The following is a 144,179-nucleotide window of genomic DNA, read 5'->3' on the forward strand; positions in this document are numbered from 1 at the left end:
CTAACCCTTCGAAGTTTACCATAACCCTAGACAAACATCAACATCTGACCTCAACCTTAAACACAACCCTAAGCCTAATCCAACACTTAACCATAAATTTAACCCTTGCCATAGACCTGAGCCTATAACTAACGGTTGACTCTAGCAAATTTCTTAGTACTAGACATCAGAAATTCAGAGCTCTAACTTTATCATGACAGTATCTTTCACCTTAATACAAACTCTTTATGACTATTCCAAACACTAACCTTAAACATAACCCAGAACCGAAACAAGTACATGTATCTCATCCTTACCTGATAAGTAACTCTAGATATAACTTTAATCAAAGGACTCAAGCTAGACCATCAAGACCAACACCATACACAAGTCTTGATCTAACTTTAACCGAAACCTAACCTAGACCTAACTCTAGACCTAATCCTAACCCTAACTTAACCATAACCATAGACAAACATCAACATCTGATCCCAACCTTAAACAAAACCCTAAGTCTAACCCAACACTTAACTATAAACTTAACCATTGCCATAGACCTGAGCATATAACTAACGGTTGACTCTAACAGTTTTCTTGACTCTAGACCTTATCTGAGACTCTAACCTTAACCTGAACTTAACACTATACATAACACTATGTGTAACCCTATACTTAATCAAACACTTTACCATACACTTAATCCTAACCCTTACTCTAACCTAACAGTAACCCTCTTACCACTAACCCTAACCCCTAACCCTTACCCGAACTTAATCATAACCCTAGACAAACATCAACATCTAACCCAAACCTTAAACATAACCCTAAGCCTAATCCAACACTTAACCATAAACTAAACCCTTGTCATAGACCTAAGTCTAGTTCTGAGTCCACTTCCGGTCACCCAAGGTCCACTTCCGGTCCCCCTCCGTCTTCCGGTCACTTCCGATCATAACTGAGGTCCACTTCCGGTCCCCTCCCTCTACCGGTCAGTTCCGGTCCGTGACCACCGGATATGACGTCACGCGCTTTGGGGCTAATCCCCTTAATAAAAGACTTAAAACATTTTCAAATACATGTTAAGCTTATTCACATTTGTGTTGGTTTTCAACATGTCAGTTACTAGAGGTTAGGATGTCTCAAAGTCAGAAAATATCTTTCCAGGCAACCTCTAGCACTGCTGGAGTATGGAGTAGGTTATTATTTGCCAGTTGTTGCGGAAATTTTGCGAGAAATTACTAACATTTTCGAACAAAAAGGGAGGTTCGATCACTGAAAAATCCGTGAATCCGTCAATGATTTTATTAAACTTTCAAGAATACTATAACGATATCATAAAAGTCCCAGGCAATTAGCAACGTCCAAAGTTTAATGCGGACAGCCAATATTACAAGCTGTCTGATTCGCGCGAATTTTTCAAGAAGAAATTCTCCTTTCTACATCCGAGCTTATTTGTAGTGTAGCGGAAATGCCCGAGTAATTCCCATTGAGCGCAAACCGACTTAAAGTCGTTTATATCCCATAACCTAACTAGCACATGAAAAAATCCTTCGGTGGACCAAATCTTATTGTTTTAAGCGCGATACAGACGATCAGAAAACCGACGGCAATAGCGGAAAATCGTGCGTAAAAATGTCGTGCCAATCAGTTTAGTTTAAACATAATTTTATTGCTAAAATTTACAGGCAATTAGATTAGACATAAGTTATACCAAATTAACAAATTCCTCTCCACATAATTAACTACAAGTATTTTGTTAAACATACATCAGCAATAAAATATAATATACAAGTAAACAACTACATGTAATTGTGACAAAACTGAATAAGAACAGTATATATGTTATATGTGATGAACTCGTCATTTCAGAATCTGTGGCAATAGTTAAAAAAGTTGTATAAAAGAGAGAAAATATGGGTAATATTATCAGGATGAAGTTAAAATTGCTTGCTGTGAGTAGTTCTTTCCACCAGGTGGCGCTAAAAATAAAGAACAACTCTTCCAGGCATTTTGGCGCTAAGCGAGGAATTAACAAAAAAAAAGTAAATGGTAAAAAAAATCAACCAGTTTAACTATAATTTTAGAATTGGATCGGTCAAATTCCGGACAGATCCATCCGCCTAATGCCTCCGAGATTTTTCTTTTGTGAAACTAGAAAGGCTGAGGTGTTCCGATTGGGTTTACGCTGAATAAACCGAGAATAGTTTTTGTTGCAGCATAAATCGACCCAAGGTCGTTTATATATCCTATAATCTTACTAATATATACAATTGAAAACAATTCTTATATTTTAATTATAAAACATCAGAAAACTAAAATAAAATCACAATACATTATTTATATAATATGAAATCAATATTCTTTTTAACGCGGATCAATATTGATGGCGCTTTTTGTAATTTTCATGCATGCTTAGTTCCTAATTTGGGGTCTTGACTAATACCAAGTTCGGTTTCTACAATTTTGCTCGATAACGCTGAACAATTCAGAATTTCACAAAAAATAAAGTATATTCTTTTGAGTGATCTAAAAGCTATTTATATGTTCTATGATCTTCTAATAATTGTAATTCTCATGTAAGTTCGTAGTTACACCTGTAAGAAACATTGTTTTGTTTTCATTTTGTACCTTTTCGTTCTTACATGTTATTTTATTTGTCTAATGACGAGGACAGGAGTTTTTCGTCAAAAGAACGTCTTGGTCTGTTCGCTTAAACAAAATTTTATTTAAATTAAACTGACTAAAAATTTATTTAAAAAAACAAATCATGGAGGAAGCACGAAAAAATAAATTCTGTAATATTATTATGTTTTAAGTTCAGTCAACATATTATAGAATAATTATTTGTATATTTATTGACTCAGGATCGCGTTGCTATTGACTATATAGGTCATATACGTTATCAGGGCCAGATATATACACATCTATATATATATATATATATATATATATATATATATATATATATATATATATATATATATATATATATATATATATATATATATATATATATATATATATATATATACATTATAATTAATCGTCTAAATAATAGTCAACAATCAGTCTTACGGGGTGATGGATCGTTAAAAACGATGCGAAATATAACAATAAATTAAGCAAACGTCTAAATATGTTTAACATCACCAGAAGATGGTAAAATTTAAATAGAATATTTCGGATAACTGATATCCTTCCTCAGCATAGAACTTATAAAACTATATGTTGTTGGTTGTTGGTTGGGGTTTAACGTCTGAGTAGCAATATTTCAGCTATATTCAGACGATGAACATGAAATTGATGATAAAATGAACATGAAATGATGATGAAATGAAAAAGGGATGGGACACAAGGACAATGGGGTCGACAAATTTTGATTGCCACTGGAAATAGGGAGAGGTGGGTAGGGTCGGGCAATTTAGCCTCCTGTGGCGGAGCCCTATGGTTCCTACTCCGGGAGAATACCACAGTAGGTTTCTTTAACGTGCGAGGAACGTGGCATCTTTCCCAACACGGTGCACCACTATGGTTTGCGGTCAGGTTTTCCGTATTATAGCCTGACAACCCCAGCATGTAACACGCCAGGGGTACCCCATTCCATCACCTGGGGCACACATCCCAGTTGCTCTGTGGACAAGCTTAGCGCTGCTGCAGGCCTATTCTTTTAACACCCGGACCTGCACGGCGTTCAAACTATATGAGCATAAAACTCACAAAACTTCACGAGCATAAAACTCACAAAGTTCAAGTTCAAAACAGATTCAGAAGCTGAATTGCGTATGCTGTGCGTGATTGTACCTTTATCAAAGGCTCACATAAGCAACTGATAAGGAGCCTGAATGAAAATAACAGAGGGTCTTTTTATCAAAGTTACAATTAACTGTGGAAAACAATTAAAAAAAAAAATAAAAAGTCCAAATATAGTAGTACGGCGTATTGATGTATAGCAAGTAGTGCTGTACCAGCCTTAGACCAAGACCTAAATATGAATTATTTTTCTCGTTAATTCTATCTGGAGAAGTTGTTTGCAATTTTTTCATCCAAAAGCTTTCATGAGATACTCTTATACATTTTGAACAGTTTTTATTATGTTCTATGATCGTAACAACAATGTTGTGGAGATCCTCCTGGGTGTGTCCGGCGGATCTAAGATGGCGACTTAGAGGGAGGTCTGGTTTGCATTTGTAGTCACTGCGATGACCATGCATACGCCTGTTGAAATGTTTTGTTTTTTTTTTTTTTGTTTCGCCAACGCACTGCATACCACATCGGCACTGGAGGAGGTATATGGTATTTTCGGTTTTGCAGTCACGTCGCAAAAAATGGCAAATTCCTTTCCAGTGCAGTAGCTTTTAAACGTTTTGGTGTGCAAACCGAAATATTCTATTTAAATTTTACCATCTATATATATATATATATATATATATAGCCACTGCCGGTTGTTTAATCTTGTTCCCTGCATGGTCAATATCATGAGCGACCCAAAGATCGAGAAAAATTGAGAGAAACATTCGGGTCATCACAGTTACGAAAGAGTAATCATAATCAAAAGACCAAGATTCTAGCGGAATTCACCAGATTTTAAAGCATATCGCATTCGTGCCATTTCGGATGTTGAAACAAGCCAGCTAAAATCAGTGGTATAGAATATTTGACAACAAGCGACTCTGAAGACTCCAGTCTTTGATTTAAAGAATAAAATCGATCATATTAGTATTAACTTCTCTGCAATCGTCGATTCATTATAATTTCCATGTACCATATACAGTACTTGTACCTCCCATTAACAATCAATTTGTCGTCATTTCATTTCACTTCGTTTTATTTTTTGTCACGTTTAATACTTCGATGAGAGAATGTTGGCTTTCCGATTCTTTAAAATATTCCATTTGTCCATTTAGGAACTACTGAGGCTAGTGTCGTCCCTTCAGTTCGAAAAAGGTCAGCTTTGTACACATGGAATGAAAATAAAATTTAAAGATACTACACAACTGTTCATCGTTTCGAAACAATAATACTATTTAGAAAAAAAAATCAACAATAATACGTTTTTATTGGACAGGTTTGATAACTATTTGTTTCCATTTATAATGTGCAAATTTTTTTAATTCAATAAAACGTTAAAAAACTGCTGCTACAAAATTTAAAAGATCAACACTAATAAAGTGAAGTATGATTGATTAGCGCAAATTGAATTTTGCAGATATGCGGTTTTTTTTTCGGATCAAACAAATTTATACTGAAAATTTCAAGGGACACAATCGACATTTTGTTTTTTTTTTCGGCTGATCTCTACAGCATCTACTAACCAAAAACTTTCTCAATACGTTTAATATTTGTTTTTGATTTCTGTATTCGAAATTTTTTGCCACTGCTTTCGGCCATATCGGACTGTGAAAGGGAGGGAGGTGCATTTAAAAAGGAGAATAGCGATATTGACACAAATTAGAAGATCCGTTTAGCACATGCTCATCCTATACAATGTTGTCTGCAATGTTTTTTTTTTCTCAGTAAGATGCATTCAATAGTTCTTGAACAGCCTGTGGTGCGTCTCTCATATCCTGCAAATGATTGGCTAAAACTGTGTTACGAAAGATTTTTTGGGATTTTAGTGGTTTATATCCACAATCAACTCAATTATCTGCTAGAAGGAACGATGTCATAGCCTTATAATGCACGAAACGAAGGTTGTAACGGATATACGGAAATTGCTATCGTTTTCAACTTTATTGTTATAAGTGTTATTTAACATACCAAAAAGACCAATCATAAATACATATGTATTATTGATGAAGATGAAATTTTTTTTTTCGGTCTTCAGATGCTATATTTCTAGGAAACATTTAATTTAGTCTTTTCTGTATTCGGATATGCATTTTTGAGAAAATCATTCATTCTTTTTACGCTAAAATCAACAAAATCAAAGCAAATAACGATAACTCTTGCAAAGTGCTAATTTCATGTACAATCTATATAAATCTCAAAAGCGCAACATCCAAATGAAAAACTAAGACGGTTATGTAATCAATAATTGCTTCTGAACAAGAATTAAAACTGAATTCGGTTAGTTTTTGACATGCATTAATCACCTTCTGTCTGATTTTTTGGAAGAGTGATACTTGTATCTTTACGTAATGTTAATGTTGGTTTGGCACACGTGTATTTGGGTATTGTCTTTTCAAATGATTGAAGAGCCTTCTAACATTCAGTTATTAAACAATTAAACACAAATGGAGAAAAGTAATATTTTACCCCATCCTTTTTTACGACAGGTTTTTATAGGAGTATGAAATATTCTTGAAAGGTTATTTGCTTGATATTTACAAAACTTTGGACAGGCATTAGAAACATTAACGTTTGTGTTTCACAAAAGACAAGAAACCTACCATTGATCAATCCTTTGAATTTTGTTCTGTTTGTGTGATTACCAAACCCTCTTTAGCTCATTGGTAAACTAGATATTGCAATACATTTTATCGTCATGAAAATCTTTCTAAGAAAAATTTTATTGGTACAAAACATGCTATTTGTTGTTCTTCTCTCACGACTCTTTCATTTTATTTGAATTACAGCTATTGTACCCCTCCAGCTCTTTAAATCGTGCCCCGTGCAGGTCCGGGTGTTAAAAGAATAGGCCTGCAGCAGCACTAAGCTTGTCATATAAGGCGACTAAATAGTGCTCAGAACCCTAGCCGGGGACTAGGGCGCTCTGCCCACAGAGCAACTGGGATGTGTGCCCCAGGTGGTGGAAGGGGGTACCCCTGGCGTGTTACATGCTGGGGTTGTCGGGCTATAATACGGAAAACCTGACTGCAAACCATAGTGGTGCACCGTGTTGGGAAAGATGCCACGTTCCTCGCACGTTAAAGAAACCTACTGTGGTATTCTCCCGGAGTAGGAACCATAGGGCTCCGCCACAGGAGGCTAAATTGCCCGACCCTACCCACCTCTCCCTATTTCCAGTGGCAATCAAAATTTGTCGACCCCATTGTCCTTGTGTCTCATCCCTTTTTCATTTCATCATCATTTCATGTTCATTTTATCATCTATTTCATGTTCATCGTCTGAATATAGCTGAAATATTGCTGCTCGGACGTTAAACCCTAACAAACAAACAAAACAAACAAACTTTAAATCGTACTTGGAAAATATTTAGTAGTAATCTTTGTAGAATCATGGAAATTGTGATTCATTTTTGGAAAGCCTACATGTTTTGTTTTTTGGTTTTTTTTTTTAATTTTGTTTAAAATGTTAACATGTGGCATTTCATATAACCCTTGTTCTTGGAGTTAAAATCATATAGAATTTACTGTAGAATTCAAAAAAGGGAGATAACTCTGTAAATGACACTAAAATACTTTTTTGTGTCAATCTCGGTATTCGCCGTTTTTAAATGCACCTTCCTTCCTTTCACCAAATGTTCGATTATTCCAAAAGCAATGGCAAAAATAGACTGAATATAAATGAAGTAAGCTTTCTTTGTTTCCATTTTAAGAGCTTTATCTATTTAAGTGACACTTAGATAACATATTACGGTATTTGTAAAAGGTATATACTAATTTATCAAACTGTCATATATGTATGCTTTTATTAAAAGAAAGAACTACTGCTTTGGACATCTTCGTGGAGATGTAATAAAATTGTTAACTGAATTGTAAATATAGAAACATCACAACATCATAAGTATGGAACATCACAACATCGTTAGCTTCATATGATGAATACAGCATGGGCCTTTTTAAAATGTGTTTAAATTAGTAAGCTCCTTTGCCAGCTCCCCATCCTCCGCCAACCACAACTGGTGCAGCAACAACAGCTTTGCCATATCCTCCCCAGCCACCGTTACCCCAGCCCCATCCTCCCCATCCACCTCCCCAACCGCCGTTACCCCATCCCCATCCTCCCCATCCGCCGCCAAGTCCTCCTGAAATAGAAAAAAAAACAAGTTCTGTGTCAAATAAATTATACAAAATATAGAATTAACTTGTCTTTTAATCTTACTTTGTTTAAAACAAAATACGTGAAAATTTTAGAAAATTGTTTTGGATCTTAAATTCAAAGGTGCCTTTTAAGCTTCCGTGACAGAGATCATAATTTGTAACAAATCGTGGCAGTGAAGTATTTTCCCTAGAAGCATAACTAAAACACATTTTTAAAAAAATTGTAACTTAACCAAATCCAAACAGAAACAAACAATAATTAGCTCATGACTTTTAAGAAATATAATTCAGTTGTAGTTGGCAACACAAGGAAAATTATCATTATTCAAACCATATTAATCGTACTTAGTTCGTAACCGTGTCAGAACTGGTCGCATTTGTATTTTTTTCCTTGGTCCCATTTTGATTTTTGTAGTATTTAAGTCTTTGTAAGAATCATGCAAAAATGTGATATATCCCAAAAAAAAGGCTACATATTTTTATATTTGTAATTGTTTTATAGGTGTATATTATGAAATGTGTATTTATTCATTCAACCTGCCTGCTCTTAGGAGATAATCAATGTTGAAAATCAAAAAGATTCGTTTGTACTTGACTGTCATTAAGAGAGTTATCTCCCTTAATTTTGAAATCTACAGTGCATACTATATATTATTTATCTCCAAAAAACAAGGGCTATGTGGAAAACCGAATGTTAATTTCTATTTACTATGGCAATTCAAACAAAATATCAAAAAAAATATGCAGGCTTTTCACACACGAGTCACATTTTCCATGATTCTTAACTGGAGTACTACTTAATATTGTACAATACGTGAATATATACATATTGGTTTTGGTGCAATAAAAGCTTTCAAATGACTAAAAGTTAAAGTACCACCAGCTGAATGCAAGTACTATATATCAAACAGATAAATTTGATAAACCGTAGCAATAATTATAAAATGTACTTCATTTTCAATTTTAGAACTTTGTTCGATTGTTAATGTATGACTTCTGAAAGCAGCATATATATTTCTCAATGTCCAGTTAAATATCTCCGAATATGCGCTTTTTCAATATTTGTCTAGAAAATGCTTCAAGGTTCTCTGATCCTTCACATGTACTCATTAAGGAACAACCATGAAAATAATGTTGCATAATTACATTCATATTATGATACGCTTGAAAAAAAAAATAACATGGTCCTTTTAAGTTCAAGATAAAACACTGCATATGCTAGATCTTAAAGTCACAAATGTATTAGCATAATGTTTCAGATGTAAAATTTGTCGTGCCATAGAATGCTGTGGCATTATCATAGCCAATAGCAAAATAAAATAAAACAAAATCATCTCGCCTACCTTTACCATATCCGCCAGCTACAACAACTGGGGCTGCCCATCCGCCCCATCCACCCCATCCGCCCCAGCCGCCTAATCCTCCCCATCCTCCGGCTCCATATCCACCCCATTTACCGAAAGCTTGGGTGGATGCAGCAAAAGCTACCAAAACTAAGACGATGGCGAATTTCATCTTGCTAAAAAATGAAGAATATATATCTACTCTTGTTTTTGAATATTTTACAAAGAACTTGGATTATATATAACATGTTTACATACTATTTCCATAGATCAAAATATTACCTCTACACAAGGTTGATTTTATCCTTTATTTTGATGTTTACTGTGAAAGTACTATTCTTCATGGGGTACCAATTTTCGTGGTTTTCGTGGCTAGGCCAAACCACAAAATTTGATTCCGAAAGAAAAGATTTCCATTTATGTGTATACTGAAAACCTCAAAAACCACTAATTCAAGAATCCACGAACTTGTGTTTCTTTCCTAATCCAAGAAAATTGGTATCCTCGAATAAAAGTACTTTCACAGTATATGTATTCTGTTTTTGTTGCATGTCTGTCGTTTGGCTTTCAGTAACATTTCTAGCTCAATAATATCAGCTGTAATTTGTTCACCTTAAATATTGCTGGACTGATCATGCCTGTGCATGTACTTGTAATACATGTATATAGTATAGTTTTTCTTTTCTTTCCGTTCATCATAAATATTTTTAAAATGCTCTGGTAATGCATGTGTGATGTAATGATTGTAACATTTTTTTTAAAAAAAGTTAATGAAGATTTTGTTAAATTGGTTAATTATAGATATCATCAACAATACTAAATACAGTTCTGTGAAAGAATCAGGCAGTGGGTGGCATATCATTTTTCCCAATTTAGTCATTTTTGCCTCGAAATATATTCAGTACATCAAGTAAACTACGGAAAAACTACTTAAATTTATCCTGAAGCATCTGTGACGTAGATACTTGTGGACTGCTTATATAGAGAAAAAGTGCACGAAAATTTTTCTACCTTTTTGTCATAGCGCATTTCAACTAAACTTGACCGGATCAATATCTTAAGAAAGCAAATTTACACACACTTTGATGGTTATATTTGGAGATAACGAGGTATAAATACTTAGATCATGCAATACAATCTTTGCGATTTTTTCTTCGTATGCAACACCCTTCACACATTTTGCCTGATTCTTCGGAAGAGAAGTACTTAAAATAGTTTTATTTAAGTTTATAAATGCAAATTTCTCCAACTTGGTAAAACATTTAATACTTGTTTTAAGACATTTGTATAACACGAATAAGGGAATCTAATATTCATCGAATTTACCATGATGCACAACTAAACCTGTTAATTGCATTTTAGTGTTATTGTTTTAGATAAGACGAATTAAACCCTGGTTTGAACATTGATCAGTAGACTTCTTGCTCTTTGCCGATTGGGTACATGTGCAGACGAAATTAGGTATAAAAAGCCAGTTAGTTATTGCAACAGTAACACTACAATAATTGATTAGTCGTCATTTAATAAAATATAACAGGAATTGAGAACAATTACGAAACTTTTTTCAGGTACTAGTATACTCATTTATTACCGAGTGTGTTTTAAATTAGAACGAGAATTTAAAATAAGCAAATACAAAATACTGAAAATAGGAATTTTTCACATAATTTAAGAATTTATTTAAAGTCCATACAGACCGCTATGACTCTTTTTTTTAATTTCATCATTCCTTTCCTATCCTATTTAACAAAACTATTTTATCACTTTAAACTTCAATTTTTTTCAAATTTTAATGTGATTTTTGCATTATAACAAGTTTTTAAATGAATATTTTATCACCGTTTAAAATCAAATGTTCTGAATAGGTAGTCCTGATTTGTTCATATTTGCCTATACTAAACAAATACAACAAACAAATAACTGACCGTGTAGCATGTACAAGTAATTAAAGTAGCAGTCCATGTAAAAATCATGTAAAATCTGAAAAATGTGATACACCCCAAAAAAGGCTACACATTTTTATTTTTGTAATTAAGTTGTTTTATGTGTCTATATTATGAAATGTGTAATTACTCATTCCAATCTGTTTGTTCTCAAAGATAATCATCATTGAAAATCCAATAGATTCTATTGTATTTGAGTGTCATTTACAGAGTTACCTCCATTAATTTGTACAGTGCATTTCATATCATTTTTATCGCCTATGAACACGGGTTATATGAAAAACCGAATGTTAATTTCTGCTTGCAATGGCAATTCAAACAAAATATCAAAAATAAAAATATGTACGCTTTTCAGTCATGAATCACATTTTGCGTGATTTTTAGCTGGAGTACTAGTTAATATGTAGCAGAAAAGTCTACATTGAAAACATAAAATTAAAAATGCTTGGTAGAAATACATACATCGGATAAGGACTTACCTTTTGCAAACTTTGAATCGTAAGAGGGGATCCTAATTGCGAAATTGTTTAAAAAGTCCCGCATTTTATACTAATTTTAGATGCGATAAAAATCCTTTTTTAACCATTTGTCAATATTTATCACATTTTTAACAACATAATTAGTGCTTAAATTACAATGTTTGGTTATTACAATCATTAAACTCTATTTGTTCTATTTCAAAAAGATGCGTTTTTATGATGAATTGCTATTGCATAAGTCATTACATTGACAGTGATATTTAGGATGGGTTTTAAAATAAGCATTTTTTGAAATGATGAATTGTATATGAATCTAGAGAAGGAGGGTTTTTTTTTTTTTTTTTTTGTTCTGAATACTAATTTTGCTGGATTGGCAATTGCGATTCTCTTTCGTCATAGAAAGAAACACGAAAGCGGTGCACTATTTTCCGTAAATATTTTTACATCTTTACTATGGTCACTCTTATTCATCTTCAAAGTATAATAAAATATTATTAATGAAATTTGAAGACACTTAATAGTGCAGAAAGGAAATGTCACTTTTGCATTATTTTCAGTTTATAAAATTGGGGTGGAATGATAATTTTTTCTAAGGATTATTTTTAACATTCATCATAGCAAATGTGTCACAAAAATACAAAATTGATAACCACTCAGTAAACAGGAGCCTGGTATTTCTAACAGAGTAGGTGAAATAAAAAAAAATAATAATGCGAATAATTTGGAGGGTTTTTTGCACTTCTATCTTAAATATTCTAAATATTTTTTTTCAGGTGAACAACAAAAGAAATAAAAATGAACGCATGCAAAACACTACCAATGTTATCTAATATTATCAAATAATTCTATAACACACTTTCTATTTTCATTACTTTAGATGTTAGTAGTGACCTAAGAGACAGACATATAACCGGTTATTTTTATATTTAAATACTTGAGGGTAGTATTCGTTTTATTAAACTATTTAAAGAGTTATAATATGAGAAACATCCATAGTGATGAGGGATAAACTATTTTATTTTGTCTTTTCCACTTAAAAAAAGGTAAAATTTAAAACGAAATTGATTGTTTTGCAAAACATAAATTGACATAATGAAAAAAGTCTTATGACTTAGCAAAATATGTATACAATTTTAAACGCGTTCAAAAAGTTTATTTAAAAATTTATCATTTTTATGGAGCAGGTCTAATTTCAGGATAAGTTCAAGCACCTTATTAAAGTCTTCCGTTGTAGTTTTTATTAACTTATTTATGTCCATGATAGTATATCTTGTGAGATCGCTAACAATCATGTAATGTCTTCACCCATGATTGAAGAGACTCTTAACATTCAATTATTACCCCATGTAATCATGATTAAGAATAAAGTTATGTTTTACATCAATTTTATTTCGTTGTCTGTTTTTATAAGTAGTAAGTAAAAATAATAGCTAAAAAATTTCGAAGTGTTTATTCCAATTTTCGTTTTTTTAACCTATATTTACATATAATAGATATATATGTAAAAATTCAAAATAAGCATTTTTAAAAAATACGAATTGTATAACTTATAACAGAGTTTTCTGTTTCACAATTATCATTGTCTTTTTAAGGAAGAATTTTATTAATCAAAGTATGCCTATGAGATTTACTTAAAAGAGTACGTTTAAAAATAAAAAGAAATCCTTAAGATTTAGTTTAAAAATTAGGAATTGAAAAAAATTGAAAACATATCATAACAAATGTATCTGCTTTGACTACTATAAGTGTCGCCATCGATACTACGCGCTTTGGTATTCTCTTCTAGATTGATTTTTATAAAACATTTCCATTCAGAATTTGACTCGATTAAGGCAGCGTTTTCTGCTTCAAATTGATAATTATAACTTAGAATACAGTAAGTTTTATTTCCACCTGTTTATAAATGTTCACGGTCATGACGGAACGGAGTAATTCTGAACCTAACATGACCAATAATTACACCATAACACAAGCTCCACGCAGCGGCAGTCGTTCGTTTCCTCTCCAGCTAACTGCTGTTGACAGGCCCGTTCATGTAATTTATCGTTCGTTAATAATGATTCAGAGTATGTAGTTAGGTTGAAAATCAGTGACGTTGTTAATGACTCAAAACTGTAAGTAGGGTGCATATATATTCCTCTTGAGGGTTCGAAATATTCATCTATTGATATTTTTGATGACATAGAAAATGAAATTTTGAAATTACGAGAATATGCATGTAGCTCTTATTGGTGATTTTAATGCCAGAAGTAACAGGAATTTTGATTCCATTGTACCTAATGATGATTTATTAAAAATTTTGAATATTGATGGTGTGGATGGGGTAGACAATTTTCTGAATAGTTATCAAAAGCTTGATGAGTATAAAATCCCATTAGATAGAGCCAGTGAAGATAAAGGAAGATGTAATTCTTACGGCTCAAAGTTATTAATTTTTTGTAAAAATAACGGTTTGTTTATTGTTAATGGTAGAGTTGGAGCAGATAAAGGGCTTCATAGAGTGACAAGTAATCAAACAAGCCTCATTGATTATATGATTGTTACACCAGAGTTATTCCCTGTTATTAATGAATTTGATGTCATTGATTTTGACCCACTTTGATCAGATATACACTGTAGACTTCATACTGTTATTTCTACTAATTGTATACCTGTAAATAATACAACTGAACGTATTCCTATCAGATGGAATGCGGATATGAAAGACCAATATGTTACAAATGTTGAAAATGAAATTATAGTAAAAAATGTAATGGAAAAACTTAATGCATTAGATATCAATAGCAATAATTTTAATGTTGAACTTGACTCATTTGTTGAAGCAGTCTCTGATTTTTTTATGATATGATATGATATGATATGATATGATTTATTTCGACTAAATATCAACATGTTACACGTGTTACACAAGTTACAACATACATATACACAATATAAAATACAAATATATATTGTCTATAAAATTTTAAAAGTATAAAAGAATTGAACTGTCAAAAATATAGAACCCAAGACGTTGATATCTAATCAAGGATGGCCCATGAAAGCTAAATAGCTTATTTACAATGGGGTCCTCATAGAGTAAAAATCTTAGAGGTGAACAAAAATTATAACAATTCAAAACTTTGGCAGGGTATCTTGAAAGGAAACAAATCACTAGTATTATAAATAAAATCTAAAAACTTTAAGTGTCCAAAGAAGAGTTCATGGCTGTTGACCAAAGGTAGTGTCCAGGCGGCAAGCGCCACTTTGCAACAGTAACAATGGTCCTCATCCAGTACTCCTCTTCAAACACTCAAAGTACTGACGTACAGTAAAATCCACTGTATTACAATATAATAATGAAACTATTTATGCCGAGCTTGCTTCAATTGATCAAATAAAAAATCTTTTACTCCTAGTTTGAACGCATCTGAATTTTTTAAACTCTTTAAATTTGCTGGTAAATTGTTCCAGTCTTTAATTGCATTATAATAAAAAGATTGAACAGTCGGCCCCTTTATAATTGGAACATAAAAATTATTTTCACTAGATCTGGTAAAATGGTTATGACAATCTCGAATTCTTGTGAAATTACAATTCATATAAGATGGTGATTTTCTATTAAATATTTTATAAACATGGTTTAACCTCATTTGTCGTACCCTGTTTTCCACATTAAGAATACCAACGTCTTTAAATATATTAAAATCTATGCTATGTCTAGAGTCCAGGTTTTTAATAAATCGAATGACTTTGTTTTGAACAACTTGAATTTTATTTTTTAATTTTTTATTGAGACCAGCATACCAAGATGAACATGCATAGTCAAAGTGGCACTGAATAAGTGCCACACTCAGTGACTTCCTGGACTCCTCTGATAGACATTTAGCATTTCGGTACAGGAACCCCAGTCTTGAGCTAGACTTTTGGACAATATTTTTAACTATAGACTCCCCAGACAAGTATTGATCTATGTTTAAACCCAAATATTTTAGGCTTGTCTGTGAATCTATTGTATGGTCGTTGCATTTTACACTAAACCGGGTAAGTTTCTTTAACTTTCTTTTGGAGCCAAACATAATGCATTCTGTCTTACCCAAATGCAACGACCGTTTATTGTCCACCAGCCATCGACTACAAGACTGGAGTTCCTGACCCAGTCTGGATGATATAATACCGGGATCTCTATGTGAGTATAAGATTGCACTGTCATCAGCGTATAATAAAAGTTTGCATTGTGAGCTGATACTGGTTGTCATATCATTGACATAGCACAGAAATAAAAGAGGGCCTAATATACTACCCTGAGGTACGCCACAGGTTACATTCAAAAATTCAGATTCTGTTCTGTTTATGACGACTTTTTGTTTTCGATCTGATAAGTACGATTGAAACCATTTTGTGGAAGAGACACCAAGAGATTTTAATTTGTGGCAGAGAATGTTGTGGTCCACTGTGTCGAATGCTTTTTGTAGGTCGAGCATAATCATTCCTGTGTATAAACCATGAGATGTTTGTGTTTTTATATGGTCTAGTAGGTGTATTAGACATGTGTCGGTTGAGTAGTTAGATCTGAAGCCTGACTGTAGGTCGTATAATAGGTTATGTTTTACCAAATATCTCTCCAGTTGTGAATATATGGATTTTTCTAGTATTTTTGATATCACAACTAGTATGCTTACAGGCCTGTAATTACCGACATCCAACCTGCTGTTTTTCTTATAGATTGGACAGACACGTGCTAGTTTCATGTCATCAGGGACAATGCCACTGGTAATAGATAAGTTTATAATAAATGTAATAGGTTTATTCAAAACGTGTGCTCCGTCTTTAAGAAATCGTGAGGGAATACCATCCAGACCCGTACTCTTTGTAATATTCAGAGATTGTAGTTCTTTAAAAACAAATTCCTCCGTAACAGGAGACAGTTCTAAACATAAATTATTCATGAGAACCTTTCTATAAAAATTTTGGAAAATATTTGAGCTGTAATTGTAAAATCCTTTAGCTGCTGGCAGTTTTGCAACTAGTTTTTCAGCTACAGTAGTGAAGAAGTTGTTAAAATGATTGGCAAATGTGCGAGAATCATGACAGCTACTGTTTTCAATATTTAAAACAATTTTTGAAGTATCTTTTTGCTTATTACTATAACCCAGATTTCTAAATTGTTCCCATAATTTTTTGGGGTTATTTTTATTCTCTTCTATCTTATTTTCAAAATAACAAGATTTTACCCTGTTTATCATTCTTTGCACCTTGTTCCTCAGTTTACAGTAATTTGAGTAGTCCTGATCACAACCTGATCTTTTAAAAATAGAAAAATACTGATCTCTCTCTGATATTACCTCAAGTATTTCTGATGTTATCCAAGGTTCAGTTTTCTTTTTAACCTTTATTTCTCTTATCGGAGCTACCTCATCTAATGTAGATAAAAATAAATCTTTGAAAATGCCCCAAGCTTTGTTAACATTTCTACAAAGATATAATTTTGACCAGTCTACTTTGGTCAGCAACTCTGTGAAAATATCTTTATCATAATGTTTTGTAGATCTAATCTTAATTGAGTTGTCCACAAAAGTAATGTCACTTTTTTATATCTTTCTTGTACAATATGTCAATAAATGATCGCTTAAACCAATGGGTAAGACACCAGATTGGCTTATATTTTCTTTTATATTACAGATAATGTGATCTAACAATGATGAATGTTTGTCTGTTATTCTAGTAGGTTCATCAATAATCTGTTTCATATTATGTAGGCTGAGGACACTGTTATAGTTTTTGTACCCATTGGAGTTATTTTGCAACCAGCATATATTGAAATCTCCAAATATGTAAATTTCATGTTGTGGGTTAAGTTTATTTAGGATTGCATCAAATTGTTCCAAAAAATCATTCTGCTTTGGAGGTCTATAAACACAGCCGGTAACAATTGGCTTAGATCGTGGAAGGAGGATATCAACCCAGATGGCCTCAATATTGTCGGAATGTAAGTCATTTCTACCAGAAAAGGCAAGGTCTGACCTGATGTAAATGCAAACGCCACCGCCATTTCTATTTCTGTCAGAACGAATTAAGCTGTATCCGTCTATGTGTATTTCGGAATTCGTAATGGAATTATCTAGCCACGACTCAGTAATTGATATAGTCGCAGCTCGTGTTTTTTCTGCAATAATTCTCAATTCAGAAATTTTTTGGAGTAACGATCTTGTGTTACAGTGAATGAAGTGAAGTCCTTTTGATTTAAAGGAATTATAGCATTCATTGTCTTCTCCTGAAGGACTGCTAGTGATGCCGTGTGATTCATTACTAACTATATCATCTTCTAATTCGATATCTGATCCGTCGAAAGGAAGGTTCGATAATGTGCACTTGTTGCATTCATAGTTAATCGATACGTTGTTTTTTACCAGTTGTTCATACTGGCTCAAAGAAATCGATTTAGTACACTTTAAGTGGCTCTTTTGTTTACATCTGACACAGGGTACTGCCTTACTTGTTGCAATTACCCCCTTCTGACAAATGGAACAAGGGAATTTTGGTATTCTGGAATTTTTCGTCTGACTTTTTGAAGCTGGGCCGGGCTGCGGGTGAATATCCCCACTTTTTAGCAGCGTTATAATCATAAAAAGTTTTATCGAAGGTTCTTTGTATGGCAAGTTAATGTTTATCTTATTGTTGTACGATGATTTCAATGTTGGTTTGTTTACACTCATCAGGGTCATAATCGAGGACAATGAAAAGTTTTTGTTGTTAATTGATACACATTTGGTAAAATCAGCTTGTAAACTATCTTTCTTTGAATATCCAAATATCTGATCATCTTTTTTGTCAAAAGAAAGGAGCTGACTGTTCAAAAACGTAAAAAATACTAGCGAACAAATTACACCTTTACCACCTGCCGCCATCTTGCTCACCTTTTAAGAACTCAGCACATGATTCATTTGGTGACAGATTCATTCGTCATAATTGTCCCAATCGAAAAATTTATCAGCTATGGTTAAATAATTTATGTTTCCAAAAGAGGGCAGAATTTCACAAAACTATAAAAAGGCACAACCGCTTGAAAACCGATGAAACTAGAGCTGAGTTAGAATTGAGTAGCAAAGCTTACAAAGCTGTAATAAATCAGGCTTTTAATGATTATCAATTTAAGGTTGAAAATGAATTACGTAACACAGCAGTTAGTGAATCTAGAAAATTATGGAAAATACGTAATAAATTTAATGATACCAGTCCTAAAGATTGTAAAATTCCAATTGATGAACTGTATGAATATTTTAAAGATTTGAATTGTGATAACAATGTGAATGAAACAGAAGACGAACTTGTTTTACCAGATTGTAATGATGATGTTGCAAATGATATTTTGAATGCTGGCATTACTGAACAGGAAATTTCAGAAGCTGTTAAAAATTTAAAAAAATAATAAAGCACCAGGTTATGATGAAATCATAAATGAATATATTATAACCTACAATCGACTTGCTTTTGCCTTTGTACAAATCATTATTTAATAAGATCCTTGATTGTGGTATTTTTTCTGAAGTCTGGACTATTGGAATTATCATGCTGATTTTCAAAAATAAGGGGGGGTCCACTAAATCCAGATTCTTATAGAGGAATTACTTTTGTTTCGTCGCTTGGGAAGCTATTCTTAATAACCGTCTTACAGAATGTGCAGATTTAGTTGAACTCATTCCAAAGGCACAGGCAGGGTTTAGAAAAGGATATAGTACTGTTGATAATATTGTTGTACTACAAAGGCACAGGCAGGGTTTAGAAAAGGATATAGTACTGTTGATAATATTGTTGTACTACAAAGGCACAGGCAGGGTTTAGAAAAGGATATAGTACTGTTGATAATATTGTTGTACTACAAATGTTTATAGAATTCTATTTTCATAATAATAAAAAAATCTATTGTACAGTGTTTGGAGATTGAGGTTATGGAAAAAACTTATTGATAGTATAATTACTTGTAAAATTTTGAGAGTTATACATAATATGTATGGAAGTATAAAGTCGTGTGTTAAAAATGTGAATGATTTATCTGGAATTTTTGCTTGTGAAGTTGGGGTCAGGCAGGGGGAAAATTTATCTCCTTTTCTTTTTTCGGTGTTTTTTGCAGATCTAGGATTTTTTTTTCAAGTAATAATATTTCAGGTCTCCAAACATTATCCAAAGAATTTTTAGAACAAATTAATTGTTTCTTACTTATATTCATTCTTTTATATGCAGATGATACAATAATTATAGCAGAATCTGTTGAAAATATGCAAAATTGTTTGAAAGTTTTTGAAGAATATTGTAGCATATGGAAGTTGTCTGTCAATGTTGATAAAACAAAAGTTATGGTGTTTTCTAAGAGAAAATATAAGGGTAATGATATATTTAGATTATATGACTCTAATATTGAAATGGTTGGTATGTATTCATATCTAGGTTTACTTTTTAACTGTAATGGTAAATTTACTGTAGCCAAAAACAAACTTGCAGAGCAAGGACAGAAAGCACTGTTTGCATTACAAAGAAAAATAAGAAATTTTTCCATAACAGTGGATTTACAGTTACATTTATTTGATACATTAGTTGAGCCGATATTATTATATGGGTGGGAAATCTGCGGTTTTTTTTGGAACGGGTACATTTAAAATTTTTGAAACAAGTGCTCTCTGTAAGATCAAGTACACCAAACTTCATGGTGTACGGCGAAACTGGAAAGTATCTATTAGAAACTGATGTAAAACTTAGAATGTTAAATTTTTGGATAAAAAATCTGTTAAATGAATCAAAACTGTCTGGTATTATATATAAATTAATGTACAATATGCATTGTTCTGATATATTTCATTCACAATGTATAGTTTTTATACAATCTGTACTAAATGACATAGGCTTATCGTATGTATGGGATAGTCAGTCAGTTTTGTATGTATGGGATAGTCAGTCAGGTTTGAGTAAACTGGAAATAAAAACAGTTGTAAAGCAAATATTACAAGATCAGTTTGTACAAAGATGGCATAGTGAAAAAGATAACTCGTCTAGAGGTCAGTTATATTCACTCTTATTTACACAGGTTATACATAACAAAACTTAGGTGCTCGAACATAAAATTTCCGATCGAAGTTGGGAGATGGATGGGTATTGTAAGGAAAAACTGTGTTTGTAATTTGTGTCAGATGGGTTCAGTGGTTGATGAATTTCATTATATGTTTATTTGTTGTAATGCAGATATTGTGAGGCTAAGAGAATTATATATTCCAAAATACTATTTTACCTATCCATCTTTACCCAAATTTCAAGGATTGATACAATTTTGTAATGTCAAAGTATTAACGTAATTTATCAATATATGTTAAAAAAAACTTATGAAATATTTTTAATTATGTACTTACCAACTTGGTTCTTGTTTGTATCATTATATTATAAACATTATGAACTACACAAAATATAGCATCTATGCTGTTTCACTACTTTTGTTTTGTTAGGTGTGTTCGATTTGTAAATCTTTGTATTGCATTATATGGTAAAGTTTTTACCTAGTTCGCCATTGTAATATATGTTATATATATTTGCTTCTTGTAACAGTTTATACTATAAGAGTGAATAAATAAATCTTAAAATCTTAAATCTTCGAAGTTGTCTGACATTATTAAAGTCAAACGTCGTTTGATAATCCGATAACGTCGCATAAAATCATCCACTTTTTAACGACTTTATTAAATTATTTAATTTTTTTTTCAACGAGAGACGAGATGAGGATGAGAAACTCCCGCGTGTTGAAAAAATACTTAATAATCTGTGTATCGCTATTTTGCTGAATTGTAAAGTATTAGTTTTCTTTTATTTTCAGTTTTCCTGACCTAAATATGTAAGTTTTATAAGCGCTGCAAAAATTCCTTTCGGGACTATTTTTCGGCGACGTGCTAAGGGACGTCGCGCATGTTATGCAGCTGTGATATACATTATTTGAAAAAAAATCGGTTAACTGTGACATTCGCATTTTGGGATTTATTCATTCTAATTGGGTAAGATACTGTATTTAATCATTTTTCATTTATTTCATACGCAGAAAACAAACAAACGGTTATTGGGTCGTCAAATATTCCTTCGCTGTTACTTGTATGTCACGCGAGGACATAGAAACTAGCGATAATTTTCATTTTCACTCGACAAAATAGCGATAATGCAAGATTCTTGCATTTTCTGAATTTCGAATGTCAAACGCTGTTTCGGAGCTTGTCCACAACACTGTCTTAATGATAGTCTTTCGTGTGTCTGATGTATTGTTTAAGGAATAAAGTACATTTTTGCGCAATTGATAATAAATTTTTTGTTGCAACACATTAATGCATTAACTGTAACTTCGGTTATTTTGCGGAAGTCTATAAAATTGGTATTTTCCTTTTTGATATGTAATTTTTTTTTAATTAATTTTACTACTGAAGATTCATTGTGTTGCTTTTTCAATTTTTATATGCATTTTTCCAATTTGACATAATGAAAGTGATTGTTGTCTCGAAGTTTAAAGATAATAAAAAATTAGATGTAAACAGTAGAGACCAAGTGCGAAGATTTAAGTTTTTAAATTTGTTTATATCATAGTTACAAATCCCTGTACATTACTATCTGACAAAGATATTCAAAGAAAAGTAGAGGAAAAATAATATAAAAAAAGAGAACACATATTACAATGTGCAATGACTATTAATTTTATGGCAATATATAATAATTTATCCAATGTAAGCATAACCAAGAAAACAATTGTAATATCACACATACACACAATCAAATCTCAATAGTTTGATAGTAGTGTTGGCCATTTACATTTCTATGTGACCTGAAAAGAATAATAAAAGATTACATGTTCAATTGGAATTTGGTCGACATTTACTGAAAATGAATTTGAGAGCGGCCCAAAATTGCTCATGATTCATAAGTTTACCATTTGTAATTGCTACCTGACATTCAACTATTTATATTGCTTAATTTTGTACTGAACTCTAATAATATTTGGTAATGTTTCATTTAATTTACATTTACAAATATACTTTTGTTTGCAATAAAAACAATATATTTGGCAAATTTGATTCCTTGAAATAACCAAGGAGAAAGTCAGTTTTATTAAGAATACAATTCACAACAAATAACTTATTCGTTTTATGAAAGCATTCACAGAACTGATGAGTCACTCTACAACTATAAAATGAATGTTCTGATATTTCCTCATTAGTTTTATAGAAGGTGCACAACATGGAATCCTTAAGTTTTATTTTATACAAAAAACTATTTGCCGGGATAAATATTTGTAAAGGTAAATTCACTATATTATTGATTAAATAGTTGTTCATAAATTTGGGTTCGTGACATTCCATTAATTTCTCTACAAATTTGACTGTAGCTAATGCAATACTAATAAAGTTATATTGACTAATTGTTATTATATTTTTAATTTCGTTAGAGGAATACTTACAAGCTAAGTAGACTGTAATATCGCAAAGATTTACCTTGGTTCTCAAGTTATGGTTTAGCAATTAGTATCTTCGAATCCTCTCCTGGTTACATCCAGGATGACAACAAAGACTAACGGCTTCAAATGTGTTCAGTTCTTACTTTCTTACAGTTCTAACATTTTATCAATACTTATATGATAATTAGTATCTACTTTTGAATTCATTGTTTCGTAGCTAACTGGGTTATATGGTCAGGTGTTTAGGTAACGGCAATCCACTATCTGTAAAAGGTGTCACAAAATGTTTTTTTTTCTGTTAATGGTGATGAACCGAGCGACGAATTGTGCTCAAAACTGTTTAAAGGTTTTATGAGATCTGCTGTCCGTTTTGATGTCATAATAAAGTTAAGTATTGTGACGTCACAACTTACGACTAATTTTACTCTTATGATTTTTTTGTGAAAAGGGCTGCTGGCTTTTATTCAGTTGTCAATATATTTACTCATAGATTTAATAAGGTACTTTTACTTTCTACACACTTTCTCCTTGGAAAGATTGTAATATTGTATTTTAACTTGATTTTCGACAAAGACAGATGATTTCAGCAAACAATTTACAATAAGCACAGAAAAGCCCATTAGAGTGATTAATCTCTAGGATATATATTGTACGATTTCGATTTGTTTAACCGGTTAGTAAAATTAAAAAAAACGTTTAAAATTTGCTTGTTAACTGTCTATAGAATTACTGTTGAATAGTCAGTTGACCTGTGATGAACGTATCCATACTCGGTTATATTGTATACGTTCTTGTAAAATATGATAAAAACAAACTATGATTGGTGTCAAACAGTACTCAAGGGAACCAAGATTCTTGCGGAAATCAAAAGAATGTAATCCAGGGACAAAGAGCAGACATGGAAAACATACAAAGACAATAAGAAAATAAAGTAATTATAATAATACATACAAAATAACAAAAGTAAATGAGCAACTCGGACTCCACTAAAATTGGGAGCATTGACCAGGTGCACCGGTACGGTAAGCGTCCTCTGCTTTTCTGAACATTCGCCGAGTTGCTCATAAAAATTCAAGTCCGGGGTAGACAAAAGAGGAAAGGAAAACTATGACATTTTGAACAAATCAGTTTTTATGGTGCAGATGGATACAAGGTAACGATCCCTGAGTTCACGATAACGACCACAAAACTTCTGTAGTGATGACTTCAAACTTGTAACATCATAACCCTGTTCCAGAAGCCTAATTGTAAGAAGTCTAGCGCGATACAATAAGTCTGGCATAACGTATGAATTGTGATATGAAAACTCCATACGCAAGTGCTGAAGGAATGTTTCCACATATGAAAGGAAAATTGACAATTCTGAATGAAAAGTCATCACGTTTGTCGTAAAGTTTGGTGAATAGTTTTCCTATACCATCGATCCCTAAGTGTAGGTCAAGATACAGACACTGTAGTATCCTTTACCTCAAGTTCTTTTGGGTAGATGCGATGTATCAAATCCCCGAAACTAGGATTGCTTAACGACAATACGTCATCAATATAGCGGAAACTGAGATTAAAGGATTTAGCTAAACTTTCTATCTTTCGGATCAGATCAGCTATAACGCCAGCCTCAAAAGATGAAGGAATATGTCAGCAAATAGAGGAACACAATTTGTTCCCATTGGAATGCCGACCATTTGTTGAAAAATGCGTCCACCACACTGGACAAATATGTTGTCAATAAAACATCTTCTGTATATTTGGAATATGATTTGGAATTGTTTTATTTACAAAGTATGAGGAATCTCTTTCAAGAACTATATATATGTATCGAAGTGTATCAACGATGTGTAATGCTTTTTAAGTCGGGATTTTAACTGAGTATGGGGAATAGAAGTATAATGTGTTGAAAAATGATAGATTTGAATGCTATTATATTCTGATAATAATCTTGAATGGAATTGCGATCTTTCGAATTTTTCAGGATTCACATTGAATTAATACAATTACGGGAGTAATAAGTGTTGTGGTTTTGAAAAAAAGTTTTGAAAGAGGTTTGGTTGTACATTTTGCAGATCCAGCTATGTAGCGTTGTTTGTATGGATTCTTATGGAGATTGGGAATCCAGTATATAGACAGTAAATCACAATCATCGTAGAGAGACCAAAAGAGGATAGCACAGATTTATGGTTTTCCATTATCTCTTCTTTGGAGAGTGTAGTGGCCGTATAGGTCCCGATATATGGCAAAAGCTCTACTATAGTTTACATTTTAAAGAACTTAAATATTTTGCTGCACACACAGTTTATTTCATGCTGTAAATATTCCCTTCTTTGTACAAATATGTGATAAGCCTGAAATAAAAGATTGTGTCTTAAGGTACTAACTTCTGCTTGTTTATTAGTTTAAGATACTTTCTACTTTACCAATGCAGATGTATTCATTTAGACATTGTAAACAGTTTTTTTTAAATCTTTTTGACAAAATATCAAGGTTACTAACGATTACAATGTAACACCTCTCAATAAAAAAACATATATTCTATGACATATAACTTGAGAATATAACTAACGGATAAGTGGTGATGAGTAACTATATCCTTTATTCAATATACTCAATTATATTCAAAGTAGCGTTGTCTGAGATTTATATGAATGGTACTTGATTTTGAAAGTCTTATTTTACTTCCAGCTTTAAGAAGAGTTCGGGTTGCTTATCTTTTTACTGTAAAATGAGCGTGTGCATTCATTGCGTTATTCGTAGTGTTTATCTGGTTAATATTTCCGTTTTATGAAAACTTTCTCTTTCTGTTCGTGGTGTCCTTTATTTTATTTGAAACCTATCCAAAATATATGTAAAGCACATCGTCCATCACTGTTTGCGTATGTGTCTGTGTGCTGTATTAATCTATGAATCGTCTTTTTTCATTGGTGTTTTAGAACATTGATTTGCATTTTTTTTCTCATCGTTCATTTGTTTCAATCAAGCAGTGGGTTTATTGCATGATTATTTATATTAATCTCAGAAACATTTGAGAAAGCAACAAAGATTTGGAAGAACAATCTTTAATTCGTCAACTTATGCGTTGTGAGATAATGTAATAAAATTGTTATATCATTGAATTGTGTTCCTTGGAGAATTCATTATCATTGGCGTCGTTTTGTTATTTAGTAAGCTCCTTTGCCGCCTCCCCATCCACCGCCAACAACAACTGGTGCAGCAACAACGGCTTTGCCATATCCTCCCCAGCCACCTCCCCAACCGCCGTTACCCCAGCCCCATCCTCCCCAACCGCCGTTACCCCATCCCCATCCTCCCCATCCTCCCCATCCGCCGCCAAGTCCTCCTGAAAAAGAATGTTTTTTTATTTCACCAAGTTGGTATAATTTGCAGTTCAAATGAAGAATACAATCTATGAAATAATTGTATGATTTGTTTTTGTAATTAGTTTTTGTTTTGATTCTTTTTCTTTTGTAGATATGACTACATGTTAATTTAAGTCAAAATTTTAACAGCAATTTTATGTATGTTATTTATTATTCACAACAAATGAACACCGAAAATTTAGCGTTTTAGATGTGTACTTACTTCATAAAATCATACTTACATTTGGTTATCTTAGATGTAGGCTTAAAAACCTGTTATGTCAAGGAGCTTCAGACTTATTGGATTGAATTTTCAGGTTCAAGATTTATAAATTTGATTGTTTCCATTTTATCATTTCATGCTAATAAAGTTATGTTAAAATATTTCATTGTTTTCCTTTTTTATAATAACTTACAAAAGGATAACTCCAAAACTTTTGATTTGCAAACTTTTGTTGCAATTTACTTAAAGTTTAGCAGTTAGCATGTTACATTATACTATATACATGTTTGTATCTTAAAATCTATGTAAAAGATGTGTATTAGCATAATGTCGTCACAGTTGGAAGGTCAAAATCAAAACGGAAAAAATTATACAACGTAAAATCATCCAACCTACCTTTATATCCACCAGCTACTACAACTGGGGCTGCCCATCCGCCCCAGCCGCCCCAGCCGCCTAATCCTCCCCAACCTCCGGCTCCATATCCACCCCATTTACCGAAAGCTTGGGTGGATGCAGCGAAAGCAACAAGAACTAAGACAACGGCGAATTTCATCTTGCTAAATTATAATAGAGTATTAATGTATGATGTTAGAAATAAGAGGGTTGACGATGATGATGATACTAGCAAGGTACACATATCATACACAGGTTTTTTGATTGACACGTTACTATAAGTTTTCATTTTTTAATGTTCATTCTTTCTTGATACTGTATCATTTTGTAATATGATTTGCTTGTGTTGTTAGGGTTTATTTGTAAATGAAATATTGTAAAATAAGATTACAATTGACGGACCATACGAATTTTACATGGAACAAGAAACTATACTAATCATATTTTGGCTGTGCACTTTTGAAAAACAATGTATCCCATGGTCAGTACTGAGGTGAAAACGTATCTGTTTCATCTTACACCGCTGGCAGAGCAAGATGGATGGGAAAATCTGAAGCTTAAGATTTTTTTAAAGTTGCAAAAAGGCTCATTGTAGTTAGAGATAATTGAAATCTTCATCAAGTGTCTGATATTGCCTAGTATTGCTTATTCTGGTAATTTAGTAAACAATTTGGAAAAGTCGTTTTATACAATATGTACCCTCCTTTTCCTAGAAATCAAGTTGTTTGGAAAAGAAAAACATTATTTTGTTTAACCCTGATACATTGAAGATAAATTGAATAATTATGATGCTGCTTGTCAAAATATCGGAAAAAGTAACATCAAAACAAAAGTTCATTTCAGAGACATCAGAAACAAAATACAAGACCAAACGTTGAAACAGAAAAACGGAGACTACATAGTTTACAAACGTTTTGGTCATTTACATCACATTCCCCCTCTTTCAGTAAAGATGAATTTAGTCCTTTCAAAAACAACAGTAGCGATAACGTTTATTGAATCTACATATATCATTATTTGCATGTTTTCTATCAAATTGCTTCAGTTATAGTTTGAAATATGAAAAATATATTTTAAGCATACATGATCACATTTTACCTTTCTTTTCCAAATGGAATCAATATCATTTTCTTGAATGACCCTTTAACTTATAATTTTATGTATAGAAATTTAATAATGTTGTTCTTAATACTACTGAAAGTGCTAAAGGTATAGCAATTTTTTTTGCTTTATTAAAGAAATGTGTTACATAAAAGGAAAATCGACACAAATCCCTGACAAAAATATGTGTTAATCTTACCTGATACTTGTGCTAGTCGAGAGGATCTTGACTGTGTAAGGTTCTAAAACTCGCGCATTTTTATACTAATTTTTGGTCTTGTTACTTAACCATTTTTTAAAGATTTGTCAAAATAAATCACATCCAATAAAATATTATGAGTGGCATAATTGTTGTTTTTTGGTTATTAAAACATCAAGTATTGTTGGTTGTCTAGTGAAACATTTGTTTTATGATGAATGGTTATTGTGTTGTTTTAAAAGACACTGATGGTAAGGCACAATGTTTCGATTCAGCATACTTTTCCATGATGAATTGTATTCTATCATTTAGGTAAGACGGATTTTGTCATGAATACTAATAGACTTTGCAACAATTGCTGATTTTTTTGTAACTAAACTCCTTCATCCATCTTAAAAGATGTCTTTAATTTTTTTAATCTGCGAAAGAATAATACTTTGATCCAAATCTAAAGAAGAAAACTTTGCTTTTTGTCTAGTTGTTACCTTGATACTCATATTGTATATCACCCCATCCCATTTTTCATTTCATCATGATTTCATATTCATTGTATTATCCAATTCATGTTAATTGCCTGATATTGCTGAAATATTGCTGCTCGGGCGTTAAACCCCAACAATCAATCAATCAACCTCAAAGTGATATAGAATTTGAGTTAGGGAAGGATTTAAGGAATATCTTTCTGATGATACGCTATCACAGGGAATAATTATAAGGGCATGGTGTTTTATATTTGTTTTATTTGTGAATGATCAGTCTAAAGGTATTTTATACGTTTTATTTTTATATTAACGTATCAGAACCTCTATTCGCTACACTGCTACATTGGATCAAATTGATACAGGGAAAATAGGTCTGAAAAATTCCCAACGATGTTTGAACTGTCAAATCTACGAAAACATTTTTTGGTCGTTCCCTCCGCGGGACTCGAACTTGTACCGCTGTGGCATCTATGGGTCATTCCTCCTCGTAGGATAAATCTACGGTTGTAACTTAGTACACGATGTATGGTAGTACGGGACAGCTCATCTAGGTGTTGTTATAAGGGATAGAGGATCAAATTAACGGTACATAATATATATATATATGTATCTTTAATTGTTCTTAACTGTTTACAAAAAAGACATGTTTTCATACATGTATATAGTTCCCAATTTGTAATTTGTATGTTTTGTATGCAATTTGTCTTTTTAAAAATATAGCATATCTCACAAAAAACATAATGTTTCTTGTTGAAAGTGATATGGATTTTGATTGTAAAGATATTTTGGAGAAAATACTAATTTTGTGCTTTCAAAATTAGTCGTTAATCCTTGTTATTAATTTCAGTTGCTTTATTTGAATTAAAGTTTAAAACTAAAGAACTCTGAAAAATGGTAAAAAAAGAATTAACAAATAGCATTTTTTAAAATTCTTAAGTATTGCATAATGCTATTATTGTATAACTTATAACAGAGGGAAAATTGGGAAGAAATTTGATTTTACTTGGGAGAAGTTTGGGTGATTAATTGTTTTTCTACGTAACCATTATTCAGCGTTTTAGAAATAATCTCCAAATGAAAGTATAATGGAGTCTATGTATGTGACAATTATGAATTTCTAATGTGTCTTAAAAGACTTGTAGACAAGAATTTTAATGAGCTACGTTAAAGTGCATTTAAGTTACCGACACAATACTATTAACCATCAAGCCACAAAAGTATTTTGCACCACCATCTATCATAAATAGATATTACAAAATATTTATGAGGAATAGTACCCCAAAATAATCGTTCGTGTGTTTTCCGTGTACTTCATTATTTGTTAATACGGACTTTCTTTTTACTATGCCTGGAGTTAATCGGTAATTTTGTTATTAAACTTGATTTGTCGCAAGATTGGCTTATTAAAAAAAACTGAGGTCATTCAGTTAGCATATTTGAAGAAAACTTCAAAGTCAAAAGGAATGAAAAGTGAATAGAAATAGTTTTCAAGACTTACATTAATGTATAAATTTTGGAAGTTGGAGAGTTAGTACTAATAAAGAGTAATTAATAGAACCAAGATTATGGCGGAAATCAGAAGAATGTAACCAGAGATAAAATGGAAAACAGACGATCACAACAAAGAAAATAACTTAACTAAAATGATACACACTAAGTGACAAAAGTAAATGAGCAACTCGGACTCCACTAAAAACTGGGAGCATGGACCAGGTGCACCGGTAGTGTAAGCGTCCTCTGCTTTTCTAGAAACATCAAACGAGTTGCTCAAAAAAGTCAAGTCCGGGATAGACGAAAGAAGACAGGAAATCTATTACACGTTGAACAAATCAGTTTTCATGGTGCAGATGTATATACCTAACAACCCACGAGTTCATGATGACGACCATAAAACTTCTGTATTGATGACCTCAAACCCTGTTCCAGACGCCTAATTATAAGTCTGCGTAGTTACGACAAGCTCTGGTATAAGTTTTGAGTTGTGATATGAAATCTCCATACGCAGGTGCTGAAGGGATGTTGCCACAGATAAAGGAAAGTTGACAATTTTGAAAGAAAAGTCATCACGGTTGTCGTAAAGTTTATGCATTAGTTTTCCTTTACCATTGATCTCTAAGTGTAGGTCTAGATATGAGGCTACCTTTACAGTGTCTGTATTATCCTTTACCTCAAGTTCTTTTGGGTAGATGCGATGTATCAAATCCCTGAAACTAGGATTGTTTAAAGATGGTACGTCATCCATATAGCGGAAACTGGAATTAAAGAATATAGCTAAACGATATTCTTTCTTTCGGATCAGATCAGTTATAAAGTCAGCCTCATAAGAGTGAAGGAACAGGTCAGCATGTAGAGGAGCAAAATTTGTTCCCATTGAAATACCGACCACCGTCTGTTGAAAAATGCCTCCACCACATTGGAAAAAAATGTTGTCGATCAAACAATTCCAGCGTTTTGGGGAATAGAGGTATACAGTGTTAAAAAATCATAGGTTTTAATGCTATTATATTCTAATTTTGAATTGAGGGTCTCCAGAAGATCTTTCGAATTTTTCAGGATCTACATTGACTTAATACAACTACGGGAGTAAGAAATGGTGTGGTAGGACTGGAGACCCTCTTTGGCAGCTGTGCGTATAGAAGTTAAAAGTTTGAAAGAGGTTTGGTGGTACATTTTGCAGATCCAGCAAGCTGTTTGTATGTGTGATTTGTTTGTATGATTCTTGTGGAGTAGGTCCTATCACTACTATTATTTTCTACGTCTACCTCTGATAATAACCATTGGATGTAATACGTTTTGCAGACAATACAATGTTGTTTTGGGCTTTTTCTGCTGGTACGACAACATATTTGTCATGTATAGTAGACAATGTTTTGCTACCCCGAGTCTTTGAAAACTGATGTAGCATTGACATTCATTGATCTACTTTAAAAATCTTTCCATTGTTTCAAAATTAAGGACCTCATGGCCTTTTAAAATACTGGCTTAATCTCAAGCTCTGTTCATTTATACCCTCTTGCAATTCTTTGATTAATATCATAAGTGGAAATATAGGGTATGGATGTTGTTGTCCTAATAGATCAAATATCATGCTTTAATACTTGTAGTTGCTAAGACATGAACATTTGCCAAAGTAAATCATGCAGAAAATGTAAGTCCAGATAACCTATATCTGGTAGGAATGTTGGTAGGAACCATACATCAATGCACTAACAAATTTGTATCCTTCCAATAGTGAAAGTCGCGGTGATTTTAACCGAAACTTTAACAGAATAGTTCAAAAAGTTTCAATGCGTTATATTTTTGTGTGAATCCTGCTTACCACCCAAGATGTATGCACTGACCAAATACCATTCCTCGAGCACTAATAATTGTGGAAATTGGCGACCTTATTTTGCTACCCAAGATGCATCTGCTAAGCAAAGTGGCTGAGATTTTGGTCACCAAGGAGTATGGATTCTTCTTCGCAAGAAAATGGCCGAGTGGTTGCGATTGGAAAAATACGCCGTACATTCGATATTGTAAACCCCAAACCAGCAGGTCTGTTTAAAGGGACGTATGTCGTAATGTCGTAAACATTAAAAATCGCCCATATATGTTTTTGTAAAATTGAAACGCATTTTCTTGAGAAAAACTATTAAATTTCAATATGAAATTAATTTATAAAATCATTAACTCTCGCATTTTAAAAACGTAATAATTACTGTAAAAAAACTTTTAGGGACGAGGCAAAATACACATAGTAGCAAAACTGCAACTCCGAGTACAGTGTTCATTTATATCAAAGGAAAATAGTGCATTCACGCATAGCATATCAAGTAAATAACTAGTGCTTTTCGTTTCTTAAGATGTCGAAACACTTATTTCATTTATTTGCAGAATAACTTATTCAAGCATCTCTCTAAAAAGAATCTTCTGTTTTAACCTTCAGAAACAAATATTTTCAGATCAACACTTCATCTGTTACCCAGTGTATCCAATTTTGTCAAGTGCTTCGAAGCTTCATTAGTGATAACGCCACTTGAAATGTTTTCAAGACTTGGATTAGAAAAAAATCATAAATCATAAAAGTCATTCTAGGTTAATGACAACGATATTTCTATTTTATCAACGAAGCAACACGGCTACCCATTTCACTAAAATGTTACCTGACAGTTGTCCAGTATATTTGTTACCAACACAATGTAGTATCGTGGTTCTCTTCTCCAGTTATGTATTTTGATGATCTTCCAATTATACAGAAAACAAATAATTTCTGTCACGTGGGCAATGGTAGGCATAGATAAACAGGATCTTCTCTTGATTTTACAATATTATACGAAACCACGTATTCATGGATCAAATGAAATGCATGCTATAGTATGTTGTATTTTTTTTTTGTTTTTGTTTAAAACGTCGCAATACGATAACAGGTTATACAATATGTGGCGATACGCGATACGTCATTTGCATAGTTCTAGGAATAATACATTTTAGACAGATAGAAAAATATCTCAAATGTCATGTTTCAGTGGTACAAAAAAATTACAATACAATTACACTGTAACTCATTCAAATCTTCTATCTAAAAATATGTGGAACTTATTTCTTGAATTTCCGAAACATATTTAACAAGTATTAATTGTGAGGCATACAGATTATGTTTGCCAGCAGAAATGTTTTTTTCTAACTGGCGATAGTAAAAACTAAACTTTTACATTTGCAAGTTTTTATAAATTAAAACTTGAATGATTGACTCTCGATCTTTTAAATGTGTAGGAAATTCGGAAAACTTTTACAAGTGGGAAATTTCTCGCGGACATAAATTTACCAACCATCGATTTAAAAGTCGCGAGAACATTTATGCTCTTGCAAGACTGAAACTTGCTTGTCGCATTAATTTGTTTTGAATGTTTTAGGTAAGGTCATTGCCATAAATAGGTCAATGGATAAATTGCCAATTTGTGGTTATTGGTCATAACTTGTTATATATAAGTATATACCCCCTCCAACAAACAGAAGTGGAATGCCAAACTTATAAAACGTTTTGTCTCAAATGCCAAAAAAAGTTATAAACTAGATAACTTTCTAAAATTAATCTCAATTCTAAAATTTTCGAGTAATTAAAAAAATAGATTTAGACTGTTTGCTGGACTCTTGTAATAAAATGAAATTAAGGGAGCCAGCTTGTTATTACTTCCCTTTTAACAGCTTAATAAAAAACCACAAAATTGTGACTATTAACCACACATTAGCAAATGGATTATTCGTCCCTAATCGTAAAGTTATTACAGCTGCTATTTGACTATAATCGTAAGGTATTTACTAATAAACTGTTCCAACTTCTAATATAACTTTTCAAAATGAGGTATGATGCACACTTAATTCATGACATGTTTTGTTTGTACGTGTAGTAGTTATTTTTAACAAAATAAAGTATACTGTATCCATACTGTTTAAATATTTCGTTTCAGTTGGTAATTTACAAATATCTATCAATTAACTTATGAAAAAGACAAAAAGAAATAAATGTAGATGTTGTGATGATCGACTTCAGTATATGAAAATAATTATGAATATCATTGCATTATTTGCATTACAACATTTTTTATTGCAAAGTCTTTTGAATATAAGCAATTTCTTGTTTTGCATTCTTGTCAGAGACGTCTCATATTAAACAAATGACGGGTTAATGAGTCTTAGCTGTACACATAATCTACATTAGATCTGTTAAAATAAGCTGTAATAGGAATAATCTTATTCTTCATAATTACTTATGAAATGATTGTATATTAATGTAAGTATATAACTATTATATATGATGTATCTGTTTTCATTGTACATTACAGTAAAATATGGTTGGTTGCTAGAAAAGTTCATTAAAATACTGTTCGGGTATAAAAATCTTGTTTATTGTTTTAAACATGACGATTATAAACAGAATTAAAATCAACAATGATATTAAAGATCAGTGTTTTGTAATGCTTCAAAAATAAAAAATTAATAGAAAATCAATTAATTGATAAAAGAACTATGTCATGACATATGGTTCTATCTATCTAAATGTTGACCGATTTGACTCGATGTGACGATTTTTTTTTAATTTTAAGTTTGTTTTCAATATATGATATGTTTATCTCTTATAAAGAATATTGATTTTCTATTTGATCTTGGTTATAACTGTTATACAACATTTTCTTTTTCAATATTGAATTTTTGAACTACTTATTAACGACCTATCATAGATAATCCTTAATTATTCTCTGCATTTAGTGGTAGTGGTTCTTTTATTTTAAGTACAGAAATGTACATACACTGTAACATACTTATATTTTATGGGAAGTGTGCAAGTGACATGTATTCTTGATTGTCGACCTACATACAAGCAGAGATGGATTCAAATACGTTTAAAAGTAATTAAATACTTTCAATTACTTTGGATTTTTTGTCAAATACATTACATTGCAATTACTTTGATTTTTGAAATGTATTTGATTTTTTCAAATACTTTTGAAAATTTACTTTTCAAATACTTTATGTTCTGAAAGACCACAAAAAATGACAAATAAATAAATTCGTAAACAGTATAGCAGAATCAAATTGTTGCAAATGAATTTTTCCTTAAAACTAATCACTTTAAAAATAGAAAAAAATCATTTCACTTTTAAAACAAACTAAGTTATCATTTTTTGTTTGAAACTTTCTTAATTACTTTTACATCTATTCCAATTTCATATAATGTTATTATTTAGGTGTCTAAATATGACCTCGAGGCGCTGGGGGTACCAGGTTAATGACTGTCTAAGGTTAATAAAGATATTAAATAAAGACAGAAACAAAATTGTTTGAAGTGTAACAAATGATCAAAGGTGTAATTAATTTATTTTGATGTTTGTTAATATACTCTTTTGAAAAACATAACTGAAAATATATACTGAAATATATATTGAAAACAAGCCAATACTGGTTTATTGTAATATTGTTAAAAATATAATTATTTTATTTATGTATTTGTCATATTGTTTGATCAATCTTGCCCTATTAGCTTACACGGGTACCTCTAGAAAACCAGTATCAGAAATATTAATTTATCATTAAATTGCAATGTAATTGAAATGTGATTGAAAAGTATTCTAAAAAATCTTTTTTTTTTCAAAAAGTATTTAAATACTTTCAAATACATGTAATTGAAAATTCCTTCAGTAGGAACCTTTGCGCTCCGCCGCAGGAGGTTAAATTGCCCGACCCTACCCATCCCTCCCTTTTTCTTGTGGCAATCAAAATTTGTCGACCCTATTATCCTTGTGTCCCATTCATTTTTTTTTTTATTTCATCATCATATTTCATGTTCATTTTATCATCCCTTTCATGTTCTTCGCCTGACTATAGCTGAAGTACTGCTGCTCGGGCGTTAAACCCCAACAATCATCAATCAATCAATCCAAAATGTTTTTTTATTGTAATTGATTGCAATTACTTATTTCAATCACCCCTCCTGCTTACAAGTACATAGCAAAACCTTGTCATATCGTATTTTTGACATTTCGTGTTTTTGTAGACAGGGCCAATTTTATATGATATACACTCACTATCTATTGGTCAAAATAGTTGTTTAGAATTCTATTACTATTACTATTAGTTTATGTAGGTCATTTGCTTAGTGGTGTAAGAATATTAGCATACGAAATAAGGTCAAAAGTATAAAAATAAAATCTAAGGAAGACAACAAAGGTATTGAACAATTCAAAAAGCATATAGTTTCGTATATTCATCTTCATAAGTGTAAGTATTAATTGATTTTATGATAGTGTTTTAGAATTATTTCTGATTGGCAAACCATCTGTCTGAATTCCACAGCTTAAGACAAGTCACATATTGTTTAATTATCAAATAAACACTGAATTATCTCAATGTTGATAAATATTTCACAGTATAGAGACAATAGTTAGACATATTTTATAAGTAAGTTATTATAGTGTTGTATATGTCAGACAGACAAATATCAGTGGTCAACAAATCTTTTTGGCTTCCCCCTTTGGACAATAGGCTAATCCATTACAACTACAAGTACAATGCCAGGAAATACAATTATTTTCAATTATAAAATTAAGAGTGTCCTCTGTAGGATTTTCCCTCAACTATACATCTCCAGCACATAAATAAACCTTGCACTGTGCATGCAGCTTGAAGCAATAACAGTGCAACCATAATGGGCACCATTTCATTCTACAATATAAAAAATATAGAAAATAAAAATAGAATGTAAGTTAGCTTGAAATGTTTTAGCGATGATAGAGTTTAAACTAAAATTGATAAACAGAAACTTCAGAAAATACAAAATATATTTATGCTCACCATAATTTTTGCTCTTGATGAATATCTCTTAGTTTTCGGAAAGTTCCCAATAAGTATACTATCAAAGGTATTTCAATCATGGAGCACTTCACATAGGGTTGAATTCATGTCTGGTTTATGACCAAAACTGACTTGTAATGAACTGATTTTACATGTATGCATCATTACATAACCATGGCCGAGTTAAATACATGGTTGACATTTGAACATATTTTAAGTATAAGCATAGCTAAGAATGGTGCAGGGGCACATCCATATTTTTGTTAATTTTTTGTCAGTGTAAATACATCCAGAATATTCTGATTGTTGCTAAATAATTTTATCAAAGAAACACGTGGCGCTTACAAAAATCCATATTGAAAAACATGTTGCGTTAATAGACTTGGCCACTAACTTATTTCTCTCGATGACCGATTTGTTTAAACATTTGTATCTACGGGGTTATTCAATCCTCACTTTTAGAGTTCCTATTCCTGAAAAAATATACCATCCAACAAACAGTCCTGTCTTAAGTAAAAGCTATCGTAGGGACAGAGAGGAATACTGGATGCTGACTAGGCACTGCAATACCTAATGGGTGCAATGACAACATCAAAAGTATAGGAAACCTTTCAAGTCAAAATAACGGAAATGTGATGAATATATTTTACAAAAAATCAAGACTGATAAGGAGTCACGGCCATTGCCACTATACATAACCTATGATGCATGATGTCTTCATAGATGGTCTTCTTCCCTTCATACAAAACCTATTAGACTTCGTAACATTCGAATTAAACTCTATTCTATACCTTCACTTTACTACACTCCCTTAACAAAACAAGTCTTGACACTCCTGTTTCTGAACAAACCTTATCATTATACACACTTTTGGCCATCAACTTGGACACTGGTTTCCACAGACTCTTTAAACCAGTTTGTGTTAAAGTTTATGATGAAGAAAAGCTGTCATGTTTTCCACTACCGTTTGTCAACAAAGGTATACCATCACAAAAACGTCACGAACAAAATCCCGCCGTATTTCAAAGGCATTTTCCGCCAGAATAATGGTTCCCCTGATTACTCTTTTAATAGGACAACTAAAATGACTGTTAATTTTGTTTCGAGTAATGTGTTTGTTTTGTTTTGGATTTGATGATGTTGTTTTGGTTTGTTTTTGTTTTATTTTGTTTCGTTATGATTTTCCTATTCTCTTATGTTCTGACATGCAACTTGATTTTTCATTTTATTCTATGCCTGATCCTATTTTTTCCAATACATAACAAATGGCTACCCACTAATTCATTCAATCATAGACTGCACTAAATAGAAATTGACTAAATACCAATGCAATTTACAATTTGCAAGATATAGGTAAAATTAAAATTGAATGAAATGAATCATAGTCATAGGATGTATACTTGATAAATATTTATCACACTTGGTTTAAACAAATAAACACATATATGTACATGCATCAAACATAGATACATTAGGGAGATTATTTGCCATATTTTAAAGGTAAGATAAGTAATTGTCGAAATAATGGGCAGTATGATTGTTGAAAACATATTGGAAAGTCCTGAATTAAAATCATTGTAGTTGTTAACGGAATGTGATATTTAGTAGGGAGACATAGATGGAAAGAATTAACAACAACCTGTCATCATGGATCGAAACATAATGACAATGTAATGATCGAGTAGTACAATGTACATTTAGCATACAAAAAAAAGTTTGGTTTTCCTTTCAAAATGCTGACAAATGTAGGTGAATTCAGTATATTTAATATATTTTAACTGGAATACAAAATATTACAAAATGATTTAAGTCATCGCAAGAAGTTACACCGGAATAATTTGACTATACTCACAGTGGTGTTCTTTGATTTTACAAAAAAAATATGTATTAATATCTTTTGTTTTATTTTCATAAATTAGCTTAAAATAAGATGAATAATGATAATTCACTTTACGACCAACAACGCCGTGCCTTTGGTGTTGGAACCCTGAGATTATTCGGTGGATTGCAAATTGGGTTGGGAATCCTTGTGTGCATTCTGAGCATTGTTGGGATAGTTTTAGATGGCGTAGATGAGAACAAAGACTGCGAAGATCCTCCTTGGACTGACGAAGATTGTACAAATTATTGGGATGCTCCAACATTGCTGGGTCTCGATATTCCATGTTTGATTTTGTCTGGATGGGTAAAAATTAAAATCGATACATTATAAGGATATGGAATAATTATTTTGTATGATTGTGTAGGGTGGTGTCATCGTCTTTTTTTTTTTTTAGAAAATGGCATAATTACAAGTTCTTTAACCAGATTTGATCAGTAAGGCAGATTATATTCAGTTTTAAAAATTTTCCTTAAATCCTAGTATAATGTTTCTATCGTGTATAAAGATCCATATCTTTTTTTTCAGTTCATAATTGTAGGATGTCTGCCGTTTTGTATAAGTAACGTTAGGATGAACAGCTGGAGATGTCTGGTAGGAGTACTTTCTTGGACTTTGTAACAAAAATTCCAATAAAGGCACAAAGTTGCTTAGCTTAAGTAGTATCGTGTAATGTCCTTTGGACCGTCAAAACACAACCAGTCTGGACATAATATGATCATTGTCATGATTTAGAACTGTTTTAACATAAAAATTCAACTAAAAATACTATCTTAAGGGAAAATAGCCAATATTATAGATGTCTAACTGATTTAAGTGAGATGAGTTATTTCAAAATGTATAATTATTAGCCAGATGCCTGTTTAAATACACAGTCAAAAAGGATAATATTGTGAAAACAGCTATGGATTTTCACTAACGGTGTATTGTTTAGGTTCATTGAAGAATGAATTCTGACTGAAAAAGTGCAGCAACCAAAATTATTTTTCTGATTAATTTTATTTTGTTTTTTTGGTTTTTTTTTTGTTTTGTTTTTTGTTTTATATGGAAATAAAATTTTAAAAATAAAAAAATAAGGTTATCCAGATAAGATTAAAAATTGGTTGTGAGCAATTAACAAGTAAGCAATTATGTCGAATCAACTATACTTGTATTTGTATAATTTTGTACTCTCTTTTTAGAAAATATCTTTTATGGTATGTAATATTGTTGGCGCTTCGATTATCATACCAGCTGTGCTTAGCCTTGGTGTAGTGGGTAGTATAATTGTACGTTCATTTTATTCTAATAAATTTGTAGTTTTATAAGTTTTTGTTCTAAATATATAATGCAAATCTACCACTGAAATGAAGGGATCTCTTTTGCTAATTCGTGAATAGTAAAGCTCAAATATACAAATAGAAGGGGTTTTGCTAGAATTAATCTTTGGAAAAGATATACATTGTATTTCATTTTTGAACTGTAATCGGTATATTTACAATATGTATTAAAAAATAAAATGAGACTTTATCTATTCCAGCGTTCGGGCGACAGTTCTGTAGGACTAGCCACACTCCCAGCATTAGTAGCATTTGCTAGTTTCTTTGAGATGGTATTAGCGATTGTTGCAGCTTCTTTCTGTTGTTGCTGTTCATCTTTCGGAAAACAAAAAAATGTAAGAGAATGTATATAAGCTAAGGTGGAACACAGTGAAATTAAGATCTGAGTAAAATGTATACGTGAGGCAACAATTATATATACATGTAGCAGTATACTTAATGCATGACAGTAAACACAATTGGAGGGTACCGTCTAACACGGAGCAGGATTTGACCGAAACTGTGTATACCAGTATTGACCAAAAGGTGTCTGCCAGATTCAAAATAGAATATTGTTTTTAACTGGACTCTATAGTTGTATATCAAAAAGGTACTTCTATAAGGGAAAACAATAAAACTTGTAAAAAAAAAAGACCAATCGTTTAAAGTTAAAGAGCACATTTGCTCTCAGTCAGGCAGCCCTCTGTTACATTTCATATTTTATCTTTACATATCGAACTCTTTCCTAAAAATAAACAAATGTTGTAAAATATTCATCACAAGCTGATTTAAAAGTTTGTTCTCCATATAGAAGATACATGTATAATTGAATCTTCTGAAATAAAACATGCTTGTGACCCATGCACTTAAAGTTGATCTCAAGAATGGAAAAAAGTTAAATGTAATTATTTTTTTTCTTTTCTTGTATTTACGAATTTGTGACACTGTATTCGTTGGCTGGCTTATTAGTTTTTGTGTTGTCTTTTTAGACACCTGGTTTGGTATTTGTCACAACTGATCAGCATGGTAACATTGTCCCGATGCCTCAATCACAGATTCCACAACAATATTTACGTCCAGGATCAGGACAGTTGTCAGGTGGACAAAATATAGCCTCGGCTCCTTTAATGGGGCCTACGTACCAGACTGGTTTACAACAGCAACCGGGACCTACATACAATAACTACAGTACATTCACAGCAAGTGATGGTCAACCACCGCCTTACAAGTCATTGTAGACAATTTCATCGTGGTAGTCACTGCAGCTGATTGGATGGAGTTTTCGATTACAGTTAGCCTACATTTTAATTTGTTTTAGTTGTTTCAATGTGCATGAGACTAAACACAAAATGACTATTTTCCGTCTAGTGCTATCAATTATTTTTTATTTATTCCCTTCTTTCTTTATGTTTGAGTGCATTTACAACTATGCGTTAAAAGGTTTTGTACCGATAAATATAAGCAGATTAAGTTAAAAACATTGATGGGTCAGATATTTGACATACATGTAGTTACAAGTCATGTTTTTGTCCCTTCATTTTATCGAGTTATAATGATAATAAATTAAATATTACTTTGCAGAACAAAGCTGTTGGTTTATATTTGTAGGACAAATATTCAACAACCCATTTTTTCTCTTCAGACCTATATTCTGATTTTAAGTTCGTATCATTCAGTTAGCTTATGATAAAGCTTTGAAATAGTAATACCTTCCGTACATGACATAGTTAATGACCACCAAATCACATATTTTATTTGTTAAATTTTGCAATTGTGTTAAGTTATGATAACCCGTTTCTATTAGTGAAATTTAAAAAAGAGTTGATATATATTTAATTTTTTTTAGAATACAGGTGACCTACAAATATTTTAGAATATAGACTAACTGCACTTTATATAATACATATTCTGAGAAAGGAAAAATAGAAATAACATTTAGAAAGTGATTATCATGATGTCACCTGTAATCAGTTTGATATATATGTATTTTATTCATAACAACAATGTTTTAAAGTAATTTTATTAAAATAAATAAATCATAACTTCATATTTTTCCTACCTGTGGGAGATTACTGATGGGTTCAAATGATATATCGTTGTTTAATGTGTCTTGTTTTTTTTTTTTTTTTGTTGTTTTTTTTTTTTGTTTTTGTTTTTTTGTTTTTTTATTTTTTTTGCTTTTGCACTTTGAACTACTGCATGAAGGAATCCATGGAAACAATTAACCAATGTATTTCACTGAAGCAAACGCATTAAATTAATTAGAATGAGTTAAATTATTATACATCGTGTATTTCTGTCTTCAAATTATTTGCGCCAAAATAGTCCACCAAATTAAACGAATCACTGAGAACAGTCTCTAACTCATCAACCCTTAACCTTCAATTTCACACCCTGCATGCATCGTATTTGAAATTGAAGGACAATATTCATTTATTCAGATTTTTAGCTTTCGTATTTTTATAGATCTATAGTGCTTTTATTTAATTTTTACAATATATTGTAATTGATCATAGGTGTTATGATATTTGATACAGTGAATACATGTACGGATGAAAGTGTTTATATTCAATTCAGATAGATAATCTTCATCTTTTTTTATGCAAAAGAGCTTTCCTGTTTGATTCTTTTCGTTCCGAGACTTTTCTTTTGTTATTCCAAGGATGTTTTACAACCGATATCGACTAATCTTTTAAACGTTACAAGTGAGGGAATTTCAGCTATGGGACAATCGAGCATAAGTAGAATGCGGAATTGAAGGGAGTTTCTTATTTTCTTATTTTGTTTCGTATTAACTTGAAAGATTTACAGTTGTGTATTAAGTACACAGCGACACATCGACGTGCACAAAAAAAAACAATCAAAACTCTTATATATCACAGACGCTTTGAAATATAAATAATATCCGGTACAAGCACGACTTTTTTCTGATATTTATTGGTTAAATATTAGATTATTTGATCGATTGATTTTTGGTGTTAAACGCCCAAGCAACAATATTTCAGCTATATTCAGACGATGAACATGAAATGATGATGAAATGAAAAATTGGATGGTACACAAGGAATAAAAGGTCGACAAATTTTGATTGCCATTGGAAATAGGGAGAGGTGGGTAGCGTCGGGCAACTTAGCCTCCTGTGGGGGAACGCAAAGGTTCCTACTCCGATAAAATGCCACAGCAGGGTCCTTTAACGTGCAAGGAACGTGGCATCTTTCCCAACAAGTTGCACCACTATGGTTTGCGATCAGGTTTTCCATATTATGGGCTGACGACCCCAGCATGTACCATACCAGCTGTATCCCATTCCACCGCCTGGGGCACAAAACCCAGTTGCTCTGTGGGCAGAGCGCCCTAGACCTCAGGGTTCTGAACACTATTTAGTCGTCTTTTACGACAAGCTTAGCGCTGTTGCGGGTCTTTTCTTTTGACAACAAACAAATTAAACAAAACCATACTGTCTAAAAACTATAATTAATATTGTTCAATCTACGATCCGAATCTACATGTATACATTCCATGACAAATTGGTAAACTCCATGCACTTGAAGTGATCCATCACAAGGATCTAAAATGGCCATGAGACAACACACATAATGACCTTTTCTCGTCTTTCATAATGCTATCAATTATTACACGTTTTTCTTTCTTTCTTTTTGAGTGCATTAAAATTATACATTATAAGAAGTAAAGTTCAAATCCATGTTGAGTCAGATATTCAGGTTAAATGGTCATGTTTGGGCCCTTCGTTTTATTTTTTAATATGCTCGTAGAACCTTGTTTATTTTGAACTTAGCAAACCTGATTTTATTGATAATTAAAAGTATATCAAGTCTATCATTAAGAAAGGCCACAACATTTCCATAACTTGTGTCTTTTAATTGCAATGCAATGTCAATGTCATTGTTTTTGTCTTGTTTGTTTGTTAGTTTGCATTTTTTATATTTTTTGTGGTTTTAAGCATTAGTAAAGTGCTATACATTTCAAGATGCAGATCTGGAAAGGGTGTCACCCGGTGCCTGTGATCCCGCCCCGGAGATTGACAAGTACATGATTACGTTATACAAAAAGGGGGGTGTATTCATTTTTGCGCCAGTTTACTTTTCGATTTTCATAGTTAAATTGCGCCAATAAATTAATGATCCTTTTGCAGCAGAATACAGGTAAATTTATATTTGATATTGTTTTAGTGCTACATTAGATGCGTAGTTTGGTTAAGATGTATTTTAATTTACCTTTTTTTTAAATCTCTTTATGATTGGTGGTTCGTCTCTTTGGAAAGTATAATGATAAAAATAAAAATAAATATAAGACTTTTATTTTTGTTAAATAATCATGTAAATATAGACCCTCCTCCTTTTTCCGGGTTTGGGACCGGCAGATCGTTCTGATTATATCACTATCACCTTTAAAATCAATTTTCACTTCATCAACGGGTGAAATTTGTAACTAAGAGTATGCACAAATTGTCGCCTAGTGAATTCTCCGGACATCAACAGATTGTATTTCTCAATGAGGAAAGCTTCCTTCTCAACATCTTTTCTCGTACGTACGGCTGGTTCATTAGTACTTCTCAGCTTCACACATGTTGTTGCTTATATTTGGTGAAGAGTGTCTATGAATACAAACATTGATGGATGTGAATTGTAGCATTGCTAGTTGTAATGAACATGAAACGCTTTTAGTTTAACCATATTTATTCAAGTATATAGCACAAGCAAATACAATATATACATTTAAACATACAAAACCCATGGTAGGATTTGGAAAGAAGCTAAATAGCTTATACAAAGTTCTGTGCCCTTAAGAGTTACCTTGGAAGAATATTCTTATAAATAAAATGCATGTGGAATGATTGACTAACTAGTAAATCAGAAAAACGAATAGAAAAAAATGGAATTACAAAATTATTGAAAGAGATACAGTACATGGAAGTCAAGCATTTATAAACCTTTTACCTCTAATAATAATCTGCTGAACTTCAAGAAAACCTTCTACATTTTGTTCAGTATAAAGAACATTTGAGCCATACAACAATACATTTACAGTAATAGGTACATCAAGTGCCATAGAAAATATAATTTCATTTCGTAATAAAGTATATTTGGGACAAAAAGGCAAAAAATTGGGAAGTTGATTCGACATGACTACAGGTGCAATTAGGGGACTTTAGGTTACAGACCACCAATTCAACCAATGAGCATTTGGAACGTACGCAAAAATAGTCCTACGCAGAAATTACCCCTGTTCCTCATAGTGCTGTGAAAAAAGTTCTCATCTTATTTTAAAAATTTAAACAGTTTCTGAAAGGAAAAACATTTCTGTACATTTTATAGGTGCATTTTGCTTCTTGTGATGTGAAGCCTAATCTCCATAATGATTTTTAAATATACCCCTATCTTGTGAAAACACTGGGATTTCCCATGCTATTTATAGACCCTTCACTTCCGGTGACCAGTACTGCACTGCAAGTCTGCTAACCCCACATGCCATTCTGAGGATTGTGAGCTGACATATGTAGAATCATGCTGATATATAGTCATCTGCAGGTTAAAGTTAAGGTAAAGTCCAGAGAAGCCATTGAATATTGTGAAATTAGCATAGAAGCCTATGGGAAGTGGAATTAGTGGTTTTTAGCCTTAAGTGGAAGCCATGGCAAAATGAAAAGTTTCTTGAAATAGCTTTAAACTACTTGAAGATCTTGTTAACTTTGCCATGAGAGGAATACACTACAAAAATCCTTCAAAATATGCATTTTTTTAAGTTATAGGTCCAAATTATGGAAAATTGGTCTTTTTGGCTGATTTTTATGTCCTATCTTGTAAAAAGTGTAGAAAATTTAGTAAAAATATCAAATATTAAACTTTGAGGGCTATATTTACCTAAATATGGTAGTAATAAGCACTTGAAATCAAGTTTTGTGTAGATTTGAGCAAAAATTAGGTTAGAAATGAGGAAAAACTCACTTTCATTACTGCGGTTAAGGCCATATAAGCATTCCCCTATGGCAACATGGAAAATCCATTATTGAGCACTTTTTTTGCTTTAGGTGCCCTTTACTGGTCATGTTTTAATGTGAAAACACTGTATTTACAAATTTAATGCCAAATATATCACCTTTTGTGAAAATTTAAAGATTTAGGATTTTTGACATGTGATCAAGAAAAAGGGGGAGGCATGTCAGAAATAAATTTTTAAAAATAGACCAATTTCTCAGAAAATGATTACTTTTAAAACTATTTCTTCATTAATATTGTTAAAAAACAAGTTGTGATTGATATTTTTTATTTGAAAAGTCAGAAAAAGTTCTTTGCAAATATTTAATGCATTTCAGTATGGTAGAATATTTTCACTTTTTTGCTCGCACAACTTGGTTACCCTATATTTAAAAATCAAATATTTAAAAAAGTGCTTGTCACATTTCACTGAAACTTTGCAAATGCATTCAGTATGTGTGTAGGAAGATACCTGTATAGTTATTTATTTTTTCTAAGACAAAAAGTGACTCTTTAGGTTACAGACCACCAATTCAACCAATGAGCATTTGGAACGTACGCAAAAATAGTCCTACGCAGAAATTACCCCTGTTCCTCATAGTGCTGTGAAAAAAGTTCTCATCTTATTTTAAAAATTTAAACAGTTTCTGAAAGGAAAAACATTTCTGTACATTTTATAGGTGCATTTTGCTTCTTGTGATGTGAAGCCTAATCTCCATAATGATTTTTAAATATACCCCTATCTTGTGAAAACACTGGGATTTCCCATGCTATTTATAGACCCTTCACTTCCGGTGACCAGTACTGCACTGCAAGTCTGCTAACCCCACATGCCATTCTGAGGATTGTGAGCTGACATATGTAGAATCATGCTGATATATAGTCATCTGCAGGTTAAAGTTAAGGTAAAGTCCAGAGAAGCCATTGAATATTGTGAAATTAGCATAGAAGCCTATGGGAAGTGGAATTAGTGGTTTTTAGCCTTTACAAGGTTACGACTGAACAGATGTTCGTTTAGTGAAGCACTGTTCATTCGCAGTCTGGCATGTAATATTTGCCCTAGTCGTGTACCAATAAAGTAAAGATTCGGGCATTTTATCAAATGTTCCCGAATCCCATTTCTAAAAATGTTAGAGGAGCTAGAACTCCTGGTATTCTGAGGAAGTTTGTTCCATAGTTTAACTATTGCTGGCAAAAAGTATTCAGATTAGAAGTTAGTTCTCGTGCGAATGTTTAAAATATTTTGTGATTGTCTAGTATAATGTCCGTGCAAGGAATAAACCGAGTTTGTATGGGCTATTCTATTTTTTCATTGGTGAGGGGAGTTCAAATTAAATAAATCATATTTTGTTTTGTATTTTGTTGACAAGGTTAAAAACCATTATTTAGAATAGTATGTAAAAGTATTTATTTTAACTACATTGCACAGAAGTCTTATATATTATTACAAATATTTATATTTAAGATTTGGAATAAGTGTTATTTACATTGAAATTTCTTTGCATTAAGTGCAGTTCATTGACTTTATAGCTTTGGTTTTAACTGCTGTTTTCCTTGAAACTTTTGTGGATTATTAAAGTGTAATGATTTTCTTTCAAATGTAATAGTTTGGGGTTTAGTGCATTTTTAAAAGTGCAGTGGTTTTCATTACCGTAAAATGTAGTTTGGGATCTAGTGGTTTAAATTAAAGATTTTGATTAATTGCTTTTTTTCATTGGAAGTACAGCTTGGGATTACATGCAATGATATACATATAACTGGAATTATATGGAGAATATCTCTTAGTTTTATTTTCATTGTAATTGTTGTTCTGGGTTAAGTGCTATGATTTACAGTTCTGATTTGAGTGTTTTGTGTGAACAATGATTTTATTGGAATTATACTTACGGCTGAAGTGCATTAAATTTCATCAGAACTAAATATACTTATTGTATATGCATAGTTTAAATGATATGAAAACATGTGCAAGAAATTTATAAGAATCCACTTGTTAAAGTAGATACTTTGAAGGAGTATATTTCAATGCATATATTAAACAACAGTATTCAATGGATTCAGCTTTGAGATGGAACAATTAAAATAAATAGTAGCATAACATTGTAACTTCAAGTTATTGTTCATTCCATGAAAGTGTTACTACTTCACTTTAATTTGCCATTTCATATTTGCTATCCACTTCGGTACTTTTGGGTTTAAAGCTTTTTTTTTCTTGGAAAAAATATAAACAATATTCACAACCAATAGTTTTCCACCCCACATTAGTACTTTTTGTGTGTTAGCAAGTACCAAAAAATACACCAAGCAAGTACAAAAAAACAATCATGTGAAAAAAAAACACATTAAATTCCCATAAAACACATTGTGAGTAATATTCACAAGCTAAGAAAATTCCATATGATGTGAAACATAGCCAGTATTGGCTGTCTTACACCTGACCAGGTAAATTTCCATGGGTGAGTGGCTACCTATTCATCAACTCTTACAATAGCAACTGGTCAGTTTAAATGTCCCAATAGCTTTGTCAATCCTTTGTATTGTTCAGCAGATTGGTAACAAAAGAGTGTCATGGTTGTAGGAAAGTCAGTGTAAAGTGATTTGCCTCATCCAGGTAAATTGTAATCAATTTATTATCAACCAGTAATGATGGGATATCAGAATGTGAGGATTTAATTCCAGAAAGCTGATTACATATTTTCCACTAAGATCGAGATGAACTGTTCGTACTACTCAACTTATTCATAAAATCGGACGCTTACCCTACCGGTGCACCTGGTCCATGATCCCAGTTTTTGGTGGAGTCCGAGTTGCTCATTTACTTTTGTTACTTTGTATGTATGATTTTAGGTACTTTATGTTCTTTGTTGTGTGTCTGTTTTCCGTGTCTGGTCTTTGTCCCTGGATTGCGTTCTTTTGGTTGCCGCTGTGGCCTTGGTTCCCTTGATTACTCTTGAAAAACACGTCCATCATACTGGACAAATATGTTGTCGATTAAAAATTCCAGCATCTGTATATTTGGAAGATGATTTGGAATTATTTCTTACGAAGTATGAGGAATCTCTACCAAGAACTATATATTTGTATCTATGCGTACCATCTTTTTTTTGGAAAAACGACGTATAATGTTTTAAGTCGGGATTTTAACAGAGTATGGGGAATAGAAGTATACAGTATTGCAAAATCATAGGTTTTAATGCTATTATATTCAGATAATAGTCTTGAACTAATTGTTTCCAAAAGATCTTTCGAATTTGTCAGGATCCACATTTAATTAATACCACTACGGGAGTAACAAGTGTGCAGACCCTCTTTGACAGTTGTGAGTACATAACTTAAAAGTTTTGAAAGAGGTTTGGTGGTACATTTTGCAGATCCAGATATAAAGAATTGCATATAATCTATTTAGTAATATGGGGTGAGTGTGGATTTTATAGAACATATGGTTATTTTGCTTTCTTTCCTTCTAGTCTGAAGGGTTTCCCATCCAGTTTTGAAATAAAGCGATCGGTACTCAAAATTTAGGAAGGCCTGTGACGTACGTGCTATCTAGTTTTGGTCGCACCCCGCAGTTCACATGCATATTCATGGCTCGGCAATATATATGTAAAATACATCTTCTCTTAATTATATCTACTTAATGAAAATTTAAATTTCCTGAACATGAATATTTTTTGCGAGACATTTTTTAATACATAGTTGATATGTTCATGCCATAAACAGTCAAGTGAAAGAGTAATCAAGGGAACCAAGGTTATAGCGGTAATCAAAAAAATGTATTCCAGGGACAAAGACCAGACATGGGACACAGACATACACAAAGAACATAAAGTAACTAAAATCATACATACAAAGTAACAAAAGCAAATGAGCAACTCGGACTCCACTAAAAACTGGGATCATGGACCAGGTGCACCGGTAGGGTAAGCATCCTCTCCTTTTCTAGAAACATCCGCCGAGTTGCTCATAAAAAGTCAAGTCCGGGGTAGACAAACGAGGAAATGAAAATTATGACCCGTTGAATAAATCAGTTTTCATGGTGCTGATGGATACACCATAACGATCCACGAGTTCATGATGACGACCATAAAACTTTTGTAGTGATGACTTCAATCTTGTAGCAACATAACCCTGTTCCAGAAGCCTATTTGTTAGAGTTCTAGCGCGATACAAAAAGTCTGCGTAGTTTCGGCAAGCTCTGGCATAACGTATGAGTTGTGATATGAACACTCCATACGCAGGTGCCGAAGGGATGTTGCCACAGATGAAAGGAAAGTTGACAATTCAGAATGAAAAGTAAAAAAATACACATCAACGTGCTTATGGTTGCTGACAAAATTTACTTCTTCACCTTTAATACCAGAGATAACAATATTAGGTCGTGTTGTGAAGAACGTGGATTCAGTTTTAGATGGATTCAAGTCAACTAGCCATTTTTCGGACCAGATTGATAAATGATGAAGATTATTATTTAATTTATGTTCTATGTCATTAGCATTGTTTGAAGAACAAATAATGAGGTATCGTCTGCAAAAAGCCTTTAAAGACTCTCTGTATTATCAACGAGTCCATTAATAAATATTAGAAATAGCAAGGGTTCCTTGAGGGACACACCCATTTAAGGAACCTTCATCGGCAAGGTAGCCTTTGATCGCGACTCTTTGCTTACGATCTGATATATAGTTTCAATCCATCCTAATATGTATCCAGATAAACATAAAGCCTTTGATTTGGTTTTAAGCCGTCTATGCCAGACTTTGTCAAAAGCATTGGAAATATAGCAAAATAAATCTCAATAAACAATTTGACGAAATTCAAGTGCATGACATACTCATGATAGATTTCAGTTCTGCTAGCCACTGGCTCTGCCTATTACCATAGACCTTCAATGTTACGCGTGGACGGATATAAGTATTTAATTTCACGAGGTGGTTGGGATACATGTTTCTATTGTTTTTGTTTGTTTGTTTGTTTTTTTCTTTGGGGGGGTGGTTGGTTGGAGGAAAATGATCTGGTTTCAAATTAAAAATAATACAAAATTAAAGTTTGTTTTTGTCTACAAAACATGTCTACACCCGTCCCGCACACTGGACACACTTGCAGTATTCACCACATCCACAGAACAGCCTCATAAAATTCTGTTGAGAGGCTGCAGAGAAGTTGCGCTGACCGGTTTATTAGTTTCAGAGAATTTGAAGTGACAATGAATTTTGTCAATTTTCTAAGTTTAAAGGGGCATAACTCCTACAAAAATTGGGGATCAAAATTTCCTGGTAACATGCACAACTACATATGATGCTCTTGCTACATACCAAAGTTTTGTCAAATTCGGTTCTGAAGTTTTTAGTGGAGTTGCGCTGACAAATTTTTTGACGGACACACAAACTAAAAAAAGTGAGGGGAAACATAATAAACAATTTGGTATGCACACATTCAGCTAGCGCCATAGTAGTTCCGATTCAACTACTAGGCCATTTCTGCTACACTTAAACCAGTAAAGAAAGTCGAGAAAGCCTCGGTCAATCATGTTGAATCCGAGCATTGACGGTATAGGTCGAGGGTGAAAGCCAGCAGTACGGCTTTGATAGTGGTCTCTCACTAGCAATGGTTGCTTACTTAGCAACTGAACAGGGCTTGCAATGAAAAGTAAAAATAAAACGTTAAAATACTTGCCTTATTGGACTCACTAAAAGCCTTTGATGTCATCCAACATGACAGTCTATTAGATAAATTACTTAGGTCAATGAGTGCCAAGGCTACATCAGTTTTTAAAGACCCCGATGTAGCAAAAACATTGTCTATACATGACAAATATGTTGTAGTACCAGCAGACAAAGCCCAACACAACATTGTTTTTGTCTGCAAGACCTTTTATATCCAATGTTTATTATCAGAGGTAGACGTAGAAAACAGTAGCAGTGATAAGACCTATACTGCTACCACACTCTCCAAAGAAGAGATTGTGGAAAACCATAAATCTGTGCTATCCTCTTTTGGTCTCTACCAAGGACGATGATTGTGGTTTACCATCTATGTACTGGATTCCACAAGAATCCATACAAACAACGTTTCATAGCTGGATCTGCAAAATGCACCACAAAACCTCTTTCAAAACTTTTAACTTCTATACTGTCACAACTGTCAAAGAGTGTCTGCAGTCCTACCACAACACTTGTTACTCCCGTAGTGGTATTAATTCAATGTGGATCCTCAAAAATTCGAAAGATCTTTTGGAAACAATTAGTTCAAGACTATTATCTGAATATAATAGCATTAAAACCTATGATTTGTCAACACTGTATACTTCTATTCCCCATATGCAGCTAAAATCCCGACTTAAAAACATTATACATCGTTGTTTTTTCAAAAAAAAGATGGTTAACCTAGATACAAATATATAGTTCTTAGTAGAGATTCCTCATACTTTGTAAGAAATAATTCCAAATTACCTTCCAAATATACAGAGGAAGATGTTTACAAAATGCTGGAATTTTTAAGCGACAACATATTTGTCCAGTGTGGTGGACGTGTGTTTCAACAAACGGTCGGCATTCCAATGGGAAAAAATTGTGTTCCTTTACTTGCTGACATATTCCTTCACTCTTATGAGGCTGACTTTATAGCTGATCTGATCAGAAAGAAAGAATATCGTTTGACTAGATCCTTCAATCTCAGTTTCCGCTATATAGATGACGTATGATCTTTAATCAATCCTAATTTCGGGGATTTGATACATCGCATCTACCCAAAAGAACTTGAGATAAAGGATACTACAGACACTGTGAAGTCAGCCTCTTATCTTGACCTACACTTAGAAATCGATGGTAAAGGAAAACTATTGACCAAACTTTACAACAAACGTGATGACTTTTCATTCAGAATTGTCAACTTTCCTTTCATCTGTGGCAACATCCCTTCAGCACCTGCGTATGGAGTGTTCATATCACAACTCATACGTTATGCCAGAGCTTGCCGAAACTACGCAGACTTTTTGTATCGCGCTAGAACTCTAACAAATAGGCTTCTGGAACAGGGTTATTTTGCTCCAAGATTGAAGTCATCACTACAGAAGTTCTATGGTCGTCATCATGAACTCGTGGATCGTTATGGTGTATCCATCAGCACCATGAAAACTGATTTATTCAACGGGTCATAGTTTTCCTTTCCTCGTTTGTCGTTTGTTCAATTGGTCAAGTAGTGTCAGAGGAAAATATTTTTAATAGAAATAACATTAAAAATGGCAAAAGACATTGGAAAGAGCAATAACTCCAACATGGCTTAACAGATTAGAACGAAAATTTGCTAAACCTAATGGTTTTGGAGATGCATGTGAAAAACTATTGTCTAACCCCTGTTCTATTTTTAGTAATGGCGGCCATGTTTTTGACGGATCAAAAATCCCCATATCAGTTCTATGCAGGATACCCTAAAAAATCGTACCAAGTTTGGTTCCGATTGGTCAAATAGTTTCAGGGGAGAAGATTTTTAAAAAAAATGTTATTGACAACGACGACAGACAAGTGATTGCAATAGCTCACATGGCCTTCGGACGGATCAATAATCCCCACTTCAGTTCTATGCAGGATACCCAAAGGAACATTCATACCAAGTTTGGTTCTAATTGATGAAGTAGTATCAGAGGAGGATTTTTGAAAGAAATAACATCAAAAAATAGCAAAAAAAAACTTTGAAAAAGAGCAATAAATACAAAATGGCTTAATGGATTAAAAGAAATATTTAACCTCATCGTGCTAAGCTCTTTTACCCTATCATAATTTAGCTAAACCTAACGGTTTTGGAGATGTATGCAACAAACTACTGTCTGACCCCTATGTTCTATTTTTCTTGCGGCCATGTTTTTTACCTCACCTCACCTATCCTCTTCATCCCCAGGGGACATAAGGCCATAACAAGATCCCGCCATTTGTCTGTGTCCTGGGCCAGGTGTTGAGCTTCGCCAAGGCTGTAACCAAGTACATCTAGCTCTGCCAGTACTGTTCTCCTCCAGGTGGTGCGTGGTCTGCCCGGTTTCCTCTTCCCAGGTGGTGTCCATCGTAGGGCAATTTTTGGCATTCTGAACACGTGGCCTAGCCATCTGAAGCGTCTCTTTTTTAGGTCTGTTGCAATGGAATGGCATTTACACATTCTTAACAGGTCTTCTCTGGCAAAAATATACCCTGGATTCTTCTTAGTCATTTGTTTTGGAAAACTTCCAATTTCTGCAAGTCCCTCTGAATGATGCGCAAACTCATACAACCCATTCTGACCCATACAACAGCACTGGCTTGACATTACTGTTGTATATGCGTATTTTTGTTCTCTTTCTGTATACCTTAGCCATGTTTTTTGCGGATCAAAAATCTCCAAACCACTTCTATGCAAGATACCCCAAGGAACATTCATACCAAGTCTGGTTCCAATTGATCAAGTAGTTTCAGATGAGAAGATTTTTGAAAAATTGTTATTGACGACGACGAAGGACAAGTGATGGCAATAAGGTAAGCTAAAAAGTGCGGAAAACTTTTAATAAGGCTATATATCAAAAACAAACTATATTTGGTAGGAGCATTACAAAAATCAAAGTGCTGTCAGCACCAGAGGTTCTTGATTCTTTTAAAATTGTAGCATAAACTAAATTTCGCAGGTTACATGATGTAAAATAAAATTGTGATCATACATTTGCATTTTTCAAGTTTAATATCAAGAACTGTTTTTCTCTATTATGTATAAACCGGATGTCAATCCATAATTCCTGATCCCAACTTCACACACAAATACAAATTTTGTTCCAATTCACCTTTTTCCTAAAGTTAATTTGCATTAACATTAAAAAACCACAGTAACAGATTATTTATTATACAATGGACTTAATTAAAACCAATTTCAGCTCAAGAAAAAAATTTCCATGATTAACGTAAGATTTCCAAAAACATGACACTTTTATCATTTTAATTTTCCCGCCAATTTTACTTAGTTAAAATCACTGCTCTTCACTTCCTATTTACTATTAATGAAAAGCTGGAGAATTTGTAAATAAAAATGTGTTAAATGGAACATGCTTAACACATTTTATGCTTCTTGACACATTACTTCAAGCACTTCAATTCCTAAACACGAATTTATTACTAAATATGATATTTCAAGGCCAAACAGAAATACACAGAACATATTTCCTGTCTTAAATGAATGAGACCAAATGGACTGACAAGGAATTTCCAAAGTTTGTTCACAGCTGAATGCTTATTGTGGAAGGAGATTATCAAATAATTTTCTAAATTGTAAAATTATTTTTTTTGAAATATCAAAACTTGAAAGATACAATACCCCCAGTGGCACATCATATTAATTCTAAGGGGTGGAAGAGTAATCACCCACCGAGTTGCTCATAAAAAGTCAAGTCCGGGGTAGACAAACGAGGAAAGGAAAACCATGACCCATTGAATAAATCAGTTTTCATGGTGCTGATGGATACACCATAACGATCCACGAGTTCATGATGACGACCATAAAACTTCTGTAGTGATGTAGTGATGACTTCAATCTTGTAGCAACAGAACCCTATTCGAGAAGCCTATTTGTTGGAGCTCTAGCGCGATACAAAAAGTCTCGGCAAGCTCTGGCATAACGTATGAGTTGTGATATGAACACTCCATGAAAAATTCTTTCCAAACAATTTATTCTTTTGGTATTTTACTTATTGCTTGCTTTTAAATACAACACAAAATGTGGCTTACAATTTTGTTATTTATTTACTTATACAGCATATTAATTTGCTGACATCTACCAGTTTTTGCTGTCTCCTTATTGTTTTCAAATGACATGTATCCTTCATGACGAAATAGAAGGGGTAACATTTATTTTTGTATGTATATACCTGGTATTACCAGCACTGACTTAGGTTGTGGAAGGTTTATAAGGTAAGGTAAAAATCATAGCAGAACACAAATACAAATGTACAAAATAAATACTATGGAATAAGTTCTTACTTGTATTTCCATGTGCAGTTTCTGAACCTATGAAAAATAAAATTTCTATAAAAATGCTAGATTAAGTTGTTATTAAACTAAGGAGAGAAAGGTTAAGGAAGTGTTCATATTTGATAAATAAATATGCAAGCACCAAAGTCTCACTTTTGGCAATAAGTACAGTTTCACACAAAACAAATGTAGAATGATAACATAATATTGTCATATTGACCATGCCTGAAAATTATACATGTTGACTTACCTCAAAAAGTCTTTCAGTTTCAATATTTCAAATAAATTTAACAGCTATCATGGCTACTGTAAAGGTATTAATTTTTGTGGTTACTAATTTTCGCGGATTCTGTCAAGTGGGCATATCTGCGGTTATCAATTTTCGTGGATTAAAGAAAATGATATCCGTTATAATTTATAAAAAAATCAATTTCAAGTGTTTTGTTTTTTCAGCTTTCTGTCAACCCTGAATATAGTGAAATTACAACATTTACAGTATGTCATGATAAAACTATGTATGGTACATGTATTTCACAATAAATGTATGTGGTTAAATCTATGTATGGTATATGTATTTCACAATAAATGTATGTGGTTAAATCTGTGTATGGTATATGTACTTCACAATATATGATAAATCTATGTACATTTGTATGTTACATGTATTTCACAATAGATAAAAGAAAACAGTCTTTAATACTTCAATGTGAATGTGTGTGTAAAATTTTGTCATGTTTTCTAAAAAATGGGGTGATTAAAAGCAAATACACATGTACTTCAAAAAAACTACTCAAGATAACCAAGTTAGAATTGACTGAATAATATGTAACTCATTTCAAAATCTAATTTTATCATACAAAGGCTGTCAAACCTGATTCATTTGATTCAGAGTGCAAATACACCCTTACTGGACATCCCTCTCTGAAATTGTCGCTTTGTCTGTATGATCTCACTCTCTAAAGTATGGATCATATCTTTCTGTTGGTAAATTTTGTCTATCAACTGCTGTCTTGACATATTACTGTGCTGTATTTTGCTGTGGGTGTAGTCAATCTGTTGCTTTTTCTTACGTTCTTCCTGTCTGTACTTTCTTCCACCCAACATCCGTCGTAAAAGTTTCTTTAAAGTACTTATAGAGTTGAAGACTAAAGGCAAACCGAACCAGTTATATTTTTCTAACAAAAGTGTAAGCATCAAATTTTAAAATAAATATACAGATTTTTTTTTCATACTCGCTTGGTATTACCAATTCCCTCATATGGCGCAAGTGAACCAGTATAAGGGTCCCTGTTGTACACATTTACCAGAACAGATTTTTGTTTTGAATTGCAAATAGGCTGTTGCTTAAAGGACACAAAAATATTTTTTTTATTTTTGGTTTATTTGATTTATTACACCTAATACATATAATCAAAACACCCTTTGTAATCCCTTACATCGTTTAATTGAAGATAAATTGGTTCAAAATCAAGGCATGTCTTCATGTTTCCGTGTTATGTCATTGGTTCTTAATTCTTAGATTGAGTGGTTTAAATGCGTGGGGCTTCTGAATTTGTACATGATTTCTACAACTGAGAGTGAAAATATTGAAAGTTTTGGTTTGCCAGCTAATACAAACTTACAGTTGTACCAATTTAAACCACTTTAAGAAGAAAATGATTACTATGTCAGAAACATTAAACTATTACAGTATTCTAGCTAGGATTTGTAAATAGAGGGGCGCAGGGAAGAGGGCACTTTAAAAGCGTAGCGTGCTTTGTTTCTTTTTCAACTAGAAAGGGACAATGTTGATTTGATTGTTTTTATGTGTACGGTTGTATCAAGGCAGAGATATATTTCTTCATTTTTGTCTTGTTTATATGTTTCTAGCTTTTTTTTATACTTATGGCTGTTTCTTGTACATATACCTGATTACTATTCTTCTTTCTATGTTTGAAACCTATTAATATGACTTCCGTCATTCACTGCTATAACATTTCTATCGATATATATGGCTTATACATAAAAAAAACATGAAATTGTGTACATATAATTTATTCAAATTTATAACAGCATGACAAGAAAACAAAAACAGCACTGCATAACTATTATGAACTATGCACTATCTATTACAAAAGATAATAAAGCACTACATAATAACACATGTACCTACATCTATTCCACAAGTAACGCAATATATTTTATATTTCAAAATGAAGCAACTATAAGATTTAAGAAATTTACATCATTATATTAAATAAAATGTTTATGAAAGTCACTCTGTTGTTATAACTACACAATGTTAACCTGTCTTCTGTCTTTCATGGTGACGAATGCCTTGACACAGTCATCCAGAATGGTGTTGAACAGGTCCCTGTTGCAGTTCAGCTTTACTGTCAAGATCTGGGTTAGAGTGCTGGCTCAAGGTTGCTTCTGTGGCTGGTCTTGATGAGTTTCACTTGGCTAAATACTCTCTCTAACTCAGCTGTGCTGAGTGGTTAGACTACTGCTATAGAGTGAAGTCTGATTATTAGTGGGTACATATGTGTCAGATTCAGGTTCAGTAATAATTACATGTATGAAGACTAGACAATCAAAAGTGAGATGACACCATTTCTTTTCGAAGATGTCATATTTCATTATCTTTTGTCATGTAAGATTGAACTTTTTACACAAAGTAAGTTCATATTCTATGATTTAAATTGTTCAGATCTCGATCTTCAATGCAAATATTGATTTCACCATTTTTTTCATGAAACGTTACTCCTGACAAGTGTACCAGTAACAGGGAGTGTAATATAAAGTCCTTACAAGTACGGAGGATAATATGAAAATGTTAATTTTTTATTGGTACATGTTTTTGATAATTTTATTTGATAACCCATAAGGGTTTCGTGCTGAAGCTTCCTTATGTTCTAATCCTTTTTGCAAAAATTAAATATTTTAACTGACCTATAAAAGTATTGTCCGTACCAGAAAAGCTCCCTTAAACCCACCTAGGGTCACTTATTTTATACTGTGTATTGTGTCAAATTCTGCATTTCAACTGTTTGATTTCAAAATCTGTAAGACAAAAGAAATTCAATTAAATTTCAATTACTATCAAAGTCATACACCGGTGTCGACACCTGTGTCATGGGTCACTGAATCATGTAAAAATAAAATAATCTCTTGGTCATAATTAACTCTATCAGGCTTGTTAATTAATATAACCCAGTGGCAATGAAAGAACAATACACTGAATGTCACTATTTTAGTTGTGCCCTCCAGTTCAAGGTCTTAAAATAGTGCGCAAAATAGTTGTGTATTCACCACAGGGGGATGTACATGTGTATGCCAAACAAAATTGTGAAGTTGACAGAAAACGAGAGCAACTCAAGTCTTCTTACTTTAATTTCTAAACACGATTATTGCACATTTTTTCAGGCATGTGTGTACATTTTCAATGTACCCAAATGGAAATTGAGAACCAATGACGCAGCAATGCCATATATGGTAATTGAGCGTTATTTCCAGTTTTCATATATGCATATTAATTAGGTTATCATGAAAACACAAATAAATCATTTCAACTATATTTGGTGCTAATTTAATCTGATGAGAAAACATTTGTTACACCCGTATCTAAGCATACTATAGCTTTTATAAATATAAACATTTTTAAAATGATAGTTTTTGTGTCTCGTCTCCTTTAGATATCAAGTGCTGTGCAACCAAGAAGTAATTTGTGACAAATAGCTAGATTTGAATGACAATTTTAATATTTTATGTTTATTGGTTTTTGGTATTCTGCTGGATCATGGCATAAAATATCTTAATTCATTTAAATTTAAAGAAATGACAAATTCTTCAAGAAAAATAGCACTAACCTTCACTGCTTAATACATATAGGAACAGAACTATATCATATGAATTTCAAACTTCAAGTCTTGTTTTTGACAGCCGTAGTTTCATTCAGATATGTTGTATACATTTTTGTTATTAATGTCGTACAGATGTTAATGTAAAAATCATTTTGGTTCATATTTATGTTGATGGTATCAAACGGCATATCTGCCCATTAAAGCGTCTGAGCTGTTTCTACAGTCTACAACTGACTGGCAAAATGATAAAAATCGATTTTTCTCTGAAACTGATCTTTAGAAGTAAGAGTTTCAGACCCTAGTCAGACAAGTTCATAGTTATTCCGTAAATGTCATATCAATATTTTTCGTTGTACGTTGTATCTCGTTTCATGCTAAATCATTGATTTTGTGAGCAATTTAAAATGGGCTTGCTGTGGATGCTTAATCCGTCAAACCAAATGACAGTGGTTCACTGCTTTCATATATGGTCAATATAATTAAACATACATACTAATATAATATAATATAATGTATATATGCTATCAATTATTCTCGTATAGTTTCACTGCATTTTCCTCGATTCTCCGATGCTGACCAATTTTTGTTTCTTTTGGGGACTCTAGCCAGCAGGCGAATGCAACGTATCGTTGAATCGTTCACCAAAAAGTAACATTTTTACGATTGATTTCGCAACAGTGGTTGGAGTTTTGTAGAAGTAGACCGATATATCTTATGCTACACTCAGTCACTACACCGACCGCCTTATTTCCTCAACAATTGAAGTCAAAATTAGATAAGTCATATAAAACATTGATATCACAAAAGCAGGGGAAGCTAGAGCTAGAAAAATCTTTATACACCGGACTATTTTTTTTCCATTTTAAAACTAACGCCATGACGATCGGTCGGGTCTTGAAGATGATACAAGTCGTTTCCGTCATACTACCACATCGACCATAGTTATCTCGGCCTCAGTATGTTTCGTCCACACATTTTATCAAATATTAATTATTATTTAACAAATATTGTCCTCTGCTTTAAATATTACAGCAATTTAAATTTTAAAAAAAATATTTAAGTAAAATAAAGACGGGCATAAAGTAAGAATTTATTAAATAAATGGATTAATCATAAAAAAGAAAAAATGTTTTATGATAGATATTGAGCAGATTTATTATCACTAAATATCCTTTATGTCTTGCAGCATCGCCTTTGCAATACAGATAAGTGTACTTAAATATTTATAACGTATAATAAGAGATGTCGATGCCAAATATAAGATTTTATTTTAGATAGAGTTTTAAAGACAGTTTTTTAAATTTTTTATTACTCATTTACGTGGCTAAGTGAACTCGATCACTTTGTATTTTTAGCTTAAATGATTTTTTTCTGTCTTCATAATTTGATAAATAAAACTTATGTTATTCTGTATATTTTTTACTGTAAGTGTATATTGTATTATTATATTTATTTTTAAGGTATTTCTTCACAAGTCTACAGAGTCTGATTCCGAGTCAGACTTAAGACTTGACTTTGAAATGCATTTTTGTTTTCAAAGCAAGTACTGTTTGTGTGTGTGTAACTGTTGTATTCACTTCACTTATGATGATTAAAATACAAGAAAATTTGAATGTTCTTACTTAAATTCTAGTATATTAATCTGCCATTCGATCACTAAAACATTGGTTTATGCTATAGCATAGACATGTATTTAAATATTATACAGTTTATCAAATGCACCGTAGACCGTACATCTGAAATCAGTTTCACCTAATTTCAGCCCAGTCTACAATAAAAATCCTTGAAATCATCAACAAAAACTTTTAAAATTAACATACAGAGTCCTATTAAATATGTGTAAGGGGTATATTATTTTACTCCACATATCATTCTTTACAAAGATTTACCGTTTGTATATCATCGATAGCGTATAATATAAGACACTTTTTAACTGTAATAAAACTATTTTACCCCCCCCCCCCCAAAAAAAAAATAAATAAATAAAAGATGACAATCATAAATGTATTACATAATGAAGCCAATTAAATGTTAATTACATGTAACCAATGATATATTAATTGAATACATATTGAAAACCATGGCCGAAACGACTATGGACTACGGCGGAAAAGTATTGTGGCCGAAATGTTCTACGGCCGAGATGACAAGAAAGCATTGAAGGAGTAGGAGGGAAAACCGTCCTCGATGGCGCGACTCCGTCAAAAACATAGTCAAAAATAGAACAAATAAACGTTATCACGAAAGAAAGGTAACTTACGACGATAAGATTTCTTATAAACACACGATCATTCGGGTTTTGATGAAGAAGAAGTATGAATTTTAAATGAGGAGGGAAGACCGTCCTCGAAGGCGGGCTATGCACTCAGTCGAAACCAAAGCATGTATATAAAACGATGAATTTCACGAAAGCGGAGAAAGCCACATCTATAAACTCCTTATATACACCCTCGGACCATTTCTGTTCAATTGAAAACAAATACTAAGACGAATGATCGGGTAAGGAAGAAGAAGTATGAATTTCAAATAAGGAGTCAAACGACCTTCGAAGGCGGGATCAGGTTGAAAATTTTATAAGAGATTTAGGACTCGAAACATTACATTGATCAACACAAAACATTAATTGAAATTGGTGGAAACTTGAGGTGGCATATTAATCAACATTTTCAAACCATTTGGGTCAGAATACTCACATTTATCGTGATGAAATATTGACGCGATGGTTATCGGTCGCCATTACAGAGCACGCTCATCACCAACAAAATGCATTGTGGGTGATCTCGCTGTATTTCGCCCCACGCAACATAGTTAGATAACCGGAAGTGCATATAGGTCCCAAATGTGATCCCTTCTAATCAGTGACCTTCCGCGACGTCAGGACTTTTCCGTGTACGTCCAGTGACGATCAGAAAAATGACGCAAGAAATGACATTGTCATTTTAAAAGGTTACTGCACAGGTACAAATGACCGAATTTAACTAAATTTACAACACACACTCTTGGAATTAAAAGACACTACTTTATATTAATAAATATGTTGTTTGTTAGAATAAACAATAGAGTTTTTAGTTCGGAGTAAAAAAAATACAAGATTTGCCATAAGGGTTCAGAGGGCCGTGCGCAATTTAGGTACAATTTTAAAAAAAAATGTTCCCGCATGGATTTTCTTTTAATTTGGCATACCTATTGATCAAAATATTGGCTATCATTCTACATCGGTCACTATTTGACTCGTGAATGAACATAGCGCACCTAATTTTAAATGAGTATGGTAGTATTTTGTTATAGTTTTCCAACAATAATTTCATTCCGATTTCGCTAAGCCCATAAATTCACTTTTCCTTCGTTTTAAGCTTTGAAACTCAAAACTGTAAAGGAAACATTTGAAAATATTGAAAAGTAGAAGCTTGTGCCGTTTTCCAACGGCAAAATGCTCTTGCATTCAAAAGTCATTCTCTTTTTTGCATGAGAAAAATACAACGACAATCGGAACTACTCTGCCATTTCCGCTATACTAAAAAATAACCTCGGATGCATAAGTAGAGTTTCTTCTTGAAAAATTTGTCGAAATTGTAGTCATACGTGAATCAAAGTAGTTTTATCCACCAGGTGGCGCAAAAATTTTTAGTTGGATATCATTAATTATAAACGGAACAACAACTCTCTCAAGAATTTTGGCGCGTAGTTAGGAGCTAAGAAAAACAAGTACTATCTTTAAAAAATAAAGATAGTCGAAGCAGTAAAATTTTACTTCTAAGTTGCTACATTTCTTTCAAGAAAATAGCACATGACACGCAATTTCGAATTTTCTATGTTTTTTAACGCCTCTAAGTTATCAGTATTTGGCCAATCGGAAAACAGAATTGTTATCAGGTGACTTGCGTTTCCATAGAAGGGCGTCCTTAAGGTCAAAGGGTAAAAGGCGAAACTATATCGACTGCGCCGGAAAAAATATGGTAAAAAATTCAACTATTTTAATACAATTTTAGAATCGGGTCGACCAAATTCCGGACTGATCCACCCGCCTGGTGCCTCCGAGGATTTTCTTTTGTGTAACTAGAAAGGCTGAGGTGTTCCGATTTTTACAACGAATGAGTCGGTTTATGAGTGTCATATATGCTTTACGCTAATTAGGTACAAAAAATGTTCCTACACGGACGGATTTTATTGAAATATGGCCAAATTAATCTTTAGAATCTTGCCTATCAGTTCGTATTGGTTTCATGTTGACTCGCGTATGAACAAAAAAAAACGTACCTTATTTTCATTGGATATGGTGATTTTTAAGTTAAGTTTTCCCGCAATTTCTTTATTCTGAATTCACTTACCTAGTAAAAAATTTGTTAATTTTATGCTCTGAAATCTACAAACTGTAAATTTTAAAACATCTAAAATATTGAAAAAAGCAGTTTGGGCTGTTTTCTTTCCGCAAATGCTCCAACTGAACAAATCACGATTTTAGCAGCGCAATAATGTTTATGCAGTCGATGGAAGATGTTTGAATAAAAAAGTTTTTTTGGGGAAAAGATAGTTTTTTATTGAAAAATTACACATCTTGAGGCCCCGTGCAGGTCCGGGTGTCAAAAAAGTAGACCTGCAGCAGCGCTAAGCTTGTCGTAAAAGGCGACTATATAGAGCTCAGGAAACCTAGCCGGGGGCTAGGCGCTCTGCCCACAGAGCAACTGGGATGTGTGCCCCAGGTGGTGGAATGGGGTACCCCTGGCGTGTTACATGCTGGGGTTGTCAGGCTGTAATACGGAAAACCTGACCGCAAACCTTAATGGTGCACCGTGTTGGGAAAGATGCCACGTTCCTCGCACGTTTTAGAACCCTGCTATGGTATTCGATAAGAGTAGAAACCTTTGCGCTCCGCCACAGGAGGCTAAATTGCCCGACCCTACCCACTCCTCCCTTTTATATTATCCTTGTGTCCCATCCCTTTTTTCATTTCATCATCATCATATCATGTTCATTTTATCACCCCTTTCATATTCATCGCCTGAATATAGCTGAAATATTGCTGCTCGGGCGTTAAACCCTAACAATCAATCAATCATATGATGTTATGACGTCATAGTAAATCAAAGTATTGTGACGTCATAACTTACGACTAATTTTACTCGTACGATTTTTTGTAAAAAGGGCCACTGGTCTCGATTTCACAAAAAGTCGTAAGTGTATGGTTGATCGTAAGTAACGACGTCATAAACTAAAATAGAATTGTGACGTCATAGTTTACGATCAATTTCACACTTACGCCAGGCGTCGAATTCACAAAAAGTCGTAAGTGTAAAATTGATCGTACGTAATGATGTCACAATCTAAAATTGATAGTATTGTGACGTCATAATTTACGATCAATTTTAATGAAGCGTATACTCCAGCAATACTCGAGGTTATCTGGTAAACTATTTTCTGACTTGGTGCCTTCCTAACGGAATTCCAACCTCTTACGTTGTAGCTATAGGAGTACAGAAGCGCACATCGTTTGCGCTGTACGTGTAAATGTAGGCTACATGATACATGTATAAGAAAAATTGCCTGAATTTAACTGAACTATAATGATTAGGGGCGGATCCAAGAGATTAAAGGGGATTCGGATCTCTTTGACCTGCAGCTGTTAACACTAATATAATGTAAGTTTCAAACGATGTGCCTTCTTTCAACAACTTATAGTTTCCACTGAGTTCTAATAAATTCTTTACGGCATCACTGACTACCTAAGGATCATTAAGTTAAAAATCTACTAGACTAATGTGTATGGCAATCCAAAGTGGACAAAAATGAGCATTTTCTAATATTAAAAAATGATTTTTTTAATATTACAAATTAATTTTCTAATATTACAAATTAGATTTCTAATATCACACTTTTAACACTTTTTTAATATAAAAAATTCAATTGAATTTCTAACATTAAAAAACGATTTTTTAATATAAGAAATTGATTTTCTAATATTGGAAAATGGGTTTGTCGTATTCTGTTGCGGTTTTTTAATATTAGAAAATAATTTTGTAATATTAAAAAATGTGGCTGATTTTGCAATATTGCAAAGGGATTTTTTAATATTACAAATTCAATTTGTAAAATCACAAAATGTGTGATATTTTATAATATTACTAAATCAGGAATTTATAATATTAGAATTTTTAATATTACAAAATGAATTTCTAATATTAAAAAAATGGTTATGTAATATTAAAAATTCATTTTCTAATATTACAAAATATTTATTTTTGTCCTCTTTGGCTTCCCATAAATATGCCTGTTCTTTTATGGGATCTTCACTTTTTGTCCACTGGGAATCTATTTTTTTCTGTATAAGAAGTTTCATTTTTATTTTTTGTTATTTGTTGTAAAAAAATTCTGTAATCTGGTTTCATTTCTAATTTGTTGTAACAAAAATTCCAACCGGTAAAAATAAATTTAAGATGTATGAGTGGAACATTATAAATATTTTTTATTAACTCTTTTTGAATTCATTGTTCAGTTTTATACTTTCTATACGTACAATTTGTTTGTTAAGGCTGACTGATATAACGCAAATATTTTGAGCAAAAAATGAAACTATCATTACTGTTCTTTCCACCAAACAATTTTCCTCAAACAAATGGGTATGGTGTAAAATGTGTAACCCGTACCCGTACCCTTACCAACTTTTCCCCGTACCCAAATACTATTTTGCCAATTACTTGATTATTTCCGGCTGAAATTTGGTACAAATTTACAAAATGACATGATGGTTAGACTAGAATTAAAGATTTTTAAAATGATTTTCGAAAAAAAATGACTGCATTCGATTTTCTGTTTTTAAAAGATCTAAAATTTGTAACCCGATATTCCGATACCAAAAAATCAAAGTCCCGTATTTTTGTTATCTGTTCTATTATAATACATATTTGACATTTGAACATCATAATATTATCAAAATTTTCATTGACAATCAATTAAAATCGCACCAGACTCTGGTCATTCTGGATAAGATCGTATCCATTCTTTGCTGGTACGGGAATTTACGCTAGGCACGGTTCGGAATTCAAACTCAATCACTTCTTTTTATAAAACAATATCAAATCTTTAAAAACTTTATCCGAAGTCCTTCGGTGAAGTTTTAACCTCTTAATGATTTTTTAGAAAAACGTAAAATTTGGACAGGTAAGTGAAAAATAGTCAATAGTTAGGTACGGTAACTTCCGGTTACACATTTAGACCTTTTGACTTCAGAAAAAATATCAGAAAAATAATCATCACTTTTTGTGAAAAATGAATTGAAACGGTCTTTTCCACATCTCATGCAGTTTTTAGTTCTTAACATACCTAAAGAATAAATATTTTAGCAAAACATTATTTGGTTAGGGGAAAAGTTGGTTTGGGTACGGATACTGGTTACACATTTTAGACTGTACTAATAAAATGGCTGCCTCCAGGATCAAAGTAGGGGTGAGAAAGTTACATAAACTTTAAAGCGCCAAATATCATTGCATGCAAAGTTTGTTGTATTCATACAGCGAATTCTTTCCCTTAGCCGATCATGTCATTTGGACTAAATCTAAACCTGCTCGTGTAATAACCAGAGGCAATGAAATAATCGCACCCAAGACAAGAGTCAGTCTCTATAGACTAGACATGACATGTACAAATGTAAATAGTTGATAAAGTTCATCATTACCTTTTGATAAATATAGCCCCAATTTCACCACAAGTTTCCCTCTGACTACAGACAAACCTGTGCATCTATACTGTAGAAAAATTTTAAGGCATAGCATCCCCTAAATTAATCCCTTTTGGGAATCAGTGTCCAAATCAGAAAATAGCTCCCCTAGATGTGAATAACTTAATGCTACATGAATGCCTTAACATTGTCAAATTTTGAGTCTTTTTTTTTTACTTGTTTAAAGAAGTGAATATGATGTGTTTTAAAAATTTTGGAAAAAACATGGACGGTTGTAGGTGTATTTCTGCTGTTCCACAGTAATCAAGAACCTGACTTTGTGTTCTAGGGTTACCATTTCCCGTTACCCATGGGAAGTACTTTTTAAGGTCAGAAAAGTTGAAAGAGAGATGCTACATGTAGCTGTCCATGGGCAATTAAACTTTGCCTGTAGTTTATTTTCTTTTGGAATATCACCAATAGACCCTGAATTCTGTTTTATGAAAGTTTCACTAACAAATTTGTGTGTTTTGACAAGAATTGACAACATTTCTTTTTTCATGGATGTTATTATACGCTTGTAATAAAGCGTCTAAATGATAGCAATCATTTTATAAAATCCTAAATGGAATACCACAACCTGGATTCATACTTTCATGTATATTTTACAGTCAAAAAGGTTGCATTTAGTTTATGCATGGTAGAACGAACGAATAATTGTCTTTTTGGAAATACTTGAAAAATATTCTACTTTAAATACTTCCAATTTGTATGCTTTTCTGGGAAGTTTTTTTACTCTGAAATCAGTGACAGAATATGAAGGTGTTGGTACCGGAAATGACTTGTATTTTATAATAGAAGTATATTTGGTGGGAAAATTCAAATGATTTGAAATGAACCAGAAGACAAAAAAACTTTGAGTGTTTATTCAATTTATTCATGTTTTAAAGGAAACAAGATTCAATTATGTATCAAAACTATGGTTTACTTCACCTCTTAATACAAGGACTTGACTCTTATTTGTATTCAAAACGCAAACAAAAGCACTAACCTTAAAAATATTAGGGAAGTTACCACATGTATATTGACTGGGAAAGTAGATTTTGAGTAATGACTTTTTAGGAAAGTTGACCTACATGTAGCAAAAAAATCCTAGAACACTGTAGTTTTGATTGTATTATCTAAATCGAAACCTAGCTTTCTACGATACAATGTAGAAAAAACATTTGTTTTCTCTTTTTGTCAGTTGCGTCTAATTTTGTTTACGCCACATGTTATATGTAAAATATTCCCACCGTCAGTGGAGAACTGTAATATTTCTGGTATCTATACAAATTAATCTGACCCTTACAAATGTATATAGAATGACGCTGATGCTCAGCCCATAAGAAATGAAACATTGTGGTACCGTACAATGTATATGTAAACATGTCATAAAATAAAGGTAGGATTTTTTAAATCATAGACTGACCTAAATACGTATGGTTTTAAAACATGTACATTTACACACATATAGAATGTAAGTCCAACATATGATGTTATGTCATACATGTATTGTAATTTTTCCTTTTAGTATTTTTTTATGCCCCACTTTTAGGCTTCTGTAGCATTAAGTTTAAATACTGTCAGTAAATGTACATGTATGTACTGTACATGTACATTGTTGTCACAAATTCTCAGCAACCGTTCATGGGAATTATGCAGCTTCATCTTAATGATTGACTTAAAAATCTGCCAAACATTAACTTCTTGTTTGCAGAATGCTCATTTGTTGCTAAAGAGGATGTTACTTTTATAAATTTTCATCACAAAAATCTCAGCAAATCTCCATGGGAATGATTTGAAATTCCAGATTTGTTGTGATGGATTGTAGTGTATGTTTATACACACATGTAGCTTTTCAGCTATGTTCTCACATCTTATGTAACACCTGGCATTCATTTTTAATTTGGAATTACTTGGTTTTGTACAGCAAAAAAACGTACATGTATGTAATATGCAAGCTTGTGATTTTTTGCTTGCATGACCATGTGAAGAAATTCTGCATGCTATATTACTTAGTCAAAACAGGTGTGATTTGATGAATACTCGGCATTGATAAACAAATATCCATTGATTGACATTATTATCAAAGTTCAATTTCTAGTTACTAGTATTTGTATACTCCTACAACATAAGAGGTTGGAATTCTGGCACCAAGTCAGAAAATAGCTTGCCAGACAACCTCTAACATTGCTGGAGTAGTATGTGTATTGATTATTGTTAATACATGTATTTGATTTGATGATTTTAATAGACAGAGGAATAATAGAATTGATCATTACCCTATTGGCCAATGTGTCTTTGTCCATCTGACTGCTCCCTGATTTAATCTTTTTTTTTTTAATCGTAAAGCTTACATGTCCATTCTCTGATGATTAGAGTAAACAATTATAAACAACTCTTGTCACAACACTTTTTGTGACACTGCTCTCATTGATTCCAGTATAGAGATAAGTATAAGGTAAGCATGTGTGCTAAACAATTCATGTACTTGGGTTGTTTTAAAAGTTGTTTTGGTACATGTATGATAATGATTGCTTTAGAAGAGCAAGTTTTGGAGTTGATAATAATAATAATAGTTCTTACTCACAAATAGACAATAGCAAGATGGAATATATAAATATACAAACAATCAATGAGATTTATCAAAAAAGGGAACTTTAATATTTGCTGGTGTTGACCATGAGTGCAAAAATACCAGTTCTTACTTATTTTCATTTTTATGATATTTCTTGCATGAAAAAAGCAAAAAATTAGATTAATGATCTGAATAGTTTTTCTATTATAAATATGACTCTTTAACCTACAATGTACATTGTACATTAGATAATTAATATGAACATACAGCTTTGTACAAACTCCATTAACATTGTACATGTATAATTTAATATTATGTACAATTATTTGTATTTAATTGTTATTACATGTATTATATTAAAGTTATTTTTTCAGATTCTTCTACAAAGAGTCTGTTCATTAAATCAAAGATGGAATAAAAGATTATACAGCATGGCATCTTCTGCAGTCTCATCGGCTAATGAAGGCAACAGCAAAGTTTCAGGACCTAGAAATTTGCCAGTAGATATGTTATCAGATGAAGAGAAAATGATGAAGGAATCTGGTAATTAGTTATTTTAGTTTTTGTTTTGAAGTCATGTAAATAAATAGTGTCAGGGATCTCCATGGATCAAAATGAACACATGGTTCTGTCTCCGATTGGACAAATTTTTATTGTGGCAGGTGTCCTTTCGTGGAGAAAATAACCTGCCAAAACAATTATGATAAAGTTGAATGTGACATATTTAATAGCACAAGCTACAATATAGAAATCAACAATGTCCTTCCCTAGGCTTGACCTTAGGTCCACAGCTCTAGAGAAATTAAAATCACTGGTAAATGTGGTCATTTTGTTGATACTATTAAACCACGTGCATTTAACAAGTTCTTTATACATGTAATTTAGCCACAAGAATGTAGACATTAAAAAGTCGTTTTTGTCTAAATTATATCATTAAACAATAAGTTAGAACTTTTGGAAGTTAAACCATCGCATTTTCATAAAAGATAGACAAATAAACTGCTTTTCTCTGTCAGATAATTGCAGAAAACGTTAAGACATTGTTGTTTAAATTAAGATGGTCTTCATCCCTTTCCGATCACATCAGTCTTTGTCAAATTGAATTAAACTCTTGATACTTTCTGTATTTTATTAAATGAAAAGTTTTAAAATTTTGTTCATTTAAAAAATAAAACAGTAAAAATAATTCAGGTTTTTTTAATCCTATTGACTTTGCCAACAGTGATAATTGTGAATTAACAGATCTGAGATGTGTTTACACATGCGTTTCACTCCCTGACATATTAAACCCCCAGAAATTACCAATCAAAACATTGAAATTACTGTTAGAATAAACACACGCACCAATCGTATAGATTTATGACAGGTAAAGGTGATTAATAAACTAGAGTAATCAAGGGAACCAAGGTTATAGCGGTAATCAAAAGAATGTATTCCAGGGACAAAGACCAGACATGGAAAACAGACATACACAGCAAAGAACATAAAGTAACTAAAATCATACATACAAAGTAACAAAAGTAAATGAGCAACTCAGACTCCACTAAAAACTAGGAGCATGGACCAGGTGCACTGGTAGGGTAAGCATCCTCTGCTTTTCTAGAAACACCCGCCAAGTTGCTCATAAAAAGTCAAGTCCGGGGTAGACAAACAAGGAAATGAAAACTATGACCTGTTGAATAAATCAGTTTTCATGGTGCTGATGGATACACCATAACGACCCACGAGTTCATGATGACGACCATAAAACTTCTGTAGTGATGACTTCAATCTTGTAGCAACATAACCCTGTTCCAGAAGCCTATTCGTTAGAGTTCTAGCGCGATACGAAAAGTCTATGTAGTTTCGGCAAGCTCTGGCATAACGTATGAGTTGTGATATGAACACTCCATACGCAGGAGCCGAAGAGATGTTGCCACAGATGAAAGTAATTGGGAAATACAGTTCATTTCACCATCCGTGCGAGACCCGACAGGGTAGTCAAGGACGTTAAAAACCCCCTTAGTAGAAATACAGTGCCAATTTGCAATGCATGATGCCAATTTGAATACATGATGCACACCAAATGAACATGTGGCGCTTGTTTTGAATTCATTGCGCAAGGAAAGTAAAACATGGCACAGCCCCATGCAAAAAGAGGCCATGGAGAACGCTGAGTGTTATCCATAGATTCCTTTAATGGCATGTTCCTTCTTTTCAATAAGTGTTCTTCAAGTGTGCTAGTTCATCTAGAAGATTGAGAGTGACAATAATGTCTTGTCATGTAGATGTACATGTACAATACATTTATTGATCTTAATTAATGTAAACCAACATCTTTTCACCAGAACTTTGTTGTAGTACATTTGTACATGTAGTTTTGCCAGCAAGAAAAAAATGTGAAAATAAATCACCACAAAAAAAAGACCCTTCATGTTAAAAATTGTGCTACATGTAATAGTGAAATGGTATCGATTGATATCCCATAACACTAAAAGAAGTATCCACAAAGTGCTTTACAGTACATGTGCATGTATCTTTTATTTGTATATATATTATATAGATTGATGGTTGGTTTTCATGAACATAAATAGAACACTGTTTATGCATTCTAAGTTGGTTTGAATTTTACTACCTGATATGAAAGTCTCCCTAGCATTTATATAACACTAAAGGGAGATTTATTCCATGTGAAAGAACTTTCAATTTTTTCTTTAGTGGCAAAGCTAGCAGCTGAAAAGATTCAACCCTTGGTGAGAAAGATGGATGCTGCAAGTCACATGGAGTCCTCAGTATTACAGGCATTGTTTGAAAATGGGGTGAGTATATCATGATTTTGCTCCCACAACTACAAGTTTGGGAGCAGTTTGTTTTACCTCTGTCCATTCATCTGTCAAACAAGATTTTGCATAATAATTCTTACATAAATGAAATTTTTGGGGAAATGTTTATATCCCTAGTTGTTAGCTTCTATTAATTTTTTTGAAAAATTGTAAGTTTTCTTTTTTGAGTTAAAAAAAAATATTCTCAAGATAGGTTGGTGTTTTCCAGTTATCAGTGTTCTAGGATTTGTCAAAATTTTAGGATTGCACAGGAAAAGTCTGAACGAAAATTAACTTTCCCACACCTGAAGTTTGCTTTTTACACTTAACAAATCATTTAAAAACATTTAGTTTTTTTCTTGCCAAACAGAAAGTAAGGCATAATTAACAACTTTCCCACATCAAAATTGTACTTGCTCCAGTTAACAGAAAACTGGTAATGGGGAAAGTCAGTTTTGAATATTGATATTCATTTGTAATATATAATGTAATAAAATCTTTAGTCTCATAAAACTTTGTTCTTAATTATGTAACATAATAGTTTATTATGACATTAATAATATTTTTTTGTTTCAGCTTATGGGTATTGAGATAGACCCAGAGTATGGAGGAACTGGTTCTTCATTTTTCATAGCTAACCTTATTATAGAAGAGTTGGCAAAAGTAGATGCCTCTGTCAGTGTACTAGTTGATGTACACAACACACTTATCAATAATCTCATTAAAAAGTTAGGAACACCAGAACAGAAGGACAAATACCTCCCAAGATTGGCAACAGATACGGTAGGAAATATGGAAATATTGGCAAGAAGAATCTTAAGGAGGTAGACCTAGTGTAAGGGACATAACTCATGAAATCAGTGGTATGTTTATATCATATTCAATTTCACCAAAGCCTATCAAGCTTTCATTTGACACAGAATGAAATCAATCCAATTTTCATTGATGCTTACATAACATTGATGAAAAATGTTGAATACAAATGTTCCAATGATTTTTAAGAGTTGTGTCCCTTACTTTAGGTCTACCTCCTTAAATAGAGATTAGATGCCAGTATTAGTTACTGTGAATTTACATGTACTGAGTTCTGTAGAAGCTTGTTTTTCTTGTATATGACACTTTTATCATTAAAGATAGAGTAAGGAATGATTGGAAAGCTCATCTGTAATCCATAAAATTAATCTGGGAATAAACTGACATACATGTAACTGGTTAGTATACAATGAACATTGCTGTTATTAATATACTTTTTTTTAATGGTAATGAGGAGAACAGCAAGTTAATTATCCCATTTACAATTGCATAAGGCAAAACAAAAGTAATAGTTGTTATTGAGAGGTAAATATTTGGCCATTCCAAAAATGAAAAGTTTTAAAAATGTTTTATTATATTGAACCATAATGATGTCTTCATAATCATCAGCGGATGTTGCAACCATAGTTGTTGATTGTTGTCTGATCAGGTTGTATCAGATTTTAACATTTTTAAAGGATAATCTTTGAAAACTTAAGAACTTTGATCAGCCAATGAGAAACTCGGAGGAGTATGGCACTATTGCCCTGGTCAATGGTAAAAAAAATGTTGAATTAATAAATAGAACAATCAAGGTCTTTTGGAGTGATAAGTTAAAATGTTACAATTGATTTACTATGGTAGATAAGTACTGAAGTACTTGGTATTATAAATCAATATACTTTACTCTTTGTTAGAGTATATTATATTGTTTGAAACATATTTTATATGATCATAACTTAGTGTGCAGAAAATTATTAATAAAAGTATCACAGGCCCATTTCCAAACAGGCAAGACAGTTTTTGTAAACTTACTTATGACAACTACACAATAATCCAAGTACTATGTTATTACTGTCTGATACCGAATTGAAACAGATGAGTTATTTACTAATTTGCATGTATAGTGATTATGTAAGGCTACTAAACTTGTACTCTTTTTTTCTGTACTAAGACCTTTTTGTGGCTTTTTTTTCACAGAATTTTATTAAATGTCCTTGTAGTGGAGGTAAATTTATGGAAGATTAGTATGTTCATCTACTTTACAGATTGGTAGTTTCTGTTTGTCAGAGACAGAATCAGGATCAGATGCCTTTGCCTTGAAGACTTCAGCAGTAAAGAATGGTGACCACTATGTTATAAATGGAACCAAAATATGGATAACTAATGCTGAACATGCTGGATTGTTTATGGTCATGGCAAATGCTAACCCTACAGCAGTAAGTGATGTAGTATTATACATTTGTTGAATGGTCATGAGGGGAACAGTAAATTCATTACCCCCAAGGTATGTGAAATATGAGTTCTGCACTGTTGCCCTAATCAATAAAAACTATTGACGGGGTAAACAGAACAATCAAGGCCTTTTGAAGTAACTAATTAAAATGTTACACTTGATTTACTAAAGAAAATATACACTGATGTATAATAAACATTGCCAACATTGCCAACATCACAAACTGAGTGGTTTAATCTTTATGTAATGTCATTTCATTACCTAAATGTATTGTAAACTTGTGAATGTTTCATGTGATTTTATTGTTGCTTATCAGTTTTTAATGCAAATATAGTAAATTTGACATTGGCAGAAGTACCTGTATGGTATTAATACATACTAACTACATATAAAACCCTTTAAAGACTTTTCATCACTTAAAATTTAAATTTTCCTTTAAAAAATCTATTGATTTAATTTTATGTTTTAATTGCTCTCTTCTATATTTAACACATTGGTTTATGAATTGCATATAATACTGTAACAATTAAATTTAATGTCAAAATGTTCATGGTATATGTCATACAACAGATGAAAAGCATTTAATTACCATAATTTTCTGGGCATGTATACTGTTTTTATTTTGTTTGTCTATTCTAATCTATTTTTCTCAAGTCTGACTGATTTCACAAAATATCGCAATCGTTAGATAAGTCATAAGTTATGATGTCACAATACTATTTTCTATAATGATGTCTAAACCAATGTATAACTTTTCACTTACAAGTTTTATGTTAAGATGGCCTATACATTGTATTCAACAGGGTTATAAAGGCATTACAACATTCCTGGTTGACAAAGGCACAGAAGGTTTATCTATAGGGAAAAAAGAAGACAAACTTGGCATCAGGGCGAGCAGTACATGCCCTGTTCATTTTGACAATGTGAAGGTAAAATGTCTTAGGCCATACAAAAAATGTCTAGGTTCTCAGTCTCAGTAGGGATGGCGGCTTTTTTTTTTTTTCTTTTTTTTTTGGTCAGATTTTGCATTTTGAGGAAAAGTTGTGTATGATATTCCATAGCATCAAAATCTTCATAGAGAAACAATTTTGCACAAAATCAGTGGCCATATTTTAACCTTTGTGAAATAACTACATCTGCTTTTCCTGTCAAGCATGCAAATGATCCTGATGACAAATTTATAAAACCAAAGCTGTTTTTCAGATTTTTTTAAATTTGTTTTGCCACAGAATGAAAATTGCTGACCCTAAAGTGTTTTAGGGATATGGCTGTGCCTGAGAACCTAAACCTATTTTTTTACCTATTGGGTCTGAGAACCTATTTTTTTATAGCCTTAGGGATTTTTTTCTTAAATATATTTATGATAAGGAACATTTCTTTTTAATAATATCCAGTTTAGGGTTGGCCTTATATTTGTATTTTTTACATGTACCTCACTAAATTTCGAATATAAACCAGTGATTGTTTTCACCTCCAAATATAGGTTATTTAGAAAAAAATATGAAAAAAATCATGCAAAATTCAGAAAAATACCAGCTTTTTTCTGTTCCCACTTAGCCAATTTTCTTCCCTTATCCAACAGGAGGGGCAGTTTTGAAAAAGAGTTACAAATCACTATAAAGACCCAACCAATATGTAAATGAGTACATTGAAGTTAATGATAAACAAAGGTTGATTTAAATTTTTGTAAATTATATATTATTTTTCACCAAACCTATAAACATATAACTTGGCTGTTATTATATTCATTCATTCATTCATTCATTCATTCCTTTATTTCCTCTTTACAGAGATTTGATTTGAAATAACAAAAGTATACATACAAGAGTAAGACAAAAATAATTGAAATAGAAAAACAAACCTATCTACATACTAAATTTTAAAAAATCATGTCAAAGTACTATGAAAAATGTTAGTGATCTTAGGAAGGATAAAGCATGCCTTGTCTTGCAGAGGACATGGTGTCAAACGTCTATAGAAGTTTGATTTGTTAGAGCTCTATGGTAAGTGGCTGCTGATTTAATCATTTGTGTATAACATAGCAAGTAGAAGTGTTCAGCATCAGTGTCATCAAGAAGAAATTCAGTTTTCTTTCCTAGAAGCACACAATAAAATTTTCAATGTCATATTGACTCAGTTGAACACATAGATTTAAATTGAAGTTTTCAATCACGATATCATGGAATATATCCTGCAAAGGATAAGTATATGTACATTCAGACGATTAGTGAATAAAAACATCCTTGAAGCTTTTGTTGCAGAGTTCACAAAGTTTGGTGTCATATGTTATGTGATTTAGAGAGTTTATTAATTTCATTTGGCATAAAATTATTTTAATGATGTGTACACATGTAAATTATGAAATTGTTTCCAGGTACCAGCTAGTAATGTGTTAGGAGAAGTTGGCATGGGTTACAGATATGCTATTGAAATACTCAATGAAGGAAGGATTGGCATAGCTTCACAGGTTTGTGTATTTAGTTGCCCTTTAAGTTCTACAATGTAATTACTTGACCCTTCTTTTTCAGGAATGAGACTTAATGATAGCAATAAACTTATTAGCCTTAACTCATTAGTATTATAGTTGAGGGAAGACTGAATAAACTTAACATTTGCTCAAGCTTCTTATTGGATTAATTTTTTAAGTATGTATGGTTCTGTCTGAAAACCAGACAGGGGATGATTCATCATATTTCAAGAAAATCAATGGAACTGTTCAGATACATTTGTTGTGTTCTAAAAACAACTCTTCCTATGTTCATTTCCATGGATCTATTACATATTGCAAAATATTTTTTAAGGGTCATAGTTTAAAACTTCTGGCTGGAAATTTGTCCATACTTTTTTGTAATAGAACGTAACCAAACTTAAGTGTTAATATCTCTAGTGGGCAACTTTCGATAGCACTTAAAATTTTGAATACAGTTTTTATGAGGCCTTTGGAAAGATTCTCCCCCCCCCCCCAACCCTCCCACAAAAAAAAATATTTGGAATTATAAAATGCATGACACACTAATAAAGTCACTAATCTTAAGCTTTTGCCTGGTTATAAGGGAGAGGTGCACTTAAGTAGCTGTCGACTTCATAATTATACAATATTTGAGTAAAGTCTTTTATAGGTTAAAGATCACATATTTATTTATTTGAGTTAGCTGAATGCATTTTATATCGATAGAATGGTCAATGATTTTCTGTAGCAAGATATAAAGGTGAAAATTTTCATTGAATGACCTGTCAAAATAATAGTTTTCTCCCCTGCAAAGAAAATTTTAATGTATTACATATATTTTTTTCTGGATTCATATGATATTTTTATGAATTTCATTAGCCAAAAACTTTCTCAACAACTTTATCAAACAATATGTAATCCTTTGACCCATAACTAAACCCTACATGATACTTAGATGTTCTTCTCCTAAATTAGTAATTATAGGATCGCAAATAATTTGGGGACATGTAATGTTTTGGCGTAGTCGTTGGCTGTCTTGTTGTCTTTAGACACTTCATTACCATGCAATAACTTTAGGTGTGGTTGACAAATTGTTATGAAATTTTTATATGATTTTACCTACCACTAAAGGAAGGTTCCTATTTTTTTGTTATTTTACAGCCCCTACTATTTTAAAAAAGGGGCCAAAGAGGGTAAAAATAGGTGGTTTATTGCAACCCATATGTAACATTTGTTTTTTTTTCTGATTTCAATTATTTTTTTTTATTATGTTGAATTCTAGTAAAAAAATGTATCAGCAGATTTTATGTGTTTTGGACCGTTTTCAAGTTAAAGGGGGTCAAATTTGGGCGATGCCCAAAAAATTCAACTTCCTTAATTTTTGGTCAGATTTCAAATTTTTTTTATTGGATTACCCATAAAAATCCCTGCCTGTGTTTTTAATCAGATTCTAGATATCTCTTACGGTTTTCTAGTTATAAGGGGTCAAAGGGACAACACCTAAAGAAATCAACCTTTTTATTTTTGGTTTGATTTTACATTTTTAATGTCCAAACCTTTTGATGTGTCCATAATAAATTGTAAGTTCTTATGCTTAAATGTGTCAAAAACTAATATTGTGTCAACACTGGCCCCAACTGTGCAGGGTTCGACCACTGCAGTCATATCATGCTGTGCTCGGCAAAGCTTTTCATTCAATGCTATTTGCAATCACTATGAAGAAAGTAATGAAACACATTAAGTAATATAAACACTTACACATGTGTAATGGTATACATTATTTATACATGTACAATGTATGTTTCCTTTTAGATGCTTGGTTTGGCCCAGGGATGTTTTAATAACACAGTTCCTTTCACAAGAGAGAGACGTCAGTTTGGAAAAAGAATTTGGGATTTCCAGGTATGGTTTATAATTTTAGAATTAAGTGGTCCATTTCTTTGCTAATTATTAGTTCTATGTAGGTCTCAGTTTCCATGCTGCCAACTTAGTAACTAATTTGTTTTCCCACTGCTTTGGATTTAAGCTTTACTGGACTAAGTGTACATCCAGCATATACAGTTGTGCTGGTAATTAATGGACTTACAAATTCCTCAGTAGCAGTAGAATAAAAGTGTGTTACATATGCGATAAAAAATAAATGAGGAAAATTATTATTACAAAAGCTTAATTTAAAAAACATAAACCTGATGACGCAGGTGTTTTTATTTAAGAAGGAACTTTTTTAAAATATAGGTAACTGGGTACATACATTCAAGGCTTGTTTTTTAATTTTTGACCAGGGTATGCAATATAACCAACGTTTGGGCAATGGATGCTTCAAGCATTAAATGCCCCAAAGTTGTTATGTCAAAAATTCAAAATAATCCTAAATATAATTTCAAATTGATGAAAGTCGAAATTCTCTTCATCAAAGCCTTATTTAGTTTGGAATTATTTGAACTGGTTGACGTTAACGACATCACAGTACCAAATTAGTTTATGAAAAATCTTGCCCATAGTTAAGTTATGTATATATATCTTTAAATTTGTCAATTTAGATTTAGAAGCTAAGAACATGTATAAAAGACAATACAGCACTTTAGCTTATCGTTATACCCTGGCTTTGTGGGCGGTATATAGTAGTTATTATGTCTGTCTGTTTGTTCCTTCCACTTTACATTCATAACTTTTTCTTTACAGTCTTTTTTGCAACTACTTTTGCTTGTTATCAGTAATTTGTACAAAATTCCTTTGGTATGTACTTGCAGAAAAAGCTTGGATTGGCAAGCTGACTTGATGCAAGAAATCATTAGCTCAGTTTGAAATAGGCATGTGCTAATTATATCCATAGGGATCCCCTTTTAAGAAGGCCAATAAAATTAGGTTTTACTATGACGTTTCAGCGACCAGCAAATTTGTACTTGTAACCATTACTGTAAACAATGATTATAAATAAAAACAGTTGAAATGTAGTACATATACAGTAATATTGCAAATCTCTTAAAAACTTATCCCGAAATAATATAAATCAATCAGTACTGTACTTTTCTTTTCACAAGTAAGATTTACTGCATTCTGACATGTAGGGCTATGTATCGTCTGCTGTTGTGCTGTAGAAAAAAATAATCCTCTTCATTCTTCAGCTGATGTTAATAATGTCTTGTAAGTTTGTTATTATAATGTACTATTGTGAAATTAAACATAGCACATGGATAATAGCCAGATTGCAGATAACTGACAATGTTTATCATCTTTTGCACTTCAAGCGAGTATGGTATTATTTCTTACATTTTCACTACACAGGAGTGACTTTATCTTCTCAAGAACTGTCAAAATTATCAACAACTCACCATGAAAGAACTTTAAAAATCCTTGATAATGAAGCACAAAAGATTTCAACAAATTAATATTGTTATATGCCAACCATCTCCTGTCACATTGCATCATCAACTGATGGATATGCTAAATTTTGACTGGACCATATCTTCAATGGTCATTTGATAAAATAGCCCACATTTAATAAATACTTAAGGGTATTATTTTGAACCAATTTCAGATAATGAGTATTGTTTTACTGTTAGTACATGTATGTATCATCTTGTCATGTGCAATGTATAGAAAAAGTTTCCAATAATAACTAAAAACTATTGTGATCACTTTATCTATATTTTCAGGCCATGCAGCATCAGATAGCTCATATTGCCACTCAGATTGAGGCTTGTCGTCTGCTGGTGTACAATGCAGCCAGAAGGAAAGAGGCAGGCCAACCTTTTGTTAAGGAGGCTGCTATGGCAAAATTATATGCCTCAGAGGTACTTCATATAAGGAATGGATGGGATGAGAAAATTTAAATGAGCTGATATCATATCAAACCCATTAATACATATTGATTTTTGCCTTATCTGTGTCATGAAATGTTATTTAAAATAATTTGTGATTCAGATATACCAATCAGTTAATTATTATGATAATGATTCAAAAGAAAATATTGAAAACCTTAACGTTTTCTAAAGAGTAAATAATTCAGTTTTTCATTTTGTACTCATCTACTTGATGGTTAACAAAAATGGTAGTATGTATGTATATTCTTATGAAATAAACAATTAGCCGCCTTTATCTTCAACTGACTTCATCACTACACAATAAATAGAATAATTAAAATTGAGACTTTTTTTCAAGAATTACATCATTCCATTTTAGGTAGCCTCTCTGACAACTACTAAGTGTATTGAGTGGATGGGTGGTGTTGGTTTTACCAAAGATTTTCCAATAGAAAAATACTATAGAGATTGTAAAATAGGTAATAATATGATTATATGGTAATACTTTTAAAAAATCCTATATTTATTAGTTTCTTTTTTTTTAAGTAAAAATATCTTTAGGCATCAAAATCAATGGTGATCTGTATGACAAAATATAAATGTTTATGCAATTCAGAAAAAAAGGGTTCTCATAGTGTAAAAAATTAGAGATGCTATTTTAAAAATTGGTTCTGTTGTAAATTGCAGCATTAAATTATATACCCGTAATGAAATCCTTAAATGAATAGAATCAAACATTACCATCAAAACCCTTTATTTAGTAACCTGAAAATTGCAAACAATCAAGTAATAGTTAATGTAGCAGTCTTTATACCAGATTGGAGATGATAAATGTACATGCATGTCAAAATTCTGCCAAAATCACTTTTATTTTTTTAATTTAGGATCAGGTACAGACTCCATAACTAGTCTAAGTCATTCAGTTTGAAGTAATAGCACTTTGCAACAGTTATTGTTCTTGATATGATTGATTTAAGAAGAATGTATGGTTTTCACTTCTCCAAAAATACAAATCTTAATACAATAAGGACTACAATTACATAATTTGCTTATTTGATGGATTTTTGTGCATTTTGTATCCCATCTACCTTTAGTAGTGTGAATTCTTACCTACTGTTCTTTGTTTCCTTATCTGTTTAAAATAAAATTTCCGTTCAATAATATTTTTCAGGAACAATATATGAAGGAACCTCAAACATCCAGCTGAACACAATAGCCAAATGTATTGAGGCTGAGTCTTGATTAACAATAAGTTACCTGATGTGGAATTATATTAACCGAGAACAATTATCTCAACATGATGTTTTTTTTAATCTCATGACTAGTGTCCATATTCAAGCAGAATTGTGAAGAAAATGGCATTTATTGTATTACTTTGACTTGGCTGTGATAGATCTACATATGTTGAATACTATTATCATATTTTTGTAATGAGAGTAATCTTTTTATGATTTAACATATATAATGTTAATAGGATAAATAATTGGAAAGAGTGAATAACCAAAATATGATTATGAGTGCCAAAGAATGCCTAGATTTAACGAGTGGTCGGAACTTGTTCCGTGCACGAGTTAAATCATTATGCGTTCATGGCACGATTGACTATATTTTGGTTATTCACGATAACCAATTGATTATCCTATTTATTATATAGATTTCCTCCATTATTCATTGTTATTTTCAATATGACTTTTATATTTTGTGAACTGCGGATTGATATTAGTAGTTTTGAAGTGCGAGAGTGAAATCACCGAATTTATTTTTACACTGGGAACATTCGGTATATCACTGCTATCTATATAATAATATTGTGTACTGTGGCTGTAAGTTGTGTTATGGAATGAAATAGATTCTTTTCACTAAATGAGGACTATATATGTACAAATTTCTTCTTTGACCATTTTAATTTGGAGCTACTGATAGTTTTAATTGTTCATTGCACTTATAAGAAAAAAATATATGACTTAATATCAGTCGTATTTAGCTTTTGTTTTCTCAACAAAATACCACATTTTAGGAAAACTACAATTATATCTGTATTTCTTTGTCAAAAACTTTTCTTTTGTGTTTTAATTTGTGTTTGATTCTTATTGCTAGATTTAGTATTATTATTTATTCTGTGAAATACTCTATTAATTTCTAGTATGAGGTTACTTCAATTTTATTTTTGTTACATTTTTTTCGTTGTTTTGCATGTTTGTTATTGACTTTTTCAAGGTAAATTCAGTAAAATCTTGAACTATTGAAAGGGGTGCAACAAATGTAAGGAATTATCTACCAATCTCTTATATTTACATAGACAGGTTACCCAGTTATAATGGAATAAACTGTATGTGATCAATTATGAAAAAGAAAACTATTTAATTTTTCTGAATAATTTATTAATCAAGAACCCTTGAAATTTTGGAATAAATGATAATTTGTATAGTTATATCATGTATATTTAGGCACAGACCATTTTCATCTTGAATGAAAGGTGGCAGGAATTTTATTTTGAGTTAGAAATTTTTTTACCTTGTACACATTCTAGTTACAAAATTTCAAAAAGTACTTAAATAACTCATTTTGGTCTCAAACTACTGGGGTTTGTTAGAGGGGAAGGTGGAGTTTAGTGAAAATAAATTGACACACTTGAAGTGATAATTAGTTGTATAATTGTGATTGAATGAATAAAGTGTGATATTTTACTTGTGTTTTCTTTCTTTTATTGTTTGGTTCTTTTGGTGATGTGCATACAGTCAGGAATTTATGTTAGGAGGAAATAAGTAGAAATGATGGCTGTTCAACTTCATCAAAACTTGGTCTCCTTTGTTCTCCACAACTTGCAGGATTGTTATGAAACTAAATGGGGTGTTAAATTACCACATTGGATGTGCATATTGTCAGTATTTTTTGGACAAAGTGTAGAAATGGTTATCGTTGTCCACAAATCCTCTTTAACAACTTTCAGGACTGTTGTTAAACTCAACAGAGTGTTAGATTACCATATGGTTATGCACAGATTTTCATGAATTATTAATATTCTGTTATTGTGCTATCAACAAGAAAAATTGTACAGATTACTTTTTTGGAATTTGGTGTTTTGAACATGGCAGCAAATATGTATCAGAAGTGCTAAGTCTATCTACCTTAAAAATGGTGTCCAATATGAATCGTATGTCCCATATTAACGGGGTTCAACAGGCTGCAGTGGGTATTAGTCGCGTTAGGGGGGATGTCTTAATTTTACACTTGGTGAGAGGGGTACATGTACACTCCCCGTAACCGGACATTTCCGATTGGTACACCAATTGTAGATTAGATTGATAGTGGTATGATCTCATTGTCTATTAAAGTGTACATGTAATAGAGCAGAAATATTGAGCTTAGGGAGCAACCATTTGATTTTTATGGGGGCTTTTTTTCGTATGGCCTTTTTATTTCTTGAAAATTTCAATCCTGTCTTTTTATTTCAAATTTGATTCTAACCTCCCCCTTTTCCCCTATAAAGATCAAATGGTAGTTCCCTTACAAAAGTCTCCATGAATTATGTTTTTATGTTAATCCAATTTTGAAGCATTTTAGTAAAAAAATTTGTTTCTGGATGTAATTATGCTGCCTGGTGCAACTGTTGAGTAAAATATGTTTGGTTAAGATGACGATTCTGACCATATTAGCATTCGATCGGAGTTGGCTCTTTAATTTTGAACTCTTTACATGGTCAAAATGGGCAATAGGCGATACATGTATTTTCCAATTCGGAAAACGCTGAAATACACATGCATGTACGAGCATTAAATGCATGGAAAACATGACACTTGTTACAATATACCAATGGTGTCGAACCTATGAAATCAATTTTTAAGTGTGGCACTAAATGTCATACATGATCCTTTAATCGCATATAGCAGAGATGCATTTAATCGGTCGTAAGTATACTGCACTATTCTTTTTTTTTTCTTTTGCTTTTAATTTACTGACAATTTTCTCATACTTTCTATTGTAAGTCACCCATGATAATAAATTTTAATTGCTGTATGATTCTACCCCTAAAACTTTTCTTGCCTCGAACAGCTCCACCTTAATTTACTATAGCCCCAACCTGAAATCCTGATTTGTTTTTGAAAACCTACAGAAGGGTCCGTTACCTGTTCTAATATTCTCATAACGCGTAGGATCTGAGTTTTTTTTTATTTAAACAGGCTGAAAAGTGAAATTGTGAACAAACACAAATCGTCGCTACCTCTTCACAAACTGGGCCTAGTAGCATGGAAGTTCATACTATGTACTGGCCATGTGGGATCTCTCGAACCTGTTCAAAGTTTTTATTTTTCAACTTTTATAATTATACACTACACTTCCACATAATTTCATAAAACAAAAAAATCACATATCTCATAAAATGGTCATTTAATAAATCGGGGTTTGAATATATTTGTTCGAATTATTTTAAATCATTTTTAGTAACTAAAACATTTAAATTTAAAAAAAATAATAACACCTTTAGATATTTGGACCATATTTTGGCTCTAAACAACGAAGACTTCAATATTTATACTAAAGATATATATCCAGTAGAATTGTCTTTGAATCCGTTTCTTGATCTTAGTTATCATATCAATAATGGTAAACTTAATACTAGAATTTACGATAAAAGGGAAGATTTTTATTCTTTATCGTGAACTATCCGTTTTAGGTGGTGGCATCCCTTTGTCACCGTCATATGGTGTTTACATATCAAAATAGGTTCGATTTGCTTGTATTTGTAACAATTATGTTTCGGATTTTAACGGAAAGAATCTTGTATAACCGAGAAATTACTACATCAAGGTTTTCGATATCAAAACTCGTAAAGACATTCACAAAATGTTTTAACCGATACAAGGAACTCATTCTCAAATGCACTGATGTACTTGTAAAGGATTAATGTGTGCGGTTATCTCGCACCCTTCCTTTTACAGTAATATTCTACACAAAGCACTGAAAGCTCGATACTCACACAATAGATTAACTAAAGAGTAGATTTCAGCAGAAATCAAAAGAATGTAGTTCGGGGACAAAGACTAAATATGGAAAACAGACACACACAACAAAGAACATAAAATAACCAAAATAACAAATACAACATAACGAAAGTAAATGAGCAACACGGACTTCACTAAAATCTGGGAGCATGGACCAATTGCACCGACAGAAAATAATTATTTATACAACGAAAATACTTATAGGGATAAACACTTAAAGTGTTAATCAAATGAACATGTATGCAAAATCAATATCCACAAAATAAAATACCCCGGCGAAAAAACAGGTAATAAAACAAGTCAAAAGAAACATAACTAAACCCATTAACTGGAAATAAATATCAAGAAATACTTGTACATAAACAATTAAATAGATTAATTAATCATACAGTAATACTGGTAAACTGAACATATAAAATATCTATGTCAAAATGACAAGGGGGTTGGACCAAGTTTTTTTTTACATAATAGGAGTACATATATGAAAATGTTGTGTGTTTTATGAGGGATCCTCGATTCTACATATTTAATAAACGTTTCAGTCACCTTAGTTGTTATTTGGAAATACATACCGTCCCAGACTCTACTACAATATGTGCTATACTGAGAAAATAATTTATTGTATAATATGACTGTTTCTCGCCATATCTAGATTAGAAACGCATATAGATGTAGAAATAATTTGTTAATAACTGATTTATTTTAGGGGTGTATAGGAAAAAGGGGGTATAATATCTATTCTGCACGTACCTGTGGGCCATGCCCCCTCCAAAAAACAACGATTTTTATTTATTTATTTTTTTTTGATTCCTCATGAAAAAAGACATTGTTTGTTTTCAATCAGATTTCAGATATCTCTTATGGTTTTCGAATTGTACATAATTAGGGATTTAAGGCAATTAATGGTCTTCAATGTGATAAGAACCCTTAACACAGAACTTCCGTTTCAACTTAAACTAATAACTGTGTCCACACTTTCCTCAAGAAAAAGGGGTGTATATTAGTGTAATAGGGTATGTAAGTCTTGTTCTAGTTTCATTTTCTTTACCGATGTAGAACGTATTGAAAACCATAGACCGATCTGTTTTTTTATAGTGTACTTCCTGGTACTCGAAACTCTCTATAACAATGCAAAATCTTCTAGCTTATGTTTTTTCTTACTACATTTATCATGTAGAAATAGTTAATTGGTATAAGTTTTCGTTATTCGACGTATCGCAGACCGTGTAAATAAATCCGGAATCTAACGGGTTAGTGGCGGACGTCGGGTCGAAAATTACCTTCACTCTTCCGAAAGATGGAGGATGAAAATCAAAACAATAACGAAAGCCAAGAAGAAACACAGGATAACACTGAAGAGGTAAATTTTGATGGATTAGGAAAGCAGGAACTTGAAAGACACTTAGTACAAGCTGCAAAAGATGGAGTTTTTGCGAGTGTCAAGAAATTGTTACAAAAGGGAGCGTCCCCTAACGCAAAGGAATACAACCGGTGCCTGTTTTACGCATCAGAAAACTACATTACCCCACTTCAGAACGCAGTGTCTGGTGGATTTAATGACATCACTCAATATCTCATTGAACATGAAGGTAAGAATGATAATTATTGCTTATGAAAGAATAGTCGTAACAAAGCTTAAACCTGTTACATTGTACATGTACATTTTGTATGTCTTACATGTATGGCATCAGTACATAATGTCATAAACTAGCAAATGTAAAGAGGAATATGAAAGCAAATTATAATCTTCACAGCAAAATCTCCAATAATTGAATCTTCAATATTTGAAAATCACATTACTTCATCTTGTGTTGATTTTGTATTTATTTCAAACTACATGTACATGTATATATACATGTACAAATGTAGCTTAGATACACCTATACAATGACTGCTGTTATACAGCGGAGGGCATTATCATGATTAATTGACTTCCCACGGGACAGTGATATTGCAAGAAACGTTGATAATGCTCTGAACCATATGCCAGGGCAATAGCAATGTTGAAAGCAGTGTCACTTCCTCACGGTTGTCTATTTATTGATAATGCCCTCTACATCATACATATACATGTACTGGTGCTACCACTATTGGGAGCAGCCATTTTGTCAGAACTAGATACATGCAACATTGTATTTCTGGAATATACATGTAATAATGTGTGCAAAATATTCCTGTCATGATTACTACCATAGAAGGAACATGCTTCATCTAAATTAAGTTATAATACTAACGTTGAACAACTAACAAACCTTGAACTAAAGCTTGGAGATCAGAAATTACCATCTGTTGACAGTACTACAAACTTAGGAATACAAAGAGCTAGAAATGACAAGGAAATGAATGAGTAAACCATATCAGAAAATACGATCAAAGCCAGAAAAACAATGCACAATTTGATGTCAGCTGGATTTCATGGTAACAATGGTCTTCACCCTACATATATAAATGTGTAGCTAGCAGCTCAATTCATATTTTAAAAACATACATCATTCCTACCTTACTTTAAATATATATGGATTAGAAATTATAACATGTAACAAAAGGGGCATAGACAAGCTAGAAATGTATCAAAACAAACTGTTGAAGCAAATTATGCCATCACCACAAAATTGTAACACCTGACATTGTGCCTTATATACGGTCTGTACTTATTCCCATTGAAGGACAGGTGGACATTAAGATACTAACTTTCTTGTGTAGTATTTGTCTTCAACCAGAAGTATCAACAGAGAAATGTGTTGCTTGACGTCAGACAGCATTTACAATGTAAGAGCAACACCAGGTAGTGAAAGTTGGTCCAGAACAGCAAAAAAGATCCTTTAGCAGTATAGACTAGATGATATATATAAAATGCACCTTACTAAAATCACCGTACACTAAAACACAGTGGAAAAAGAAAGTCCATGAAAAAGTGCATAAATATTTTGAAGAACACATTATGGGATTAGCAAGTCATTATAAAACAATAAAATACCTAAACATCAAGGAATATAAACCTGGAAAGCAACATCACATGCTATTTATACTGTCTGTTACAATGCGAGATGTGAATCATATTCCAGTGAAATTAGGAATAATATCAGGTGCCTACATACATTGTATGTACATGTAAGTATTACGACTAAACAGAGCTGAATTCAATTAGAATACTGTTTACTCAATATGTAAGTTGTGTAACTCACAAGAAGAGGACCTTGAACATTTCCTGCTTAACTGAATAAGTCTGGAAGATGCAAGACGGGATGCACTCATGAGCATAACTGTAGAGTACCACAGGATAACACAAATGAAGCTTTCCACTCTGGATACTGATGAAAAGAGTCAAGCCATTGTGGACAGTTTAGTTCTGATTGGCAGAGGAAAGCCAAATAGAAACTCTAAATCAATACAAAATGTACAACTAAGAGAACTTAGTGATCTAGAATTTCACACTAGGAGACTGTTATACAACCTCCATACTGCTTGATACAAGATGCTGGAGCATACAAGGGCAAGGAAGGGATATGGCTAAATTCTGTTATACTTTTTATTAAGTTTTATATGCTCTTTTTTACCCATGCAGAAGCAAATATATTTCTTTTACTTTTTAATCTTATTACAATAAAAGAAATAGTATCTTAGTAAGCTAATGCTAGAGCCATATTGAAGTCTATTTTCTGGTAGCTAGGAAAAAAATACGATCCTTCTCTTGTTTCTTTCATGAAATTTTTAATTTTTATAATTTTAATTACTGAGTGATTACATCTTAGTTGTAAAGGATTACTGTTCATGTTAGTCATAAATATTTTTTTATTTAGTGATGTGCTTTGATAATGAACAGTTGATAAGCATACATGTATATACATGTAGAAAAATGGCAATATGAATATGTTATATTAATGGAGCACTGTAAATATAACTTGTCATGTTTTACAAATATGGATTTTTAGCTGTATTTAGAAGTACATTTTAAAAAATACTGATTTTGCTGATCTTCAACCTTGTAGGTGAAGAAAGAGAATAGAATAAAATAACCTAGGGACCTCAATTAATTACCACTTAAATACTTAGCAGGCAATAAAACTGCCTGATTATGGATTGGTTCACCTGTAGAACAAATTACTCCATGTAGGTACTAAAATGTATGTACATGTATGTTTGCATTGATATTTTAGTTGTCCATTATACAATTAACAAAATAATATGCAATTGAATTAATAGTGTAGGATTGTCAATAGAACTGTTTTATTTATTTTTATACTCAGTATATTAAATATAGGAGCAGTTATTGTTGACTTTACATTTAAGCTGCAAAATATATGATACAATATACAGTTGAATTTTTGGTAATGAAGGTGATGCTATCAGAAACAAATAGTTATTTCTTCTTTGTAAAAATGTTTTATCTGTATGTATCTAGACGATTTTTATTAGAGCTACATGTAAATTATCTGTCGTGTCTGTAAAACCAATTTATACTAGTCAATATGATGTGTAACCTTATGCTGTTGATGATTTGTTCTCACTACATATACAATGTACATGTACATGCACATGTACATGTATAATTTAATTATTGTCATGCCCCTTTGAACTTACAAATTTACCTGAAATCATCATGTATAAGCTTGATGATATATGTATATATCACAACTCCTCTAAAACTACCCAACAGGATTTCATAAAACTTTGTATGTAGCAAGTAGGCCATTTGTTGTTGTGCATATTATCAGGAAATATTTATTTAATTTTCATGGGAATCATGTTCCGTAGTTCCGTATATCTGTTCATAACTCTTTTCATTGAAGATTGTCATGGACTATAAATCACAGCTGCAGTACGACACAGGTCCGGATATAGCTTGTTTTAATAGTACTTGATGCTGCATGTGTACATTGTACATAAGGTATTTGTTTCCAAAGATGTATTGGTGTAACATTTTGGACTATAACTTCAAAACAAGCTACATGTACATTTGTACTGAACAAACAAATAAAGTACTTTATATACAAATGTACATTGTTTGTTATAATTTAAAGTACATTATTGTAGACTTTTGTTTTGTTTGTTTCAGCTGATATAAATGCTGGTGACCGGTTCGATGTCACTGCTCTTCACATGGCAGCTGAAAAAGGGCATGTAAAGTGTTTAGAGCTACTGCTAGAAGGAGGGGCAGACTGTAACATTGGTACAAAGTACTCCAAATATGGATCTTATACGGGTTAGTTAGAATCTTCAATGTTTTCTAAAATAGTCTAACAAGAACAAATCTAAACTGTCATTCAAGAATGCAACATATTCATAGCATGGTGTGCATCATAAACGTACATGTAGGGTATGCAACTATATTGTTTGATAATTGAATGAAAGTTATTTGTATCACTAATTCAGATAAAACATGCATAATTAATTTCTACTTTGCAGCTTTCCCTCATCCTGGAGGAACAACCCCTCTACATCTGGCAGCAGCCAACAACAATATAGAATGTGTGAAGACATTGATATGGCATGGTGCTGACTACAATGCTGTAGATGAGTATGGCAGAACAAGCTTGTTTATTGCTGCCAGTAAAGCTGAGGAGGCATGTGTTCATGCCCACCTTGACAATGCTATTTGGAAAGACATCTTGTCCCTGCCAGTCAAAGATACAGAAACTGCACAGGAAACAGGTCTGTATTATAATATGTAACATATTGATGTGAGGCCTTTGTTTGGAAATTAACATCAACCTTCACAAACATTGGATTACTGCAAGTAGATGTAAATTTGACTAGTTTGTTGTACTTATAAAGTTGATAACCTTGTCAATACCAGTAATTTATCAGACAGAGTTTTAAATCATTTATCCAAATTCAACCCATTGCTGCTCTATTGGTATGTAAGAGCTAAAAAGACGGTTGAATGTTAATACAAACTACCGATAAATTTTACAATTCTTGTCATTTTATAATGAAAAGTAAAAAAAAGCCTATACTTAGATACTTTTCAGAACTCTGGTAAAATACATAGTTTATCAGACATGCATTTATTTCCATTTTTAAGGCAACACTCCATTACATGAATGTGTCAAACACAAGATGGTGACATGTATCCATGCTTTACTGGGACGTGGGTCTGATGTGAATCATCTGAATGCTGCTGGTTACAGTCCCTTACACTTGGCAGTAAGAGCAGGAGAGAGTTTCTCTATGGCTGTTCTCAGAGAACTGGTAACCAATGGTTACAACACAGATGTAAATGTTCCAGATTCTCAAGGTATGTAGTCAGCCTAATATAAACATTTTGAAACTATATCATGTATTATATTAGTTTATTAGCACCTTAAAAAATTATCTGCATTAGTTTTTGTCATCAGTGTGCATCTCTCATCCATCATATACACATACATATATCCTCTTTTCCTAAGACAATAGTCATTATAGGATTGAACAGCTATTTTCGGTCGTTCATGCAGGTATGAATGAATCTCGGAGCTCCCAAACTCAAGGAATGGCCAAAGGCCGTTCATATAATGTTTGGGAATGGAGAGATCTGTTCATACATGCATGAACGACCGAAAATAGCTGTTCAATCCTTATAATTCTATCCGACAGTCAAAGTTACCCTCTGTGAGCCTCAGTCGATTATATTGATACACTGTGTTTATGTTTATGCTTCAATACACACACATTCCTTCACACACGTATGGGAGTGCAGACCAATATTTACACGTAATCGGCTGCACAACGACAGTGAATGCAGCATGGACAAAGTGATAGTTGGAATTGAAAAATACCTGATGTATACAATTCAACAGGAATATAATTATTAAGGAAATTCAACAAGGAAGAAGGAAAATTCCAACAAGGTGTTTTCAAGTGTTCAGTCAGACTCAGTTTATTTCCCCTAGCTGAAAATTACTCTCTGTAAATAAACTTGACCAGTAAAATCAATGTGTGTGTAATGAACTATTCTTATGGCTATATATGCCGTTCAGTTCGTTGCCACACTATTTTGAACGACACGGCCGCCATATTGGTTTCAAGTTGACTGGCATTCATGCATGTATGAACGATCTGGCGAAGTTCATGCATGTATGAATTTTCTGGCAACGATGTTCTCGACCAATCAAAAACAGCTATAAGCATGAAGAATCTCATGATTAGAATTATGACTGTATAAGCTTTGCTAAAATTTTACAATTATTGTTGGGGTGTCTTAAACAAAGTTTTAGTCAATTTGATCTGTCTACTACCCTTGTAATAGTTATGACCTTTCAAGATATCAGTTGTCATATGTCCTGTTTTCTATATTCTTTTCTATATTCATAGCAAGATAGGTAGATTAATTGAATCAAGATATTTTTAAAAGTAGATTTTATTACATGTAATTGGAAAGAGTGAATGTCCTGATTTAACATGTACGAGGAATTGTTCCTTGCACCAGATAAATATTTTAAGTATTCTTGCCACAAATAATTATATTTTTGTTTTTCTTTTATAATAACCAATTGATCGATCATCTAATTTATTATATTAATAAATTTTCTCCATATTTTTGACTTTTTCAAAAATGAATTTCAAATTTTGTAATAAGCAGGTTGATATTCATGTTGCAATATTTTGGCAGCAGAGTAAAATTACAGAATTTTATTACATTTGTGAATTATAAAAATTAATTGTACAGGAAACATTTGATAAATCACTGTCATTTATATAAATCTGTATCTACATCAGTAAATTTGTATTAAAGCAGCTTTCTATAATGAGTCTGTCAAGTTTTACTGTTCAGATAGGAATAACTTGTGAAATGTTTCTTTTTGTCCTTGTAACTACCTTGTTACAAGAGTTTTCTGTTTTCCAAAAATAAAATATACTCTCCATTATTCACCTGAATCCAGTTCTAATTTTTACAGTATGAAAGTCTCAGTTTTTTATTCCTTCTTTTTAGGATACACTCCCCTACACTATGCCTGTTTCCATGAGAATAACATGCAGGAACGAAGGCCTGAAGTTGCGCGACTTCTGATTGCTTATGGAGCAGATGTTAACATCAAAATCTCTGGTGCTGATCAGGCTAGTCTGCTAACACAGGAACTGAGAAGTCCTTTCTCTGATTTGTCTATTCTGAAGTATATTGTGAAAGCTGTTGCCAGATTGCCTAGCCCTGATTCAGTTAGATTAATGCAGATTTCTACAGTTGGATATCAGATGGACCTAGCTACAAGGCGTCGTCTCATGATGTCAAATTCAAGGTTGACTTTTGATAAAGTTCAATGGTTTCAGAATGAGTGTCGACAGCCAAGAACACTTCAGCATTTATGCAGGTTCACAGTAAGGAAAGCCCTTACTGTCAAAAGAATAGGACAGATCAAAACACTGAAGATTCCTAATACTCTGAAAGACTATTTGTTATTTAGTGATGGAAATGAAGATTGAAGGAAGTGGATACATTTGTGCATGTACTGTATAATGTACATGTATTTGTATCATATCATCTAGTGCAATGTACTTGTTAGAATTTTAGGTGTTCACCTGGATTTTGTATGGTGTACTATTATTACTTTTTTGATATTTTCGTTTGGTATTACTTTAGATACATGTATCATGTTTGTCTTTTGAATAATTTTTAGGGGAATTTTATGAACTTTTTTGTCTATTTTTCATTATATCATTGATACATTCCATCTTACATGTGTAACCATCTTAAATGCCTAGTGAAATACACTGCTTACTGCATACACAATTTTGAAATTATTAAAATTATATGACATATGCTCATAAAAATCATTTATTGTCAGAAATCAGTTAGGGAAGATAACCCATATTTATGACTTTAAATGGGTTCTGATAAAAATTTGTATTAAGGATAAACATCATATGCAGAAATGGAGTATAAAAGAATTTGCGTTTAATCTCTGCAAGGGGATAATGTAACTTACAAAACATTTTGTATTTAAATCACAACTCCTACACTGCTCTATAAATTTGGATGTAATTTAAGAAGAAAGTTTGGTATCATATATAGGTGTTAAAGTAAAAAAATAGGGAAGTTATTGGAATTTGAAATAACGTTAATGCCTGTGGTGTACACTTGAAAATAACCATATGCGCATGTATCATGATGTTATTTAGTGTGTTTCACATGATTGAGGTTTTTTTATCTTAGACCGAAAAATATACAGTCAAACCCCATTAAGTCGAAGTAGTAGGGACCAGGTAAAAATATTTGAGCTATCCGAGGTTGAGTATAACTTGGAAATATTTTGGCTATGATTGTTTCTGCATTAACATCATTTGTTGAGCTTGTACACATGTACAATTCTGTTTACAGGGTACTTCATGGTGTTTTGCGTTTCTTATCGGAAGATATTTTTGTGTGTTGTATATCATGTTTTAAATACTGAAGGAAAATTTTAGGGAAATTTCCTGTTTATTTTTTCTATTTCCCAAACGTCATAAACATGCTGCTTTGGCTGCTTTGAATAACTCGAAATCAGGAGTATCGTCAAACTACTATGATTAAAATTCAGATTCACTAGGGAATCGAATGAAGTCATTGAAATACACTTACTATCGGCTGTTTGATTATTAATTAAATGTTCAGATACCATTACAATTCAACTGTTTTTTTTTTAAATTATTGTCAAAATATCCAATATCACTGTTCGTGTGAATTCCGACATGATAAATAAAATTAATTTCTTTTCCCTGACTAAACACGCTATTTTGGATTGATTAAATATACAAATCAAGCCATAACGAGTGTCGACAAAATAATTTCAAAAGGCACGTTAATAGTTGTAAAAACACACTATGATCATGGTTTGTAATATAGAAATTAGTTCTGTGACTAATTAGTTGACTTAAAGACATCAGTTAACTAACATGGAAGTCCAATCGAAGAAACTGATTAAAAACCTAGAGTTATTCAAGGTTTCATTTCAACCGAGTTCGAGTCATCCGAGGTAAAATTGTATTGGAGAAAGGAATTCCTGATGGGACTTTGAAATTTGTTTGAGTTGTTCAAGTTTCGACACATCTGAGTTTGACTGTGTCAGTCTTTCCTCAAAAACAATGTAACAAAAAATTTAAAATAGATTCTCTGAAAACTGCTCAGAAGAAGTCTACTATATATAAGGAAAAATGGTTTGGACCAAAACAAAAGTGATATAGGAGAGTGTCATTACATTGAGTTCTGTAAAGAAGTAAAAGCAAAATTTTGTGATTTGGTTCAAAACTGATGACTTGTGCTTACAGGTAGATATAAATTCTTGAATTGTTTTTTCTCTAAAAAATAAACTGTTTGCTAATTTATAATGACATAGTTTATCCCCATGATAAAAATACAATTACAAATTGATGTTCTAGTATTTAGTGACTAAATTTTTCATGTAACACAAATGCATGTTACTTTAGTGTACATATATAAATATGTGTCTTAGTAAATATGAACACTCATACATTTTCATTAAACTTATTGATTACATTTTCAAGTGGTTAACTTGTTATAATATTTTTGAATGTATTGTTATATTTATGAAAAATTTTGTACTAGATATTGTTTTGTACAATATTTTATCAGTTACAATCACAAGAGGTGATACATAGCCATAACAAAATAAATTATCATCCTTATTAGTAGTTGACATACTGATTTTAGCCTGTCCCTCAAACTTTTGTGTGCTCAACTCCTGGGAAACTACTGCACCAAATTTCATAAAACTGTAGGTAGTAAGGACATGATATGTACTTGTGCATATTCATTGAACTTTGTTGAAGTAATACTCCTTTAAAATTTGAAAAACAGGGAGACATATGTTTTTGTCAGCAAAAGCCAACTTAAATGTGAACTATGTTTTATACACATTATGCCACATATTGAACAGGTTAAAGGAGACTATTCCATTAATCATTATCTTTTTTTGTGAAAAACAAAGTTAAATACAATTTCCAGCACAAAATTTATAGCAAATCCTGTAACAGTCAATAGCTAAGAAAATTCATATGAAACAACTACCCCACTAAGCCAGATTAAATAAATGGCTAGAAGGTTCTATGTCCACAACTTGGATTAGGACTTACACCTGCTTATATTTGGTAGCAACCTCTCATTTGGAATAAATAAATATATAAAAATTATTAAAAGCATAAAATCATTTCACAAATAAATTTTGCACATAAAGTTTATTGAAGCTTTTGAAGTATTGCTTATTACCTCATGGAGTAGACTCAATGAACAACAAACCCAACTAAACATTTAGATGTGACATATAAGGTATACCAGTATGCAACTGTCCTTCTTTATGCAACAACTCAAACTGCTGCCACCAATTTTTATGAAACTTGGTGAAAAGCTTCTCTCTATTGATGAGAGCTCCATTTTGATTTTTAGATATTTTTGTATTTTCACTTTTGAGTCCCAGGATTTTATTTACACAATAGTTGAGTGACTTTCTGTTTTTGGACTATAACTCAAAAATACCTTGCAGCAATTTCAATGAAACTTTTATGTAAGTATATGCTATAATACAATATGGAATCTGAATCTGCTACCTTTCAATTTTTGTCAATTTCCAGTTTTATAATAGTGGGGCTTTTTTCATAAAAAGGGGGAATTTCATAGCTTTAGACTATAACTCAGTAGTGGTAACATCCATTTTCATGGAACTTTTATTACTATTGATGTAAGCTCCCTTTTTGGTTTTTGTGAATTTCTTTTTTTTTTTTTTTTACTTCATTTATAAAAAGGGGGATTCCCCATAATTGCACAATAACTTTGTCAAGAAATTTTCATGAAACTTTGTTTAGATGTATTTTTTATTAATACAAGCTTATTTTTAATTTTCATATATTTTGTGTCAAATATTTAATCACAATAAAGATTCAGAGCTGTAAAAAGCCATATTTGCCCCATCTGTTCATAGATCAACCTCAGTGGGCTTATCTATCTGTGGTCCATGAAGCATTTAATCAGATTTGCAGTTTAGTTTATATTTATTGTTTAATTATGTATTAGGTCAGCAGAATTTTTTAGATGGGATGCATAATTTTCTTTATCAGAAATTGTTATTAAGGAAATAAAAACATGTTTGTGCTAGGTATACCCTATACGGCAATCCCATAAAGGAAGTTGATATGGGACAGCAATCAAAACGAAGTAATGCAAGGTATGCCCAATCTACATAAAGCTGCATACCACATTTAAAATCAATCCATTCAGAAGCAGCAAGAAAATTTTCTCTATCATTCCATATTGTGAAAAGTCAAACAGAAAATTGCCATCAGACAGCAACAACAATAGCTTACAATGTATGGTCCATCTACATGTGTTTAAAGTCACATACCAAATTCTAAATTGATCCACCAATGATCGCATAGACAATTGCAATTCTGAAAATGTAATCTCAAAATGGAAGTTGGGGGAAATGTTGACTTATTTCTCTCCAACTATAGGTAGATGACCTGTAAATTCTAGTGTATTACAGAAACAAACAGAAACTTACACTCGTTAATGAATGATTAGCAAAAAAAACCTTCAACAAAATTTTGATATTCTGCATCTCTGCCTTCATTCTGCTTCACTCCACTCGGAAACGACATAAAGAATTTCAAAAACTTGTTGAAGATTTCTCTGTCTTCATTTTGAATTCACTATTATACCAAAGATTTACATGCACCTTTTCAGTTAATGAGGTTAGTCACATATGGTACCAGAGCCATAACAAACTAAACCAATAGTTTAGCACTTTTACTCTATAAAAATGAAATTATGAAGTCTATACACAATGCACATTCAAAAATATCATTTTCAAGTACCTTCAGAAGAATTTAAGACATAAATCCCATGTCAACTTGGTTTGTATTACATAAAGAACACACAATCTACACAGGTTACATTAATATTAAAGAACATGATTTAGAAATGTGTGGAGAACCAGAAAAAGGTTCAGAGTTTAAATATGTTTATCAATGTTCAAAACATAGACCCTAAATCTGAACTTGAAAGAAAAATGTTAACAAGATAAATTAGGGAATAAAGTTAATATTTTTGTTCAGAGAAGGATCTCAAATAAAGAATTGTAAACAAGTTGAAAGGAAATAAATTCATACATAACAAAGAAACAAAATTGCAAAATTGTATAAAAAGAAAACAAATCATTTATGTGATCTAACATTTAGTAAAAGACCTATTACAATTTATTTTCATAGATCTAAACTTTAATTCATCCTGTCTTTCTATTTTACGTCAAATCTTGAAACAATGACAGTTCATATTGATTAAATTTCCTGCAATGCTGATATGTGGTTTAGGATTGCTTATAATATCATTATATTCTTTAGACCCAGCACATCAGATTAACAACATATTATCAGTTTTGTATTTGCAAACAAGATTTGCAATACACATTCAATAAAACCCTGATTCAACATGATCAGAGTCTGTTAAACAACATCAAGTGTTTGTGATAGATGAATACTAGTGAACACACTACTAGCAAACCAGTTCCAGCACCACAAAACTTAAAAAATTACTCAAGTCTGAGAAAATCCTTAGCATTTATGACTTGAGCAGTTTCAAAGACGTTGATTGGAGATTAAGAATATGATTTAAGTATTTATTAAGTTTTGTAGCGCACTGGCCAGGCATTTTATCAGTATATATAAAATGACAATCCATTTGTATAATAGAAAATTTGTAAATAATAGAATATCTGATAAAAAAATATGTCAGTCTTTGTACTGCTGTTCTAAATACCCTACATGTACATACACAGAAAATAAAATTCAACATATGATAATGATATTGTTGGAACAATACCAAAACTGTAACACATATTTACTTTCAGTCTTTTTTCTCAATATACATATTTCTTTAAATTGACACATAAAACTTTATTTTTTTGCAATTTTAATACCCTTTTTGTGTAGTAAAAAATTATCCATACAGGTACAATGTATCAGGATTTTTCTATATCTTAATCAGCACATCATGTAATTTCTACAATTCAGGAAATACAAATATATGCTTTGACAAACATGAACCAATATTTATTTTGTTGTACACAAAATAAAGGTATTTGCACACTTTTATAGATCTATACACCCACAAACCATTACGTGTACAACAGTAAGTTATGATTGGATGACAATGATGCAACTGTGGATTATTAAAACAATGTAATAAATAATGTCAACAAAGTATAAAAATATCACATTAACAAGGAGTCATATGATCAATATTAACTTTTCAAAGCTTCCAGTCGACTCGTCAGATCTTCTTCTGCTTCATCATCATCACTTAGAGCAGTGGCTCCCTCTGCATCTAATGATGCTGATGGCAGTGTATCGGCAACGGCATCAGGTGCTTTATCCAGTTGACCTGAATTGAAATAATCATATTTTACATAGTTCCTCTTAGAATCAATTGTGCAGCAATGAAACTTACCAGAACTGTACCCATTGTACTTAAATATATTTGTTGAAAATTTGAAAATATAGTCCATGTTAAAAGTGAAATGTTTTAAGATTCATATTTGTCTATGGTTCATAGACTTTTATTGAAGAATGAACTAATGTAACAATAGATACCCGAGGTGAGTTCATCTAGCACTTTTGCAACCTCAGCATCAACGTCATCTTCCATGTCATCTTCATCTAATGTGTCCATTGTATCATCTAACATCTCTTCTAATATACCAGCCTGAAACATAGTAAACTAACTTAACCAGTGTTGGAGTGATAAAGACTTATTCAATATTTCAATTCCAAATACTAATACAATCCATCCTTGAATCACCAATCTGTTAGTTGTAAATATCAATGATATACATTTTTGCCATTTTTATTCCATTTGAATAGAATAGTTTTGACCTAATCATATTTCTTCTCTAAATATCTAACCTTCATCATTTCTTTAGACATCTCCATCATGGTTTGCTGAATTTCTGGTAATTTGACTAATGCCTGCATGCTCTTCATCACTGTTGTGCTCTTCTCTAATGCACCAGCTATTCTGAGGGTTGCTGAAAAGCAAATATTTAACGGTTCAGAACTACAGTATAAGGACAATAGTGAATTACTATTTGTTCCTCTTCCCCATGTATCCAGAAAAATGTTCCCTTGAATAAAATATTGCCATTTTCAACAGTTATTATTCCCTTTTCTTCTTAGTGAATAATTGGAGTAGGATTGATTCTTGGAAAATATTTGAGGTAGGAGAAAAACTACCTAACTACCTATCCAAATTAATAATAGTACAATTGGGAAAGACCAACTGATTGCTTATTTTAGTAGTCCAACATTGCCTTGAGCTTGCGACCCTTCTCTACTTTATCTGGATATTGATATGTCAGGTTGGAAACCAAACTTCTCAGAAAAAATGTAGTTGACATAGTAAGGAAACTAATCCTAAATGCGTGTAGAATTGTCATTCTACAATGTATGTCCCCTATTTACTTAACAATGTTACATAGAAAAGACTTACACACAATTATCCACATAATTTTTTTTATGAAATGCCACTTTTTTAATTAATGTCGGGTTAAAATTTTACAGCATACATAAAACAATGATTGTTTGATTTTGGGGTTTAACGTCCAAGCAGCAATATTTCAGCTATATTCAGATGATGAACATGAAATGGATGATAAAATGAACATGAAATGATGATGTAATGAAAAAGGGATGGGACACATGGATAATGGGGTCGAAAAATTTTGATTGCCACTGGAAATAGGGAGAGGTGGGTAAGATGGGTAATTTAACCTCCTGTGGCAGAGCCCTATGGTTCCTACACTGGAAGAATACCACAGTAGGATTCTTTAACATGCGAGGAACATGGCATCTTTCCCAACACGGTGCACCACTGTGGTTTGCGGTCAGGTTTTCCGTATTATAGCCTGACAACCCCAGCATGTAACACGCCAGGTGTACCCCATTCCACCATCTGGGGCACACAACCCAGTTGCTCTGTTGGCAAAGCGCCTTAGCTCACGGATAGCCTTCTGAGCACTATTTAGTCGCCTTTTACGACAAGCTTAACGCTGCTGCAAGCCTATTCTTTTAACACCTGGCCCTGCACAGGCCTACATAAAACAAACATTTAGTCTTATTGTCCAAAGTTGAACCAAGCTACACATTTTTCTCCAAATTTTCAAATTGTCCAATGGAAAAAATAACACAACAGGTGCATTGTTATAGAGTTATTTGATCCCTTGTTGTTCAATTTGATTGGTGTATAGATGTTTGTTTTTTCTTAGGAGGTGTTTAAAAAAGTTAAATAACAAAAAATATACAAACTACAAGTGTACTATTTAGAAACAGGAACAATTTTTCAACAAGACTGGCAGATCATGTACAAAAATGTAGGAATTCAAGATATGGGTTGTCCCTATAAAACAAGTTATGTTCATATACCTAGTTGGTTTTTCATGTTCATGGATACAGAATTCATATGAGCTTTTGATGCATATAATTTGTTGACAGCTTTCCTTGACTTTACAATTTCTGTGGCCAAAATTTTACAAGCTCCCTTTTCTCCTTTCTTTGCAGCATCTTTCAAATGTCTTTTGGTTTTTTCTTGTTCTCTCTGTATCCCTGAAAATATTTAGTAGTATAAGATTCAGTCCTAGTCACTTGTATGCATTTATCCAGGTAACTCTCCCCTGCCCAAAAGCATGTGGCTATATTGAAAAATGCAAAGTTGAATGTTGCACAAACACAAGATGTTTTCAACATTAAAAAGCTGATTTACCTTATAAAAGAACGTATTAAAGAAGTTGTCAAAATTGTTTGGCAGATAAAAACTGTTCTGGTAATTTAAAATAATTGTTCATGCATTGTACACAAAAAAAAAATGTTAACTTATACACAGTTGTACTAAAGAAGTTTTGATTTCATTACACAATGTAAAAAATGCCAAAATTCTAATGTTACTTTTCCAGCCATTTTTTAAGTAATGCTGTGATTATGAGAAAAAATATATACCCCTAATTTGTCTATCTATATTGAATCCCTCTTTCCTCAGTTTTCTTGTCCATTCATTCACCTGTAAGAATAAAAAACTGATATCATGACTGGGCATAGCTAGTAATATGAGGAAGGCAATGACCTTAAGTGCAAGTGAAGTCTATAGCAAAAGTATTAGGTTCCCTTTATAACAAATTAGACTTCATGTCCTTTATCATTTTGCCAATTTTTTAGGAATTTTTCATCATTTATAAGCGGGAGATAGCAAATTTGTCAATTATCGAACATAAAATAGACATCATTTAAACCTTTTGTCTAGCCTGCATCTTTACTTTTTCTTAAGCTTTAATGTATTACGATGTAGTGTTTTGTTTAGAGGAAAGTTTCTCAAGTCAAGTGTCAATATGATGAATTTTTTGACAAATTTCTATACTTTAAAGAGCGAGCTCACTTATTATCATTGTACAAGGTGAGGAAACTACATTTTATCACCAAAATAAGAAATATTCAGGTAAATTAATTGAAATGATTTAACTGGAACTGTTTAATGCTAAAATACCAATTTTGCGAACTCCTGCATAAAAAATGAAAAAAAAGCACAAAAGTGTAGGTTTTACTTATTTCCTACCAGCTACCTCGGTAATCGATAATTATTCAAAGTCATTGTCTTACCATGTCTTTTGGTGATTTTTCTTGTGATTTACCAAATAGACCCATATTCGGCGTTACTTGATCATCAGTCAAAACAAAAACAGGAAATCGACAAACCGGAAGTAATGAAAACCAACTAAAACTTAAGCCGTACCCAGAAACATTCCGTAATTAGGTTACAGAGCACCTATTCAATCAATGAGCATTTGGAACGTAGGCAAAAATAGTCCTACGCAGAAATTACCCCTGTTCCTCATAGTGCTGTAAAAAAAAGTTCTCATCTTATTTAAAAAATTTAAACAGTTTCTGAAAGGAAAAACATTTCTGTACATTTTATAGGTGCATTTGGCTTCTTGTGATGTGAAGCCTAATCTCCATATTGATTTTTAAATTTACTCCTATCTTGTGAAAACACTGGGATTTCCCATGCTATTTATAGACCCTTCACTTCCGGTGACCAGTACTGCACTGCAAGTCTGCTAACCCCACATGCCATTCTGAGGATTGTGAGCTGACATATGTAGAATCATGCTGATATATAGTCCTCTGCAGGTTAAAGTTAAGGTAAAGTCCAGAGAAGCCATTGAATATTGTGAAATTAGCATAGAAGCCTATGGGAAGTGGAATTAGTGGTTTTTAGCCTTAATACTGTCAGACAATCTGTGTAACGTAATGTATATCTATTCTGTATTGATATGTTTGCCCGGTGAGCTATGTTTGATGAGATATAAGGTTCTTATAAACTAGCACAGGATGAAGCATGCATGTAGAAGGTGGGAAAAAAGTAAATAAATAACTCCCTTTTGGATTCGTTTTCTCGCAATTCTAGTTCCTTAAGGTCGTGTACAGGGACTTGCTCCCACTACCAAATATGCAACCCCACTAGTATATAACCTATAAGTTATACACTAATGGGCTGCATATTTGATAGTGGGAGCAAGCCCTTGCGTTTCGTGCAAAATAAGGTACTTTGAAAATCGGCCAGCTGATGCTAAGGAGAAAATCAAATACGACAGGAGACTTCAAAACATTCCGGTCACCTTTCTTAATTTAATTACACTTGTTTACCATAACAAATATTATATCGGTCGACGTGTAAATGCTTAACTACATTTAAACAATATATTCACAAATTTTTAATTTTCAGTTTTACAAAAATTAGGCCAGCTTGGTGTGCGAAATAATGCGCCTAAATGTAACTGTATAGTGCGCCATAAACAAGTTCATTAAAAAATCGTCTGAAATTTGGTCAGCCCCATTGCAGAAATCCAGGTTTCGTGACCCACCAAAAATGATAAACTCAAATTGTTGTGTGTTGAACAGAAAACGATTTCGCAGTTATCAATCAAGAATGACCGAGGTACAAAATGAGAGTCACAACTTTATATAAACCACTGGTTTAGTGATAACAAGAATCTTCCGAAGTAGGTGTAAATTCAATCATGACAAACTTTTAAAAGAAAGTGACTTTAAATCGTACATTTTGAACCCTTCAAGCTCATGGACCATACAACCCCTATCTTGACACTCTTAATTGTATTTCAGACTATTTTGCATACCATGTGAAGTGAATACGGAAGAGAAACTGGTGCATGTATCATATGTAAAAAATAGATTTCTAATTGTTAATATTATAACTGCAAATACAAAAATGTATTCTTGATACAACATCGTGAATACAACAGTGAAAAATACTACCTCAGCATGCATACTTTTAATGCGTGTACATAATTCTGTAAAGCATATTAATTAACGATCGAAAAAATATTGGCTTTAAACTTTCTCAAAGACGCAAGTAGACAAACTAAGCGCATACATTAATACGTCTGTATTTTAGTTAAGAATGAAATAATTGCACGAACTTAAACGCACCATCGCAAATTAAAAATAGTCAGAAATTATAGATGTGTTTTTAAGCAAGAATCGCTGAGTATTGCAATAGTTCTTTTAATAGAAATCCAGACAGTAAAACATTCTGCAAAACAAAAATTAATAAATCTACAATTGTCCATGGTACAACCTACAGAACGGACTGTCAGTAGTCGTATATGATCCGACATGCGAGCGTACAGAAAAAAACTATAAATTGGCCATTTAATTATCTAGTTAAATGCTATAAACTATCCCAGACAGATAACTGTACCCGAAGAATACAAGGTGCAGGCTCTGTGTTAATTGATCAACGAGAAGAGCATAATATGACTGCCTAAATCGTAAATCATCAACTTCTGTTCAGTAAGAAAATAGTTTTTCCATATCTCTATAGCAGACAAAGAATAAACCGTTAATGATAAACACAGCTATGACTTGTGTGTAAACTGACACGCTTGCATTGTTCAAGCGGAGAGGTGCCAAGACTGTTCGTCTGCACTTCCTCTGCACACCTTACACACAATTACAAAGTATTGAATTAAATATGAAACCAGTTGCAAAAATAGATTGCGGTTAATTTGTCTTTGTTGATTAAGTTAAGCAAATATACGTTGTTTACGCACGTGTAACCCCAATCGCCCCTTGTGATTGATGCGCGAACGAAAATGACCCAGATATCCGACAACAACCGTTTAATTGCTCTTCCTTGCTAGCACATCAAGATTATGGGATTAATTAAGGCAGACACACAAAATACGGATTGGATTAACGGTTTATGCTGTTTATGTTGATCAGAAGGGTAATTAGATTTCTGTAGTGTACTGGCAGTATTTCACATCATCTGTGCTATTTTTAGAGTTATCAATAGCCGAAAAATGGTGCTTCTATCTTTGAAATGAACAATTGTTTACATTACAAACGTCAGTTTACATCCGTTTAATTCTCAAGTATTCTCTGGGATTTTATTTTTCTGTTGTGGATTACCATCGAACATAGAATATTTTGAGGACGACTTATTTCAACGGTGGGGACAATGTTGATAATGGTATGAATAATGTCGATATAATGCATAAGACAAAATCTGGTTCATCACTCAGTATGACCAACACTAGGCCACCTAAACCTCCATGTTGGTTAGACTTGAAAGTTCAACAACAAACTTCATCAGATGAAGGGGGTTCAAAAAGTTCTCCGGTTGGACCTCAGCCAAGCACCTCTGTTCGCGCCAGTCGTCCAACTAAAAGACCACGTGCAAGGATTCATAGAACTAGAAGTGAATATTGTATCCAACAAGAAGAACTACCAGACTGTGATGTGACTTTAAGTCTGGCAGACACTGACCCGGAAGATATTGGATTACGGAGTCAAAGTGGTATGGACGAAACAACAAAAAAGTGCCAAAGTTGGTTAGAAAGTATAGAAGGGTGTGGTCCCCCAGAAGGGACAGGTACTACCGGTCTTGACATTGAGACAGTTGAATTAGAAGTTCCCGATGATACGTTGTGGTACGACGAACCTAGAGGGCGTTCATCTCACCATTCTCGTTCTTCCCGGTCACATAGGGACAAACATAAACACGATAGGCATGATAGACATGATAAACATGATAAGAGTCCTTCTGATTCCAGGATTACTATTCCAGGGCATTTATTCGATTTTAGTGATTTAGACAAGCGCTTGCTGACCGAACAGCAATTGAAGTGATTATTACTTTGTGATAATAATACTTTATTTAATTGCGAATTATTACAAACGGGTACGTCATGCAAATAATCCAATAATGTTATCTATCTGGAACTATTTATTGATGAGTTAATAAATTGCTATCTTTTTTAAAAAAAAAGATTAACATCTGGTCCATTGAGCTAATTTTTATTTTTAATTCTGTATACTGGCGACTTGTTTCCTTACTTTTAAGTGGGAGAATAAAACATATCGATTAGACAGCGGTCCGGTGCATACTCCTTTTTGTCACGGTAGGTTGATTTGGGTATCTTTTCTAGTCTTTTCAGGGCTTGAATTGGTCTTATTTTTAATTTTAAAATGCAGTTGATACATGTACAAATTGACTGACTACATGTAAATTGCCTTGGACCCTCATCCAAGGGGATATTCGAAGCTAAGGTTGATATTCACTTGTATTTTTTCTTATATGTGTTGACTTGAGATGTCTTTACACTGATCGTACATCTGGTGTTTCTATACCATCTAAGCCTGCACACATAGCTTGGAAAGTACAAAAAATATTCTGGTTAAAATCAGCGCTGTGATCACGGTGATATCTGATGAGACGGACCAGAGTTTTACAGTAATGCGTTAATTGTCGTTGACCCACAATCTATGTTCATTGTAACAATGCATTATGAATTGGTGTAACAGGCAACAAAAACTACCGAGAATACAAGATGACAGACTTACGTGTAAATCCAAAGAGTTTTCTACGAAGAAAAACATTTAAGTAGCTGTCTTTGTAAGAATCATGCAAAATCTGGAAAACGTTCTATACCTAAAAAAAGGCTATATATATTTATTTTTGCAATTACATTGTTTTAAGGGTCTATATTATGAAATGTGTAATTATTCATTGAAATCTGTCTGCTCTTAGGGGATAATCAATATTGAAAATCAAAGAGATTCTAATGTATTTGAGTGTCATTTACAGATTTATCTCCTTTAATTTTAAAATCTACAGTGCATTCTATATAATTTTTCTCTCATTAGAACACGGGTTAAATAAAAAACCGAATGTTAATTTCTGTTCACTATGGCAATTCAAACAAAATATCAAAAATAAAGATACGTAGGCTGTTCACCCATGAATCACATTTTTGCACGATTCTTGGCTTCACATGAAACATCAACCGTTCAAGTATATAGTTATACCTATGTAATACATGTGTACTATGTATCACGCCGCGGTTAAACATTGGTTTCGCTCAATTTGTGTTACTTAGACCACTTGTCCAATTAAGATAGTTACCATAAACCAGAATATTATATACATGTAGCATCAAAATATTTGCCACAGAAAGCATCTTACTGTATACAATTCTACACAAAGGTTCATGCAATAACTCTAATAATACATGGATAAGGACATTTGTTATGCACTTTATTTATCAAAAATTGTGTTGTTTGCTCGCCTTTCTTAAGTCTGGTTATTTCACTAAAACACTAGTGTTTAAGTGCTTCGGGCTTATTTAACAACTTGAAGGATAAATCTGCTGTAACATTCATTAACCTAAAATGAAAACCCCAAATTAGACTAAAATGACCTATTACGATTTACAAGAGTCTTGATATAATAATTATACTATGGCAATTTCTGAATGATAGCTTGTTGGTAATAACTGTTGCTAGAATGAAGAATGACAGCTACATGCAGTGTTTTATCAGTAGGAATATCAATACATTTTTATTGTATATAGCTACCACAAATTAAAAAAATTCAACGTTAAACAAATCAAAAAGAGAAGCAAGTGTACAGCTTCAGATACTTGTCTTAGAAATTCAAAAAACCGAAATTAAGCTATAGGTACTGTTATGAACTAACGGACTATCTTGTTACTGGACAAACAACACCGTCGTCAGGTAAAAATCTTCCTTATTTATTAAAGAATTTTTTGTATGTGCTGAATCTATAGTTCACCGAAACCTTTCATGCTAATTTACATTTAACTTCCTTGGAACAACACGACTACTAATGTAGTACAGAAATCATATACAGCCTTTGTTATAATAATCAAACAAATCGATCCACTTAAAAGGTATTCATAAATCGCGATGCAAAGTCGAATGCACTTGTAAGAGAAGGTAAAAAACAGCAAACAACTGCAACAAACAAAGAAAAGTCTGCATACTATAAGCTTCATTAAATAAAACTTGAATCGATCTTCTTCTTAGAGGATGAATTCAGTGTGCGACATTTTTTTTTCGTTTTATGTAAGTTTCTGTATCGATCCTAAAACCATGCTCTTCTGTTCATTTAAAAAATCTAGCTCGATGATATTTACACAATTATACTGAGACTGATTAGAACTTAAAAAAAACAAACTTAAACTTGTATCCTGTATATGTCTGCAGGGTGAATGGTACGTTTAATGCATGTGAACGTTTTATCATATTAACTAAACCCCTAAATGATATAGATTTTTCCGACGCAGTCGGTATAGTTTCGCTTTTTTAACCCTTTGACCTTAAAGACACTCTTCCATGGAAACGCAAGTCACCTGATCGCAATTCTGTTTCCCGATTGGCCAAAAACTGATGTAACTTAGTGGTGTTCGAAAAAAAAACTCGTATGTAAAAAGAACAAAATTTTACTGCGTCGGCTATCTTTTTTTTGAAAGACAGTAATTGTTTTCAATATCAACATAGCATATTTGAAAGAAAGGATTTTGATTTTATGTCAGGGAGCTGAAAATCTTTATTCTTCACAACTATGACATCCATAGAATGGGATAGTTAACCATTTAAAACCTTTCACCAACTTCTTTAAAATGATATTCAGGTAACCTTGTCACCGAACCAGTTTGTTGCAACTCCTCTCGTTGTCTTTTACAATAAAAGTCTAGAATGCTTGTATCGTAACGAAGATACTGAAATTTGAAGTTTATACAAATATAGTTCACATAAACGACTAGTATATTTTTTGTTTGAAAGAAACGCTATCAAAACCTTTGGAGTCCTATTAATAATTTGTGGCGATTTTTGTTGAAACAATTTATCAAATTGGTGACTTTGAGAATCCCAAATGTTACTGCAGGTAACAAACGCAGATAATAAACCATTGCTATACAAACCGTACCGTTGCTTCAGGTTTATCTTTAAAATAAGAGGAAGTCATGTTTGTTTATAATAACCTAATGTGCAGTTATTGAAATTCGCTTTATATGTTATATCTCTGATACATCATTTCTGGTCAAACTGAATTTTTAAAATTACAAACACGATAGGGCCATAGGGTATAGTTCTACAACATGCCAGGTATTTTAATTAAGCTAATTCATTTCAGACGGACAAAGCAAAAATGCTTGAATCGATTTCAATAATGTTTAAATTTGGCGCTTTGGCATATTCTCAGAGCATTATTCAGGAAGACTCTCTACTTTTAGCTCGTTCTGTCTGTGTAGCATTTTCTTTAGTAACCTCGCTATTTTCCCTGTTCGTCTCCATCTTAGGAATGGTTACAGTAAGTACTTGCTCCTGCTTGTTTGCCTCTCCTTTACTAGGACTGGTACCTTTGTCTTCTTTGTTTCCTATATTCTGTGAGTCGATCTGTGTTTTCTCGTTAGCTTCCTGTTCAATTGACGATAGATCCAACTTAAGTTCAGTATCGATAGTTTGTTTTTTATCACTTATCTTCTCCGACATTTTCGATTTTAATGTTTTACTCTGTACGAATTTGGCATGGTGGTCGGCTTCCGCTTGTGCCATTAGGGCAAGTTGCATTTCTATCCTGCACATACCACACGCACAGTCTAGCATGTCTGCCTCACGAATAATTGGCTTATGGCTTGGTGTCTTTAAGTAGAAGTTTTTGTCTCTATCATGTAATTTTAACTGTTGATTCATTTTGAAATACGATCCGGGGTCTGCTTGTAGATCTTGCACTTGCAATGGCCGAACTTCGTGTTCCGGTTTCGGATATGCAAAATAGATTCTTTTTACGTTTCTAGACGTCATATTGACCGCTTTTCTCGGAGATTCAACCCTTTTTGTTGAAGATGTGTATTTTGACAAATCATCTACAGAGATGTTATCCTCATCTGGGTAACTGTAATAGTCAAGTATGTGAGCAACTTTCCGATTGTAATATTCCCGTTCCTGGTGGATTTTTGTTTCACTTTGTTCGTTTCTGCGGTCTGGTCCCATGGCAAGTAATCTTGGTTTTGTCAAATATTCTCTTCTTATACTAGCAAGATATCCACCGTCACTGTACCGAGAGAAATATGAAGCTTGCGATACAGGACTAGATTTGTATCTGCGGAAGTAGATAATTTTACCACGGTCTATATACATTGTTCCTTCATCCGTTTCTCTGACTAAATATTTTCTTTGTTCCATTTTGTTAGAATATTGTGGGCATGAATTTGACCCGTTTTTCTCGCCATCAGTCCGGGTTTTAGTATGATGTTCACAACGTGTAAATGAATGTTGAATATCGGCAACACGGGACTTTGCTGATGGACATCCTCCATCTTGTACAGTTTTAGAGTCTGTGTTTGAAGGCGCTTTATTGAATCTCCCTTGAGGTGACGGTGATCGTGACCCACAATCATCGTCTGTAGCCATTCGTACACGTGCAGAATTCACCCTCTGCTGGGTTTTAAAATGATCAATGTATCCGGATTTCCTGTAAGGGAAAAATGATCCGGACGGGCTACTAGGCCTGTCTAATGATATATCTCTGGCTGGGAAGTCTGGAATGTTTTGGATAGATCTTTTCTGCCCCGGACTCGGTGGTTCTGAAACATATTGTACAGTACGTCTCTGTCCTGGTGTTGGAGATGATGGTTTTTGCTTCGGGGATCTCAGCTCACTTCTAGACTGTCTAGCCGAACCCCTTCTTTGCTGTTTGGGCGAGCCTGGAGGGGAAGGTTGTATTATATCATCATCATCTACAAAGGTTCTCACACTTAGCTGGTATCGCGGTGGAAGTCGTTTCCATAATGTCCAAGATGTTGAAGTTGCCATTCCTGAAAAAAAAGAAAACCAATGTCATGAGACACATGATGTATCAATGCACTCCGTAAGAAATTAGTATCTTGCATTTGACTACATTGACATAACTATAATGTTATTTTTTTCATCTGTTTCTTCATTTTGATTTAGATAAAAACAAGGAAAATGCTAGTGGAAATAAGTTGAATTTGGAGTGAGTTGAAAATATATGCTCGGTTTATATTTCGTTCTTATACCATATACAAAAATGCAGTTTAATATTTTTAGAAACCAAGCTTTCTTATACTGATAGTATTTTAATAATGTAACAATCCCGAAATTTTAAAGTAAGCTTATTTTCATATACTTATATAATGCGTGTTACAAATATGAAATACAACGTCTATACATGTATGACACTTTTTATTTTAGTTTTTAATTTCCTTTTATTTCAGTTGTCACATTGTCTTGATCATTTAGTAAATCGAATGGACAATTTGCATTACTAGTCAATACTGATAAAAATAACTGGGCTGGTATACTAAAACATTGAGTTTTAGGGTTTCACTTTCCGGACCGGTAAGAATTTTGTTTTAAATTACAGTATTGCAACTGCGAATTAAAATTATATCCAAGTACATAAGTAAGGTGTTGATACATCGATTAGAAAGTGTGCTAGAACATGTATTTTAAAATGTACCGCATGTATATCATTCAAGTGGATATTTATTTTGCCCTTATTTGATAAAAGACCCTATAGGTTGGCAACCATCTTAGAGGCAGTTCAAAATAAGTGACATTCTCAGATAAAACAAATATAATTTGATAGAAAGAAAAACAATCTAGTGTGGGTATATTGTAGAAGTGAATCTTTAAGAAAATTCATAACATTCTTAATCCAACCCTAATCTTTCTGTAAACAAATATTTAAATTATTTGTTCTCTCATAGCACTTTAGAGAAGAGGTTTGAGAAATATTTCGCCATGTGCTTTGTTTCGAAAGTAAATACTTTGTTAAAGTTTTATTGCAATGTGGACACTTTTTCAATACAATTACTTAAAATAATAACGCAGCTGAGAATGCTACCAGAGAAAACCAATGCATACGTATATCTAATACAATGCTGCAAACAATGAAGATTTAATATTTTCTCTAATATGCATGCATTATGAGAAAACAAATGTAAAAGAAAGTAATTAATGATATAAATAAACTGGGGAAAATAACCTTTTTTGCAAAACTGTTCTTTCAGATATTAAAGTATTTATTTTCTTATTATAGCTTTTGAAAGCAATTTAAGTAGGCCTTACATATTGATCAGTTGTCATTTTACCATATTCTATTGTAAGCCCCTCCTCACTCTTCACACAATTAAACCCGAGCTGCCTGTTTTTTGCAAGAATTTGTATCTCGGTTTATTTTCAGTATTCTTAATTTCGCAAGCAACGTGACACGATTAGGGTTTCCGAGATACATAAGGAAGCAATTAACAAAATACATCTTCTCTCATTTTACTATTGGTAACATAGATGTTACAACTTTAGTATGCACTATTTCATACTCCAATTGGTTTTACGTTTTTCAATCATGCAAAAGTCAGGATATGGACTTTCAATAATCATGACTGTATGTAATAATTTCTCTGATTTTCCGTCTCATATTATATTTTACAATAACATAATTTAACGTATACCATGTCATCTTCTGATAACTTGTGAAAGATGATTGTTTTCACCTTAAAACATTACCTACCTACCCCCTTGTTATTTATGTTTTATGTTGGGTACCGCAGACTGGTGTAGTCCGTAATACATAATTTCAAGTCTCTTAATTAATATCGGATACAAAAATATCTAAATATCAAATCACTGCGCTTAATTTTCCCATTTTTTTCTTCTTCACTATTTTGATTTGAATTGAGTGTTATAAAAAGTCCTATTGTACACCTAGCAAAAATTCAAAATTAATAAAACATCTTTTACGACATCAAAATCTGCAAAGAAAAATTAATACAATGTTCATGCAGCGAGATAACAAAATGATAATGGAAATGAATCATATTTGCTAATCTTACTTTAACCAGAAGCAATAATATTCCCGGATAATAATAATGTGACACCCTCCGTGTTATCAATATATACTCTTTTGCAACCAGAACGTTAATTTTACAATTTCATACAGAGCAACAGAAAGACGTCCAATTGTTTATCGCTTGTAAAACTTTCCCCGTAAAAGCAATAAGAAATTTAAAGCACGAAGACAATTTGAGGCCGTCATAATAACAATTTTAAAAACTATGTTTATTTTAATATATTGTTAAAGGGAGAAACGTTGGCAATTAAAATGAATTTATCTGAACAATGTGCATTTTGTTCTCATTTATGGCCAATCTATATCTCGTTTATGATCAAATTATTTTTTCATCTACAAACTTATAAAACTCTTTTTAACACATCACTTTATTAGTAATGTATCAAATTTCATATTTGAATACTTTGTTAGTTTCCTTTGAAGCCTTACAAGAAAAGAACGACGAAGATAAATATGACATGATAACGCTTTGTATAAATACAACTATTGGGAATGTTTACATTAAATAAAAACACATGATCAGTGTTTTTCTGTTGGTTGAATGACAGCTAGCCTAATGTTGGATAAAATATGAAATACGACTTATTAAAAAAAAAAAAAAAAAAAACTAATACGAAGAAATTAGTGTCAAAAGGCAGGAGCAGCAACTTTGATGATACAGACAAATGTATATTGTTGACAACGGCCGAGCGATTTCCGTTGTTCCGATTTTTGTAAAACATATGCAAGTTTTCGATTGATAAAACGAGTCTTAATTCTTCACTTAGCGTTTACGTAGGATTTACATAAAATATAACGAGAATAGGTATGGTATACATGTCAAAGAGACAACAACCTATATTTGTCTGAGTTTGAATGTTTCACTTCTTCTCATGTCACTTATGCAATGAATGTCGTTCTTTTTTCTGCCGTGAATATACTTGTGTGTAATATTTATGTGAATGCAATTATTTTGTTCAGTTTTGTTATGCCCTTCACGAGTCATTAATTGGACCAATTAGGATATTTTATTCTGTAAGAGTCTATACAAGGATTCGTTTATGCTCCGCAACATGCACTGAAAGAACAAAATGGATGAAGGCTAATTTCCGACTTTAATGTGAAGGTCGTCATCTAGGTCTAGACGTTTTTTTTTTCAAATGAATATATTATAATTACATTTGTGTCATGATTACGATATGATTTAATCTCAGCTACACTTTTCTACTACTGACCCGTGCAGGTCCGGGTGTTATAAGAATAGGCCTGCAGCAGCGCTAAGCTTGTCGTAAAAGGCGACTAAATAGTGCTCAGAACCTTATTCGGGGGCTAGGGCGCTCTGCTCACAGAGCAACTGGAATGTGTGCCCCAGGTGGTGGAATGGGGTACCCCTGGCGTGTTACATGCTGGGGTTGTCACGCTATAACTCGGAAAACCTAACCGCAAACCATAGTGGTGCACCGTGTTGGGAAAGATGCCACGTTCCTCGCACGTTAAAGATCCCTACTGTGGTATTCTCCCGGAGTAGGAACCATAGGGCTCCGCCACAGGAGGCCAAATTGCCCGACTCTACCCACCTCTCCCTATTCCCAGTGGCAATCAAAAGTTGTCGACCCCATTGTCCTTGTGTCCCATCCTTTTTTCATTTCATCATCATTTCATGTTCATTTTATCATCAATGTTCATCGTCTGAATATAGCTGAAATATTGCTGCTCGGACGTTAAACCCCAACAAACAAACAAACAATACACTTTCTACTGTTTTTTTTATAAGAATTATCCAGTAAACGTAATGTATACAAAAAATGGCTCTTGAAATTTCAAGGGCATTCAACATTTCCAAGTGCTTCTTACGAATAATTGTATTCGTACCAATCTGTATCAACAAATGACGCTACTGATATACTAAATTTATACAGTGTAAATTTACCATGCAGTGTAAAAATATAATTCGTAATTCAGTATTAAACCATCATTGAAGTTTTCTTTCATATCTAATTTCATAACAACCTTTTTGAAGAACAAGTACATCAATGTAGACATTTAAGTATCTTATCTCCAGTTAAAATAGTACATTTAGAGTCACTTACCAATATTTGTTTAATTTAAAATACTAATGCCACATGTTATCTATCAGCTTAATTTCCACTTGTGAAATCCGAACACTTCATTTAAAGACTCCATAAATCAAGACACCGTTTGGAGAATCACAGTGCGAGTACCTACATATGTTTTATAGATTGTACTAATAAACATCAAAACTCGGACAAACTACAAAAAGTCCGTTTGCTTGCCTGGTTCCTTCCCAGCAACCATTCTTATCTAACACTGTGCCAATCAAATGAATTGTAATCTAAAAGCGATAAAATGCATTGTGTTGTATAAAATTTCCTTTGAATTGTATATCTGTTCTTTCCTATATAGCTATGTGGTCAATGGACCGACTGTTTGTCGTACTAGGGAGATTAAAAATCTAGACATTCACTGATTTGTTTGTTCAAAATGTTAAAATGTTTGTTTTTTGCTAATTCATTCAATATTTTTGAAACAAAACAAATAGTAAGGTACATTTTTAGATGTCTATTTATTACAGTGAATGTGAATGGGGTATCTGGCTAATGAAGCGATGTGACGTAAAAGTCTACAAATCTTTATATGTGTTCCAATATCTAATTTGATTTGGCACGGGGGTAAAAAGAGAAAGTGCGTATCAAATTATTAGACACATAACAAACCGGCTTACACCGGGTTTTGCATGTGAAGGTGCCATAAAGAAAAATATTTCACAAGTGCAGTTGTAATTAATTTCACACTTTCTGAGAATTTAACTATATGAGTAGATTTGTAGCATATTTTCATTTTTTTTTTATCTTTTACAGCAATTAAGTTACAGCTTACTGAGTTTTGCATTAATTGATCTGACCCCAATTAAATTGTCCACAGATTGTACAAAGTTGCGCTTTTCTGCTTTTGAAAATGAACTTAATCAAATGTTTTTGTTGTCATGATAATATTTTTATAATTGTACAACAGAGTGAATCGGTAAAGTACTTGCCAAATACTTTGGAACACGATGATGTTCTTTAAGCGGTTTTATATCTTCTACTTCTCCTTCAAATTATATAATGCCTTAAGCTCCATCGACTTTAAAGTACGAATAAAGGCGATTCTGCGTCAACAATGCACTACTTATATATTACTTACTGGGTTGGTATCAGCAATGCAATAAAATATACATTGTATATTTATATACAGGTGGATGATCAATATAGTATGTAAAAATGAGAACAAATTGACGAAGGTTCTTACTTTTAGTCATAACGCACAATAAGTTACTTAACACAACCGAACAATGAAGTATTGTGATTTAGCAATTTTTGTTATTCACACGTGTTCTTTAAAAATCAAATGTAGACTAGAAGCTAATTGCCTTTGTCATAAGTAGGTAAAATATGAAATACATTGGCTTATCGTGTAAAGAAAATAAGTATGGTGTACAATTATTTATAGGAATATGGCAAAACTTTTAAATATAGAAATTTAAACATGCATGTCAATATAACTCCTTCAAATATGACAATTCAAAAATATATTTAGTGTAAGAGATGGTTACCTCATTAATTCTATTACACAGTAGACTTTTAGGACATTTTTGTGACTGAAATGATATAAGTAGTGCTATTATATGGAACAGATTTCTGTCTTTAAACAATATTTCTCGCTTATGCGGATTGGTACATGATACAAAGAAAATCTTATAGGAGCGGTTGTTTTTTACAGTTCACATTTAATTTACTACCTGATTATGATAAAGTGACTTGTCTTCACTAGAATCAGGAAACACGAAGAATGAAAATATTAGCAAGACGATTAACAAGGGGATACATGCTATGAATATGGAAAGTTACAAACTGACACGTTAAAGTCATACAGTGTTTGCTATAAACTGTAAAAAAAAACCAAACATGTCTTTTAGTAGAAGCTGATAAATCAGTTACGAAAATTTTCATTACCGAATGGCAAACATGAAAAAAATCTCAGTCGCACGATAAAGGACGTTGACGTATTGGAAACAAGGAAAGAGAGCATGCCTAAGCCATACACCAAATGTAATAAACTTCTTTATAATCAGGACGCAGAACTCTATTACGAAAGTATAAACGGACGGACGGATAAGTTTATAGCCACGTGTGGTATTTGAATATTATCAAAACAATCAAGATTTATAACAAAATTAATCTGTTGTTAACTCGACGGTATTTCAAGAAAAGCAGATGAAGCTTACCCTACTGGTGCACCTGGTCCATGCTCCAAGTTTTTGGTGGACTCCGAGTTGTTCATATATTTTTGTTACTTTGTATGTATTTTTTTGGTTATTTTGTGTTATTTGTTGTGTGTGTTTGTTTTCCATGTCTGGTCTTTGTCCCTGGATTGCTTTCTTTTGATTTCCACTAAAATCTTGGTTCTCTTGATTACTCTTAAAATGTAATAGTCATGTAAATTTTACATTCAGAATGCGACTTTTTCTAAATAAATAAATGCGACGGATCTTACAATTTTTCAGTACAAATTTCGTGAATATATTATTTATACTGATTTATGGTTATTATATGGGGCTGAACGTAACTTTTCATGATTATTGTAAATTACACTTATTTTATTTTCTTTACATACATATCACTCTCTTGTTTTACACTCTCAAATTTGACTTTGGGTAGTAAACTATAATTTGAAATCTTTTTATAATCAAATGTCGGAATGAACAGACTTTTAATCAGTTATAAAAGTTTTAGAAACATTGCTTCTTAATATATCAACAAAAAGATATGAAACTTGACTTTAAAAATATTCATTTAGATTTTATCACTATCAAATGGTCGTTTTCATCTACATGAATGAAAAAAGCAAGATCTACTGGATTATGGATAATATGTAATACATTTTGTCCAAAGATGCCTTTTGACGGTAGCTGAAAACATTAGCATACATGTACAGACATGTTAAAATCAGTTGTTTTCGTTTAGGCATGTACCCTTTATTTCCGATTTAGTTGTGTTGTGAGAATCATTTGATGCTCTTACATCAGATTTTACAATTTTTTACAAAACACGTGATAAAACCTTTATGAAAATAGTAAATACTAAAGGATATTAGAAAAAGGTCTTCAATAAGTGTAGACACACCTTTAAGCAAGCTCCGAAAAGCTCTGAGGATGCTCTGTCACAGTTGAATAGCTACAAATTGTAGAATAACACGACCAAACTTGAAAAAAGTAATCTTTCAGAGAAATAAAGCAAAGCACAATATGAAGCCGGAAAGGTTTCAATCACGAGGCTTTCACAGACTCCAAATAAAAGAATATAGTAATTAAAGAAATACATTTTAATTTATCAACACACACACCATGCAAATGCATTTCTGGGCAAGATCACATGCAACCTACAATTTGTACATTTATTAAAACATGTTTTACTATAAACTTAATTATTGAAAGCAAACAAAAACAAAACAAAACACAAAAAATATAAGTAACCTGTAAAAGACAAATCAGTAACTAAGAAGAACAGGTTTTCAAGCATGAAATTGTATCCATTCTACTGAAAGTGAACAAAGGGTCGAGTGAGTCGTATATAAAAATGTAAATGTGCTTAGAATTTGAAAATTAAAAATTACTAGACATATACGTTAGTGTCTAGAGTTGTTCCTCTTCGATCGAGATAATCTAATATGAACATAACGAAAGTATTATCCATTCACTTCAGAGTCTTCAGCTCGCTACTTTTCAGGAATGAATTGAAAAGAAATTCGCCGAGTTGTAAAATAACCTGCAACTTACGCAGACAAATCAGATTGGTGCGATGTATAAAACGATGTTCTTTATTTTTGAGAAAATCAGCTATAAATTCAGCCTCGAAAGTGTGAAAGAATAGATCAGTGAGTAGCGTAGCATAATTGGTTTTAGTTGGAAGGCAGACCGTCTGCTAAAAACACGTCCACCACACTGACCAAATATGTTATAGATGCATCTTGACAAGATCTGCACAAATTCTTATATTTGGAATCGTTTTTAGTATGAAGAATCCCTACCAAGTACGACGTACTTGTACTTGCATTATACCAAATGCGAGCTTGTTACGATTCACATCTGGGGACACCAAAGATTTACAATATAACAGTGTATCCGTTCTGTTGTCAGTTATGGAACCATTTATACAAGGTGATGTCCGAGCCAGTTTTCGATGCATTCTCCTTGTACGTACCATGTAATGAATTACGTGGATATTGATAAACACGTGGATGAAATCCACCAGCAGAGGTATAGACCCAGTGGTCTGAAAACAAGGAAATCAGGATTTGAATGATAATCAAAAGAATCTAATCCAAGGATTTAGATTAGATAGGGAAAATAAACACAACAAAGAGTATGAAATAACCAAAAGAGCATGTGCACAGAAACATAAGAAAATGACTTACTGTTATTTTCAATAATGTGATACTTGAATTAAATTGCGTTAGATATATATTGTAAGATGTTTTGCTTTTTTTTTTGTTGTTTGCTTTTGCTGATCGCAATACAGATTAAATATATATATTTTAACATAAAACATCCATAGCATCTGAACAAAGGCTTTATGTGCTTATATAGGCTAAAATAAATTCTGTCATATGTGATATATGGTACATGACGTAAGATCATTTACTTGAATATTACATAATACAAGCATTTTATTAACTATTTTAAAAATTATTGTCTGCATTTATATAAGTTCGGTCGAAAGACGCATATCTGACAGTTTTTAAACAAATGAGATAAACTGCACAGAGGAGAAAAGTAGTAGCAAAGGACTATAACAGAGCGGAATACAATACGTTAAGAAATGATGGCACACTTTTGATTTTTTTATTTATATTTTACCTCTTGCTGCGCCTGTAAAGTCAACATTTCACATGTAGCACTCAGAAATACATAGTTCTACAAGGTTAGTAAAAGATAATTGTAAGGCTTTAGATTTAACAAACACACGAATGGCTCGTAATTAGAAGAGTAAATAAATTACCACAGTTGTAACTTTGAAGAGGTCTGACAGGGTTCATATAACGGAAATTCCCGTGCATTTAAGGAGGTAGACCTAGGGCAAGGAACACAACTCTTAAAAATCATTGGAACGTTTGTATTCAGCATTTTACATTAATGTCATGTAAGCATATAATTAACTTGGATTCTTTTTATTTTGCTTCAAACGAAAGCTTGAAAGGCTTTGGTGAAAATGAATATGATACAAACTTATCCCCGACTTTATGAGTTATGTTCCTTACACTAGGTCTACCTCCTTAATCGGACAAAACTGCATCATTAGTAGCAATGGATGTTAAAAACTACATTTACAACTTTACTCTTTCCCATTTTTCCCTTCATCCATTTTCTTCCTTTTCTTCTTCCAGGCTTAATTATTGTAAATTAATACCTGGCAAGCTCAAAAAGTACTAGTTTGAACTCGGTAACTTATGAGACATTTTCACTTCTCATTTTTAAGTGTAAACTATTTGGCGTTTCAAATAATTTTCTAGAATAGAAAAAAATAGATCTATAAGAATTTACAAAGAATGAATTACAAGTGATGAAAACATGTTAGTGAAGTCTTTTGATGATCTCTATTTTTATAAGGGTTATACGGTGATGCATGTGCTGTATTTCACCATATCTGTTCTTTTTTCTATGTACAATGTAAAAAAACTTACCTTAGTATTTATAACCTTGCTGTTCGTTTCTATAATTAGTATAGGTTTAAGTAAATCAATTAATGAAGTAGCTAAATCTTACTTAAATCTACAGAGGCGAAGAGTTAAACAACAGCAAAATTAATTCTAACATAATTATGTCTACAGTTTAAAGTGGTAAGATTGCATATTGATGTGGAGTGTTTTTCTTTGCCCTTTATGTTGACAACATGGTGTACACAAGTACAAATGCCATATATTACTGGATCCAATTTGCCAGTTTCACGTAAAAAATATTTTGTTTTTATGTTTCAGGGAATTGTAAGTTTAATATATGTGGATCAAGGTCCTTTAATTCCACATTAAGGTATAAAGATATGATATATTAGAATTTCGTGATTATTGTCATCGCCATTCTTCCAAAGAACTTTAATCCACAAAAAGGGATACATAAGGATCTTAAATGTGCAAAGCTCGTCACTTGTCTCAGCTTCGAATTTATGTGAGTGGGCCTGTAACTGTCATTTTTTAGCATATGATATGGGTGTTTATAGATCTTTGACTACAATCTTATCAACGAAAACTTTTTGATTAAAAACTGCAAGACAAATATTATGCCTTATTATATAGATAGCAGTGTTTTATCGAATGTTTCCAGTGTAATAAATTTCAATAATTCACAATGTGAAATAAATTCGGTAATTCCACTCTCGGACTTTCTCCCACTAAAACGTCACAACTTTGATATCAATCCGCTAATCACAAAATTTAACATTTATGTTGAAAATATCGAGCAATTATGAAGAAAATCTATATAAAGTTCCACACACTCGGTAAATGTAGGCGTTCGTCGGCACTCGTGATAATATTTTGGTTATTCCGTCTTTGACAAAAATCCAAGACGGGAAAGGAGTCATGGCCATCGCCACTATATGTCATCTAAGTTACATGATGTCTCCATACATGGTCACCTTCCTATCATACAAAAACCTCTTGGACTTCATCACATTAGAACCAAACTCTATTCTATACCTCTTACTCTACTACACTCCCTTCACAAAACATGTCTTGACACTCCCGTTTCCGACCTTACCTCATCATTATACATATATTTTGGATATTGGTTTCCACAGAATCTTTAAACCAGTTTGTGTGAAAAGTCTAGATGAAGAAAAACGATCATTTCTTCCACTACCATTTGTCAAGAGATGTATAGATGCAATTAATTTAGCTAACATACTCTATCACAAAAACGTCACCAACAAAATTCCCCCCCCAATATTTCAAAGACAAATCCATACCAATTATTTCATATTCCTATACTTCACCCATTGCATCCAAAATTTTCAATTATAAAAAGCTATTGTAGAACCTTGAAATTGAGTTGATTGATTGATTGTTGGGGTTTAACGTCCGAGCAGCAATATGTCAGCTATATTCAGACGATGAACATGAAATGGATGACAAAATGAACATGAAATGATGATGAAATGAAAAATGGGATGGGACACAAGGACAGTAGGGTCGACAAATGTTGATTGCCACTAGCAAAAGGGAGGGATGGGTAAGGTCGGACAATTTAGCCTCCTGTGGCGGAGCGCAAAGGTTCCTACTCCTATCGAATACCACAGCAGGGTTCTTTAACGTGCGAGGAACGTGGCATCTTTCCCATCACGGTGCACCACTATGGTTTGCGGTCAGGTTTTCCGTATTATAGCCTGACAACCCCAGCATGTAACATGCCAGGGGTACCCCATTCCACCACCTGGGGCACACATCCCAGTTGCTCTGTGGGCAGAGCGCCTAGCCCCCGGCTAGGTTTCTGAACACTATTTAGTCGCCTTTTACGACAAGCTTAGCGCTGCTGCAGGCCTATTCTTTTGACACCCGGACCTGCACGGGGCTTGAAATTGAGGTATTCAAGGCTAAACCACCTGACTGTTCTTACAAAAACTCTCCATTCAAATATGGACCTTCCGGTCACGTCGTTTATCCATCATCGAAAACGAATCTCTGCGTAATATCCTTTCTAAAGGCCCCAAGTACCGTGAACCACGCTCTATAAATTGGAATTACATCCTTAAAGTTCTTATGGATGCTGTGGAGAACTACGCAAGAAAATGGATAAAACGAGAACAAGAAGACATTGTTTCTCTGTCAGAGTGGTTAAAAGCCGTGAGGTCTTTAATTTTGAAACGAATGAAAGTTTTAAGTCTGTCAATAAGTGCAAATGCTACATCAGTTTTCAAAGACCCCGATGCAGCAAAAACATTGTCTACTATACATGACAAATTTGTCATACCAGCAGACAAAGCCCAAAACAACACTGTTTTTGTCTGCAAAATGCTTTACATACAATGTTTATTATCAGAGGTGGACTTAGAAAATAATAGCAGTGATAAAACCTATACTGTTACCACACTCTCAAAAGAAGAGATTGTGGAAAACCATAAATCTGTGCTATCCTCTTTTGGTCTCTTTACCAAGGACGATGATTGTGATTTACCGTTTATGTACTGGATTCCTAAAATCCAAAAAATCCACACAAACAACGTTACATAGCTGAATATGCAAAATGTACCATCAAACCTGTTTCAACACTGTTAACATGTATACTCACAGCTGTCAAAGAGGGTCTGCAGTCCTACCACAACACTTGTTACTCCCGTAGTGGTATTAATTCAATGTGGATCCTGAAAAATTCGAAAGATCTTCAAGACTATTATCAGAATATAATAACATTAAAACCTGTGATTTTTTACAGGTTAATACTTCTATTCCCCATACTCAGTTAAAATCCCGACTTAAAAACATTATACATCGTTGTTTTTCCCAAAAAAATGGTACACCTAGATACATATATATATAGTTCTTGGTAGAGATTCCTCATACTTTGTAAGAAATAATTCCAAATCATCTTCCAAATATACAGAAGAAGATTTTTACAAAATGCTGGAATTTTTAATCGACAACATATTTGTTCAGTGTGGTGGACGCGTTTTTCAACAAACGGTCGGCATTCCAATGGGAACAAATGGTGCTTCACTACTTGCTGATCCATTCCTTCACTCATATGAGGTTGACTTTATAGCTGATCTGATCCAAAATCAAATCGTTTAGCTACATCCTTTAATCTCAGTTTCCGCTTTATAGATGGTATATTATCTTTAAACAATCGCATCTACCCCAAGGAACTTGAGATTAAGGATACTACAGACACTGTGAAGACAGCCTCATATCTTGACCTAAAGTTAGAGATCAATGGTAAAGGAAAACTATTGACCAAACTTTACGACAAACGTGATGATTTTTCATCCAGAATTGTCAACTTTCCTTTCAACTGTGGCAACATCCATTCAGCTCCTGCATATGGAGTGTTCATATCACAACTCATATTTTATGCCAGAGCTTGCCGAGACTACGCAGACTTTTTGTATCGCGCTAGATTTCTAACAAATAGGATTCTGGAGCAGGATTATGTTGCTACAAGATTGAAGTCATTACTACATAAGTTTTATGGTCGTCATCATGAACTCGTGGATCGTTACGATGTATCCATTTGCTCCATGAAAACTGATTTGTTCAACATGTCATAATTTTCCTTTCCTCTTTCGTCTACCCCGGACTTGATTTTTATGAGCAACTTGGCGGGTGTTTCTAGAAAAGTAGAGGACGCTTACCCTACCGGTGCATCTTTGTTTGTTTGTTTGTTTGTTGGGGTTTAACGTCCGAGCAGCAATATTTCAGCTATATTCAGACGATGAACATGAAATGGATGATAAAATGAACATGAAATGAAAAAAAAAGGATGGGTCACAAGGATAATAGGGTCGACAAATTTTGATTGCCACTAGAAAAAGGGAGGGATGGGTAAGGTCGGGCAATTTAGCCTCCTGTGGCGGAGCGCAAAGGTTCCTTCTCCTATCGAATACCACAGCGGGGTTCTTTAACGTGCGAGGAACGTGGCATCTTTCCAAACATGGTGCACCACTATGGTTTGCGGTCAGGTTTTCCGTATTATAGCCTGACAACCCCAGCATGTAACATGCCAGGGGTACCCCATTCCACCACCTGGGGCACACATCCCAGTTGCTCTGTGGGCAGAGCGACTAGCCCCCGGCTAGGTTTCTGAGCACTATTTAGTCGCCTTTTACGACAAGCTTAGCGCTGCTGCAGGCCTATTCTTTTGACACCTGGACCTGCACGGGGCACCGGTGCATCTAGTCCATGCTCCTAGGTATTAGTGTAGTCCGAGTTGTTCATTTGCTTTTGTTGCTTTGTATGTATGATTTTAATTACTTTGTGTTCTTTGTTGTGTATGTCTGTTTTCCAATTAATTATCATATTATTCATCTTAACTATTTCTACACTTAAATGATTTTGACTCACAGGAGAACATTCCGATACCTAACTGTTTATCATATTGATATACCCCGAGGTAGCAAACAATATGTTTTGAATACTTTCAGAGGGAGATTTTTCGGATAAATAAAGAATACGACCAACATGACCTATAGTGCAATACTTTGTTCTATCATCCTGGCAATGAATATATAATCGCGATGAAAAAAAACCATCAGAAAAATTTCGTGAAGCCTTAACGTGAGTTTCATTGAATACAGATATATGAAGACGTGAACAAAACCTTTTTATTCCATTCAGTTTAGCATAATATCGATACTAAATGCCTTGACAAATACGTGTATACTATCATAATAAATTTTTCCAACTGCTAAGGGCGTATATTTGATTGGGAACAAATGTTTGATATTTGCATAAAATAAATGTAATGTATTAAAATAAAAATAATAATAATAAAATAAGGGTTTCATATATATATGCACCTCCTGAAGTGTGAGAGTAAAATGCATCTAATTGGACAAAAACATCTCAAAGACATATCCGGCTTACTATTCTCCAAGTACATGTTGTTCAAGACTCTAGAATTACTTCTACCATGCATTTAGTACTTAATTCGTTTTTTTTTTGTATAAATATTCCTGCAATCAATCTTAATCATCTTCTCCGTATTGAATACATCGTATCGTATGGCAAAAATCCTTATCACATGCATTCGGACCAAATCTATGATATTATTGTCTCAGGATGATAAGACTGTAGATATAACATCTGCGTTTGGAAAAAAAATAACATCGGTTAAGGTAGTGTAATGTACGCGCATAATGTGAATAAAGACGGAACTAAGTAACAATGAACATACACAAACTAAATGTTTGTTTGTTGGGGTTTAACGTCCGAGCAGCAATATTTCAGCTATATTCAGACGGTGAACATGGAATGGATGATAAAATGAACATGAAATGATAATGAAATGAAAAAGGAATGGGACACAAGGACAATGGGGTCGACAAATTTTGATTGCCACTGGAAATTGGGAGAGGTGGGCAATTTAACCTCCTGTGGCGGAGCCCTATGGTTCCTACTCCGAGAGAATACCACAGTAGGGTTCTTTAACGTGCGAGGAACGTGGCATCTTTCCCAACACGGTGCATCACTATGATTTGCGGTCAGGTTTTCCGTATTATAGCCTGACAACCGCACCATGTAACACGCCAGGGGTACCCCATTCCACCACCTGGGGCACACATCCCAGTTACTCTGTGGGCAGAGCGCCCTAGCCCCCGGCTAGGTTTTGTTTGTTTGTTGGGGTTTAACGTCCGAGCAGCAATATTTCAGCTATATTCAGACGATGAACATGAAATGGATGATAAAATGAACATGAAATGAAAAAAGAGGATGGGTCACATGTATAATAGGGTCGACAAATTTTGATTGCCACTGGAAAAAGGGGGATGGGTAAGGTGGGCAATTTAGCCTCCTGTGGCGGAGCGCAAAGGTTCCTACTCCTATCGAATACCACAGCAGGGTTCTTTAACGTGCGAGGAACGTGGCATCTTTCCCAACACGGTGCACCACTATGGTTTGCGGTCAGGTTTTCCGTATTATAGCCTGACAACCCCAGCATGTAACACGCCAGGGGTACCCCATTCCACCACCTGGGGCACACATCCCAGTTGCTCTGTGGGCAGAGCGACTAGCCCCCGGCTAGGTTTCTGAGCACTATTTAGTCGCCTTTTACGACAAGCTTAGCGCTGCTGCAGGCCTATTCTTTTAACACCCGGACCTGCACGGGGCCCCCCGGCTAGGATTCTGAGCACTATTTACTCGCCTTTTACGACAAGCTTAGCGCTGCTGCAGGCCTATTCTTTTGACCTGCACGGGACCACACAAACTAAATTAAAATTACACAGAAAGGTTTATACAAAGTAATCCGTACTTGCCTTCTTTTATCTTGTAAGTATGCCATCTAATTATAATTCAGTAATTCATATTTTACTTTTTTACCTAACTTTCTGTATGTATTTGTGACCTTGATTTCAATAGTTTACTTTGATGAACATCAATATTTGTGGGATGTTACATATACACGCACTAGGTTTGACCAAAACTATTTTATTTATTTATTTATTTATTTATTTATGTTACTTGAATAATATAGGGACAAATCTTTCGGTGTACATGTGCATAATGATGATTTTGGGCCAGGTTCAGCCTGTCCTGTGGCGTGAGGGTTTCCTCGCTTCATTTAAGACCAATTGGTGGCATTGGGCTGCATTTCCAACTCTGTGGGGTTGTTGTCTCTTTGATATATTAACCATTTCTATTCTCGTTATGCATTTGTATGCAATACATGTACCTGGGAAAATTAGGAATAACCGATTCATTCGTACAATGTAAATACGTGGATAACCGTTACAAAACAAAACAAAAACAATTGACAGAAGGGTCACATGCATAGAAAAACCAAATAGATAAATGTGCAAAAGACCGATATTCGAATCCTGTATGTCAGATATGTCTAATGGATGTCTACACTTGACGAGCTGTTGCTCAACTCAGTATAGTACTGTAATGCTATTATGAAAATGACTCTCTGAGATGTTCCTATTGAAAAATACTGGGTCTTACAGTCATCGGCGCCATTTGCATTAATTATAAGTCATGCAGTGGCATGATCTATGGTGGAATTCAATAAATAGCTATGTGGTACGAAAATGATAGTGGAAATTAGGGAGGATAAGCCAAACAATTATACTTTTCCGATGGCTTGTGCTGTTTTACTTTTAGAGAAATTAACCAATAAATTGGGGTTTTTTTTGTTTTTACTAACCGTTCACTAGCGTGATGTTCATAGATGTTTTTTTTTCTTGATAACAACATTAGTAATAACTGTATTGAAATCAAATGTTAGGAAAACAATTTTTGTTGAATTGAGAACCCTTTGTATAGAATACAATATAAATACAATAGAAGATTGTGATGTCATTTATAACATCGTGTTTAAGTATGTATAACTTTTATAATCTTTATCACTGGAAACCAATGGTTAACCTTCAAACACCTAGGCCTATAATTTATTTCACAAATGTCACAATGCAGAATTTCAGTTCGCATTCTTAAAATAATAATGACAAGATATTGATAAAAATACTTGAATCAATACTTACTATTTGCCTTTCTTGTAATATCATGTACGAGGTCATTCATTTGTTTATATTTAGCTACAAACCAACAACTTTCGTTGTAAAGTAAATCTTAGCTTCTTATAACCAAAGGACGTTCGATTAAATCTATGTCAGGACAAATAAATTTCTATTGATATGTACCATAATCCATGTTTGTGTCTAGTCATAGGACAATTGATCGTTTTCTTGGGGTCGAAAACACAACCCTCCGTGGCCTCCTTGATATTAATATTATGGGGTCGGTCGACAGCTTCAGTTTCAAAGAACCTGTACATTTATTCTTTTTAGAGGACCCTTATAATAATCGATTCGAACATATTTTATCTGTAGAGTGTCCTACATAGTTGGTATTGACTTATGAAGTATTGTACCCGTATATACTCAGACACAACTTTAATGAGAACGGGTTAACATAATTAAATTGTTGGTGCAAAATTTATCATTTATCCATCAGCACCATGAAAACTGATTTATTCAACGGGTCATGGTTTCCCTTTCCTCGTTTGTCTACCCCGGACTTCGGCAGGTGTTTCTAGAAAAGCAGAGGACGCTTACCCTACCGGTGCACCTGGTCCATGCTCCCGGTTTTTAGTGGAGTCCGAGTTGCTCATTTACTTTTGTTACTTTGTATGTATGATTTTAGTTACTTTATGTTATTTGTTGTGTATGTCTGTTTTCCATGTCTGGTCTTTTGTCCCTGTATTACATTCTTTTGATTACCGCTATAACCTTGGTTCCCTTGATTACTGTTACAAGACAAAAATTGTATTTATAAAGTTGATACAATCGTTACCAGTAAAGGCTAATCCATTCGTGATCTGCATGAAGTATTCTGAATTTGCATATTTGGTGCAATATTTTTCCGATAGCATTTTTCTTTTCAGTAGTAGACATAACATGCAGACCGGTAGAATAGTGTTTGAAGATTGGATGAACGTTATATTTGTTTTCTTTAGCGCCATTGTTATGTGGATTCAAAAGATAATTTACAATATCAGATAATGAAGTAAATCATCAATTACAAGTGAAAAAAAGTAGACCTTAGCGACAAAAAGTTATGAAACCATACAGCAAAATCTTGTTGAAATTCATTGAAGTAAATACGCAATACAAACGGAAGACAAATCTTGCAAAAAGTTCTACGCATAAGTAAGTCGTTTCAATATTTAATACTTATGTTCACCATCAGAAATTAGAAGCTTACAAAATCCTTCCCGCTCCTGTTCACTTTTAACGTCATTTAACCACTGCATTATATGCGATGTTTTTTCTTCGTCACAAAAGTTAGTTGTTATATGAACAGGTTCGTCTGCTATCACAGGGACGGAGTTGTTAACACAGCGCGTGAACATTACTGGTTTGGCACGTGATCTAGTAACAACAACCCCATCTTTTGATTTTGTAGCAGTTTGTTTTGCTCCAGATGGATCCTCGATACTTGTTGTTTTATTGGAAGACAGATCGTCAACACTTATATTCTTTTGTCTTTCAGAACTTTGAGCAGTAGCAGTGGTAGATGAAAAAGGTGTCAGTTGGGTTTGCACAGCTTTTGCACATGCGTCAGATGAAATGTCATTTTGTTGCTCAAGATAACGAGAATCAAAGTTGTCGTTATCACTAGAAAATTCAACTTTACAAGCGTCGTTTAAACTAAATGTGTTCTTTTCGTTAGAAAGTTTCCCTTCCTTTAATTTTAAATCATATACAACAGTTATGAATACATTTGAAGGATCATGTTTGTCGTCACTTTGGCTTCTTCTCAACGAAAGCTGTGGAATCGTTTTTTCACGCCTAGGACTTGTTGGTTCTTCAGTGTCATCGGAGCACAGTTTGTATTTAGAATCCAGTTGATTAAGACGTCCGAAAGGGTCGTTGAATTTAACTGTTTTCTTAACAGAACTATCTACATTAGTATTCTTAGAAAGAAACCTTTGTCTTTTTATAGCATTTCGCCAGTGTTTATTCCCAATTTTATGCTGTTCGTTTTCGTTGGCAAGATTTGGCATACTTGCAGCATTTTTCAAAATGCCTTTTATTTTAGATGCAGATTCTGCTTTCTTTTTTCTGTTAGCGTCTTCAACCAAGCTCCCAAGAAACTGCAGTTTTGTCATGCTACCCCTTAGACGACTGGTTTTGGTAACCGTCTCGGGTGTGTTTCTCTTTGGAGAGTGTCCGTATACTTGCATCCCCTGTGGTCCAACAAACATTTTTGTTGGTTCTGTTGTCTAGGTCTTATATTGATCTAGTCACTTATTAATTTTGTCTCTTTTCTCTGAAAAATAATGATGCAAATGCAAGTATTTCAGCAACATAGCACCATTGTTAATTTTGTAAATTAATCGTGTATATCAATAGTAAACCATGGATACTAAGGGATGATGGATGGCACATATCTTATTCTCATTAAAATAGTAATAGAAGCTACCAAAATGACAATTATATATATCATTTATAATATGAAAGAATAAGCAAGGGAACCAAGGTTATAGAGGTTATCAAAAAATTCATACGTACAAAGTAACAAAAGCAAATGAGCAACTCGGACTCCACTTAAAACTGGGAGCATGGACCAGGTGCACCGGTAAGGTAAGCGTCCCATGCTTTTCTAGAAATACCCGCCGAGTTCCTAAAAAAAAATCCGAGGTAGACGAAAGAGGAAAGGAAAACTATGACACCTTGAACAAATCAGTTTTCATGACGCAGATGGATTCACCGTAACGATCCACGAGTTCATGATGACGACCATAAAACTTTTGTAGTGATGACTTCAATCTTGTAGCAACATAACCCTGCTCCAGAAGAAGCCTTTTTGTTAGAAGTGTAGCGTGATACAAAAATTCTGCGTAGTCTCGGCAAGCTCTGGCATAACGTATGAGTTGTGATATGAACACTCCATACGCAGGTGCTGAAGGGATATTGCCACAGATGGAAGGAATGTTGACAATTTTGAATGAAAAGCCATCAAGGTTGTCGTAAAGTTTGGTCAGTAGTTTTCATTTACCAGCGTATGTTTGTTTGTTTGTTGGGGTTTAACGTCCGAGCAGCAATATTTCAGCTATATTCAGACGATGAATATGAAATTGATGATAAAATGAACATGAAATGACAAAAAAAAGGATGGGTCAAAAGGATAATAGGGTCGACAAATTTTGATTGCCACTGGAAAAGGGGGATGGGTAAGGTCGGGCAATTTAGCATCCAGTGGCGGAGCGCAAAGGTTCCTACTCCTATCGAATACCACAACAGGGTTTTACCAACGTAAAGTGTAGGTCAAGATATGAGGCTGACTTCACAGTGTATACAGTATCCTTTATCTCAAGTTCTTTGAGTAGATGCGATGTATCAAATCCCCAAAATAAAATTAGAATTGTTTAAAAATAATACGTCATCCATATAGCGGAAGCCGAGATTAAAGGATCTAAACCATACTCTTTTTTTTCGATCAGATCAGCTATAAAGTCAGCCCCATAAGAGTGAAGGAATAGGTCAGCAAGTAGAGGAGGACATCAACGCTAAATTTAATGCAAAACTTTACAAGCAAGAAAATAAGAAAAACAGTTAAATATAATATCATAAGATAATTCATATATTAACACGCATTTCGAATTCTTTGAATTACACTTACTTGAATAAGATTGTTTGGTCATAAAACATAGAAGTCCGTCAAGTTAAATCAAAAAAATCAACAAAATTATGTAAAAATCTTAAGTAACCTTCAATGCACTTTTTCATGTGATTACAATGGCAGACTAATTAGTTTCGGATGATTATAAAAATTTCAATACCACTATAAAAACAAACTGGTATTTCTCGTCATTGTTGAAGACAGACACTTACCGACAAAGAATACGGTTTGCGTTTAAATGTATGGGTACCTATTCCTTTCACTATGACAGTCAATATTTCTACTGCATTAATTTCCTTTTCAACGATTGGATTTATATTTGTACATGAATCTTATTAGTCAACCTATTAAAAGACAAAAAGAAATTGAAATCGATCTTGTCCTAAAATTTGCATTTCGCACCTACGCAACGAACAACGCCATGCTCGTGGTATCAAGGATTCGGAGAAGTATAAGTCTTGATCATATTTACTTATAAATTCATATCTACATTTATACGTTTTTATGTCACATTTAAAGCTTCCTTGATCCTTGCCATGATGACAGTTGAATTTTTCCAATTATATTTAATACTACTGTTTACTAGGACACGAACGAAAGCATTTCAGAGGATATACTAGAGTGACACCTGTAATTGATACGTTTAGAGTTTTTATTGCTTTTTTACAGTTTGAAAATAAAACAAAGTATTAAATTTGTACCTTTAATGTAAATAAATAATTTTGTATTATAGAGATCACAACCAAGAATTATAAAATCATATATAAAGGACGAATAATAACCAAGGTGTCATTTGTAATATCGTTCATAAACGTTTCAAAACGTGTTTTGTTTGTTTGTTTATAATAACATTTGTTTCCACTCTCGAACAATAGATGGCGACACAAATACATTTATCATGCATTTTATTTTCTACTCAATCCTTTGATTTCTTATTTACCTCAATGAAAATGTTGCGTATTATATTCATATCTAAAGTGATGCAATTATTTTTATACAACTTTCTAAAATGCTTTTGTTCAATTTTCAATACATTCGACCACGGACCCCGTCTTGATTCCCCCTTTTCATTTGCACTGATATCTTCAAGCGGATATTTATTTTGTTTATTTAGAAATTAGAAGATCGAAATCTACGACATGATTAAAATATATGATTGATTGATTGTTGGGGTTTAACGCCTGAGCAGCAACATTTAAGCTATTTTCTGGCAATGAACATGAAATGGATGATAAAATGAACATGAAATGATGATGAAATAAAAAATGGGATTGGGCACAAGGATAATGGGGTTGACAAATTTTGATTGCCACTGGAATTAGGGAGAGGTGGGTAGGGTCGGGCAATTTAACCTCCTGTGGCCGAGCACTATGGTTCCTACACCGGGAGAATACCACAGTAGTGCTTTTTAACGTGCGAGGAACGTGGCATCTTTCCCAACACGGTGCACCACTATGGTTTGCGGTCTGGTTTTTCGTATTATAGCCTGATAACCCCATTCCACCACCTGGGGCACACAACCCAGTTGCTCTGTGGGCAGAGCGCCCCAGCCCCCGGCTAAAGTTCTCTGAGCACTATTTAGTCGCCTTTTACGACAAGCTTAGCGCCGCTGCAGGCCTATTCTTTTGACGCCCGGACCTGCACGGGTCGATTAAATGTAAGTGGTCATTGCAACCATTGCTGATGTAGAAACATAACATTGCCCGTTCCTTTCTAATTTGTTTTACTGCCATACGTTTTACGGCAACTTAGAATAAGATTGAAATATCATGGGTCATCATGTAAAGATACATGTATAATATTCAATAATGATAAAGAATTTAAAAAATAGTGAATGAAAAAGTCAAGATGTCATATCTTTACAGCTAAGCTGTCAGACTTTACTGTACAGCTTTAAAATGAGTAACAGAAACCCTTCATCATCATCCAATTATCTGAAAATAAGGGACTTCAAAAACCTGACTTCATATCAAGAATTACCACAGCTTAATTGTTACATCAAGTCAACCATTATTATTTTTAGTGCTCTGACTAAAAAATAGAATGTATCTAATTGTTTTTGTGTATATGAGAGCGATTTTGTTTACGACCAATCTTTTAGGAAATACAAGAACAATTAAAACGTGACATTTTTCATCTCGGTGGGGTTGATGTCTCTTTGACATATTCACTGTTTCCATTCTCGTTGAATTGTGTAGTTCCATGAATTCTGGTTCATGCAATAATTCATGGAAACATGAATAAAAAATATATATATGTATACTCTGGACATCGTTTTGAATAGTGTAGCGCAATGTTTAAAACAATACACACCAACGATTCACGGACGCGTGGAAAATACATTTGCACAAATGTCAGAGCTATAACAAAACGTCATTAAACAAGCCTACCAACAGTTTGTTTTAGCCTCCATTAATTAACAATGTTTGTTAAAATCTATAATATGTCTGCAGGATAAAAAAAACAAAAGCAGAAATCTGTATTTTTAAAACAATAATTTGAAGAAAACTTACTCATTCCTTGCTCCTTTCCAATTAAATAAAAATCAGCACCATAAAAAGAAATAAATTCGAAGAATTTGGCAAGTCAGTGTATTACCTACACGACAATTGCGTCATTTGCGAGTCAGAGTCAACCTCGGATAATACTTTAACCATTTTATCGATAAAACTTTGGTCCGTCTCATAAAGATCCCAGTTTGAATTGGAAAGTATTAACGAAACCATTCCGCAGTAGATAGAGAGAAATTTAAACCAGTAAATAAAAAATGATAAGTAAAGAGTTTACGATTATAAATGGATAATTACTTAACGCAAATTAAAAAGAAATGAACATTAATCTAACTTCTCAATATTGATAAATACATTTAAAAATATTTTATTTATACGGTTTGAAATAAATGTCTATTTGTTTACAGGTGTCCTCTCAATGTCAAAGTGATACCACTCTTTAACGACAATATTGTGAAATGTTATAATGTAATACCATACTTTAGTACCCTTTTAAAAGTGCTAAGTACTCGGAATTTTAATGACTTTTCGAAATCGTTCTACTGTTAGACTGTCTTGTTTGTTTTAAATATTTTTACTGCCCTTTTAGGCTTCTTGAGTTGTAATAAGGCTAAAGATTATGTCTTAAATACTTACCTCCGTCTCAGCTTTATTACTTCAACTAGTGCGTCTTTAGACTCTAGGCGTCTGCAGCCGTGTCCTGTTATGGTGAAATAAATATTCTCACACAAGTTCTAACGCCGTTCCTAAACACACAGCACCTGCTGATAAAATGTTACTACATGAAAAATGTGTACAGCAGTACCGGAATTTGCAATGTAAATATAAATTCTGCATTAGTTTTCATCATGTTCATATTTAATTATTGTTATTGTTGTGGTTTTGGTTATGTTTTAGAAGTTGTCCTTCTTTCCCACTTAAAGCTCCATGTATGAAAAGTTATATTAAATGTCTCTTTGACGTAACTTTAACTGAATTAAGAGGTTAAGTATGTACTTATTTGCCTTCTTTGATCACAGTTTTATATACCGGTTAAATGTAATCATGTAGTGATATATAAATGATAGTATCAGTTAATCATTTTATTTCTTTAACGAGGAGTTAAAATTGAATATTGCTGTCTCGTTTTGAGTTTCCATTTAAAAAAATTCTTTTTCACAATACTTAGATACGACATCATTAGTTTTGTATAGAGAATCCAGAGATTATGTCATAATCATAGAAAATCAGAATAAACGCATTAAGAAAAAAATGTTGTGATATATAAAGTTCTTTAATTTATGGACAATAATAGTTATTCAGTGCCCGTAATGCAAGAGAGACTTTTACACGAAACGTAAAAAAGTTGACCACGTCGAGCAAGCGTATTTTTTTTCTTCTACAAGCATCAATGGCCCGATATGTTACGGGTGACGTAGAACGAATCACTAGGTTTATACCTAAGGTGGAGATTATAAGCCGTATAGGTTGACCTGATATGCATTCTACACCAAAAGATATTTCTAAGATGTATATAACGAAAAGAAAAGTAAAGTCTTATGTATAAGATGTAAATGATAGAATTTAATGACGGATAAAATATAAAATTATCGATCATCTGCAAACTTATAGGGTAGAATCTCAAAATTTAAATTATACTAAAATCGGTATTTATACCTTTAGAAAAGCAGATCACTCTTACTCTACCGTTAAACTTCGTCCTTGCTCCCAGTTTTTAGGGGAGCCCGAGTTGCTCATTTACCTTTTATACTTTGTATATAGTATTTTGGTTATTTTATTTTCTTTGTTGTGTTTGTTTTCCTAGATACAAATATATAATTTTTGGCAGCGATTCCTCATACTTTGTAAGAATTAATTCCAAATCATCTTCCATATATACAGAAGATGTTTACAAAATGCTGGAATTTTTAATCGATAATATATTTGTCCAGTGTGATGGACGCGTTTTTCAACAAACGGTCGGCATTCCAAATTGTGCTCCTCTACTTGCTGACCTATTCACTTCACCCTTATGAGGCTGACTTTATAGCTGATCCGATCCAAAAGAAAGAATATCGTTCCGCTATATCCTATAATCTCAGTTTCCGCTGTATTTTCTTTAAACAATCCTAATTTCGGGGATCTGATACGACGCATCTACCCCCAAGGAACTCGACATAAAGGATACTACAGACACTCTGAAGTCAGCCTCATATCTTGACCTACACTTAGAAATCGATAGTGAGGGAAAACTATTGACCGATGACTTTTCATTCAGAATTTTCAACTTTCCTTTCATCTGTGGCAACATCCCTTCAGCACCTGCGTATGGAGTGTTCATATCACAACTCATACGTTATGCCAGAGCTTGCCGAGACTACGCAGAATTTTTGTATCGCGCTAGAATTCTAACATATAGACTTCTGGAGCAGGGTTATGTTGCTACAAGATTGAAGTCATCACTACAAAAGTTTTATGGTCGTCATCATGAACTCAAGGATCGTTACGATGTATCCATCTGCGAACTGACAACTAATTTGTTCAACAGGTCATAGTTTTCCTTTCCTCTGTCGTCTACCCCGGACATGACTTTTTATGAGCAACTCGGCGGGTGTTTCCAGAAAAGCAGAGGACGCTTACCCTACCGGTGCAACTGGTCCATGCTCCCAGTTTTTAGTGGAGTCCGAGTTGCTCATTTACTTTTGTTACTTTGTATGTATGATTTTAGTTACTTTATGTTCTTTGTTGTGTATGTCTGTTTTCCATGTCTGGTCTTTGTCCCTGAATTACATTTTTTTGATTACCGCTATAACATTGGTTCCCTTGATTACCGCTAGAATCTTGGTTCCCTTGGTTACTCTTCCATGTCTGATCTTTGTCCCTGGATTACATTCTTTTGATTTCCGCTAGAATCTTGCTCTTTAAAGGGTACAAAGGTTGCACTAATACAACATATAAAGATAAATAACGCAACGCAAAGTTTTTCACAACAAGAGTTGTATCAGTGTTTGCGCAGTTTTGTGGGTTGCAGTTAAGTTGGGTTACGAATAATCAAATTTCATAATTGGGGTATATTTGACAAATAGAAAAGAATATATACATTAAAGAAGTTTGTTAAGGTGCGGTAATGAAATATTTATCATTATAGGTCAGGTTTTTTTGAGAAACCATAGCATAACTTATTCTCGTCTATATTTAACAAAAGAAGATTTGTTTAAATTACACGTTCCAACATTAAACATTATATGATTTTCTTTTGCTTGCGTAGAAAGCTCAGCTCAGCTGTTGTCATTATTTCTATACATATTAATTCGATAATTGCTATTTATCAATACATAATTATTATGTTGTTATGATTTTGACCCATGAAATACGTGACTCTTAGCATCATGTTTATGGGAGTGTCACACCGTGACAGATTTCTCGAGACATTGAATTGTAGAGCTTCGCTAGAATGTTTGTTATATATATTTTAAGTTGTTTTTAGCTGATATGGTACACACCTTTTTGTCTTTACGTTTTATGCTACATTCAAAGTCTTGATGACATTTAATATCTATTTATGTTTTACATTACTAATGTCGACTGAAGGGCAAAAAATAAAATAATAAAAAAATACTGGCAAGCAGCTACCACATTTTGGCAATATAAAAATTTCCGTTAGTTTCATTCAATGATGTTAACTGTTTAAGATTATGTACAGTTCACAGAAGTAGGGACGTCACCTCAATTCAGCATTTGAATATTACAAATAACACAAATTTAAGTAGCACAAAAATGATCTCAGTAAACAGTTTTTTTTATCTTGACGGTTGACTATAATTTGTAGACCTACAGTATAATCAGGTCAATCAGATACTAATTACCTTATATTGAAATAAGTTGTCTCTCTTACAATACTGAAAGCGTTACAACGATAGGAATACGGCAATTGTATTGTAACTTTATTAACCAACTACCTAAAATACGTTAAAGTATGTCAAAAACTGACCAGTTGATATGAATTCAAACCGGGCATCTATACGAGGCCAATATGAAAAAAAGAGGGCCAATACGGCACGATAACTTCCGGTCGTTTCACACCACCATTTTGAGTTAGAATTGGATTTAATGAACTTTGATCACCAGGACTAAAAGCTGCAGAAACACAAAAAAGTCTTCTATTTTATACAAAGAGGATATTTAAGACTGAATAATGCAAATAAACCTACATGTTCTTGGTAAAACACGAAAAAAACTGTTCTACAAATCATCTAGTGGAGTTAGTTAATAAAATTGTCAATAAATACGTAATTTCATATTGGCCCTGTTATAGGTTTCAGTCAATCAAATTGGCCTCGACAGCCGTATTGCCCCTCGGCAATGACTCGGGAGTCCAAGTTGCTCATTTGCTTTTGTTACTTTGTTTGTATGATTTTGGTTACTTTATGTTCTTTGTTGTGTATGTCTGTTTTCCATGTCTGGTCTTTGTCCCTGGATTACATTCTTTTGATTACCGCTATAACCTTAGTTTCCTTGAATACTCTTTCAGATTTGATTAAAATCAAAGTACGTACGTACATAATACAGAGAGAGGGGGAATATTTTGTACACTGTTAACAATGACAACAATTAGTTGGCATGCCTGCAAGGCAAATGAAGGCAGTGTTTACCATATAAATATAATGGCGACTGTTTTAGAAAAAAAAATACAATGTAATTATCATATAGTACCGAAAATGGTTAGAAAATTTGCTACCTTTTTTATCGTGTCGCTGGACTAGTGGTAGCGTACATTTAAGATGAAATAAGTAGTCATTATACACAGCTAAAAGTATAAATAGTAATTACTTCTTGGCTCGTCGTTAGAAAAATACCTCCAAGCTAGGTGACATTGTGACTGCATTGTTTCTTTTGTTAGCTACTACAATCAATCTCACTAGAGATTTTTACTAAATTGACAAAAGAACGGACTTACCGATAGGGATCGTCTGTTTTGTTATGTGGAATGACTACAATTACAGTAGAAATGATGCTAAAACTAAGGTTTAACTCATTTCGTTTTCATTGAAATTATAATAACATGAATGTAATGCCTTTACAATTTAGACCGTTCATTAATTAGTTTTTGTTTGTTTGTTTGCTGGGGTTTAACGTCCGAGCAGCAATATTTCAGCTATATTCAGACGATGAACAAGAAATTAATAATACAATGAACATGAAATGATGATGAAATGAAAAAGGGATGGGACACAAGGACAATGGGGTCGACAAATTTTGATTGCCACTAGAAATAGGGAGAGGTGGGTAGGGTCGGGCAATTTAGCCTCCTGTGGCGGAGCCCTATGGTTCCTACTCCGGGAGAATACCACAGTAGGGTTCTTTAACGTGCGAGGAACGTGGCATCTTTCCCAACACGGTGCACCACTATGGTTTGCGGTCAGGTTTTCCGTATTATTGCCTGACAACGCCAGCATGTAACACGCCAGGAATACCCCATTCCACCACATGGGGCACACATCCCAGTTGCTCTGTGGGCATAGTGCCCTAGCCCCCGGCTAGGATTCTGAGCACTAATTAGTCGCCTTTTACGACAAGCTAAGCGCTGCTGCAGGACTATTCTCTTGACACCCGGACCTGGGTCTTATACTGAATGTCATTACGTTCGTATTCGGATAAATTATCTAGAATTTGTCCGGATTTAAATCCTAAAATTATATTTTCTCGCTCTCTTCTTTGTTGGTGTCACCAACGGCAAAAATAACTTACATTTCGGGCGAAAGGTCTATATGATCTACGCCATTATAGTGTCAATTTAGAGGAGTGGAAATGGCCGATGTTTTTCATTTATAATAATTACCAATAGTTACCGGAGTCATTTTAAAAATAACAGTAACATTGAGAAAGGAACAGAAAGTACAGTCTTCAGCAGTGATGAACGTGAATTACTTGACCAACAACGAGAGATTTGGCTAGTTGCGCGTTTACCATGGCGTACTTAAAATTATAATTTTATGTTGCAGAAAAAATATCAATACCATAATTAAATTCCAATCTTATCGTTGAAATGAATATTTTAGACGCACAATTTTTTTCAAAAATGATCGCCCTGCCATTGAACGTTTAAAATGTGACATAACAAGTAAATTGATTTTTAGTAGCATTGTTTATTCTGCAAATGGTCATTGAAAGGAACAAAATTTCCCGTGCTCCATAAAGATGTGCTTTATTCCATACTTTAACACAACCAATTAACTACCAAATCTTCCAAAATATGACAATTATCCAAAAGTTTAAAAATGCATCATTGATTGATTGATTGTTGGCATTGTTGGGGTTTAACGCCCGAGTAGCAAATAATTCATATGTATATAAAATGCACTGAAGCTGTATGCATTGGGACGACATTCCGTTTGATAATTCGACTAGTTCTAATCTATTACTAAAATGCTGTGACTTAAAATATGCATTTTAAATTTACTATCGCAGTGACGGAGCTTGAAGGGGGTTGGGGGTTTGTGGAAACTCCTTTTTTATCGGAAAGTTTGCTTATTTTATGCAAAATTAGGACAAAAACGAGCTATTGATAGCCTTTTATTCCGCTATTTCTCCGGTTTACCTTCCCTTCTTAATCTCTGGAATCGCCCCTTTGTCGCATTTATCTCCTTATCGGAAATTTTGCACAGAATATAAGATTCAAAATGTTGTGTTAATATTTTTGATCTCCAGTAAAGATGTAAACTGTGATAATAGATATGAGTGATTCCATGATTTTCATCTGCACTAATTAAAAATAATTTCTCCCGTCCTTCACGATTTGTCGCATACGGTTCTGTTAGGATGAGTTTCGTTGAGTAATGTTCGTTTATGGCGAGTTCCGTCAAATTAGTGGAAATCTCTACTAAGTGTTACAGACCATCGGTCCATTTCACAGAAAATAGTCATTGTAAAATTAGTGGCAAGTTCTGACGTCATAATTGATCAAAGTATTCTGACATCATACTCAATCCTTACATCGTTACATCGTCTTAAACAATTAAGATAGACTTCTTTTCATTAAGGCCTGTGTTTGTGGAAAACCATAAATCTGTGCTATCCTCTTTTGGTCTCTCTACCAAGGACGATGATTGTGACTTACCGTCTATGTACTGGATTTCTAAACTCCACAAGAATCCATACAAACACCGTTTCATAACTGGATCTGCAAAATGTACCACCAAACATATTTCAAAACTTTTAACTTCTATACTCACAACTGTCAAAGAGGATCTGCAGTCCTACCACAACTCTTGTTACTCCCGCAGTGGTATTAATTCAATGTGAATCCTGAAAAATTCGAAAGATATTTTGGAGACAATCAGTTCATGACTATTATCTGAATATAATAGCGTTAAAACCTATGATTTTTCAACACTGAACACTTCTATTCCCCATACTCAGTTAAAATCCCGACTTAAAAACGTTATTTTTTTCAAAAAGATGGTACACCTTAGTTTTTGGTAGAGATTCCTCATATTTTGTAAGAACTAACTTCAAATCATCTTCCAAATATACAGAGGAAGATGTTTACAAAATGCTGGAATTTTTAATCGACAACATATTTGTCCAGTGTGCTGGACATGTTTTTCAACAATCGGTCGGCATTCCAATGGGAACAAATTGTGCTCCTTTATTTGCTGACCTATTCCTTCACTCTTATGAGGCTGACTTTATAGCTGATCTGATCCGGAAGAAAGAATATCGTTTTGCTAGATCCTTTGATCTCAGTTTCCGCTATATAGATGACGTATTATCTTTAAACAATCCTAATTTCGGGGATTTGATACATCGCATCTACCCAAAAGAACTT

At 33.0% G+C, this 144,179-nt stretch overlaps 9 protein-coding genes and 2 long non-coding RNA genes across 20 annotated transcripts; 4 read left to right on the plus strand and 7 right to left on the minus strand.

Moving 5' to 3' along the window:
- Positions 1-7,551: 7,551 nt before the first annotated feature.
- Positions 7,552-11,781, minus strand: LOC148621769 (uncharacterized). Its single transcript, XM_088574009.1, has 3 exons — positions 11,688-11,781; positions 9,266-9,441; positions 7,552-7,906 (listed from the first exon to the last, which is right to left on the minus strand). Exons 2-3 carry the CDS (start codon positions 9,435-9,437, stop codon positions 7,737-7,739), a joined length of 342 nt encoding a protein of 113 aa, XP_088430135.1. The 5' UTR covers positions 9,438-9,441; positions 11,688-11,781; the 3' UTR covers positions 7,552-7,736.
- Positions 11,782-26,173: 14,392 nt separating this feature from the next.
- On the minus strand, positions 26,174-28,491 carry LOC148621770 (uncharacterized). The gene is made up of 3 exons (XM_088574010.1): positions 28,409-28,491; positions 27,109-27,272; positions 26,174-26,470 (listed from the first exon to the last, which is right to left on the minus strand). Exons 2-3 carry the CDS (start codon positions 27,266-27,268, stop codon positions 26,292-26,294), a joined length of 339 nt encoding a protein of 112 aa, XP_088430136.1. The 5' UTR covers positions 27,269-27,272; positions 28,409-28,491; the 3' UTR covers positions 26,174-26,291.
- Positions 28,492-36,724: 8,233 nt separating this feature from the next.
- On the minus strand, positions 36,725-37,390 carry LOC148621771 (uncharacterized). The gene is made up of 2 exons (XR_015920860.1): positions 37,222-37,390; positions 36,725-37,092 (listed from the first exon to the last, which is right to left on the minus strand). It is a non-coding gene; the product is annotated as an uncharacterized LOC148621771 (long non-coding RNA).
- Positions 37,391-38,585: 1,195 nt separating this feature from the next.
- LOC148621772 (uncharacterized) lies at positions 38,586-42,445 on the plus strand. Of its 3 annotated transcripts, XM_088576450.1 has the most exons (6): positions 38,586-38,721; positions 39,141-39,406; positions 39,629-39,694; positions 40,282-40,368; positions 40,620-40,754; positions 41,388-42,445. In XM_088576450.1, the coding sequence occupies exons 2-6, from the start codon at positions 39,152-39,154 to the stop codon at positions 41,634-41,636; spliced, it is 792 nt and encodes a 263-aa protein (XP_088432576.1). In that variant the 5' UTR covers positions 38,586-38,721; positions 39,141-39,151; the 3' UTR covers positions 41,637-42,445. The 3 variants fall into 3 exon arrangements, with proteins under 3 accessions (XP_088432576.1, XP_088432578.1, XP_088432577.1); XM_088576452.1 differs by lacking the exon at positions 40,282-40,368; XM_088576451.1 differs by lacking the exon at positions 39,629-39,694.
- A 15,938-nt stretch (positions 42,446-58,383) lies between these two features.
- Positions 58,384-63,019, minus strand: LOC148621773 (uncharacterized). Its single transcript, XR_015920861.1, has 3 exons — positions 62,901-63,019; positions 59,297-59,407; positions 58,384-58,853 (listed from the first exon to the last, which is right to left on the minus strand). It is a non-coding gene; the product is annotated as an uncharacterized LOC148621773 (long non-coding RNA).
- Positions 63,020-67,570: 4,551 nt separating this feature from the next.
- On the plus strand, positions 67,571-84,466 carry LOC148621774 (short/branched chain specific acyl-CoA dehydrogenase, mitochondrial-like). Of its 2 annotated transcripts, none has more exons than XM_088576453.1 (11): positions 67,571-67,647; positions 70,853-71,021; positions 73,176-73,276; positions 73,856-74,062; positions 75,340-75,510; positions 76,331-76,456; positions 77,902-77,994; positions 79,789-79,878; positions 81,633-81,770; positions 82,159-82,258; positions 82,951-84,466. In XM_088576453.1, exons 1-11 carry the CDS (start codon positions 67,621-67,623, stop codon positions 83,019-83,021), a joined length of 1,293 nt encoding a protein of 430 aa, XP_088432579.1. In that variant the 5' UTR covers positions 67,571-67,620; the 3' UTR covers positions 83,022-84,466. The 2 variants fall into 2 exon arrangements, with proteins under 2 accessions (XP_088432579.1, XP_088432580.1); XM_088576454.1 differs by having other exon boundaries at positions 67,620-67,641.
- A 3,582-nt stretch (positions 84,467-88,048) lies between these two features.
- On the plus strand, positions 88,049-97,381 carry LOC148621775 (uncharacterized). The gene is made up of 5 exons (XM_088576457.1): positions 88,049-88,371; positions 91,839-91,985; positions 92,189-92,434; positions 92,808-93,020; positions 94,695-97,381. The coding sequence occupies exons 1-5, from the start codon at positions 88,080-88,082 to the stop codon at positions 95,180-95,182; spliced, it is 1,386 nt and encodes a 461-aa protein (XP_088432583.1). The 5' UTR covers positions 88,049-88,079; the 3' UTR covers positions 95,183-97,381.
- A 2,100-nt stretch (positions 97,382-99,481) lies between these two features.
- LOC148621776 (charged multivesicular body protein 3-like) lies at positions 99,482-104,489 on the minus strand. Its single transcript, XM_088576458.1, has 6 exons — positions 104,387-104,489; positions 103,733-103,793; positions 103,163-103,342; positions 101,648-101,769; positions 101,336-101,447; positions 99,482-101,126 (listed from the first exon to the last, which is right to left on the minus strand). Exons 1-6 carry the CDS (start codon positions 104,429-104,431, stop codon positions 100,987-100,989), a joined length of 660 nt encoding a protein of 219 aa, XP_088432584.1. The 5' UTR covers positions 104,432-104,489; the 3' UTR covers positions 99,482-100,986.
- A 2,321-nt stretch (positions 104,490-106,810) lies between these two features.
- Positions 106,811-108,101, plus strand: LOC148621777 (uncharacterized). The gene has a single exon (XM_088576455.1). It carries the CDS (start codon positions 107,285-107,287, stop codon positions 107,939-107,941), a length of 657 nt encoding a protein of 218 aa, XP_088432581.1. The 5' UTR covers positions 106,811-107,284; the 3' UTR covers positions 107,942-108,101.
- Positions 108,102-111,207: 3,106 nt separating this feature from the next.
- LOC148621778 (uncharacterized) lies at positions 111,208-117,417 on the minus strand. 2 transcript variants are annotated; one of them, XM_088576459.1, is made up of 2 exons: positions 117,062-117,417; positions 111,208-112,935 (listed from the first exon to the last, which is right to left on the minus strand). In XM_088576459.1, exon 2 carries the CDS (start codon positions 112,931-112,933, stop codon positions 111,329-111,331), a length of 1,605 nt encoding a protein of 534 aa, XP_088432585.1. In that variant the 5' UTR covers positions 112,934-112,935; positions 117,062-117,417; the 3' UTR covers positions 111,208-111,328. The 2 variants fall into 2 exon arrangements, with proteins under 2 accessions (XP_088432585.1, XP_088432586.1); XM_088576460.1 differs by lacking the exon at positions 117,062-117,417 and adding an exon at positions 114,976-115,145.
- Positions 117,418-131,387: 13,970 nt separating this feature from the next.
- On the minus strand, positions 131,388-137,283 carry LOC148621779 (uncharacterized). 6 transcript variants are annotated; one of them, XM_088576461.1, is made up of 3 exons: positions 137,009-137,283; positions 134,075-134,206; positions 131,388-132,509 (listed from the first exon to the last, which is right to left on the minus strand). In XM_088576461.1, the coding sequence occupies exon 3, from the start codon at positions 132,442-132,444 to the stop codon at positions 131,404-131,406; it is 1,041 nt and encodes a 346-aa protein (XP_088432587.1). In that variant the 5' UTR covers positions 132,445-132,509; positions 134,075-134,206; positions 137,009-137,283; the 3' UTR covers positions 131,388-131,403. The 6 variants fall into 6 exon arrangements, with proteins under 6 accessions (XP_088432587.1, XP_088432588.1, XP_088432589.1 ...); XM_088576462.1 differs by lacking the exon at positions 137,009-137,283 and adding an exon at positions 136,376-136,631; XM_088576463.1 differs by lacking the exon at positions 134,075-134,206.
- Between the last annotated feature and the right edge of the window lie 6,896 nt (positions 137,284-144,179).

The sequence above is a fragment of the Perna viridis genome, chromosome 3 (genome assembly GCF_037379345.1).
Source record: "Perna viridis isolate PV_CMFRI_1.1 ecotype Kerala chromosome 3, ASM3737934v1, whole genome shotgun sequence".
Classification (NCBI taxonomy): domain Eukaryota; kingdom Metazoa; phylum Mollusca; class Bivalvia; order Mytilida; family Mytilidae; genus Perna; species Perna viridis.

Bases quoted from the DNA above. Each gene is read 5' to 3' on its own strand.
- LOC148621772 (XM_088576450.1), top strand. From the start codon at position 39,152: ATGAATAATGATAATTCACTTTACGACCAACAACGCCGTGCCTTTGGT. The intron at 40,369-40,619 runs GTACGTTCATTT...TATCTATTCCAG, and splicing joins GTGTAGTGGGTAGTATAATT to CGTTCGGGCGACAGTTCTGT. The intron at 40,755-41,387 runs GTAAGAGAATGT...TTGTCTTTTTAG, and splicing joins CTTTCGGAAAACAAAAAAAT to ACACCTGGTTTGGTATTTGT.
- LOC148621779 (XM_088576463.1), bottom strand. From the start codon at position 132,444: ATGTTTGTTGGACCACAGGGGATGCAAGTATACGGACACTCTCCAAAG.
- LOC148621769 (XM_088574009.1), bottom strand. From the start codon at position 9,437: ATGAAATTCGCCATCGTCTTAGTTTTGGTAGCTTTTGCTGCATCCACC. The intron at 7,907-9,265 runs GTAGGCGAGATG...TTTCTATTTCAG, and splicing joins AGCTGGCGGATATGGTAAAG to GAGGACTTGGCGGCGGATGG.
- LOC148621776 (XM_088576458.1), bottom strand. From the start codon at position 104,431: ATGGGTCTATTTGGTAAATCACAAGAAAAATCACCAAAAGACATG. The intron at 103,343-103,732 runs GTATATATTTTT...AAATATTTTCAG, and splicing joins TATAGATAGACAAATTAGGG to GGATACAGAGAGAACAAGAA. The intron at 101,448-101,647 runs GTTAGATATTTA...ACTATGTTTCAG, and splicing joins TGTCTAAAGAAATGATGAAG to GCTGGTATATTAGAAGAGAT.
- LOC148621775 (XM_088576457.1), top strand. From the start codon at position 88,080: ATGGAGGATGAAAATCAAAACAATAACGAAAGCCAAGAAGAAACACAG. The intron at 91,986-92,188 runs GTTAGTTAGAAT...TCTACTTTGCAG, and splicing joins CAAATATGGATCTTATACGG to CTTTCCCTCATCCTGGAGGA. The intron at 92,435-92,807 runs GTCTGTATTATA...TCCATTTTTAAG, and splicing joins AGAAACTGCACAGGAAACAG to GCAACACTCCATTACATGAA.
- LOC148621777 (XM_088576455.1), top strand. From the start codon at position 107,285: ATGAATAATGTCGATATAATGCATAAGACAAAATCTGGTTCATCACTC.
- LOC148621774 (XM_088576453.1), top strand. From the start codon at position 67,621: ATGGCTGCCTCCAGGATCAAAGTAGGG. The intron at 75,511-76,330 runs GTAAGTGATGTA...TGTATTCAACAG, and splicing joins CAAATGCTAACCCTACAGCA to GGTTATAAAGGCATTACAAC. The intron at 81,771-82,158 runs GTACTTCATATA...ATTCCATTTTAG, and splicing joins CAAAATTATATGCCTCAGAG to GTAGCCTCTCTGACAACTAC.
- LOC148621778 (XM_088576459.1), bottom strand. From the start codon at position 112,933: ATGGCAACTTCAACATCTTGGACATTATGGAAACGACTTCCACCGCGA.
- LOC148621770 (XM_088574010.1), bottom strand. From the start codon at position 27,268: ATGAAATTCGCCGTTGTCTTAGTTCTTGTTGCTTTCGCTGCATCCACC. The intron at 26,471-27,108 runs GTAGGTTGGATG...ATTCTTTTTCAG, and splicing joins AGTAGCTGGTGGATATAAAG to GAGGACTTGGCGGCGGATGG.